Source organism: Acinonyx jubatus, chromosome A3 (genome assembly GCF_027475565.1).
Source record: "Acinonyx jubatus isolate Ajub_Pintada_27869175 chromosome A3, VMU_Ajub_asm_v1.0, whole genome shotgun sequence".
NCBI lineage: Eukaryota > Metazoa > Chordata > Mammalia > Carnivora > Felidae > Acinonyx > Acinonyx jubatus.
The window spans coordinates 118,186,344-118,318,314 of record NC_069388.1 but is presented as its reverse complement, the minus strand read 5'-3'; the positions used below and the strand labels follow the sequence as shown (position 1 = coordinate 118,318,314).

The 131,971-nt window shown below is 46.9% G+C and overlaps 2 protein-coding genes across 4 annotated transcripts; one reads left to right on the top strand and one right to left on the bottom strand.

The window, feature by feature from the left end:
- Nucleotides 1–38,995: 38,995 nt before the first annotated feature.
- On the top strand, nt 38,996–117,946 carry EFR3B (EFR3 homolog B). Of its 3 annotated transcripts, none has more exons than XM_027033329.2 (23): nt 38,996–39,390; nt 73,921–73,997; nt 74,998–75,125; nt 82,147–82,297; nt 95,664–95,785; nt 96,597–96,746; nt 97,993–98,127; nt 98,609–98,687; nt 99,427–99,532; nt 99,790–99,951; nt 100,710–100,821; nt 101,214–101,265; nt 103,233–103,405; nt 103,521–103,596; nt 104,233–104,394; nt 105,586–105,717; nt 107,923–107,990; nt 108,734–108,861; nt 109,626–109,717; nt 112,654–112,702; nt 113,981–114,087; nt 115,408–115,457; nt 115,855–117,946. In XM_027033329.2, exons 1-23 carry the CDS (start codon nt 39,306–39,308, stop codon nt 115,958–115,960), a joined length of 2,502 nt encoding a protein of 833 aa, XP_026889130.1. In that variant the 5' UTR covers nt 38,996–39,305; the 3' UTR covers nt 115,961–117,946. The 3 variants fall into 3 exon arrangements, with proteins under 3 accessions (XP_026889130.1, XP_026889129.1, XP_026889128.1); XM_027033328.2 differs by having other exon boundaries at nt 99,424–99,532; XM_027033327.2 differs by having other exon boundaries at nt 38,998–39,390; nt 99,397–99,532.
- Nucleotides 117,947–122,927: 4,981 nt separating this feature from the next.
- On the bottom strand, nt 122,928–126,029 carry POMC (proopiomelanocortin). The gene is made up of 2 exons (XM_027033330.2): nt 125,898–126,029; nt 122,928–123,749 (listed from the first exon to the last, which is right to left on the bottom strand). The coding sequence occupies exons 1-2, from the start codon at nt 126,027–126,029 to the stop codon at nt 123,105–123,107; spliced, it is 777 nt and encodes a 258-aa protein (XP_026889131.1). The 3' UTR covers nt 122,928–123,104.
- Nucleotides 126,030–131,971: the final 5,942 nt, after the last annotated feature.

Genomic DNA, 131,971 nt, shown 5'->3' with positions numbered 1-131,971 from the left:
TCACCATCTCGAGATCCGGGAGTTCGAGCCCCGCGTCAGGCTCTGGGCTGATGGCTCAGAGCCTGGAGCCTGTTTCCGATTCTGTGTCTCCCTCTCTCTCTGCCCCTCCCCCGTTCATGCTCTGTCTCTCTCTGTCCCAAAAATAAAAATAAACGTTGAAAAAAAATAAAAAAAAAGAATAATATAATGAATACCTATGTATCCACCATACAGCTTAACAATATCACTGATGCTATACTGTATCCTTTCCCAATACATCCTCCCTCTTTATAAAAGCTTGCAACTGTCTGAATTGGTGCTTTTAATTTCCAGGCATTTAAAAATTGCTTCACTGCATATGTATATGCACCTTAAAATGTAGTATTGTGTTGCATTTTTAAAAATCTTTTATTTTGAAGTAATTTCACTCAGAAAAGCTTTAGGAATAGCAAAAAAATAAAATCTTGTATACCCTTTATCTAGATTCATCAGTTGTTAACATTTACTATATCAACCGTGCCCACTGTCTGTATATTCATATATATACACATGTTTTTCTGAATAATTTGAGATTAATTTACAGGCATGTTTCTTTATCCATAAATACTTCGATGTGTATTTCCTAAAAGCAAGGACTTTCTCTTATGTAGTCATACTGTATTTATCAAAATCAGAAAATGTAACAGTGTAACAGTAACACTGTTATCTAATCCTGTGGTTCTCAAACTGTGCACTGGGGTGCCACACAGCCTCACAGGGTTATCCAAGGGGATACCTGTGGGATAATTTACATTCTAAGTTTTCAAGGCAAACAAAATGAAATCTAAGACTAAGCAAAACTACTAGCTCGAGGTTGTTTACAATTTCAACAATAGGTGGCACCATATTCCTTGGATATATCATATATTTAGGAAGCTGGATTTTTCCATGGTTGTGATAAAAAAGCAAGTACAGCACAAAAATCAATGTGAAACAGGAAATGAGGGTGCTCTTGTCCAATCTGATTCTAAGGTTTGAGAAGTTGTAGTGTCCAACAGGTGCACAAATCCCATTAGTAATTGTGGTTAAGATGAAATAAAACTTTCAATTTATGTGTATTATTTTTTCAAATGGCAGCTAAATTGTTAGTGCATAAATATTTAATAAGTTGTTTGAACCTGGATATTTCTCTTGACCAAGGAACACTATGAAAAAAATTACTGTGAACCTAAGGGTGCCTTGAACCGAGAACATTTGGGAAACTGGGATCAAAACCACAGTTCATATTCAAATTTCACCATTTGTACCAGTGAAATCCATTATAGCTCTGTTCCCCTGTTCCCCAGTCTGGAGTCTAATCCAGCATCATTTAGTTGTGATGTATCTTTATTCTTCTCTTACCTAGTATCGTTCCTCAGCTTGTATCTTCCAAAATGACAGTTATTTTTGCAATATCCTTCAGTTTGTGTTTGTCTGGTATACTCTTATGATTAGATTTAGTAAGGTTTGGCTGACATACCACAGGAAAGACATTATGTAGTTTTAAGGTTATCATATTAGAAAATGGTGATGTCAATTTGTTCCACTCATTAATAATGTTAACTTTAGTTAAGGTGTAGTGTTAACTAGGTTAATCCACAATAAAGTTACTTTTTTCCATTTATAATAAGTAACTATAAGGGGCACTTTGAAATTATATAGATATTCTTTCTCCACTGGACTTTTCACAAATTTTCAGAGTTCAACAAGGATTCATGACTGAAGAGATTTTTATGATGATGAATGCAAAATGGTGATTTTTTTTAACTCCATCATTCCTCCTACATTTATTAATTGGTAGTCTAAGGGAAAGCTTTCCTTTCTCATTCATTCATTTATTAATTTATATCAGGATGCATTCATATATACTTATTTTACTCAATGAATATTCTGTTAATACTATTTATTTTGATGCTAAAGCTGGCTCTTATGTCTTTTTGATATGTTCCTACCATTTTGTTTTGAGTATTTCCTTGCTTCCTGGCACAGCAATGAGCCCTAGATCCCTAGGTCCTTTTAGTGGAGAATGGTATTTAGAAACCAAGATCTGGATGCTAGGTGTGTTCATTGATCCGGGTGCCCTTGCTTTGGGCCCTTTCAGTTGACTAAGCCAAAATATGTATACATGTATACGTGTATATACATGTACATATGTGTATATATATACACACACATACATATGTGTATGTATATGTATACATATACATATATGTACATGCATTTAAATTCATATGTTAAAGCATAGTTCCACTGATATCCCCAATGCATGTTAGCATAACAATTCATTCTAGTCTTCCCCCTTTCCATATTTATAACTCTCTACTTTGACAGTGAGAAATCTGGCTCTTGTTACCTTCAATGTATTTGTCCAACCCACAGTACACAGGAAGTAGTTTCAGAATTGCTAATCCATACCATTTCAAAAAATAGAAACATTTCAAACTAGAATTCCATATTTGTTTATAGCCATCTTTGTCTTAAACTGACAAACACAGTGTTTCATTTAGTTTCATATAGTATAAGTATTATGTTCAAAAGTTAATTGGGTTAATCCTTTTTTCCCCTCTTTAGTTTGGTTAGAGTTTTCATTTGAAATGCAGTTAAGTTCATTTGTTTCTGTTTGTCCTTTAGTTTTTTTCCCCTTTGTTACTGCTGACTTTACTAATCTTTTTGAACAGATAAAACATTAATGTAGTTTCAAAAGTCAAAATGATACAAATTGGTGTACTCAGAAAAGTGTTACTTTCACCCCCATCCCAATCCTCTTCCCTCTTCCCACCTACCTTCTGGGGGCCACCAATCACTCTAGAATCTGTTTTATTCTTTCTTATGTTTCTTTTTATAAAAAGTAAGCAGTTACATGTATATATTCATATTCATCCTTTCTTACACAAAAGTGTGTGTGTTCTTTGAACTTTTTTTTTCACTTACGATATACCCTAGAAAGCACCCCATAGTAGTTCACAAAGATCATGCTCATTCTTTTTTATAGCTACACAGTACAATACTTCATTGTGCAGATATGCCATGTTTTTTTCAATAAATATATTTATGAACATTTATGTATTTTCCATATTGTTGGGGGTATGTCTTTAGAGTAAATTTCTGAAAAAAAAAAAACAGAATTACTGGGTCAAAGGTAAATGCATAGTTAGTTTTGTTATATATTACCAAATTCTGTAAGATAACATTTTGAGAAATTTTGCATCAATATTCTTTTTTTTTAATATATGAAATTTATTGTCAAATTGGTTTCCATACAACACCCAGTGCTCATCTCAAAAGATGCCCTCTTCAATGCCCATCACCTCCCCTCCCCTCCCTCCCATCAACCCTCAGTTTGTTCTCAGTTTTTAAGAGTCTCTTATACTTTGGCTCTCTCCCACTCTAACCTCTCTCTCTCCTTTTTTTTTCCTTCCCCTCCCCCATGGGTTTCTCTTAAGTTTCTCAGGATCCACATAAGAGTAAACACATATGGTATCTGTCTTTCTCTGTATGGCTTATTTCACTTAGCATCACGCTCTCCAGTTCCATCCACGTTGCTACAAAGGGCCGTATTTCATTCTTTCTCATTGCCATGTAGTACTCCATCGTGTATATAAACCACAATTTCTTTATCCATTCATCAGTTGATGGAAATTTAGGTTTTTTCCACAATTTGGCTATTGTTGAGAGTGCTGCTAGAAACATTGGGGTACAATGCCCCTATGCATCAGTACTCCTGTATCCCTTGGGTAAATTCCTAGCAGTGCTACTGCTGGGTCCTAGGGTAGGTCTATTTTTAATTTTTTGAGGAACCTCCACACTGTTTTCCAGAGCGGCTGCACCAGTTTGCATTCCCACCAACAGTGCAAGAGGGTTCCCGTTTCTCCACATCCTCGCCAGCATCTATAGTCTCCTGATTTGTTCATTTTGGCCACTCTGACTGGCGTGAGGTGATATCTGAGTGTGGTTTTGATTTGTATTTCCCTGATGAGGAGTGACGTTGAGCATCTTTTCATGTGCCTGTTGGCCATCCGGATGTCTTCTTTAGAGAAGTGTCTATTCATGTTTTCTGCCCATTTCTTCACTGGATTATTTGTTGTTTGGGTGTGGAGTTTGGTGAGCTCTTTATAGATTTTGGATACTAGCCCTTTGTCCGATATGTCATCTGCAGATATCTTTTCCCATTCCGTTGGTTGCCTTTTAGTTTTGTTGATTGTTTCCTTTGCTGTGCAGAAGCTTTTTATCTTCATGAGGTCCCAATAGTTCATTTTTGCTTTTAATTCCCTTGCCTTTGGGATGTGTCAAGTAAGAAATTGCTGCGTCTAAGGTCAGAGAGGTTTTTTCCTGCTTTCTCCTCTAGTGTTTTGATGGTTTCCTGTCTCACATTCAGATCCTTTATCCATTTTGAGTTTATTTTTGTGAATGGTGTGAGAAAGTGGTCTAGTTTCAACCTTCTGCATGTTGCTGTCCAGTTCTCCCAGCACCATTTGTTAAAGAGACTGTCCTTTTTCCATTGGATGTTATTTTCTGCTTTGTCAAAGATGAGTTGGCCATACGTTTGTGGGTCTAGTTCTGGGGTTTCTATTCTATTCCATTGATCTATTCAATATTCTTAATTAAAATTGGAATTAAATAATATTCTTAAATAATATAATAATGAATTAAGTAATTTTGTGCTACCTTAGCTGGTTTAAATATTCATGTCATACTTGCTTCATAAAAAACATTTGGAAATTTTGTCTCATTTTCCATGCTCTGGAATAATTTATGTGACAGAATTCATACACTTGCAATAGTAGAGAGAATAATGTAATCAGCGCTCCATGTATTCGTTTCCCAGCTTCAGCTACAGCAACAATATCAGTTGTTTTTAAGAAAGGGAGATTATCCTTCATGGGCCAGACCTAATCAAGTGAGTCCTTAAATGGACTGGCTTCTTCTGGCAAGAGATATTCAAAAGAGTGAGAGGGATTCAACATGAGGGAGGTTCTCCATTGCTGGCTTTGAAGACGGAAGGTGCCACACAGCAAGGACCTAAGAGTGGCCTCTCAGAGCTGAGAGTGACCCCTGGCCAACAGCTAGCAAAAACATGGGCACCTCAATCCTAGGTAACTGAATTCAGCCAAAACCTACATGAGATGGGAAAGAGCTCCTGAGCCCCAGATGAGAACATAGCTCTCTGATATCTTTTTTTTCTTAATTTTTTTTTAACGTTTATTTATTTTTGAGACAGAGAGAGACAGAGCACAAACGGGGGAGGGTCAGAGAGAGAGGGAGACACAGAATCCGAAACAGGCCCCAGGCTCTGAGCTGTCAGCACAGAGCCCGACGCGGGGCTCGAACTCACGGACCGTGAGATCATGACCTGAGCCGAAGTCGGACGCCCAACCGACTGAGCCACCCAGGCGCCCCTCTGATATCTTGATGTGAGATTTCTGGCCTACGGAACCTAGCTATTCCATGCCTGGAACTGTGAGATGTTACATGCCTGTTGTTTGAAGCTGTTAAATGTGTGGCAATTTGTTATATGGCAATAGAAAACTAATAATGAAAAATGAAACACTTTTATCTCCAGATTCCATTTCTTGAGAAGTTCTGCTCTGCTACGGCAACACAAGTCCTTATAGACCGACACTCCCACTGATAACTATAAACTCTGGGGAAAATGCAAAACAACTATCTGGAGCTTCTGAAGAGTAATAAAAATCAGATAGATGGTTGAGGGGGGAGGTAACAACCTTGGAAAAATGACTGGCATGGGATGAGTTTCTCCTGAGCAATGTAAGGACCTGAGAACACACCAACTCTGATTGGCCCTTTCTGTCTTACCCATTAGTGTATAAGATTTTAGTTCTGAGCCTGCACTAGACCGTATCAAAGGACGTGGATATTAGGATGCTACAAAGACTTCTACACGCTCATTCTACTACCATCCTGAGGACTGTGTGGCAGTTTGCATTTTCCAAATATGACTGAAACACTATCTACCATCCCATAGGATTTTTTTTTTACTTTGGTAAAATTAAAATATACATAGAATTTACCATTCTCCCCATTTTTATGTGTACAGTTTGGTGGCATTAAGTATGTTCACACTGTCGTACGACCATTAGCACCATCCATCTCCAGAACCTTTTCATCTTCTCAAACTGAAACTCTGTACTCATTCTAATTCCCCATCTTTCCTCCCCCTAGCTCATGGCAACTGCCATTTCAGTTCTGTCTCTGTGTCTCATATGAGTGGAATCATACAGCTGTTTGTCCTCTTGTGACTGGCTTATTTCACTTAGCATGATGACTTCAAGGTTCCCACATGACATTCTTAACAATGGGACTGACATTCTTCCCCTTGATGGGGGTGGGAGGTCTATGTTCCCTCTCCCTTGAACCTGGGCAGTCCTGGAACTGGTGTAAGTGACATTATGACGCTTTGAAAACTAATACAAGATGATGCACATTCTAATTTTCTTGGAATGCTCACATTTCGAATTGAGACATCAACTGTAAAGAAGCCCCAGCAGTTCATAGAGAGGCCCGCATAGAGAGGAGCAGAGGCCCTCCACACCCACCCACAAGCACAGCTGAGTTCCCATATGCCAACCAGCACCAACTTGCCAGCCATGGGATTGAGCCATCTTGAAAGTGCCAAGGCAATGAAACAAGGATGCCGGCAAAAAGTGGAACGTAGCAATTAAGAAATATATAGCAGGTGATACTCAGTAATATAGACAGGTAGAAAATTGCCATTCATCCCCTGAAGGAATCTGAGCTCAGAGCAAGGTGCCAATTTGGGGGGAGACGTCCTGGGATACCAGGTGAACTAAAGAAAGAGCTCAAATGCCATCTTCCTTCCTTCTTGGAATGCCAAGTTCATTTGAACCCCTTGGCCTTTATACTTAGTTTCCTTCTTCCTAAAATGTTCTTCCTCAGATCTCCAGGTGCTCTAGCCATACTGGTCCGGCTGCTCCCCAGGAAGGAGAGACTTTGGCACAAACCAATGTTTACACCTGCATACCTAGATGCAGTTAATGGCACTCAATTGCCTAATAACAAGTTTAAGAAAGAAGAAGGGAAGGGAATGACAAGAAATAGGAGCAAAGAAGGAAAGAAATCTCTAGGGCTATGCCATAGGACTCTGCTTTTTGCCTAGTTCTTGTTAGCAGTTCAGGTCAAGATATGGCAGAGAGGTTGACAAGACTTGCGGATAATCATAAAGAAATAGGCAGTCTGCTGATTGTGTTGGAAAGGAAATCTTAAATGACCAATCTGCTACTGATTGGTCACGCATATCAGTAGCCTGATGTAATTTTAACATTTTGCAAAGTCCATCAAATTACTGATGTCCACATGTCTCTGGGACTGAATTGCTTTGTCACAGGGTAGATGTATTTTCAGCTTTGGTAGATGGTACCAAACAGTTTTTCAAAGTAGGCTTTATCAATTTATACTCACCAACAGTGAATGAGAGTTCCTGTTCTTCCAAATTCTCATTGGCCTTCAATTTTATCAGTTCATGTCTTGCCCCTTTTATAGGTTTGTATTAGTATCTAATTATAGTTGTAATTTGTCTATGCCTGATGACTAATGAGGTTGGGTGCCTTTTCAGCTGTTTACAGGCCATTTCCTTTTATTTATGTATTTATTTATTTTATTTTTTTATTTTTTTTTTATTTTTGAGACAGAGACAGAGCATGAACAGGGGAGGGGCAGAGAGGGAGACACGGAATCTGAAACAGGCTCCAGGCTCTGAGCCTTCAGCACAGAGCCCGACGTGGGGCTTGAACTCACGGACAGTGAGATCATGACCTGAGCCAAAGTCGGATGCTTAACCGACCAAGCCACCCAGGCGCCCTGCCATTTCCTTTTATATGAAGTGTCTGTTCAATCATCTTGTCCAATGTTTTATTGAGTTGTTTATTTTTTCTTATTGATTTTTAACTCTTTATATATTCTAGATATATACCCTCTATCAGGTATATATACAGCTTGTACAAGAATATTTGTAGCAGTACCGTAAATAGTAGTTGAAAACTGGAAGCAACTCATTTGTCCAGCCATGGCAGAATGGATACATAAATAGTGGTATATTCCTATAATGGAATGCTATACTATTGCTATGCAAACTATACTACTGGGAAACCTATACTATTACTATACAATACTACTGGTATGAATCTCATAAATATAATATTGATTTCAAAAAGCTAAGCACAGGGGCGCTTGGGTGGCTTAGTCGGTTAAGCATCCAACTTCAGCTCAAGTCATGATCTCACGGTCCAGGTCAGCTGTGCTGACAGCTCAGAGCCTGGAGCCTGCTTCAGATTCTGTGTCTCCCTCTCCCTCTGCCCCTCCCTCTGCTTGCGCTCTCTCTCTCTTTCAAAAATAAATAAACATTAAAAAAAAGAAAACCTTTTCAAGAGGCTAAACACAAAAAAGTATTACTGGATGATCCATTTATATAAAATTCAAGAACAGATAAGACTGATCAGTGATACTAGGAGTCAGGATTCTGGTTATCTTTGGGCATAGTGAATGAAAAGGGGTGTAAAGAGGGTTTCTGGATGCTGGTCATGTATCTTGATCTGGGTGGTAGTCACATAGGTGTGTGCACGTTGTGAAAATTCCCTGGGCTACACACTAGGCACTTTAGTATGTTACACTTCCATATAAAAAAAGTTTGCAAGAACAATTCTCACCTAATTTTCAGAAGGGCCTAAGAGCTAAAAAAAGCAGATCTGACTTGATGTTTTTCTCCACTCAGAGTTTCTCATGGTGTTGCTGTGATAGATCTTGGTGTCCATGGAAACCAGAGTATGCAGTGGGGAACCAAGTAAGAAGGGATTTGAGCCTGGGGAAGAGGCACATGCGACAAAAGAACACTCTTGGCACCTCCCCCCACCCCCAACATACTTTCAAATCCCACTCAAGCTATGGCCAGTTCCCTGCCCATGCAACTATCTGTCTATGACAACTGTGACAAAGATTGCTTGTCATAACTTACCGGGAATCCACCGCAGAACTAACTACGGCTCACCCTCTCCATGACCGGTTTCCATTTTACTTAACCCAGCAGGAGTGTTGGCCTGGCAGGGGCTTGAAATAGAAAAAGTCTTCTCTGGATGAGGCACATGCTAACACCTCCCTACTAGAGCTTGCTTATGGGGTGACCTCAGCTCCGAAGTGAAACAGAGTGTTGTTACAGAGTCAGTGCATTCACACATATGAAGTGTACTTACAGTAGAGTTCTTCAGGTCTTTGCTCAGAGCTTATTAATTCTTATTTTAAACATAGTTCTATCACTTCATTATCTAAGTCTGTAAAAAGACAAATTAAAAGTGGGTGGGTGAAATTTTCCCCTAACGGTGCATGCGTATCTGGCTTTGTTAAGTTGGCAAATGATTGTGGATATATCTGGATATGCGTAAGTGTATCTGTGGAAGTCTCTGTGTATACCAATGCGTTGGTTATGATGAACGTGTGTGAGAGAGCATGTGTAGATTTACACCGCGTGCATCTGTCGGTTTTGTGTGTGTGTAGCGGGTGTGTGGTATGTGAGGACATTTGTGAATGAGCTTGTCACTTCGTGTTTTTATATACGTACATGTGATCAGATGTGGAATATGTAAATGAAAATTTACACTTATGGAAATCTGTAGGATGGATAAGAGAGCATTTGTGGGGCTGCTTTACAAGTTTGTGTCTTTGAGCTAAACTGTAAGTGTATATGATGGATTCGTGTAGGGATAGCTCTGGGCAAAGTTTTCAAGTCATATGGTTGGACCATAAGGAATTGCCATTTTTGTGGGTTTAAAAATGGTTAAATATTCAGTGATTTTTGTGTGATTCAACCTGATGTATGTATGCATTCCATATATACATAAATTCAAGCTAGCATGGCCTCTGTACCACCTTAGTATTGCTATCAGAGCTAAGAAGAAGACGGCATCCATGGGTGTGAGACCTGGGGAAAAAAAATTAACATGCATCTTGAAGGAAAGAGAATATATAGAAGGAGTGATGACGAATGCACAGAAAGTTGCAATAGGGGTATATCAAGAAATGAGATTAAAAGTTCTTTACTCTGGGAAGACTTCTCCAGCACTTGTTCTTCCCCGCCCCCCCCCAGCACTTGTTTTTTACCTACCCTCCCCAATTTCTCTGCCACGGGCTTCTGCACCAGCTGTGAACTTCCTCTATGATAACGCTTGTCAACCTGAACTGTAATTGTTATCTGAAGTGGCTATCTTCCCTTCTAGACAGGAAGTTTGCTGAGGGCAAGAACTAGGTCTCTGTTGTTTGCTTATTTCCTAACACTTAGCACAAAGCTTGGTACAGAATAGAAACCCAATTAGTATTTGTTGAAGAATTGGAACACCAAAAGAGATAGGTATTCTGAGAAAGCTGTGAGTGTGTGACTTCTGTGTGGGCCAAGGTGCTTGCTTGGCTTTTGTTCTGTGCAACTGATAGACGTTTTGGAGAGGGGATTCACATGCACAGATTACCATTTCAGAAATATTAATTTAGGAGTGGTGGAAAGCATAAAGAGAAGTAGGGATGGTCGGCAATTAGAAGCCCAGTAGTTACCCAGGTCTGTAGTAATAAAAAACCTAGACTCTAGTGACAGTGGGATGGACAGCAAGGGACAGATGGAAGAAGAGAAGTAGAAGAAGACGCAGTGATTGCTAGGCATGGGGGCAACAGACTGGGAAAGCATGACCCCAAGTTTTAGAGCTGGAGTACTGAGATAATGATGATCATACTGTTAGAAAAAAGGGTAAGCAGTGTAGACATTGGGGAGCTCTGTTTTGAACATGTTGTAGATTTTCGATGTGTTGAGCATGAATTGAGGGTAACAAACAAAAGAACATCCTAATAAAGATGACCAACAGACAGTTGGATATGTAAGAGCCCAGGCAGGAGACCTAGGGTATAGATATTCAGTCATTTCCTCAACAACTGTTCAATCAGTACTTGTTAGGCACCAGGCAATGGTCCAGGCCCTGGCTGTTGAACAATGAACAAAACCAAATTTCTGCTAACTTTTATAGCTCCCTTACCCCTGCAGATATTTCTCAGCCATTCCTTTACCTATTTAAATATGGTAAGCATATTATAATTATAGTAAGCATATTATATATAAATATATATAATTATAGTAAGCATATTATAACCTCTATCTAAAAGTTCTATGTCTGAAGTCCCTGCTGGTCTGTTTCCATTGTCTGCTGTTTCTGCTGGCCTCCCCTCATGCTGTCTTATTTCCCTTCATGCTTCATTATCTTTGACTTTGACTTGGAAACGTATTTGTAGAGATCTCCTGAGAATTAAAATGAAATCTCCTAAGAATTAAAAAAAAATTAAAAATATAAAGATGTCAGTTCTTCTTAATCTATAAAATCAATGCCATTATTAGTACAATCCCAAAAGGAACCTGACAAGATCATTCTAAATTTTATAGGGAAAAGCAAAGGACCAATAACTGTGAAACTTGTTCTGCCAGATAGCAAGACATATTTTAGAGGCTCCAACATTAAGTATAAACTTACCATCCATGAATTCAGATTGTCCATAATTATGCCCCACATTATGAAACCTATCTCACAGTCCATTGCTCCTCAACATGAAATGTTCGTTCCAGTCTGTTTGATCTTCTCCCTATCTTCTAAGTTTGGGCTATTACCTCCCCTCTCTCTGCCTTTGCTCCTTCTGTTTTCCTTGCCTTTATTTTCTTTTTAGTTTTTATTTTTAAGTAATCTCTACACCCAGTGTGGGGCTTGAACTCACAACCTGGAGATCAAAAGTCAACCTGCACCACCAGCAGAGCCAGCCAGGTGTCCTTGTTTTTCTTGCCGTTAATTCACAAATCCATCCTCATTACCAGCCCCTGGCCTGGCCCTGCTCAAATACTGTCTCCAAAATCTTCTTTTTTGTTTTTCTCTAGCTCATGTAAATTTCTTTCCTCCAAACTCTCATGCCCCCTATTGTTTCTGTCATTTATTTTGCTATTTTATCACATACAGCATAAAGAGTATATGTGGGAAAAGGGGAGAAAGGGGAGAAAGGAACCTAGAGATGGGTATTCAGACTTGGCCGTATGTAAGCCTGCTATCCCCCATCAGAAGGCGTACAGTCTCCTTGAGCAGGGATCCAAGATCTGACAGAAAGCCTGCCAAGAGTCATTAAACACTCACCAGCTGATCTGTGTGGGAGATGTCATAAAGGCCAATAAAACCTTACAGGATTGGTTGCAACCTTGGGGATGTTGTTGGTATTCAAGAGCTATTTTCACCTCTCTTCATCTGGCTAACAGTTTTGATCATGAAAACAAAGACTAAAAGATCAGAAACAATCCATATGTCCATCGGGAGGGGCTTCAGTTCTATTATGGTATGACCATAATAGGAAGCTAGGAAAGCTAGGAAAAAGAATGAGGCAGCTTTGTGTCAGTGATATAACATTCTCTCCAAGAGATAGATAAGGAAAAAGGTGCAAAGCAGCGCCACCATATGTAGGTTTCCTGTTGGTCTGTTTGTTTGTTTTAAGAATATGCACACCCAAGGTTTTGAACATGCAGAGAGACTGGCAGTTGTGGGGGCCTGAGGGGAGGGGCTGAGGGTTGGGAAGTAAGAGCAGGAGACCTCACTGAATATCCCTTGGTATTTTTGTATTTGGTACCATGTGCATCTATTGACTATTCAAAAAATAAATGTTCAGGAGAAAATAATAAGAAGCAAGATATTGGAAACAAACAGCCAATTAGGTGGTGCCAAAGAAGAGAATTTGGGTTTTTTGTGTGCTACATCTTAGGAGGCCAAAAGGAATGTTAGCAAGAAACAGGATGCTCCTCATTAAGATGGAGATAGATGTGTTCAGGGCAGACCTTTAACCTGAGCAAAACCTTTTGAAGTATGAAGCAGAGGAAGGACAGAGTCAAGCTGCAGATGCAAAATTAAATACCTCTGAAAAGATACTAGCATCAGAATTATGATTGGGAGAATGGGCTGCTTAGCACTGGCTATTTGGTTCCGGAAAGAGAACCACGTTAATAATCACACTAACTTGAGGAAACTGAGAAATGCCCCTGTGTAGTTGCAGACTGGATGCTAGTTTTTCACCTGCCTTCTGCTGCAAAGGGAGAGGAGATCTGTGACAGTTCAAGGCTTCTGCCCGACTCCACCCATGAAGACCAGATACCAGGTGTGGAATTTGCTCTCAAGTGGGCTTTGGAACTACTGGCTCAGGCTAATGATTACCAGAGATCCAAGAAATTTACAGGAGCGGCAAGGTCAGGGATCTGAGAAAAGTACTTGAGTCGTGGTCAACACATGCCAGGACACTGGTACTGGAGTGAAAAGCCCTGGGGGCTGAGAAATGCCACCAGCCAAGTGGCAATCTCCAGAGTCCCCTCCTGAGAAGGTGCTCATGGACTTCAAAAAATAGAAAAACTGGAATTTTGGTGTAAAGCTTCTTTACTCTCTAAAGAAAGAACAGCAAGGTGGATCAATACATTTGGGGATCAAACTGTTAAATTTATGACCAGAAAGAAGAGGAAAACAGATTTACAATGTGTTCCTGCTGGAGTGGCATGAAATTCTCAAGAGTCCATGGAACAAGGTCTGGCAGATCAGGGCACTTGAATCAAGATAACGTAAGGATGATTGTATACTAGAAAATATGGAATCAAGATGTATCACAACCTCAAGGGTCACATTGAATTCTCAGTATTGGTGAATGGCTCAGGGCTGAATAAGCAAAAAAGCAACCAGGATCTCTCCTAGAAAAAGACAATGGATGAGGGTTTAGGGCCTCGAGCAGCAAAGGAAGTGGTGTAGCCGGGCCTCTGTCCCTTAGGTCAGAATCTGGCCAGTAAGTCTCAGTGCTTGTCAGTCAGCTGCCCTCCAAACCCAGTCAAGGGGCTCTGAGAGCCAACTGAACTCAGATAGGAGACTTCATGGCCTGGTTTGTTTTCAGTGTGGTAGAGTGTGTCACAAGCAGTTTCGCTGTGAATACTTGGTCACTGATCCCTTGGTATTTTTTCAACCCCAAGTTATTGACCACAGTTGGAAGTTGGGCTGATGGGAGATGGGCCCATATTTGTTCCAGCTATGGCAAAGAGGAACAGCTAGTGGGAGCCTGCAATCTTGAGGATTTTTACCCAGTGGACATATCCTTTCTTGCATATGATGAGGCAACTCCTCCTAGAGAAATTCTACATTCCTTAACCTTAAGGATTTCAGGCAGAAACTATGAATAACCAAGAATCTGGCAGCAGCTCTAGAAGCCTCCATTAAGATTTCACTCCCCCAACAGGGGGTTGGAGTATAAATACAAAGAACGGTGGATGGCCTAAAAATGCTATGTATCACTCTGTGGGAAGCACAAATGTTGGGCTGGAGGGAAAGAAAAAGAATGGACGGGGGGAAGGAGAGACATGAAGATCAGAGGAATGATAGAGAAGGAAATTTTTATGAAATATTACTGTAAGTTATGAATAAATGTTTACAAGTAGTCTTTAAAGGAGGCAAATAGAGATTGCAATTTCTTTTAAATAATTTTTGCTGCCAGACTCTGTTTGTTTGACTGTGACACCCTGCAGAGACTGGGGACTGTGGAGCTCAGGCTAACTTTTGGGTTACCCCAGTCTCCACCTTTCTTAGAAGCAGGGAGGAATGTAAGTAAGAGACAGTATTTTATGCTTCACAAATATTTGTTGTTGAATAAATAAATGAATCAATTAATGTGAAATTGCAGGTAGCAAAAAGCAGGGATGAAATATAAGAGGGATAAGCTGAAGAAGAGGTAAGGTTGTTACATAACAGTAGTGCAATGAATGGGCAAGTGGGGTCATTGTTCTTGGAGGAGGAGAGGCTGGACGAGAATTGAAATAAATAATAGGAGTGGTTGTGTGGCTTAGAAAAGCTAAGTCCAGGCAGATGGAACTGGACATGGTTTTACACAGACCAGGAAGGATGTTATTAAGACATTCACTAAAGGCATGGAAGTTCCATGTTGTTCTTGAATTCATTTACTCAGCAAACGTGTCAAATGGTTACTTGTTTGGCAAGTATCATACTAAGTCCTGGAGGTTAATCATAAACAAGGCACAGCTCTGATTATATGAATCTTGCTGTCTAGTGTAAAGATCAGCAAACTACAGCCACATCCAGACTGTTTTTGTAAATAAAGTTTTATCGGCACACAGCCACACCCATTTGTCTACGTGTTGTCTATGACTTTTTTTTTTCATTTTTATTTATCTTATTTTTTTTTAATGTTCATTTATTTTTTGAGAGAGAGATACAGTGTGAGCAGGGGAGGGGCAGAGAGAGAGGGAGACACAGAATCTGAAACAGGCTCCAGGCTCTGAGCTGTCGGCACAGCTGATGCAGGGCTCAAACTCACAAACTGTGAGATCATGACCTGAGCTGAAGTCAGACACTTAACCGACTGAGCCACCCAGGCACCCCTATGACTGTTGTTTTTTTTTAAAATAGCTTTATTGAGATATAATTTGCATACTGTAAGACTCACCTTTCAAAGTTTACAATTTAGTGGGTTTTGGTATATTCACAGAGTTGCAACCATCACCGTTATCTAATTTTAGAACATTTTCATTACCGCCCCTCCCCCCAAAAAACACATAGTCATTAACAGTCACTCCCCGTTCTCCCTCCCACCCAGCTCCTGGAAGCCACTAATCTACTTTCTGTCTTTATTGATTTACCTATTCTGAACATTTCATCTAAATGGAATCATACAGCCTCTCGTGTCTGTTTCTAGTGTGATGTTTCCAAGGTTCATCCTTGTGGTATGTGTCAGTGCTTCTTTATATTGCTCTGTGGAGGCTTTTGCACTATATTGGCAGAGTTACATAGTTGTGACAGACTATATGGCCAGTACAGCCTAAAATATTTACTAATATTTATGAAGCATTATAAAAAAAGTTTTTGACACAGGGTCTAAGGGGGAAAAAAGAGATCTTAGAATCCTGGTGTTGGTGAAAAGTGTGTAAGTCAGCAATTTCAATTTCTCACCTAATTCTGGAAACTCCTCGTTCGCATTCCTGCTGGAAGTCTTAGTCTGTGGAGAGGACATCTGATAGATTGTTGACTTGCCTTGCCAACAATCTATCAGGAAATACTGAGAAAGAACTGACTCCTAAGTCACGAGAAAGCGGAAGGAATGGGTGGGAATTTGGGACGTGGTAAGACCAGTACCTTAGATTTAAGAAAGCCAGATCCTTACAAAGAAAAGAGAATTTGATCCAATAGTTAAAAATTCACAAAGGGCATGGGATAAATGAGTGGAAAGACATCTGGTGTTCATGGATTGGAAGATTGAATATTGTTACGATATCAATACTACCCAAAGCGATCTACGGATTCAATGCAATTCCTGTCAAAATCCCAGTGACCTTTTTATTGGAAGAAATAGAAAGACCCATCCTAAAATTCATATGGAATCTCAAGGAACTCTAAATAGCCAAAACAATCTTGAAAAAGAACAGTCTCCCTGGGAGGTGTTTGGAAATCTGTGGGTGCCATTTTGTTTGCGGCAACAATTGGAGAACCCCAGTGGCTTGCCATGCAGGGGCCGGAGATACACCCTGCAATGCATGGACAGGCCCACACAATGAAGGACTGTCCCGCAGCCCACACAAATTTCCAATGCTGCCAGAAATTCATGCAGGAGAAAACCTTATACTTATCCAAACCTAGAGGCAGACTCCATTTTACATATGAAAACGCTCACACACAGACACACACACACTTTACATGGCTTTACTATATACTTTAACCAGTGCCGGTGCTGGTTAAATTGAGGGAATATTGCCTTTTGTTTTGTCAGGAACTTTACCAAGAGTTGCTCAAACGCTCAGAAAATCGTATCATTTATGGTAATGTTGCTCATGGTATTTGAGTCAACACACCTGTATCAGCTTGCATTTGTGTCTGTCTAATCTATGGTGTTTTTATGGATATGTAGAAGCGTATTTGTTTAATCTTTACTTCTAAATGTTAACTAGAAAGATAAAAGATCAACAGTATTCAGATGAATGTCATCTTACTTTTCTTAAATCCAAACTTATTCATTGCAAGCAGATGCCTGTTTTATAGTATTTTCTGGCTTAACTGTGCCTGAGTACTTATGTATTAAAACACAAAGTGTTTCATTATAAATTACTTTCCTTTATTTCTCTTTACATCACAGGAATATGTCAATTTTAGGAAATGATGTGATTTTGTAGTCTATATTTCCTGTGAATTTCATTTCAGGACGTTACAAATATTTTTTAATAAAAAGCTAATGTTAGGTCTTGTAGGATTGGAACAACTAGGCTGCAATATAAAATGGACTTTTAAATATAGCTGTAGGGATGCCTGGATGGCTCAGTTGGTTGAGCCTCCAACTTTAGCTCAGGTCATAATCTTAGGGCTGGTGATTCGAGCCCCATGTCGGGCTCTGTGCTGGCAGCCCAGAGCCTGGAGCCTGCTTCAGATTCTGTGTCTCCCTCTCTCTCTCTCTCTCTCTGCCCCTCTCCCATTTGCTCTGTCTCTCTCTCTAAAACTAAATAAAAACATTTAAAAATTAAAAAAAATAAATATAGCTGTAAAACTAGTTTACACACACACACACACACACACACACACACACACACACACACCCATATGTCCATATGTACTGCACAAACATAGCAAATCCCTTCTTATAACATAGCTTGTTATTATTACAAGCATCAGATATAACACATGTCAAATGATATACCCCAGGACATAACAACTTCCTGTGGAAAAACTGAACCTAATTTGTCTTTAAATATACTTCCTGGCCAGACTTGCATCCTTGGAATGAGACCAAAGTAAAACAGTTTTAGTGTATGTTATTACTTTTCTAGCTTAAAAGGAGCCGTGGTTCTTGTCCTTAAGATTTCACAGTTGGTAGAACACTGTATTTGCCTATGCAGTATACATTATATATTTGCAAGTTACAGTCATTTCAATTATAGTAATATCTTTTCTAACATTAGTCCCCTCTTTCTTCCTAAGTGACATCGAACTGGACTGCTGGACAGTTGTGTGAAGATATTTTGTCTCACCATTTTGTACGTTAATGATCGCAGAGGCCATGGGGTAGAGCATCATTATAGATTCAGAGTTCCAAGGCCTTTGTTCCTTTGCTTTTTCTCTCCTTCCTCCCCGCCCTGCCTCTGTGTTTTCTTCCCTGTCCCTTCTCTCCCTCCCACTCTTTCTTCCATTTGCTGTGCCTCCACACAGTTTGAGTCACTGCCTCCCCTCCTGAAGGCGTGATCATTAGTCAGGGATGCAGGCGCAGCTCTCCCCTGGTTTTCCCTTGCCAGGAGAGTCATGTGCAGCCACTCTGTCTCTCTGCAGGCATCTGGGGAGACTGCAGCTTGCACAGCCCTGGTTCCTCAGGAGTTGTGGCAGTGACGGCCACGGTGGCAGCAGTGACCACGGGAGAATCAGTGCTGCAAGCTGATGGAGACTGCGCAGGGGAGGCCAGAGGGGCCGTGTGGCCGGAGACCCAGCAGGTGCACAGGTGGAATGGCAGATCGGGGCTCTCACCTGGCTGCCTGGAGAAACCTCCTCTGAATGTGATGCACGGTGCAGATATTAAGTGAATCATTGGCCTGTGGTGTCATTGTGCCCTGTGATAGGCACCCGGAGGAATAAGAGGCTACCCCCTGGTGTGCCAGCCCTTGACCTTCCCTCTGCTTCCTCTGTGTCTCACTTCTGGTCCTTCTCTCACTCCCTCTGGGGAGACAGTGCTCATGGTGCTTCTGCATAGATGCTATGAGGTCATGCTTGGGAATCCTCAGGTACTTGAATTATATAAATCAGGGGACTCTAAGGAAGTAAGTGTGCTCTCAGAATCCAGTCTTCTTTTCCTTCCTTTCCCTGAGCTCACCAAGTTGTTTTAGGGTTTGCTTTTTAAATTGGGTGCTGTTCTTTTGAAGCTTATGGTCATCACCCTTTAATGTCTTCTTCAGCTTAGAGTCCAGGGCAGAACGGGGTCCCCTGCTTTGTTGAGTAAAGGGGGACACAAATGCTGAAAATGCCTGGGGGTGTGGCTTCCAGCACCTCCAGGTCAGAGATGCACCTCCTGGGGGCCCAAGGGTCGCCCCACCCCATTGCTGAGGGATCACAGCAGCAGGTGTGAAGAGATAAGCCCTGCTCCTCTCCATCCACCTTTCTTGTTCCAAGCCAGGTTTCTGCCTCTTGCCCCAGCATGAAATTTAGTAGCAATGGGCAGAAAAACTAAAGTCCATGATTGAAATAGATTCTTAGGGGATGAAGGTGGGGATGGCCATCTCCCTTTCTGCCATACCAAACTCAGGGACATAGCATCATGGACTCTTTTGCCATTTTTCACCCCTGCAAAATATGGGGTAGCCCAGCAGCTCTATTCTTAAGTGAAATTGCAGAGAAATTGTTGTTTATTGTTGGGTGTCCTCATTTTTTTTCCCTGTGCCTTTGTCTTTACATTGTCCTTTCCTCCCAATTTGCTTCTGTCCAGGGAATTATGTTCCCCATACTGCTCTATCCAGAAATGCCCCAGCCAGACCTCCTGGGGCAGCCATGCACACTGACTTCTCCTTTTCTCCTCTTCCACACTTCATCAAAACTCTGTTCCCTTGGAGTGATTTATCTTAGCCAGTAGTTAGGAGAAAAACATCTAATTAAGCTAATTCAAATTAAAGTCATGTAAATGCTCTTCTTAAAGAACTTGGCTATTTCTCTTACTCAGTAAAATAGCTGCACAGGATACCATTCGGGCTGATGTGAGGGGATCTTTTGCAAACCAAGACTCTCCTCTTTCCCCCTTTGTAGTCAACAAGCTCTGCAGGCCACTTTCTAGAAGCCCTGCCTCTCTTACCTCCTCTCCTGCCTCACTGAGGAATTTTCCAGAAATGTAAGGTGGAAGCTAGAAAATATCCCCAGTGATAGTTTCCTCAAATGCATTTGACATTTTTAACTCAACAGGTCCTTGAGTGGATGTCAACAGCTCTGTGTCCAGGGTAACCCTGATCCCTGCCCCTTTACCCTGGACTCCTTAAATCCCTCAGAAATCAAGAGCTTCCAGAAGCAGAATAGATTGCTGTTGACCTCAAAAGCAAATTGATGCAATGCACCAATTATGACAAGGAAGAATTCAATAATCTGGAGCTGAAATAATGAAGATACAGGCCAACCTTTACTATTTGTGACATGTTTTCTTGGTCTGTTTTGCTTTTCTTGGAAGTGACTTAGAGGACAGGAACACGAGAATGAGCCCCCCCCCCCCCAGTACATCTCAAATTCTTCTGAGGCAGGTGAGAAGCAGCCTAGATAAAAGCTTTCTTCCTGGTTGTCATCGGCTACAGAAATGGTGCTGATCCAGGGATTTGTGGTAGTTAACTTTATGTGTCAATGTTACTGGGCTAAAGGATGCCCAGAGAGCTGGTAAACTATTTTTTCTGGGTACATCTGCGAGGGTGTTTCTGAAAAAGATTAGCATTTGAATTGGTGGACTGAGTAAAGATCTGCCCTCCCCAATGTAGATAGGCATCATCCAATCCATTGAGGGCCCTAATAGGACAACAAGGCAGAGCAAGGGTGATTTACTGTCTTTGCTTGAGCTGAGACATCTATTTTTTCCTGCTTTTCCACATCCACACTCCTGGTTCTTAATGCCATTGACCCCTGATTCTCTAATTGGCCTTTGGACTCAGATTTACACCATTAGCTCCTATAGTTCACAGATCTTTCTTTCAACTAGGACTGACTTACACCACTGGCTTTCCAGGTTCTGTAGCATACAGTAGATCATGGGACCTCTCATGACCAATTCCTATAATAAATCTCCTTTCATAAATAACTATATAACTATAACTGTCTATCCTTTTGAATTTTGTTTGTTTCTCTGGAGAAGCCTCATTAATACAGTATCTCTACATAATTTCCCCCAAATCAAGAAAGGATTGAATGGATGCTAGATTCTCATTCTTTATTTCAGTTTACCTGCTTGACCAAATGTGGAATGTCGTGGAATCAGCTCTTGTATATTTGTCACGATTTTGTCACCTTAAAAGGAAAAAAGAAGAGATTTGTTGATTCATGTACCAGGAAGTCCTAAATATAATTCTTCAGATCAGACTGGGTTTCGAGGTTTAAATAATGTCATTAGTTTTGTCTTCCCATCGTTGACTTGTTTGCCTTGGAGTTAGCCTCCTAGCCAGGTAGCCTCTCCCCACCTGGTAGCAAAGATGGCCTCTGGAAACAATAGCTATTACATTATTTTTCCTTCGTGTCTTCCTTGCTATCTCCTTCAAAAGTCCCAAAGATGACTCTGATAGACTTGGCTTGGACCAAGAGAACCCATCATTGCAATCAGGAGAAGGAAGTCCTTTAATGGTTAGCTCACATTATAAGCTCACCATGTGTGGGAAGACCAGGCAAGAGACTGGCCATCCTGTTGGGTAGAGGAGGAAAAATTCTCAAAAGGAACATAAACTGGACAGGTAAAAGTAATGTATCAATACACTTTTATAAGTGTCAACCTACTTGCAAAATCCTAATTCAAATTATCAGGGAATAGGGTGGGAGATGTGAACAATACAAAGATTTAGAAGATATGCTTTTTGTCCTTAAATAGCATATAATCTAGTTTGTTGTGAAGCTTATCACATTCCTTATTTAATAATTTGAGGAAACACAAATTACTTCATTAGAAAACATTTTCTGAGTGCTTACTTAATACCAGACATCATGCTAGATTTCTGTCATACAAAGGCTCTTCTCACAAGGACCTTACAATCAGGTAGGCAAGACAAACAAACCAGTAAAATTTTCCATGCGGGGCCACAAGAGCAATGATAGACAGGGACACAGGTGCCATCAGAGCCCTCAAAAGGCACCTATTTAACTCTAGGGTCAGAGGAGCTGATGCATGAGCCAAAGCTTGAAAAACAGGTGGGGGTCAGATGATGTTGGGGAGTGTGGAAGAGTCTTGCAGGCAGAGGGGCTCATGGTGCAGGGGTTCAGGGGCATGAAACAGGGTACTATGTTTGAAGAAGTATAGATAATTCGAATGGAGCACAGGAGGGGTGCAGGGAGAGAAAAGCTGAAGAAAGCCAGATCACAGAGCCCCACGCCAAGCTCACAGAATGGAGTTTACCCCTGAAGGATTCTAAACAGGGCAGGGATGTGTCCAGATTTGCAATTGAGCGTATGCTGCTCCTGGCAGCAGATGGAGTGAAGTGAGCCAGACTGGAGGCAGGAGGAGCAGTCAGAACACTGCCATGGGAGACACACAAGATATGAGGAAGACTTCTTTACCGAGAATGCCAGCTAATAAAATAGGAGAAGTGGCAAAATCACTATTTTGTGATCCCAGTTCAGGCAAGGACTATGATTATCCACAGATGCTAGGATAGCATGTTTCCAATGGAAAGATAGATCTTTCCAATGGAAAGATCTAGTGGCCATCACATGAACCTCGAGGTCAAACTTAGCACAAGGAAACAATTCAGTGTTCTTGCCTTCTGTTGTGATGCAGGAAGACACATAACACTTCTTATCCAGTATTCTTTCCAAAGATATTTAATCTGAATTTAATCATGAAAAACAGACAAATCCAGAATGTGGAAGATTGTCTAAGAAAAATGGCTGGAACTCCTAAAAAATGTGGCATATAGAAAACAGAAATACAAAATGTGAGGGGAATATTCTAAGTTGAAGGAGGTTATGGAGACCCAACAACCACGTACATATGGAATCCTTAATGAGATCTTTGATAAAAACCTTGAAACACCCATAAAAAACATTTTGGGGACAATTGGGGAAATTTGAGTATGAACCAAATATTAGATATTAGTTTTCTTAGTGTGATAATGACGTCATTCCTACATAGAATATCTTTATTCTTAGTTGATCTGGAGAATTGAAGACTGAAGTGTCTTGATATTTTCAATCTACTTTCAAGTGGCTCCATAAAATGTGTGATGTATATATATGTACATATGTGTTATATATGAATGTTTGAGCATATATGATATATGTGTGATATGTATGGGTGCTCTTTCATATCTATGTCATATGTGTGTGTGTGAGAGAGAGAGAGAGAGAGTGCAATATGGCAAAATGTTAATAATTTATGTTTAGGTGGAGAATATATGAGTTCTTACACTATTCTTTCAAGGCTTTTGTAGGTTTAAACACTATGAGAAAGAATAAAAAGGAGAAGAAGAAGACCTAACGAGGGCTTGATCCAAGACAATGACGGCAGGTTTGGGGAGGAAGGTTGGAGTCCAGAGAAACACAGAACTCCCAGGAATCAGTTCCAATCTGGAATAATGGTAGGGGGTTCACTTGGAGTGAAGTTATGGGAGTAGGCCCGGTCAGGAGTCCCAGCCCTGGCTAAAGGTTTAATGAGGTACTGTCTTTTTTTTTTTTTTTAAGTTTTAAAACAGATTTTACTTTTTTTAAGAGCTATTTTAGGTTTACAGCAAAGTTAAGTGGAAAGTACAGACAGTTCCCATAGATCTCCTCTCCCCACCCTCCACAAAGCCTCCCCCACCATCACATTCCCCATAGGAGTGGGACATGTATTGCAATCCATGAACGTACATTGGCACATCGTTCTCACCCAGAGTCTGCAGTAGGGTTAATGAGGTACTGTCATAATGCAAACAGTGGCAGCACCACAATAACAGCAGCACTTAACTTACCCCACGGGGAGGCGGAGGGCAGTGACTAGGCATCGGGATCCTGGGTTCTAATCCCAGCTCTACCACTAAGCAGCTATGTGTGGATGAGTGTAGCTCTTCTGGGGCTCTTCCTGACAAGGAGAAGATTGGACCAGACATCCTCCGAGGTCCCCTTTAACCTTCTGCAAGTGCATAGTTGTACTTATCCTTCCTTATTGATGTTACTCAGAGCCATCTGAGCTAAGCATTAGTGAAATTTTGTCATGCCTGCCATTTCATTCTTTCAGGCTTGATTTATTTCTCCAACCCTTTTGGCCACCCTCCTTTGAGAGCCTGCCCTTGACTAGATGAGGTTCTCGCTGAACACTGGTCCTGAAGTAAAGCTTTCATAGCTGCCAGCTCCTGACCCCATCTGCCCCCTGACTTCACAGCAGGACTCCTTCCCAGACTCCTGGATATGGCTTTCTATTGACAGCTCTTCTGATTTTGTCTTTGTTACAAAGCTAATACACACTTATGATAGAAAATGCAGAAAATGTGGGAAACTATGTAGAAGAATATTTAAATTGCCCACAATTACATCATTTCACTGATAGTACTATTAATTTTTTTCTGAATGGATAGCAGTGGGTTTATATACGTGTGTTGCATGGCTGATCTCTTATATACATATTTTTGTATTCTTATTTTTAACTGAATTGTATACATAATTTTTTTATTTTTAAAGTTTTTATTTATTTTCATTTTGATTATTTAAAAGTTTTATTTATTTTGAGAGAGAGAGAGAGAATGAGCAGGGGAGGGGCAGAGAGAAACAGAGAGAGAAAATCCCAAGCAGGCTCCACACTGTTTAGCACAGAGCTCAGTGCGGAGCTTGAACTCACAACCTGAGCCTTTGTGGAGGGCGGGGGGAGGGAATCTATGGGAACTCTCTGCACCTCCCACTTAACTTTGCTGTAAATCTAAAATGGCTCATGACCTGAGCCAAAACCAAGAGTTGGATGCTCAACTGACTGAACCACCCAGGCATCCCTGATTTTTTCAGACTTAACATATCTTGGGCACTTTCCTGTGAGCAAATGGGACAGATTTCTTTTTCAGAATTTTACAAGCATGGGAGGTCATTTTGGATCCTTATTATAATGAAACATATTGTATACTCAAGAATGAAATAAATGAAACATTTAAATGTTTCTTTATCCTTATTTGTATCTCTGTGTATAATAAAAAGATTCAACTGTTTTCATATAAGATATTTTCCAAATGATTTGACAACTCTTGGATGCTTTCTTCTTGTTCTGATATAAGGCTGGCTTGTTACATCATCAATGCAATACCAGGGAATACCAGGATAGAGAAAGGACAAGGAGAAAAAAAAGAATTTCTCAGTTTATGATACTCTATCATTAATGGTAGACCCATATAACCACTTCTGGATAACAGTGGTGGGATTTGTAGGGGGTGTGTGTATAGTGAGTGAGTAGTCGGGGACAACCAGTTGAAGGGAATAAGGAAATGAATTAAATAGGATAGGGATAGGTGTGGGGACCCATACAATAAGTACTTGGGAGATTTCTTCTCTTCTTTTCTTACTAATGCTAAATAATAAAGTTTAATTTTAATGTATTGTGTGTGTGTGTGTGTGTGTGTGTGTGAGAGAGAGAGAGAGAGAGAGAGAGAGAGAGAGAGAGAGAGGAGTGGGAGAGACATGTGAGGGGGGATGCATTCTAGAACTTTAAAAAAAAAAAACAGCACTGGGGCACCTGGGTGGCTCAGTCGGTTGAACATCCTACTCTTGATTTCAGCTCAGGTCATGATCCTAATGTCGTGGGATTGAGCCCCACATCGGGTTCTGCACTGAGTGTAGAGCCTGCTTGGGATTCTCTCCCTCTCTCCCTTTTCCCCTCTCCCCCACTTGTACTCTCTTGTTTTAAAGTAAAACCTTTAAGAAAATCACTAATCATGAGCACTTTCTAATGTCATTAAATTAATTTTAAAACATTCTAACAGTTGACAGATGGATATTGCTTACTATTTCCAAGGAAGATCCTGAAGCATTCAACACCCAAGCACTTAATATTTTGAGTCAAGAAGTTCAAACCACTTAATTTGTCTTCATGGCTTCCCTGCGAAACAAAGAAAAATAAGAAATTATTCTATACCCCGTCTTTTATATGCTATTTGTCTATAAATGCAGAAATTGTCATTATGCACTTCACAAAAAAGGAAATTCCATAAACAAGTGCATCTCTCTGAAATCACTTCTGACTCTCATAGAATATGTACATTGACCTGGCATTGTTTCCTACACACTCCCTGTAATCCTGCAACTTTCCAAATATATACATTTCTATGACCATCATGCTTATTATTTTAATGGCTATATAATATTCCATTTTATTGATTATGCCACAGTTTACTCAATTATCTTTATTGTGACATCTTTAGGGTCATTTCTAAATTATTTTAAGTATCATCAGTAGTGCTATGAATGCATCATTGTGCAAATGGTTTTTTTCCTTTTAGATTCTTGTCTCATTGATGTTGACTTTTATTATTTCATTTCATTTTTTCTAGGCTTGCAAGTATAATAGAACCTCTAAGATGTTTGATTTGTATTTATCTAATTCCTATTGGTGGTCTAGGCCATAGTTTCTATTTTCCTGTTTATGAAATTGTCTACTCTCATCCTTCTATACTCTGACCAGTTGCCACAGAGAAGCTAAAGATTAACCATAAAAATTGTTATTAGATCTAGATTTTTTAGGAATCTAAGCTCCCACAAGTTATATTAGTCATAAATCGTTTTTACATTCCGTGGTCTTTCTTTTTTAAACTTTGTTCAGTTACATTATTTAATTTGATGCATGAATAGATGTTAAGAAGAAACTGTAACAGGAGTTACTTACAGATTCATTTCCAATGACTTCCCTTGCCCTTGGAGACCTACTTATCACCCCTGCGATTCCTAACACCTGAATCCTCTGGTCTCAGAGCAAGAAGAGAAACTAGCATTGGCTCAAGGTTGAAGTGGGGTCTGGGACATCCTAGGAACATGGCCTCCTCCATGTGGAACGTGACTCAGAGCTGGGCTGTCCGTCCCCAGGGACATTACTATCAGCACTCTACTTTTTCCACTTCACTATTTGTTCCAGATGATCGTGATATCTCAGAATCAAACCTCTGACTGTCCCTTAAACCATGTAGTCAGGGACCAGAACTTATTATTCCCAGAGTTGCCTGTGGGTCCCAGGGGGAAATGAACGAGGATGGTGTGTTTGTTTTGGCTCTGACATGCTTGCTCCAGGTCACTGTGATAACACAGCTGTCTCCCTTCCCTTATCCTGGGCCCGAACCAGGCACTGCACGCTTCCCTGGCTTGGGGCTAGAGGTGTGAGACAGATCCCAGCTCCACACAGAAGATGATCTTTATGGCTATTTCGGGCAGAACACACTACGTGTGTGTTGCCTGCCTCTATTCTCTGTTGTGCATCATACCTGCGTGGCAGCGCCTCGTGCCCAGGGAGCCGTGATGTTTGGATGCACGCTTGGCCGCAGCAGCTATGAAGTGAGAGGTGCTCACATGGCTGCTGAGCCATATTCACAGACGCAGTCATTCTGCGCGGCTCTGGGCACTTTGACCACGGTGGGTCATCACACTGGAACTAAGCTCGCCTCTCTGATTCTGCTGAGGTGTAAATGATATGACCTGGGGTGAGAATCCACGAGATGCCGGAGAGGCTGGGGAACATGATGGTTTGCGGATGGGAGTGCGAGAGGGGGAGAGGAGTATATCAATTGTCTACCACTGTATTTCAAAGAAGGCTTATTCTAAAACTTTAAGATAAAAGGATATATGTTGGTTTGAAAAAGTCCTATTAAGAGCTCTGAAAGGCATATCAACAGCCTGAATTAGGGAACTGCAAAAGCCAGTATGATATTCCTCGACTTACAGTGGGGTTACATCTTGAGAAATCCCTCATAGGTTGAAAATACCGTAAAATAAAAATATATTTCGTACTCTTGACCTACAGAACATCATCGCAGCTCAGCCTCACCCACTTTCCACGTGCTCAGAACACTTCCATTAGCCTAGAGTTGAGTCAAATCATCTACCACAAGGCCTGTTTTATACTAAAGTGTTGAGTATCTTGGGGCACCTGGGTGGCTCGGTCAGTTGAGTGTCTCACTTTGGCTCAGGTCATGATCTCACAGTTTGCGGGTTCAAGCCCTGCATGGGACTCTGTGCTGACAGCTCAGAGCCTGGAGCCTGCTTCGGATTCTGTGTCTCCCTCCCTCTCTGCTACTCCCCAACTCACACTCTGTCTGTCTGTCTGTCTGTCTCTCTCTCTCTCTCTCTCTCTCTCAAATAAATAAATATTAAAATAAATAAACATATAAAGTGTTGACTATCTCACATAATTTATTGGAGACTGCACTGAAAACGAAGACCAGAAGGTATGGGTGCAGATGGGTTGTCATTGTGTTGGCTGTTTACCCTTGGATCACGTGACTGGGTGCTGTGCTCACTGCCACCGCCCAGTCTCACAAGAGAGGGTCGTCCACATATCGCAGTCCAGGGAAAAAATCCAAATTCAAAATTGGAAGTATGATTCCTACTGAATGTACATTGCTTTTGCACCATCGGAAAGTCGGAAATTTATAAGTTGAACCATCAGAAGTCAGGGAATGCCTATATTGAGGACATGGTTAGAGAGAGCTGTTCACACATGGGCAGAGAGAGAAATTTCAAGAATAAGACAAAGGAGGATAAGACTCAGGGCAAACACTGTGTAAAGAAAGGGTCCAGGGTGGGTAAAGGGAAGGGCAGGACAGGGCTGTCCTTGGGAGGGCTGACCCAGGGCAATATGGCACACCAGCAATTTTGCAACCCTGTCCCCCACCAATAAACAGCTCTCTGGGTACAATGCCACGAGTACCATTATTTGCCCAATATTTATCACTGACGCTCTTTTTTAAAATTTAAGTATCTAGCTTCATCTAATATTATCTGGGAAATCAAGTTTGATATGCTAGTTATATATAAATTTCTTATATATATTAAAACAAACACATAATTATTATATATATTATATATTAAAGGATAAATATCGGTGAAGCGCCTAAAAAATCTCAGGTACTGATCAGTAGTATGTGCGCCATTCTCTGGAAAACCCATCCACCCTTCAACCCACAGCCCATACCTAAGCCGTCATCATGTCTTACTGGAATTATCTGAACTTTGCTCAGAAAACTCTCTTCCTTCTCTCCATCTCCTACTGTAGGCAAAGTCAGGCTCACTCATCAAATTTCAACCTGGCCTTCACTTCCCAAGGAAATGCACCCTCCCCCCAACTGCTACCCCTCTAGGCTGGGGAAGGGCTCTTACCATATGATTCCATATTGCTCCCTCTTTCCTTATTTACTGACTACACTTGTTACTATCACTGATTTCATTATAGCTGCCCTGTGAACAACACAAGGGTTGGGGGCACTGACCCCTGCACAGTAGAAAATCCACATGTAACTTTTGACTCCCCCAAACTTAACTACAAATGGCTTATCGTTTTCCAGAAGCCTTACTGGTAACATCAACATTTGATTAACATGTTTCGTATGTTAGATGTATTCTATACTGTATTCATGCAATAAAGTAAAGCTAGAGAAAAGAAAATGTTATTAAAATCACAAGGAAAAGACATTTACAGCCCTGCAACTGTATTTATTGAAAAATGTCTGCATATAAGTGGATCCACACAGTTCAAACCCGTGCTGTTCAACGGTCAACCGTATTTCCAACCCTCCATTGAAGGTGAACTCTGCCGGGGCAAAGAAACATTCATCTTTTTCATCATTATATTAGCAGGCCGAGCTCATTGCCAAGTACATTGTAGCACTCAACTAGGTGTTGAATGGATGAATTCCACTGTTTGGCACCCCTAAACAATTCTCCCTTTTATCAAAATCTTTTCTTAGCTGACTTTCAATTTTCAAAATATTTAGACCTCTGGATTTAAAGGCCAAGTGCATAACTGGCTTATTTGTGCGATCCAGCTAGCCAGTGAGATGTTTCCTGGCAGACAATCTACTTGAAGTTCTTCAAATCACGCTATGTTGCGGGGTCCTCTATGTGTGGTGGCTGTCAGCAGCCTCCAGGGTTAGACTCCAGGGTTCCAGCCTCCAATTTCTCACTTATTGTGTGACCTTGAGCAAGTTATTGAGCATCCCATGACTCGATTTCCCCATCTGTAAAATCATACCCACTTCATAATAAGTTTTTTAAAAATGTTTTTAGCATGGTGCTTGGCACACGTAAGCACTCAGTAAATTATCATTATAGCTACTAGATGCCTTTCTCTCAACACACTCCAGTTCATTACCATCTCTTTTTAAAAGTGTAACCAGTCAAAATTAAACCCAACCACTCTAGTCTGACTAGAGTAAAAGGTGCAGGAGGCTAGCAACACCCAAGTTTTAGATATTTTACTTATTTTAATGCACTGTAAGATCACACTGGTTTTGGTTTTGGTTTTAGTAGCCAAATCATACTGTTGAGCCATATTGACCTTGCATTTACTATGGGGCACCTGGGTAGTTTAGTTGGTTAAGCATCCAACTTTGGCTCAGCTCATGATCTTGCAGTTCGTGAGTTCGAGCCCCACATCAGGCTCTGTGCTGACGGCTCAGAGCCTGGAGCCTGATTCTGATTCTGTGTCTCCTTCATCTCTGCCCCTCCCCTGCTCATGCTGTCTCTCTTTCAAAAATAAATAAAAGAAATTAATAAAACCTTCAGACCTTTTTGTGTGAATTTCTGTCCAAATAGCACTGACTCTTCCTGTCTCTTAACAATTAATTGATTTTTTTTAATGCAGAGCTTTTGCATTTGTTCTTGTGAGTTTTAATTTTGTTGTCTTAGACATGGTATTTCAGTTCATAATGATCATTTTGAAGTTTGATGACATTCTACCATATTTGTTATCATTCTTAGATTGATGGCATCTGCAAATTTAAGTACATTTTAAAATGGTATATATAAATCATCCATAAAGTTGTTGAACAGAAAGAATCCAAGGGAAAAATCCACATAACTTTAGTAAAGTCTCTGCAATTCAACATCAATGGACCAGGAGCATTCTTCATATGAAATCACCCAGCCTAGAAATCATCCATCTTGTCCATTAGGATTCTAGATTCCACTTCTCAATTAAGATGCCTGCAAAAATTGGGGTCCAAGGATGTTTGTTGAGGTACTATTTATAAAAGCAAAAAATAGAAAACAATCTCAATGTCCCATAAACGGTAATTGATTGAATACATTTTTGTACATACTTTCAATGGACTATTCTTTGTCATTGCAAAAAAAATTAAAATTCTGCAGATTCATGGTTTCCAAACTTATTTTTAGCCATAGATATTACAGAAATTTGCTGGGTTTGCTCCCTAGTTTTTATTCCCTCTTCTAATAATATCACTCTGACATTCCAAGGGGGAAAGTTCCCTTTCCCACTGGTGTATTGTTAGTGAAACTAAAAATAAATAATAGAGTGACTTTTGCTTTCCTAGCCAGAGGGTGTACCCCTGACCCAACCTAGACAAGTGGACTCTCTCTTCTAGCACTTTAAAAATAAAAACTTGGAAGTGATGCATCATAGCAGCCATGCCCTCATCCAACTGGCTATTAATCCTTGCTGCCGGGAGCCCAGAGCTGCCCTGGCTCCTGCCCTTTCTGATTCTAACTTTTCACCTATGCCTTTGGTTCGATGAACTACGCATAACCTTCTAATGAATTGCATTTTTGTTTAAGCTACCTAGTGTTAATTTCTGTTGCTTAAATCAAAAACTCTATGTATGGTGACAGACGGTAGCTACACTTGTGGGAAGCATAGCATAATGTATAAAGTTGTGGAATCATTACGTTGTACACCTGAAACTAAGGTAACATTGTATGTCAAGTATACTTCAATAACAAATAAATTTAAAAATTAATCTAAAAACTCTAACTCTAGAGCGCTTTAAAATCTTGTTAAACCATTTTAAAATTTCCAATATATAAAACAAACAAACAAGCAAAAACAGAGTGTCTGTGTTAATGGGAGGTCTAGCCACTTGGCTACCTCTTGCCCTGTACAGCAAACGGACAAGGCTCTCCAAATACAGTGTAAAATACAACAAATACAGTGTAAGATACAAGTCGCCTTTCACGGATGTAATATCTTCCCTTCCCTTGCTGGTGATACTAATGCAGTTTTCTTCGATTACCTGCATTGTCTCTATTTTCTGCAAGTCTTCTTCTACTGTTTGTTTTATGTTTTGTTCTCTATCTTTCATCTTAGATGCTTTTCTTAAATGTCTGATTATCTTTGGCTTTCAGTTCATATTTAAAACAACTCACTAAAATATGATCAGAAATGTAGATGGACAGGAATGGTACCCAATTCTCCTGTTTTCAGCTCCACTCTTTACATCTGGTTTTTAGTGCCCTTGATTCCTGAGAATTCCTGGAGCTCTGCTGTCCAAATTGCCTTGTTTTCATTGGCATCTTCTTTGTAGGCACTTGCTTTCCCCTTTCTTCGTTCTGCCAAGTGAGTTCCATGCATTCACTTATTTTCCATCTTCCAAAAATGTGTTGTCATCAATGGTCCTGTTATCTCCTCTCCTAATCTTTTTATCCTTGTGGGTTCTTCTCTTTCTTATTCCCTTAATGTAATTCTAAGGTTTGTTTGTTTGTTTGTTTGTTTGTTTTTAGTTGAAGCAGGGATAACGGTTGGAGTTCATGTCACTAGAAAATTCTATCTACCTTTTCTATAATAACCATGGTTTCTTTTTATAGTAAAAGCAAAGAATGGTGTTTTTAACTTTTTTACATGTTTTTTAACATGTTTTTTTCTTTTTTACACGTTTTAACATGCAGTACCTGTGACATTCTCATTTTGCCTATCAATAGTCAAAAACCAATTAACTAATTGATTAACAAATTGATTCAAAAAGGAAATAAAGATGGTTACTATGACTGGTCCTTGATAAATTCGTATTGGTTCCAAGTGTTCATTTAATTATTTTCTAGGTATTCACAACAAGCAACCCTGTTTAACCAAGTGATTCTATTAATTATCAACATTTAACACCAAGCTGGTAATTAGCAGAACCCACAATTTTCCTTCATACAAGGTCAATCCAATTTCAATTCCTCTCTAGTTTCTCATGAATTTTTAAGGTTTATTGATAGTTACTTTGCAATCCTTTCTCCAAGACTTCTTAGGATCTTAGAAAGTAATTTATCTAGACGTGGAGGTTTTGTTTGTTAAAATAATTAATTCTAATAAATTACATCACCTACCTTAGGCTTTAATTGTCTTGTTGCTGTTTGTTCTAAATGTTTTCAGTTTAAAGACCATGGTAGACTTTCTGAGGGGAGTGGAATGAAACCACCTGGTATCCAAACTCTTCCTATGTGAGGGGATCCAAGATATGTAGGAGACAAGGCTCCACCTTCCACTATGGAAACCAAGGGAAACAGGTCTCCATGTTCTCTACTAAAGATATTAGCATGTGATCTACAATCAGTGAATCAGCTGCTACTATACAGGATTTTGAATATCGATGGAGTACTGTGAAGATACAGAAGGTGGGAGTTCTTTGTGCAGTGGTGAAGGAGTTGAAAGAACGGATGCAGAGGAATGGGCATCATTTGTCAGTGACACCAAAAGTAGCAACAGCAAGTAGCCAATGGTAGTGGTGTCAGTGATGGTGGCCTTATTTTGGTGGCATGATCTTGATGGTATTTGGATACCCAATCACTCTTGGTTCCTGGCTGGGTTTTGATCTTAGGCTTCCTATACTATTCTAGTGAATTTCTTTCCTGCCTAAGGTAGCCATAGTTAGTTTATGTTATCTGGACCAAGAACCTTGACTAGTATAGAGAAACTGGTGCTGGGAAATGGTTGCTGGCAACAGAACCTTGGGGGAAATGGGTGGAAGAGAGAATCTGCTACCTGACCTTCTCTCTTCTAAGACAATGGGGCATGTGGCCCCATTGAAGTCCTAGGGCTCTTCCTCTGCTGGTGTCAGTACTTTTAAGCCTTGACATGTCAGTAATCAATATCATAAACGTCACTCACTCTCTGGTTACTTAAGACCAAGAGCAGCAAATATCATTCATATACAGGGGTGATATGTCCATGGCATACAATGATTGAAAAAAAGTTAAAAGATAAATAATGCCTCTGATCACTGTTCATTAAAAGCAACTATTTGCTCCTGCCAAACTACAGAAAAGTCAAAAAGAATGAAATCAGTGTGGAATGGTATCACTTCTTCTTTTGGGTGTAGTTTGCCTAAAAGAAAACAGGTTACAAGCTCAAATCCTTAAGTTCTCAGATTGTAATACAAATTTTCTAAGACTGAAAAAGACAAAGGACAGAGGTAACTGAAAGCTAAACTCCATGAGTTGCCAAATTACAAAGTCAGCTGAATTCACAGCCTCACTAGGTCTCTGACGTCAAACTTAAAGCATTGATCAGGAAAGTGTTGTACCTCAAACACTAGAAACAGAATATATGCAAAAGTTTGAAGAACTGAGAAAACCCTATTCCCCTAAACCTCACTGAGCCTCCACCAGCCCAGACAGGATCTGCTCCTATGTCTAATGAGGTTATTATTGCTTTACATGAAGATATATCTTGCAAAGAGGAGCCAATTATCCTTTCCTACTCTACCCCCTTCACTCCTCATTATCTCCAAACATAAAACTAGAATTAGGTATCAGCATGCCCAGGGGGGCCAATTAGAAAGGACAGCCTATGAGTTAATGATTAGTGCACACTGTGACAAGTTGCATACACACACACACACACACACACACACACACACACTCACACATATACACCAAGTTTTGTTAATTTATATGATTATGGGGAAAACACACATGGGAATAGATTTTTTAACAAAGAAAAACAAAATTTTAGATTCAGACTGAATTTATAGACATGGAAGTATTTTCTAGAAATTTGAATTTAACATACTAATTTGAGTAGCTGGAAATGTTTCCACATATTTTCTTGGTGGGCTTTCTAAAATCTAGTCACAGTAGAGAACAGTGCTAAATAAGGCTGAGATACAATGTAGTGTAATGTTGAGGAAGGAGTTCAAAGACACTGGAAGGTAGAAATATCAGAGGACATTTATCTAATGTCCTCTTTCTATGTCCCCAAAGCAGTCCAGAAAATGCTCATGAAAGAAATCTTTGAGAGTGCTTTGGTGGCTATTCTAAGTCATCCAGGAATAGCTGTGATATGCTACAGCTGAAATGGACTCACCCCCCCACCCCAATTCAATTATGGTGGACAGGGAAATGGGCCTGGCCAAGGATTCCTAACTATAGGGCTGCCAAGGGTTGAGCGTCTTTCGGGAGAAAAGGAGGGAGTGGTTTTCCAAAGGCAATGCGAGGCCATGAATAGACAAGGCTGGAGAGCATGGGTTTGGCTCAGGCAGGACAGGGTAACTTCCTTAGAGATTTGGCATCTGGCCCCATTGAAGTCCTAGGGCTGTTCCTCTGGTGGTGCCACTTTTCAGATCTTAGAGTTCAGTATTTCACATTTCTGTATTCTTCTGTATTCTGTATTCTTCCTTAGTGGTCAGGTTTGTAATTTTCTGAAGGTGTTTTTCCCTCTTCTCCAATTTCATTTAAACTATGCTCTGGCCAGGTTAGCCAGACTCTGGGCAAACCTGTTCCTTCTGGCTATGGTGCAACGCAGGTCTCCTTAGCCAAGGTCTGGAAAGCCAGATCTGACCTTCAGAAATCAACTGTCTGACTAGCGAGCCACTTCCCATGTTCTCTTCTCTCTTCTAAGCCATGCTGATCAATGGATGAAAATGATGCCATGGGTCTTCAAGTCCTTCAGTGTGTCCCAGTGGAAGCAAGCATCAGGCAGGCTGGAGATGGGAAATGATGGGTGGGGAACCGGTGGCTCCTGACAGTTGGGAGCAAGGACAGAACAAAAGGACGGAAGAGTGCGGGGCAAAGGGCATGGTAATGTCTGAGCTGTTTACTAGAAGCCAATGGATATGGGTTTGAACTTCTCATAGGAAAGGAGTCTCTTCTCCAGGGACCACAGGCAATAGCAGCTAATGAAAGGAACCTGACTGTGCTCTGGAGGGTGAACATAGGGGAACCAAAGGCAGCAAAGAACGCGGGTCAGGAGAATTTGCTTAGTACTTTTAAGCCTTGACATGTTAGTAATCAATATCACAAACTTCACTCACTCTCTGGCAAAATCTGGTTTAGTGGAGGTGAAATCTGTCTGCAGCAGTCGTCTCCACCCCAGATGCTCAGGCCCTGATCTCATGGCAGCAGGCAGCTCTGTCCCCCTGTGTCCCTCCGGCCACCCAAGGCAGCTTCCAGGAACCTGGCCAAGAGCACGACCTACTGACCCGGCCCGTGAGCTCTGTTTCCTGTGTTGCGGAGAGGCATTCTTTAGCCCTTGGATACCCACCTGCTCCTATACTTGGGTATTGTTTTTATAGGCTATTCTTTCCCTGCGGCTTCTGAGAAGTAGGTCAAAGTACCTGCTTCAAGGGAGAAGTGCCAGGGGTTCAAGTCACCAGGCCTGGAGTCAGGAATCCTGAGTTCTATTTCAGGCTTCACAGCTAATCAGCTACGTGACAATCTTAGGGGCACATTCTCCCCTCTGTTTCTCCCTGGACCCTTCTCTAGGCCTCATAATTTTTTTTTTTCCCTCTGAAGCTGAATCCCCTGGTGCTGTCATCTTCTTCCCTTTTCCTTCCTTCTGGAAGGCCCTATAAAGCTGTTGGCTGCTCAAGGCTGGTGCCCAGGGCAAGAGCTGCTGTAGCTGTTTGGCCGGTGGGGTGATTAGAGGCTTCCGGGCAGACACAGTGCAGCCGGGGCAGCTGTGTGAGGGTGGAGCACCGCAAGCCAGGCTCCTGGACTGAAGGACGGGCCTGGTGGCATGCTGTGGATGCTGAGGCCCCAGATGCGAGTGAGGCTCCTGGGTTTTACGCAACAGTTGTGGATTACCTCCCACTTCTGAGCCCCCCTTTCTCTGTAACACGGGGAAATTCAGCCTCTGGTTCATATGGAAACTCTGCCTTCCAAATCCAGGTAATAGGGGAGTGAAATACAGATGAGGAAGGGGAGCCAATATGTAGGTAAAAGGAAAGGAAGGGGGCATGGCCTTTGGACTTTTAGGAAGAACTACCCAGTTTAATATGCAATTGTTTTGGGGCACCTGAGTGGCTCAGTCGGTTAAGCATCCGACTTTGGCTCAGATCACGATCTCATGGTTCATGAGTTCGAGCCCCACATCGAGGCTCTCTACTGTCAGCACAAAGCCCACCTCAGATCCTCTGTCCCCCTCTGTCTCTGCCCCTCCCCCACTTGCACTCTTTCTCTCTCTCAAAACTAAAAATAAATGTTTAAAAAAATGAATAAATAAAATGCAGTTGTTCCGTGTACATGAGTGTGGACTACAAGGCATCAGTGTGTGGTGGGAAGAAAATGCATCCTGGGCAGAGTGTCCTGGGCTTGAATCCCTGCTTGATATTCACTACAGTCCTCTCACGTTTCTGGGCTTTAGCTTCCCAGCTGTAAAATGGGAGTAACACTATTGATCTTGCAAGGTTGCCGAGAGCCTTAGCTGAGATTACCTGTGCAAAGCGCCTGACCTAGAACCTGGCACCTAGTGCGCACGCAAGTAAGTGTTATTTCTTCTCCACTTTCCTTCCTGCCATACTTGCCACCATGTTTTGAGTTTCTGCAGAATCAGGAAAAGCCTAGTTAGGCTAGAAATCCCAACTCTGACTTTTCGTCCTCACCACAGTTCACCTAAATAGTTGATATCTGCTTGATGTTTTTTTCATGGGCACACCATTCTGGATATTGGGACCCTTGGATTTTGCTCTTGTGTTTACACCGTGAGCCAGAAGACTGTGTCCTACCCCCACCCCGCAACTTCCTCATGGGGGTAACACCGGCCAGACATTTCACTCCATGAAGACAGTGTATTTCCCACTGTGCTGCAGACACCAGTGGTTAATGAATCTCTTTTGTATTGAACAGAATTGTGGACTGGGAGTATCTCCCCGTGTCCAGACCAAGCTTGACTCCAAATTCTCCCTTCCCTGTCAGCAGATCTCAAAGCCACCATCCTAAAACTGGAGAATACAGACAGAGCTTCTTTGTGAGTCATCTGGGGGTCTAGACTAAATGTGAGATCTGAGAACCCTCCCGGGATTTCCTGGGGGGGGGGGGGGACAAAACCTGGAAACAGCAAGGGAGTAGCAGGGGATGATGAAGGCAGAAATAGGAAACATGGGTTTGGGGTACACAGAGAGAGCCCTGTTCCAAGAGTCCAGCAACCAGGATTATCCTTCCAGTTCTGTTTCTGCCCTGGGTGAGGAAAGAAAGAAAGAAAAGAACTGTGAGTTCCCACGGTATACTTTCATGTAGGTTTTTATATAAACTTCCCAATAGTCCTGCGGGAAGCTGAGATTCAGAGAGGGTAGATGACTGGCCTGCAGACACACAGCTCAGAATCTAGGAAAAAGCACACACAAATTAACCACCTCAGGTTGTTACCTCTCTCACTTCTCCTTGTGGGACAAAAAACCTCAAGCTTGGGGCAAGAGGAGAAACTAAGGAATAGGGTACTTGAAAGGCCAGGTGAATGTGTGAGACGCAGAGGAGGCTGGTTGGAGAAACCTTTAGGAAGCCCTGGGCTGGGCCAGAAGTCATTAGGGTGTGGGGCGAGCGTTCTGCCTCGGGTCTGTTTCTCACACGGTCACAGAGGGTGAAGTAGGCCTGGGGCACAGGTGAAGGATCCTGCATGCAAATCGTATGATTTACACGTATAATCCGGGAGAGGTTTACAAGCAAGCGGGCTTCCTGCAGCAACTAGGGGGTGCGGTGGGGTAGGGTGCGCTTCCCGCGTCCCAGGCCCAGGAAGGAAGCAAGCACCCAGCCAGAGATTGGCTGGAAGGAGGAGTTCTTAGTTCGGGAATGGGGCTTCGCTAAGGGAGCCAAGGAAGAGAGGAGAGTTATTCCTCAATTCCTCTTCCTTGCGCCCCCTGGCTTAGCCTACGCATCCTGGACAAATCTGGGGGAGGGTTGCACCTGCAGCTTCGGGCGCCCCTGCTGACCCTCGGGGCCCATTGGTTAGGGGTGATGTCTGTTGTCGTCCTGCGCATTCCGACACGAACGGGGAATTTGAGTGGGTGACTCCCCCAGGAACGCCGCATCTAGAAAACGCGCCGCCCTGGACCTGGGGGCGACAGGCTGGGAAAGGCGCGTCTGGGGGCTCTGGTTTCTGGCTGGGCTGCCCCGGCCGCTGCAGGCGGTGGGCGGGAATTTGCCAGGGGCGGGGCGGGGCAGGGCGGGGCGGGGGTCGGGGCGGCCTGGCAGTGGCCGAGCCGAGGGGGAGGGACGTTCATTAGCATAGCCTCCTCCCCTCCCGGCGCGGCCCTGCCCAGCAACCCGAGCGGAGGCCGGCGGCTGAATGGGCGCTCGGCTCCGGGCCCCGGCCCTCCCGCGTTCCACCCTCGCTCCCGCTCCCGCCCCGCCCCGGCCTCCGCCGGCGGCCGCCATCCGCCGCCCCGGCTGTGAATGAAAGGCAGGCGCCGCCGGCACTGGCTGCAGGCGACTCGGAGACGCGGCCTCCCAGGAGGCGCTCGCCCCGCAGAGATGTACGGTAAGGAGGGCTCTGCCTCCGGGCTCGCAAACTTGCAGGGCGCGGACCATTGTCCTCCTGCGGGGCCCGGCGAGGCCAGGGGACGCGGTCTCGGTGCCCGGCTGCGCTCTTTCTGTCTCTCTGTGCGCGCGCGCGCGGGTGCGCTGAGAGGACAAAGATGCTTAAGCCCGGGGACCCTGGGGTCCTCGGAAGTCCTTCGGGCCGGTCGTTTGCTGCGTGGGGCGGGTGGGCGGTGGTCCGTCAGGGGGCTGGGGGCTGGGGTGATCCCGAGCGGCTGCGTCCTAGGGAAAGCGGGTCTCCCTTGGAGCCGAGCTGGCAGAGAGCGTTGGTGGAGGTGATCGTGTGACAGCATTTGCAGAATTAACAAAAGCGTGTTGTGCTGGGGAGTTTTATGCGGGAAGCCGGTCTGGAATTGCGGTGAGAGCTCGCTGCCTTACGCTCGCCTCTGAGGATTTGGGGGGCGGCGCCGGTGCAGAGGGCTGGGGCACCAGCCAGTTCTGGGAGCCTCGTGTCGCCGCCCCTGGGTGGACGTGGCCTCTGCCTGTTCCTGCCGTCCGTGGGTCCCAGGTTCCCTAACTTCCAGCTGTGCCCTCCGCAGTGGTGAGGGGAGGAGACGCTGCTGAGGGTGCAGCGCAGCTCTGGGTCGTTGGCCACCTTCTGGCTGCCCCGACTTCTCTGCCTCCTTTCCCCAACCATCCCCTCAGGTGACATGCAACAGTTAGCCAGACCCTCCTGATGCACTGTTCTGCTTCAAAATTTGCCCGGCATTTCTCTGGTTTGGAGGCAGTGTGGATGAAGAAAAGAAAGCGCTTTGGGTCTCCCATTGCACCTGTAATGAATGGAACACTGGAAACCCAGAGCAGTTTAGAAATCAACTGCGTTGCAAAGCCTCTAGACGCTCTGAGCTGCGGTGTGTGTATGTGTGTGCGTGTGCGTGTGCGTGTGTGTGGGGGGGGGGGAGGGAGAGAGAGATGTGATCCCAATGGACATAAGTCCATCAGCCACCAGAACTCAGGTTCTGGCAGCTATTTAGGGCCAGAGAAAGAACTGGAGCTGTGCTCATCTCCCATCCCCACCATCCCCTCTGCCAGGCTGGGCACCGGCTCAGGTGGCACCTGAGGGGTGAGTGTTGTGAGAAGAGCAAGTTCCCCATTTAACCCACCACGGAGACCGGCTCAGCTGCCTCTCTCTGCACACAGACTGTGAGTCACAAAGTTTGATGGAGGCGGAGGAGGACGCTGAGCATGGTACAAAGGCTCAGCGACTGGTGGGCCTCACTATTTAGAGAGAGAGAGAGAGAGACATTCAGCCTTGTCATGAGTGTCCTTTCCTGCCCCATTGGTCCCACATCTGCATTTCTGAACCAGGTTGAGACATCAGCAGATCCTCTCTGCAAGTGTTATTTCTCTTGGATGCACCAAAGGGAGGGAGCTCGACCCGAGAGTGTGTTCTGCTGGCCAATGGGGACTCTGCAGGAAAGTAACAAGATGGTTGTTTTATAAGCTAGGAGGTTGTGAGGCTCCCAGAGTAAAGGTATAGTTTCTTTCTTTCTGTTTCCCTCCCTATTCTTCCCTGCAGACTATGCAGCCAGAAGCTGCAGATCACTTGACAAAAGCATGTGACCGACTGCAGGGCACCTGCAGTGGGGAAGGAGTTAGGATAAGTCAGGCCCATCAGAATGGGTAAGAATTAGGAACCCTGGTTCTGCTGGGCCACCTCCCTGCATTTAGCCTGAGACAGTTTTGAAAACTGATCCCAGATGTCTGGACCTTGGGGGTCCCACCCTGCCTCTGCTGTATGAAGCAGATCAAGGGAGAGTTGGTTGGTACAGAAAGGTGAACTGGGAGGCCAACATATCTGGATGTTATTTTTGGACGCACCACAGATTTTCGTTTCTCTGTTATGTTTTTATTCCTCCAGATGCAAACAGAGATGGTACTTCCTCCTAAATCATTCATAGAAAGATTGGAAGGAAGGGATCCTCTGTGCAGTTGCCTGCAGCAAGGGAAAATCACGGCAATGCTGGTTGGGAGATTATTCCCGAGTCTTGCTTAGCGCAAAGCCTTGTCTTGGAAGGTGTAAAAGGGAGCCCACTCTCCAAGGGGAGGGCTCGTTGGCCTGGATTTTAGTCCTGTCTCGGTTTTTGTGAAAAGAAAGGGTCCATGTGATACTTACAATCATTCTCTCTCCAGAAGTCAAGAGCGTGATGCAAACAGGAGGGGACAGGGAGGCTGGAAAGGCAGAGAGTCACAGAATTCTTGTAGTTGGTTCTTATCTTCCCGTATTTTCCAAGTGATTTGTCCAAGGTGACACAGTTAGGTGGAATGGGGGAAAATGAAAACCGTTCAGTGCACCCCCCATGCCTTGGGTAAATGCTTACTAGGAAAATGCCACTAGGAATTTTATTGGCTAATGGGCCGCGAGTCCCCTATGTGTGGCCAAAAGTCACGTAAGCTTTGGATAAAGGTGTCTCTTGACCACTCACCTTGATGACTTGATCCGCTATGAATTCGTAAAACCTGATTCCTGTTGCCACCTCTCAGCTGCTTGGCGATCCTGAGCAGATCTCCCTCCCCTCTCCTCTTCTCCCCTCCTCACCTTACCTTGGACCCCAGCAACTCAGTCTTCCTGTGTCGTCAGTCTCTTCCATCCCCTTCCTTGTGTCTGTGGGAGAATAAGGGCCCCTTGTCTTGGCTGTAGGATACAGTGCCGTCTGGGACAGAAAGACTCCTAGAACTAGGGTCAGACTTTCTCAGTCTAAGAGCCAGTTCATGGCTATGTAACTGCAGACAAGTGGAGCCATCTCTCAGAATTACATCTCCGTATGAAGTGGTGGAATGTCTCCCAGGTCTGTGGTGAGCCTCAAAGCTGGGCAATGGATGTCACGGTGCGTCAAGAGGTTCTGCGCTCACAAGACCGGTTGCTCGAGAGCCTCTCCCCTCCAGGTCCTCTTGGCCCTTTACGCTTCTCTCTTCCTCACTGCCAACCCCTGACGATGGCTGTTTGCATCTCCTCCCATCCCGACTTAACCCACACAGGCCATCTTCCCTCGCTAGCCATTCAAGCCCCTTCTGCTTTCCCTTCACCAAACTCAACCTCAGCTGCCTTCTCGCCACTCACTCATTCCTAAAGCCCAGTTGCTTTCTGGAAATGGCTCTCCTAAGGGACACAGGTGACTTCCTACAGTCTTGTGTATCTCCATGAGCACAGATTGATAAGGAATCTGGAAAAATAAAGGCACTTTGTACTGAGGTAGAAAGGGTGTAGGCAAATTCTCTGAAAAAATGGGTTCCCCGTAGTGTTTCTTTGTGTCAGTTTCCCTATTCCCCTCTTTTGGGATTGGAGCCGTGGCGGTCCTGTCCAGGAGTGTCCCACTTACCCACTGAGGGGAGACAGAGCTCTCTGAGAAATGCTACGAGGGCAGTGGGCCGTGGAGAGCAATTGGACAGGATGTCCCCAGAACCAGTCCCGACAGCCCGATCCCGCCAGAGCAGAAGCTGTTCCAACAGCTCACCTCCCATCCTCTAGGTGCTGCCTCATCCTCGACATCTGCCCTTCTTCAGGCTTTGTGATTGAGAACGCTGACCGTAGGGAAGTGAGCAACGGTGCACAACTTTCTGTGAAGATGCCTTACAGAGCACACACATGTGGCACCCATGTGGGTGGTGTGGAGAGGCTGCAGGGTGGAGCTGAGTCCCCCGGAGGTGCAAGGCTCACTGCTGCAGAAAAGCTCCGTAGTTCCTGCTGCTCCGTGTGGTAGGCAACTCCCACAACACACGCACGCACACACGCACACGCGCGCGCACACACACATCTGCACACGCATGTGCAACCTCCTCCCCCAAATCTTGAGGCTCCCGCAGCCCTGTGGTGTCGCGTTTGGCTTGGGACGGGAGCTGTGTGGCCCGCCTCCCCTCGTGCCCGCCCCCACTCCTCTAGTCCCCTCAGGAGAACAGGATCTCTCTTGCAGCTCACTGCTCAGCGAAGCTGAAAGCAGTTTTCATTTTGCACATGTATAAAAGTAGAAAGTTAATATTACCTTATAGACAGTCCAGAAAAAGGAGGAGGGAAAAGACTGTCCACAATCCTACACACTAAAACCAACCTTTAAAAAATTACTATTACATAAATTACCACTAAGAGTTTGTACTCACCTGCTTTTGCCCATTCCTTGAGGTTTCTTGTCCCATCCTGGCTGTGTTACCCTGGGCATGATGGTGAGGGAGCACCCGAGAGCCTCATAGCCTGGGTCTGAACTCTGACTCTGCCCTTCAGGCGACCTAGGACCTGAGCCTTCCTGAATCTGTTTCCTGGCTCTACGATGATGACAACGGCCACCCACCTCACTTCAGAGATTAATCAGGATAAGAGAGCTGCCCCCACTTTTTCCTTCCTTTCCCTCAATTCTCTCTCCTGTTTCTTAATAAAAAGGTTGCAGGGAAACAAATATACATGTCCCATAAGCTTAATGTTAGTGCTTGTGAGACCTGTTCCTTATATATATTTAAAAAAAAAAAAAAAAAGAAAGAAAATCTAATTTGAAAAGCTTCTTGTTTTTCCTGGTAGTCATCCAATCTTTCTAGAAAATCTGGAAAACACAGTAAACGATAAACAAGTATAATTGCTTTTACTGTTTTGATATATTTCCTTCATGCATTTGTTTATGTGGTTGGAATTATTCATTTTACATATTTTTATATTGTATTTTTTTCTACTTAACATTAGAATATAAACATCCCTGCCGCTCCAAGTTAATGGCCACCATTTTTAATGTTGGTGTAACTGTCCACTGAGTGCAAGTGTGATTTCCTTATTGCACATTTAGGTTGTACTTACAGTATTATAAGCCTGGGAAAGGTACCTGGTACCCAAAGCTTTCTCTGAATTTTGGGATATTTCCCTAGGCTATTGCCCTCCAAATGGGTTGATCAAGATATATAAACATTTAAAATATTTGTTACATATTGTCAAATTGTTTTCAAATTGTATCAGTTATAATCCCACTAGCATTCTTGAGAGGACCTATCTTCCTGTACTCTCAAAAATATTAAATATTGAAGTTTTTTTTTTACCCCTAATCTTTGCCAATTTGATGGAAAAGTTGTATCATTTTAACTTGTATTCTTTATTTCTAGTGAAGTTAAACACCTGCTGTGTTTTTTAACCATTTGCATTTTGGTGAACTTTCATAAGCGAGTGCTTGATTTATTAAGGATATTAACTACTTGCCTGTCATTTGCTTTATGCTTTGTGTTTTGAAGGGAAATAGGTATAATTTGTCAAGTATTTGTGGAGTGTCAGCTACATATGATATTCCATAGAGCATCAAGGGGGGTACAGAAACATATAGAAGTTTTTTCCATCAAGAAAATTGCAATTTCAGTAGGTAACCAAGTGGTAAAACATGCAAAATTGTGAATGATACAAAGGTAGATTCAGTGTTGCAGGTAGAATGGAGTTACTCGTTAGATGTTCAGCCAGCAGAATCTCAAGGTGGAAGAGAGCACTGCGAGGTGGATGGAGCCTTTTGGGAGGACTTCAGAGGGAGTCCGAGGGCTGGTGGAGCAGAGGGTAAGGGTGTGCCAGGTAGAGGCCCCAATGTGAGAAAGTGCACTGGGGTGGGGAGAGAGCAAACTTATCCAGAGAGAACTCGGGGCAGGTACTAACGAGGTTAGGTGGAGAATGACTCGATGGATGAGATTTTGTCAGGATAAGGGCTTTTCACTTATCCCTCTGGGCGATGGGAGCTGTTGAAGATTTTAAACTGCCAAAAGGCTGATTTGCTCAATTGATCTTTTAGGGAAATAAAGCTGGGGGCACTGCACTGAATGGACAGGGAGATGAGGTGAAAATGAAAAGGAACAGAGGTAGTTGTTGCAACCACAGGTGGTAGCCAAAGGAGTGAGAAAACTTTGGACCAGTTACAATTGTGCATTTTCAATGGAAATGTTTGCCCCTTAAAAAAATAAAATAAAATAAAATAAAATAAAATAAAATAAAGGCAGTAGGACTAGGGGCGGGGGGTAGGGGGATAAGGGAATTGAAACTTTTATTTTTGTTAAAGTTTATTTATATATTTTGAGAGAGAGACAGCATGAGTGGGGGTGGGCAGAGAGAGAGAGAGAGAGAGAGAGAAAGAAAGAATCCCAAGCAGGCTCCGTGCTGCCAGCACAGAGATCAATGTGGGGCTCAAACTCATGAAACCGTGAGATCACAACCTGAACTTAAACCGAGAGTTGGACACTTAACCAACAGAGCCCCCCCCCTCCCCCCAGGGGCCCTGGGAATTGAAACTTAAAAAAAAAAAGCATTCCCATGCTTCATAAAATGTGGGTTATGTAAGCACACATAGAAAATAGTTTATTTTGAAATAGGTGCTAAATCACTTAGGGCTATAAAGTTATTATAATTTAACTTGTTCTAAAGATGATTTGGAACATATAATTTATACACATACATACACACGTATAGATACACCTATCCTACAATAAATAAAGAGATCAAAGCAAAGAAAATCTAAGAATTATACAGAAAAAAGTAGAGCCAAGTATAAAGTTATTTCAGGAAATAAAAAAACACATACCAACAGGCCCTGTTGTAAATTCAGTTTTGAGTTTCCTACAGGAAATTCAGTTCTGAGATTCCTGTAGGCCAAAATAGAGGGGAAAAGTCATTTGTAAGACTCATAGCATCTGTAGGTATTTTTATTGTTGTTCAATTGTCTAGGCCAAAACCAGCTTTTTGAAATGCTGAGATGTGAGAGAAAATCCTCCCTGAGTTCCTGCTAAAAGAAGAGATGTTTCATAAATATTGGTCTAAATTAGATTTTTCTGTTGCAAATATAGTTCCCTTAATCTGCTCTATACCAGTTTGGAGAGTATTAGGACCTGTCCAAATACAAGTTTATGATTCTGGTTCCTCACCTTGAAATTGCTCCCGGCTCTGTCCTCGACTTCCTTCCTGGTTTGACACAAGCCAAGACTCGCTGAGGTTCTTGACCCACTTCACGTCTGCAGATATGAGTTCTCCTTCCATGGATGAATGTGAGTCTTCTAAGGGTTTTCTCCCTGGAGAAGCCATTCTTGTCTTTCCAGCTAGAGAAGCCGTCTGGTCACTCTCGTTCACGATCCTTAGCTTAACTCCCTGCACAGCTGTTTATCACCATCTAGTATTTCTCTTGTCTGTGCCCCCATAGACCATCACCTCCATGAAAGCAAGGAACTCATTTCTCTCTTTCCCTCCTGCCTTTTTAGGGCATAAGTCACTGCCTGGTACAGAGTAAAACACTCAGAAACCTCACTGAATGAATGAATCCTAAGTTAAGTGTCATCTTTTTTATTTACCTCTTTGTAACTTTTGACCCTCTACATGTTTCAGCCTTAAATGTGTTTTGAATAGCAATACAATTACTATTACTTCAGTTCCCATTCATTGGGCACTACTGTGTACCAAGCAGTAGTCTAAGCACTATTTATGTATTAACTGATTTAATCTTCCCCAAACTCTATGGGTCAGGGATTATTATTTTCATTTTAGAAATGAGAACATGAAGGCATTGAGAGCTTTAGTAACCTGCCCATGGCTACACAGTCATGTGATGAAGCTGGGATTTCAACCTAGGCAGAGTGTGGACTCCCCCTCCCTGACACAGTGCTGTCTCCATAATATTCTGAATGTTTCAGAGAATACAGGCCTTTCCTTTGCAGAGCTCACTCTACCTCACAGACTCACCCATGTGAGTGCAGAGCAGTGCTGGGGAGTGCAGAAGACACAGATGAACCCCTGAGGAGGTGTGCCTTGTCTTTGGTCCCAGGCCAATCAACACAGATGTTGAGAGCTCTCACTTCTGGGTCTGATCCTCTGCCTCTGGGCACCCTTCTCACCTCCTTTATCATTGTTTTGCTTTGTGGGAGAGAAAGGGCCCCAGGAAAGCCCTAGGTGTGGATAAGTAAGTAAGATAGGAACCAGGAGAACAGATTGGTAAGGGCAGAAGGTGGATACAGGAGCCAGTGATGGCATGAGAATCAAGGAGGCCTGGGCACTCATCTCAGAGAGAGGAGCAGGTAGAGGAGTGGAGTGGGGCTCTCACAACCACCACTGAGTCACACAGTGGTGTGGTCTAGAGAACAGAGACTGGGGACCTTCTTTAGCAGGAGTACCTTCTGCTTCTCTGACAGTTTAGCTGGGAATTAAAACTCCTGGGGCACCTGGATGGCTCAGTCGGTTACGCATCCAACTTCAGCTCAGATTATGATCTCATACTAAATGGGTTCAAGCTCGATAGCAGGCTCTGTGCTTACAGCTCAGAGCCTGGAGCCTGCTTCAGATTCTGTGTCTCCCTCTGTCTCTGCCCCTCCGCTGCTCACACTCTGTGTCTCTCTGTGTCTCAAAAATGAATAAACATTAAAAAAACAAAAACCCTCCTTCCCTGTATCTTCAGGACCAGCCAATCTGGATGCAGTAATCACTGCCTCTGAGGGGTGGGTTAGGACTGAGCTGTGTGTGTGAGAGGACAGTGGCCCCAGTCTCACAGGGCCACTTTCTAGCCATAGGACCCTGGACAGTTCCCCTCTCTCTGAGCCCATTTCCTCCCATGTAAAATAGGGATAATCAGTCTGCCTGATGCAGTGAGGGTAAATTTAGGGGGGGGGTCAAATGAGATAATGTCTAGGTGCATGTATTTACATTATTGGACATTATGCCCATTAAAGGTGATATTATCCCCACCCAAGCAATTCTAATGGATGCTTCTAGGGCATGTCCACTACTTCTCCAGAAACAGTGACCATCCCTGCATACAAGGATGGATATGTCATGTTTAGACTGTATTTGTTAAATGCCTTAGATGGAAGGGTCTGATACAAACAGTGTACAACCAGAGAACTGCTTCCTTATTGTGAGCTAGACATCTGTCTCTGAAATCTACCTGCCAGATTGGTCCCCCAAGATGCAACAGCGGTAACACTGATTATATTGAGCATTTTCCTGTCTCCTAGAGGACCGTCCATGGATTGGACCATCCATGTCACACTGGTCATGGTCCATGACCATGTCCCTCTCATTCTAGCACCAGAAAGATGAGAAAATCTCTTAGACCACGAAGAGGATAGACGCGGAACCTTTAGCTAAGTCTTACACTATGCTAAGTTCTTGTGCATTACTGACATTTAGCCATGATTATTCCATGTCATTCTATTCATTACCTCAACTCAGAATAGCCCTTTGGTGGTGGATGCCATTTTCCTGGGGTTGAGCTGACACAGAGATTCAGAAGTCCAACAATTTGCTCAAGCTCATGCAGCTGGTGGAAGTCATTTCTCTCCATTGTCTCCTAAGCAGGCCCTCATAGAGCTTCGTGGGAGATCAAACACTGCCTTTGTACCTGGTGGCAACTAATGTGCCTTATGCCAAACAGCAAATTTCACTATAAGGAAGAATTCCAAACTGAACATTTTAGTAGATTTGGCACAGTTTCGTTGTAGCTTTATATCTAGGACTTTTAAGCTCAGTGCCCTAATGCACCTCTTGTGGTCTGACTATACATCTGAGAATTAGGGCTTCTGGGTTCAAATGCTGACTTTGTCATCACCGTACAGAAGAACCCAGATACATTCAAGCACCCGGGAAGCAGGAGTCTTAGATTCTTAACTTGGCAGAGCTCTACGCTTCATCTCATGCTTAGTGAGAAAGACTTTGCTCTGTGTCCCAACTTTCTTTTTAGGTGGATAATGCTTTAAATAACATTTATAAATCATGTGAAGAAGAATCCCCAAATTACAGGAACATTTATAAAGATCTTGGCAGAGATCCCTTAGAAAGGAAATACCTGTAATAAAGTGACGTCTTCTCATTACTTTGTACGGGAGGGATGCTTCTAGGGAAGAAGCATACAGGATAATGCTGAAAAAATCCAAAGCCGTGCACCCTCCTGCCACATCTTCACTGTATCTTTGCTGTTATTTTTGTTATTTATTTGTCACACTGAATGTCATTTATTTCTTCCTCCACTAGATCTGTGAACCTCTTGAAGACACAACCTGTACCTTAATTTTCTTTATTTTTCCTAGCATCCAGAAGAGATCTTTGGGATATACTATACTAAGAGCTCAAATGTTTGCATTGAACTATAAAATCATTGGATGTTTCATCCATCCATCCATCCAGCCAGCCAGCCAGCCAGCCAGCCAAACCGAGCAGCCTATGTTTCTAGGGTACGAATGGTAGTGGGTGGGGGCAAGGTGGGGGGATTCAGAAAGAATCCTGTAGTGACAGCAGCAACATTTCATCATCTTACTTTGTCTTCCCCCATTGGTCATAAGAATATACCAGAATATAGCCATTTGACTTTTCCTCTAGACTTTGATGGTGTTTAGTCATGAGAAACAGCCACTTGACCTGCCTGCTGAAACGGTGAAGGGCAGTGAGAGATACATTCTCACACATTTCCTCCTTGGTTTGTGGAGCTCAGAAAAAATGCCACAGTCTTTTTCTTCAAAAAATGAAGGTCACTTCGTAGTATAATTATGGGTAAATCTTTATTTTGATTTCCATTCATATCTTTTGTGCATTATACTTTCACAAACCAAGGAAGATGAAAAGGCCCTTTTAAAAAAATTTTTTTTAATGTTTATTCATTTTTGAGAGAGAGAGCATGAGCAGGGGAGGGGCAGAGAGAGGAAGGCACAGAATCTGAAGCAGGCTCCAGGCTCTGAGCTGTCAGCACAGAGCCCAATGCGGGGCTTGAACTCATGAATTGCAAGATCATAACCTGAGCTAAAGTCGGATGCTTACCCGACTGAGCCACCCGGGCGCCCCAAAAAGGCCCTTTGAGGCAGAGGCAATGCAATGTCTGTTTCTCATTGCTTGGAAGCACCTGGCCTGAATGTTCCCGGGTAAAGCACTACACGGCCTTGTGCACCTTCAGTCTCAGAGCTGGAGTGTGGAGGCACCGAGTGGAATAGCGGGGATGCGAACCTTGGCTGAGGGTCATCGACAGAATAGAAGGGGAACAAACACCAGGGTCTTCCCATTGTTTCCATCAAACTCCTGAAAGTGCCTGGTCCTATTAGCAGCCTGGCCCAGCCCCTGACAAATACAGTAAACACGTCCGACTGTCTTGAGAAGTTTTGTCCCAAAGCTATTCCACAGCACTGCTAGGAATGTCCTCTTCTCCCCCAGACAACACCATCAGAGAAGAACAAGGGTGAGTGTTCTGGAGAGGAGTGGGTGGTCCTGGACGTCGTACAACGCTTTCCTTCTGCTTGATCAAGGACGTTCACTTCTGTGTCGGGAGGGAGAGCTGCCCATCAGGGCTGATTCTGGCTCTGTGAATTTGAGCAAAATTCTCAACCTCTCTCACATTTAGTTTCGCCATCTGCAAATTGGGAGAGCTGGCCTGGATGGTCTTTAAGGGTCTCCCAGTTCTTAGATCTGCTAATGGCTTGAAGGAGCTGTCTGTCCCAAGGGCGAGGGAGCAGGGGCTGAGGGTATACCCACAGCAGGAATCTTCAAAAGATCTGGATGGCAGTATAGACACCTGTCTCTGAAATCTACCTGCCAGATTGATCTCAGGTCCTCTATGTAAACTGGCTATGCATCCATTTCCTCATTGGTAAGATGAGGATAATGATCTCTTTGCTAATCCAAACAGTGTCTGTCTTGGGGTCCTGTTGACTGGGGTGATGCAAGCTGACGAGTATGTTGGGGTGGGTGTGGGTAAGAGCTGCGTGGCTTCCAAGTGCTGGGCGCTACAATTTTGGCTTCATGTACATTCCAATTTCACACAAATCCTGTGTGGGGGGTATTCCTTTCCCCTGGCCCATTGTCAGATAATAATAAGAAAGGTCAGAAAAGGGGATGCCCGATGGTCAGTTGGAAGGGCATGGGACCCTTGATCTCGGGGTTGCAAGTTTGAGCCCCACGTTGGGTATAGAGATTGCTTAAAAATAAAATCTTAAAAAAAAAAATTCAGAAAATTCAAATGACTTATTGGAGGTCAGCCAGCTCATAAAGTGGCATAGCCAAGAAAAGAACCAGATCTATTTCATTGCAATGTTATTTTCTTCTATTCTGCCTGGATTCTTATTGAAAACACCATCATTAATTGCACTACATCAAAATTTAAAACTTCTGGTACCAAAGGGCTTTCAGTTGCCCACTCTGAGATGAGCAACAGAGTACAAAGGCAGTCCATGGAACGGGAGAAAATATTTGCAAATCATACATCTGATACGAGATTACTATCCAGAATATACAGGCAGTGCCTACAGTTCAACAACCACCACAGCAAACTTGTTAGAGAATGGACAAAGGACTTGAACAGACATTTCTTCAAAGATATATAAATGGCAAGAAGCCCATGGAAGGGTGTTCAGTGTCACTAATTACTAAGGATTTGCAAAACCACAATGCCATAGCACTTCAGCTCCCTTAGGATGGCTCCGGTGAGAATGTGGAGTGATTGGAACGCCCAGGCGCTGCTGGGGGAATGCAAAATGGTGCAGCCGTTCTGGAAAGCAGCATGGCGGTTCCTCAAAGAGTTAAAAATAGGATTACCATACGATCCAACAATTCCACTTCTGGAGATATACCAGAAGAAGTGAAAACAGGGCCTCAAAAAGGTATTTGTACACCCACGGTCATAGCAACATCATTCAAAATAGCCAAGAGTGAAGGCAACCCAAGTGCTCATCCACAGATAAAATAAGGAAAATGTGATGTATACATACAGGGGAATATTATTCGGCCTCAGGCATGGTTGATGACCTGGCATTAGTCACCTGATTGCTCATGGGGTGTAGAGAAAAGGAGACTGGAAACTGACGTCATCATATTCTTTGGATCACTGAAAAACTCCTCCAACTTCAACGACGAATGTTAACTTTTTTTTTTTTTAAAGAAAGAAGATCTATATAAATAAAACTGAGGGCAGGTCTGTTACTGCATTTGGTGAAAGGGGCTGGAATGGGGACGACGTTTGGCGGACGCGGCAGGGGCAGTCTGCGTGGAGCAAATGTGCATTCACCCGGGTTGGGGGTGGGGGGGGTGTCCCATGGAGCTAACCTCCGTGCTTCTGAGCGGTGAGACTGAAGCTCTGCGAGAGGTCTGGAGGGAAAGGCACGCAAGACCTATTCCACAACGGAAAATAAACAGTGGATTCAGATGTTGACCTCAACTGACCCACAGGGGCTGGCATCTCAAATCGCAGGTTGATTTTTGCCGCAGCCGCCTCTCACACAGGCAGCTCTAAATGGCCTGCTCTGAGGTGAGCGGCAACAATTTTTATTTATTTACAAAAAAGCTTCGGCTCCTCGAGGGAGCCAGCCTATAATCAATGCGCGTGTACTAGCCCTGAAAGAAACCCGCTGGGATACTGACAGTGGTTATTTCTAGTGTGCTAGGATCACGGATGATTTTTGAATCTTCTTTAAAAAAAAATATTTTGCATTTTTCACATTTTGTATAGTCAGTGTGTATTTTAATCGCAGGACACAAATATAATTGAAAGCATTTTTCGGGGCGCCTGGGTGGCTCAGTCAGTTAAGCGTCTCACTTCAGCTCAGGTCATGATCTCACGGTCTGTGAGTTCGAGCCCCGCATCGGTCTCTATGCTGACATCGGGCTCTGTGCTGACAGGGCTCTGTGCCTGCTTCAGATTCTTTGTCTCCCTCTCTCTCTCTTCCCCATCCCTGCTCTCATTCTGTCTCTTTCTCAAAAGTAGATTTTTAAAAAAACATAAAAAAAGCATTTTTCATCATCAAAGACCTGTGGATAGTTATCTAGATAGTGGTTGGGTGAGGGGCTTGACTAGAAAGGGGAACACTGGGGGATCTGAAATGTTTTCTCTCTTGTTTCAGTGGTGGTTATACAAGTGTATAAACAGTTGTCGAAACTCAAGGCCGTGAACTCTTAAGATCTGAGCATCTCTTGCACGTTAATTATATTGCAACAAGACCATAGGAAACCCAGGAAAAGAAAACACGCATGCAAACAATAGCAGGTCTGTTTTGCATTGCTGGCAGTCGGGTGTGCCAGGAGACAGCCAAGGACCTGTGCCAGCCGGCACCGGGGATCTTACCCGCAGCCCAAGATGGTCCCCAGTACCCCAGTAAAAGCGGTCATTGAGAGCTGCTGGGCAGGGGCGTGTGCTGCTAGACAAAGTACGTGCTGAGCAGAGGGTGCAGGAAGCTGCTCCAGGAAGTCGAGCTCCTCGCTGGCAGCCAGGGAGCTGATGGTGCTGGCGGGGCCGTGGGCAGAGAGCCCACAGAGCGGGGCCAGCTGGTGTAAGGCCTCTCGAGCACTGCCACTGCCATTGCCGACTCTCTGGGACTTTAAACGACAAAACAAAGCCTGGCTTTACCAGCCCTGCAGCACGTCTCAGCACTGACATAGGCACGGCTGATGGCTGGGCAGGGCCAGGCGTGTGTACAGGATTGATTTTTCCATTTCCTCCGTGGGGCCTCTGTGACCTCACAGCCCAGAGGGATGTCTTTTGTCTAAGAATGCTGAGCCTTTAATGGCCTAATTATTCACCTGTTCTTAATAATTCTTAATAATGTGCTGGCTTGTGCCATTTCTGCACAAAGACCTATATCTTCCTGGCTAAAAAAAAAAAAAAATTCTTTGTCTAATGACACATTGAAAGGGATAAACTTTGCAGGCCGAGGTCAGCTGTGAACAGTCAGATAGGCCTGGGTTTGAATTCCACCTATTTCACGTAACAGTTAAATGACTTTGGATAAGTCCCTTAACTGCTCTAAGCCTCAATTTTCCTCATCTATAAAATGGGGACAGTAGACCACACCTCAATATTGTCGGGAGGATTACATAAAATAATGCATTCGAACCTCTTAATGGTTCCTGACACATAATGGGAGCTTACATGTTAGCTGATGTTAGTGTTAACAGGAGAGCTCGTAATAGATATTTTACTATCAACCTCCTCTTTAGTGACAAGATAGCAGTAACAGGGCCCGGGGATATGCTTCCAAGGAGCCATTCCGTGCTCCTCATTGACAGCTTTCTAAGGAGCTGTTCCTTTCCAGCTGGGTTTCTGCTTTCAGAGACGCACCGCACTCTGCTCACCTGCCTTCTTAGCCCACCTGCTTTTTGCTTCATGCAGAGGGCAGAACCTTCTGGAGGGACTTTCTTCCTCGTGCAGTTACGTCCGGAACACCCATGCGCACTGGAACCGCTTCATTAAAAATGGGTCTTGGCTGTGCTTGGCCTGCTGCTTACTTGGCATTTTTAGTATGACTCAACCTAGTACTTGTTTTGCATTTTTGCAGAATTCTGGTGCTTGCTCCTGATTCTGTTTTGCATTTCAAAAGTGTTGCTTCTGAAGTTTCCCTCTGGCAGCGAGACCACCCTGGTCCCGGCTTTATTTTTTTAGCAGCTCTGGGCATGGTGCCTGTTTTGTGTTCTGGCACCAACAGTTCATGCTGTGACAGACTCTCTGATTATATATTTGGACTTTTAAATGATTGATCTTGGATTCATAGCCTTTGAGAGTCTGCATCTTAAATCTGCTAGTTCTTCTATATATTTAGAGCACTCACACTTGCTCTCAATCAGTTTGGCTCCATAACAATGAAGCTTCCTCTGGTTTCTATATTTGGTACTGTGTGTTCATTTGGAAAGCTGGAGGTGAGTAGCCCTGCTTTTTATAGGCTGCCTGGTGACCGCAGTAGGAAGCTGGACACATTATGGGAATGGGGAAGGCATACATGTGCCATAAATCCTAAATCCTAATTTCTAGTTCTTAACTCCAACCTTAAACCAAACTGCCAGGGAAATTTCTAATATTGTATTGTTTTCATGTAATGGATTCTACTGACTATGTCGCAAGCTTGTTGAGGGCCGGTCTTACTTACCAGAAGGCTTCTTCTCCTCCATAGGTCACGTGGTCTTAAAAAAAAGAATCAAAGGGTGCCGGGTGGCTCAGTCGTTTAAGCGTCCGACTTTAGCTGAGGTCATGTTTCGTGGTTCAGGAGTTCGAGCCCCGCGTTGGGCTCAGTGCTGACAGCTCAGAGCCTGAAGCCTGCTTCGGGTTCTGTGTCTCCCTTTCTCTCTGCCCCTCCCTGCTGTCTCTCTCTCTCTCTCAAAAATAAACATAAAAAAAAAAAGAATCAAATGATCAGTGTGCTGAGTAGTAGGTATTGAGAAGAATACATTTCAGATGAATGAATTCCCACAGTGAGCTCAGAACACCGTGCAGACAGCTACACACATAAGCATTCACTTTTTTTCCCCTTTGCTCTCATTCATGAAGATTCCCTGGGCTTAAAACCACCACAGAATACTTCCTTCCACAAATGTAACCAGTACACTACTTATACTGATAAACAATGCTAATGAAGTAATATTAAGTACATTGGAAAATAGCAACAATGCTCTGTGAACAGCAATTCTATCATCAAAACTACAAAATATGTCTAGGGTCCTGAGGCCACTTTCAAAGCACAAGGTGTGAGGGTCACCTCAGACATTGGCCACCTACCCCCCACCCCCACCCCGCCCCGGGGCCTGCACTGCTGATACTAGAGATGGCCTATGGGTCCTCAAGTATGCACACCTGGCAGCCGGGTGGGGGGTTGGGAGGTCATGGCCGGGGGCAGGGGGTGGGGGTAAGCTGCCAAAGCAACGCGTCTGCCATGATGGACGCACAGATAGACCAAATATTACTTTTGCTGTTAAGTAAATGACTCATGTAATATTCTAGGTGCTTCTAAATTAGAAGTGGTGGAAGCTGACATTACACCCTACACCTCTTCCTCCCTTCATGGTGGCTGTCCACTTACCCATTGTATTTGAGATTCCACTGTCACCTCTCTACCGAAAACCTGTCCGGAAAGCCGCCAGCAGAGGCCTGACTGCCAAGCCCCATGCCTTTGCTGCCCACTTAACTCTCAGGTTTTTCCTTTCTTGACCGTTTGCACTTCTTGAAACTCTCTTCACCCCCAAACTGGGTGCTCCCCTCCGTCTGGTAACAGACGTCCTTGCCTGTCACTGTGCAAATGCTGTGAGGCTCTGTCCTTGCTTGTCTCCAAGGGTTCCCCTGAAAGCCCCTCCACCCCCCCCTGCAGCTGTCAACTCCCCTTGGTGACCCCCACGGGAAAAGGGAGGGAGAGAGGCTGAGGGGAGCCCGCATTTTGCCCATCTCATCTCTGGTCCTCGCTTCTTGTCAATGCACTATCTGTGCCTCGTTTCTATTGGGAGGCATCTAAACTGAAACGACATCTCTACCCTCGGAAGTCTCAGCACGCTGTCTCTCTGACTCCAGTGACACTTGTACTTCCTTTTGTTATGGCTGTTTGCATACATGCTTTCACCCCAGGGAGACGGTGCCCGTGCATTCTATTTCTCTTCATCTTCCACCACGTCTAATGTACTCGATGTGTTTGCGTTGCATGCATGGGTGTGTGCCTGCGTGAGTAAATGAAATAACTTCTGTGTCCTTCATACCAACATTGTGTCAAAATTCTAGCAAGAACCAAGCCGCGCGAGTGCAGAAAAGAGCCCGTGTGTGTGTGTGTGTGTGTGTGTGTGTGTGTATCTAAACTCTTAGATTCCAAATATTTGAACGGAAAATTATTCTTACCAGATTTGAAAAGAAAATGGAAAAACCATGAAAATTACGTACGTTTATGTATTGCCCGTGCATAATACATTTTTGTATTATTATCATCAACATTGTTATTGGGAGAGGAAACTGAAATAAAAACTAAAACTCTAAGTCAGAGCTGTCCAGGAGAACTTTCTGCGAGTACGTAAATGTTTTATATCTGCGTTGTTTGGCACAGTAGCCACTAGCCACGTGTGGCTATCGGACACATAAAATGTGCCCACTGCGCCCGAGGAACTGAGCTTTAAATTTTATTTGAATTAAGTAACCACAGGTGGCTAATGGCTTCCATACCGGGCGCTTTGTTCCCTCAGCCCCAGGCCCCAAGCGCCAGCCCCCGTGCTGGAGGGAACCACTGCCAACCTGGCCCTGCCTATCCTTACCGGCCCTTCTTTGCATTTGCAGTCTGTTCTATACACATATTTATGTACATACTGAGTGTGCTCGGCCTGCAAGTATGTCACACAAACGATGTGATGCCATATGTGTCCTTGTTAATTGGCAGTATGTTTGGAGAGTTACTGGGGCAGCGTGCATAGCCCTGCTTTATTAATTTCAGCTGCTGCATAGTGCCCACTGCCTGGAGGTTCCCTGGTTTAGTTAGCCGGTTCCCTATCGGTGAACATTTAGGCTGTTTCCAGACAAAGCCACCAACCCATTCTTATCTGCTCCCCTGTGCATGTGGGCAGATGCAGACACTGACAATGGAATTCTGAACAAAGAAGAGGAAAAGTGTCCGCATTCCACCTGTGGTTCTCCCAGCCCCGGCTCTCCTGGACCATGCGGGCAGGGTCAGGGCCAACAGACGGTGCCTAGGTGCCGTTATTAGTATTACTATTATTATTATGATTATTATGATTATTATTATTATTATTTTGTAGGAAGCTAGCAGCCGTGTACTACTGTGATCTTTGTTTTCACTGCTCACACCGAGAAGCTGAAAGTTAGATTTTATCTAACAGGTTGTGATGCGCTCTGAAAATACTGAGACATTAATAACAATTTGAAGATGCCGCAGACAGCATTCAGCAATACAAGCAAGCTGAGTTCCGTGCAGAATTTGAGAAAAATCTGGAATGTTCAGGGCCTCCTTTTTGAGTTAGATTTCTAAACGAGGCAAAGGAGGCCCAGGCCGTGGGAATAGCCAAGAGTCCACGTGAATTAGAATGAGGAGAGAGGCCTTGGTCTGTTCTGGTGGCCACGGTGTATCTTATCTTGTGCTTTTTTTGTTTTTGTTTTCTTCCCCCCCCCAATTGCGAAGCATGTTGCAATAAAAAATTGTTTAAGATTCCATGCTAGCTTTTTTCCCCCACTGGTTACCAGGGGTTACTGGTAATTTTAAAGTTTAACCCCGGAGGAGGAACGTGGTGAATAGCAGGTAGCATTCTTTGAATTAGAAACGACCCTCCGCAGCCAGGAGAGGGAATGGGCCATCCTCCAACCAAGAAGGGAGAAAGGAAAGAAAGTGAGAACAGGGAAGGGAGCAGCAGCTCCGAGGGAACAGAGCCTGCTAGTCAGACTCACAGACCAGCGGAATTGGGGGAAAGAATGCAAACGTCCAGCGTTCATGGCCGTGAAAACAGGAGAAAATTCACTGTGGTTTGACACCCCCAACAGGTCAGTCACGTGGTTTCCTTTCCTGAACATCTCCTGTCCTAATTTAATCATAATTTCCATAGTTTGGGCCATACCGAGGACACACTTTAGTAGGTACCTTTCTCACTAAACACCCCATCCTAAAATGTTTCCATGCTGTCACCTAGTCTTGCAAATTCTGCCAGTGAGGTTTGCACTTAAATTACTTATTCAAATACATTTCAGCCCGCTGGCTGGGTTTCACTCCGAGTTCCTTTGTTTACAAACACCGTGGTGAGCGTGTATCCTGTGCTCCTGATCGGCGGACATCTGGAAAATTGGAGTTCCGGTGCCGAAAGGCTTCCCTCCATTGTTTTCCCTCCAGATTTTTATCAACTTTTAGTGCATTGATTTTACTGGATAGTTTTGAGACTCTGGCCTCGATTCACCTTCTTCCTCATGGCTGATCCCAAACATCGCGCGTCACTCCGACGCAGTGCTCCTGAAGCTGTCGTGCCACAGTGGTGGCTGAGTTTCTCACCCTGTTTCCAGGGCCAGTGTGGCTAGTGACCCGCTGCTGGGGATGGGGAGTCCCCACTTTGGTCACGGGTTCCGAGCGCTGGGCTTCCACCTCCACTTCTGTGCTGCTGTCAGCCTTGGCCTTGGGCTGTTGTTGAGGGTGTGGCCCATGGGGCCCTTCCTTTCTCTTCTCATTGCCCTCACCCTGACTCCGGCCCTTATTGTCCTATGCCTTGGTTCCTGCTCCTCTTGATGGCCTCCCTTCTTCTGTTCTCCCTAAACTCAAATTCAACTTCCGCATTACTGTTGTCGGTCTTCCTAATACACGATCCTCACCCTCTCACACCTGCTTTTCAACAAACCCTCAGAGAACTCCTCACCTACAAGATACTTTCTCAATATCTGGAAAACTGTCCTAAGGGAATAATCCAGAAAAGGAAAAAAGCTGCAATGTACATGGACTTGTTTTTAACATTTCTAATAGCATGAAAGTGGCAAGAAGATCAATGTCAAATAATACGGAAAAGGTTCAGCAAACGATGTATTAGATCTTCTCACTGGGATTTTAAGCCACGTTAAAAATGATGTTTATGGAGGCGCCTGGGTGGCTTAGTCAGTTTAGCGTCAGCTCTTGATTTCGGCTCAGGTCATGATCTCACAGTTTGTGGGTTCAAGCCCCACACTGGGCTCCTCGCTGACAGTGTGGAGCCTGCTTGGGATTCTCTCTCTCCCTCTCTCTCTCTACCCCTCTTTGGCTCATGCTCACTCGCCCACTCTCTCTCTCTCTCTCTCTTAAAATACATTTTTTAAAAATGATTATTATGATGACAATTCGGCAACAGGAAAAATGCTTATGAAATAAGTGGACCAGAGAGCTCACATTTATGGAGCACCTACTGTGTGCCCGCTCCTGCTAGGTGTTCGGTTCATCTCTCACCAATGAGGAAACCAACATACGGGCTTCGATGACCTGTGTGAGGTCACATAGTTCCAAGTCCGGGTTTTGCTTAATTTCAAAGTTCCTTGTTTCTATGCTATAAAATACGAAACCGTAGCTCTGTCATGACACAGTTTCTATTTGCAGTGTGCACCTGCTAGGCCCACATCCTTCCAGGCTCTGCCTAAATCCTACCTCCCCCGAGCAATCTTCCTTAACCACTCAGCCTAAGGAGCATGAACTCTTCTCTGAAGTGCTGTAACATGTGAAACTTCTCTTGAGAAACATCAGTCCACCCAGGCTGGCTTACATTTTCTTTATTGGTTGTACCTTTCTCTCCAGCTAGACTGTCAGAGTTCCAAAAACCAGACCGGTGTCTTGTTAGCACCCAGGCAGCCTTTGGCAAGGGGGCGGGGCATAGTAGGTGCTCACTGTATGTGTCGACAAGCCTATTTCTCCCTCCAGTTGTAGCCAACCTAGTGCTGGGCTGGCTGGTCGCTCAGACGGGCAGGGAGAGAGGCTCTGGCATGACGATGGAGCAGGTCAGAGTCCTAGGTCAAGGTCCTCTGCAGGTTACCACCTTCATTATATGCCAACTTTTAAAAAACTGCTTTAAAATTTTTTTTTAACATTTATTTATTTTAGAGAGAGAGAGAGATCACAAGCAGGGGAGGGGCAGAGAGAGTGGGAGACACAGGATCTGAAGCAGGCTCCAGGCTCTGAGCCATCAGCACAGAGCCCGATGCAGGGCTCGAACTCCTGAACCGTGAGTACATGACCTGAGCTGAAGTCTGACGCTCAACCGACAGAGCCACCCAGGCGCCCCAATCTGGATTTGGATTTAAATCTCTAAACAGTTGTTTGTGCTTCACTTCACACTCCAAGTATAAAATAAAACCAAAGGACTGTAAGGGTCAATCTTGCTCTGAAATTCCATTTTAGGGGCGCCTTCATGAGTTTGAGCCCTGCATCCAGTTCTACACTCCAGTGCAGAGCCTGCTTGGGATTCTCTCTCTCTCTCTCTCTCTCTCTCTCTCTCTCTCTCTCTGTCTCTCTGTCTCTGTCTCTCTCTCTGCTCCTTCCTTGCTCTCTCTCTCTCTCTCTCTCAATATAAGTAAACTTAAAAAAAGAAATTCCATTTTATTCTGTCTTGCCTTCTCTCTCCTAAGCTGGGAAAGAGATTTTAATAATGATTAGAGTAATGTTGATGATGATAATACCTAAGAGTTTCTGAATGCTGTTATATGCCAGAAAGAGTTCTTAGAACTTCACCTGTGTTGGCTAAGCCCGTCTTCACCACAACCCTATGAGGTGGGGTTGTTATGCCCATTATGCAGGTGAGTAGCCAGAGGCACAGAGAGCTTAAACCCCTTGCCTAAGCATGCACAGCTGGTGAGAACCTGGAACTGGGGTCAGAAACTGGGCTGTCTGGTTCCAGAAAATAGTTGGGATACATTTTCCCGGCCGTCAGTGGTTCCAAGAGACAAGGAATGGAAAAACATTCTGTTTATTTTTAATGAATTTCTCACTTGAAGAGCAATACTGAAGCCCAGGGAAGCTTACAGTTAGTAAAGAATGGAAGCCTGACATGAAATCAATTGGACACATTTCTTTTTTCTTTTCTTTCTTTCTTTCTTTCTTTTTTTTTTTTTTAATTCCCATCCTCAATTAAGGTGGTAATCAGATTAACCAAGATTGGCTGGAAAGCAGTGAGCACGTTGGAGATGCAGGGCGCTCCGAAAGGTCAGGCTGCTGACAGCTATTGGTTTGCTAGACATGGTCTGGCCCAAACTGTCTCCCCAGGGAGAATTCAGCTGCTATTTAATTCTATTTCCAATAAGATCCGTCCTGAAACTTGGACCCTGCCTGCTTTCTTAAGCCCATTTTTGTCAGCACATCCTCTTGGTCTGTTTACTCCCGAATCTTCCTGAAAGCAAGAAGACAGCTCGAGGCCCCTGCAGACCACTCTCCACTGCACCACCAGTCCGGCAGCCTCATGTCACCATTTGATTTCCTTATCTCCAATAAAACCAAACCAGCCTCTCCCTGTGCGATTCCCTGCTTTCATTACCAAGGGCGTATTGCTGCATCATTCAGAATGATGAAAACTTAGGGACAGCAATGAGAAATGATTAAATAAATCAGAGTCTGGTCAAAAGGCGCAGTAGTGAGTAGCTTAAAATGAGGTTCTGAAAAATATTTAGTAAGAAGGTAGATACAATACAAAGAGAAGAAAATAGATTTTAACACTACATAGGATGATCCCAATTTCATGCATATATTTAAAAGTATGCCCTGGGGCGCCTGGGTGGCTCAGTCCTTTAAGCATCTGACTTCGGCTCGGTCACCATCTTTCGGTTCGTGAGTTCGAGCCCCACATCGGGCTCTGTGCTGACAGCTCAGAGCCTCAAGCCTGCTCTGGATTCTGTGTCTCCCTCTCTGTCTCTGCCCCTCCCCACGCTCCCTCTGTCTCTGTCTCTGTCTCTCTCAAAAATAAATAAACATTTAAAATAATTTTAAAAAATTAAAATTAAAATATGCACAAACATCAAAGCAAAAACTAAAACACACTAAATTTTAGTCGGGGCAGGGGGGGGGAACCACAAACTTAACAGGAAACTGAAAAAGAAATAAGAGTGAGAATTACTTGCGAAAAATAAAAACATGCAATTGTATCTGCAAGAATTTTCATGGGGCGAGGGGGCGCCTAGGTGTCTCAGTTAGTTAACTGCCATGATCTCGATGTCATGATCTCGAGGTTCTCGAGTTCGAGCCCCACGTCAGGCTCTCTGTTATCAGCGTGGAGCCCACTTCAGATCCTCTGTCCCTTGCTCTCTCTCTATGTGCCCCTCCCCCACTTGCACACAGTCTCAAAAATAAACTTAAAAAAAAAAGAATTTTCATGGAATGTTACGACCTATCAAATTAAGATGTCCACATTCTCTAACACAAATGAACGGATCTGAGAAAAGGCAGTCTGAACACACCCTAATACAGTGCCACCCAACAGAACTTTCTGTGATGATGGAAATGTCCCGTTATCTCTGTGCTGCCTAATACAGAATCTACTAGCCACGTGAACACTTAAAACAAATACACTGAAATGTTAATAATCACAAATAGTGTGATTGTAGGTGATATTCCCATTCATTTTTATGTTTTCCTATTTTACACATGTATACACATGAGCACATATTCCTTTTAAAATCAGAAACAAGAATAAAAAGGAAAAAGAGAAGGTAGAACCTTTTTGGTTTTCTTACATGTTTCCCCTTTGGAAAGCTGCGGATTTTTCTCTCTGTGGATTCACCTATACTTACCAGCTGTCTCTGCCTCTAGAGATCCAGTTCAGATCTTGCCTCTTCCAGGAAGCCTTCCTGGACTCATTACACTGCCAGAGATTTCTTCAGGCTTATGGACTCCTTTGTTTCATTGTGACACATCATGACCTTTAAATGTGTGTGGTCTCAACTGGAGAGTAAATTCCTCGATGGCAGAAACTATATATTTTAAACTTCCTCCTCTTCCCCACCGCACCCAGCAAGCACAAGTACTGTGCAATGTGCTGGGTCAGTTAGCATCAGCTGGACACAGGCCTGGCCCTCTCCGGAGGCACTTGAGTCTACACCCCTTTCTCTCCGAACTTTGTTCTGTTTCCTCCAATTCATCTGGAAGGGGTGTCTATGCTATCAGCCCTGGGTGAAATTTTATTGTAAATTGCTTAAATAGAATTAGTTTGTTTTGGTAAGGGCGATCCAGGTCAGGCCTTGCCTTTACAAGGGGATTATAAAGCTAAGAAAATAAATATGGACTATTCTGAGCCGAAAGGCATTTTTCTTGGTGAATGGGGAGAATGCAGTGGATGTTTCTAAAAAGGAAGCCAAGGGCCGGGAGAGGAGGTGACTTCTCTGGGTCTCACGCTGATCAAAGGCATTATACGTCACACCAGCTTTCCTCCAGGCCTGCTGGGCTCAGGATACTGTACTGCAGTCAGAGGAAAGAGACCTGAGGAATTTACAGTTTATCCGGGGGGAAGAAAATATGAGTCACTGGAGTGACTTAGGCTGAGCAAGCGGTGGTAAGAAGAATGTGAGATGGTACAATAAAGCAGCTGACAACGGGGACGGTAATGCCCGGAGCTGGGGTGCTATTAATGGAGGTCATTCAAGGAGGACCTAGCAGGTGTTAGTCTGTGATGCTCCTGCCTCTTCACCATCTCCAGCTTCTGCCCGGTCCTCGTCACCCCAGCCCCCTCTCATCTGCAGCCGTGGGGCTGTCCAGAACCGGGGGGGCTCCCCCTGTCTGCTCCTCTGCAGACCCCCCTCTCTTCTTACAGCTGGCATGGCCTCTGGCGGCTGGGCCAAGCAGTCGCAGGAGTAAAGCCTGGGGGAGAGGCCTGCCTACCGCCCCCCGGGGGGGCATGCAGACCAGAGCACGCACCCCCCCCCCCCTTATGGGCCATCCCCTGTTGAATACAAAGTGGAAGTGATGACATCTAATGTAGTGGCTAGCCACACTCACTGCTTGGCTGTGAAACTAAACCCAGCAACAATTTGCCTCAAAAGTATACAGAGAATGACGTGAAGCAAGGAGACCGGCCAAGTGGCATTTACAAGGACTGGATATCAGATGCCAAGGAGGCATCCTAGCACAGTGGCTGTGGCAAAAGAAAGCACGGGATGAACCTGAGAAATTGCTGAGGATATATTTTAGGGAAAGTGATGGGAGAATTAGAGAAGCCCTATGGCAGAATGTCATGTGCTGTGTTACCTTGGGCAGGGCACTTAACCTCTCTGATCCTGCTTCTTTATAAAATGAGGATAACAGTACTACATACTTTATTGCATTGTTAGGAGTATTATAGTAAATATTTGTAAACTGCTTGGTGTGGTGCTAAGCACAGAGAAGGTAGTAAACCCTGGTGTGTGTGTGTGTGTGTGTGTGTGTGTGTGTGTGTGTGTGTGTTTTAATATTAAAGATCAGCACATGAGAAGCTGGGGCAGTGATGAAGGACAGGAAGGACTCCAAGGGAATGAACACTGTATCTCAGGGGGCCTGGCAGATGATTCTGTGTTAATGGGACCCTAGATGTTTTAAAGAATGATGTATTTGGTGTTTGAGGTTTTCTGTTTATTTCAGACTCCCAATTGCCCTGGTTAGTGGGTGGCCCCTATCAAGGGGACAGATCAGTAGAGGAGACCGGATCAGGCAAACAGAGCAAAGGAGAAACAGGGCTGCAGAGCGTAGGAGTTGCAGGGACACAGATGCTGCTGGCAGGGAGGTGAGAGGTCCAGAGTCCCCAGAGGCTGCCAGCAGCACTGAGATATGCCCACACATGCTGGGCAGCAAGGAGCTGGACTGGTGCTTCTGCCCCTGGCTGTGTGCCCGAATCACAGAGCGACACCTCTGGCCCCTCCTGAGATTCAAAGGTGATTCTGATGAGCAGTCAGGGCTGCAGCCACAGGTCAAGGTGGGGCGGGGGGAGGGGCAGTGTGTGGCAGGGGCAGGGCACGAGGAACCCTGACTCCAGGCTGCCCGCCCCCTCACTACCCCCCCCCCCACCTGGAGGGTGATTGGCTCTGCGAGCTTAGCCTCAAGAGGCACAGGCGGTGACAACCCCAGAAGATGGGCTGGAGCCAGTGGTTCTCCAACATGCCCATTTCCCTGGGCCCTGCTAGGGAACAGAGGTCTTTTGCTAAATGCCTTGTCCTCCCCTTACTGACTCTGACATTCGTGATTCCTTTTCTGCCCAGTCGCACACTCATTCTTTATTTAGCAAATATGTACGATCATCAGCCCCCGGCCCCAAAAGATTAGACCCTGTCCAGGCTCTGGGATTCAGCAGGAACAAACAGGCAAGGTTTCTGCTCTCCAGAAACTTACCTGCGAGCAGGGGAGACAGAGTGCAGACACATAGAAAGTGTGTCAATTGGTAACAAGTGTTGTGAAGAGGAATGAAGCAGGGGTAAAAAATCTGTACAATATGGCTCGTACAGTTAGGGCAGAATCAGCCACAGGGAGATGGCAGAAAGGGAGGGGTAGAGCCACTGGGGCAGGTCTAACTATTCTTAGAGTTTTCAAGTTCGAGGAAGCCACTGAAATCCTGTCATCGGACACTGTTAATCCCTACTGATGTGATTTCTCAGTAACCAGAGCAGCTATATTCTAGTGAAGTTGGCCATATCATTTGTCCTTCTCTTTCTTAAAATAGGTATAAAAATATTAGGCAAGACAGGTCCCAGAGACAGAGGAGGACCCTTAATAAATTTATGTTTAGCTTCGTGTGGTTGGATCTGCTAGACGTGATCCCTGGAGAGTACGAGAGAGCCCTAAGGGAAAGTACTTCTGCCTTAAAAATAAAATGGCTCAGAATGTAAAAGGTTCTTTTACAGGCACATGGCGGTGCGTTAAACCCCACCTACTTCTATGTACTAACATTAAGAATAAGTATTATCAGTAGCGGGACTAAAAATATATATATAAATGTGTCACTGAATCTCTCGTGGCAATGAGCTGTTTTCACATTCTTTTAAACGTCTTCTGTTCTTTGGTTTATTTCCCCAGCTGGGTTGTGGCTACTTTGAATCCATTGTCTTCTGGTTGGAAGCTTTCTAGTGGTGCCTGTGGGTTCCCATCACCCCCTGAGCTGCTTTGGCACCTAGCGGCCAGGGCTCCTGACCAAGCCCCGCCAGCTCTCTCCCTTATGAGAGAGGCGACTTTCATCTCCTGCATTCGGCTCTGATTACTTACCCAGGAAGTGCAGACTGCTGCTCAAGGCTTTCTGCCCTCTCGCTGAGATTCCAAAAAATCTCTTTAGTTATATGACTGGTCCCTTTCTAACCCTGAGCAGATAAATAGCATTATGTTTCTTTTCCTCAGTGATTCTTTCTTGCATTTCCTCCAATCAGGATAGGGTCAGCTATATGGCTTCAGAATTGTCCACCCCTCCTCTTTTGAAAGTTACCTCTGGTTGCTTAAAAATAAACAAAAAAGCAATTAACTTTTTCTATACCTCTTCTCTGCCCCAAAAGAGCAAGCCTATTAATTTTGCTTCTCTACCTAATTTTCCTTAAAACCGGGTATGTAAAGGGTTAAAAAAAGGCAACAAAAAACTCCAAGTCCAGCATAGCAGATCAGTTTACAGACACTTGTATACTGGTTTCCTCATATAAACACTCTACCCCTGAGCCATGCCTCCATGATTCTACTGTTAGAGATTATTTTGTTTAGCTTTTAGGGCTTTTTAAAAAGATGCATATGCCCTCTGGAAGACTGTTCATCAGCTGTTAGCATCTTGTGAATTAGATAATCAGATCACTGAAGCAGACAATTTTGATTTTCAGCAGGGTGCTAATAAGGGCATGTTCCTGGGACCGATGTGAGCAGCCTGAAGGTCCCAAATGCCTTAGTTGGAGGGCTTTAGGGAAGGTGAGAGAAATGAGGAAAAGGTGAAATGCTTTACAGCGAAGTAGAGGGAGGGGAAATAGGAAGAAAGCGTCAGAGGGAAAAGACAAGGCAGCCGTCTTCGGGGGGGGGGGGGGGGGGAGGGCCCTGCCTTTTGCTCCTCCTGCCCATTTGCCCTGAGCCATCGGATCCTGTCTGAAAGCACTCGTGGTCAGGTCTGGGCCGACGAGCCTCCGAGCTCCAGCCTTGGTGTCTCTCACAAGCCCTTGGCCTCCTCACCAACTGCCTGCTAGACGCTGGCCCACCTGATGTCCCCCCCTTCCCTGGCCACAGCCACTCGTGTCTTTCCGGTTCGGTGGAGGGTGTTGCTGGCCTTCCGTCATTGTACCTGAAAGCCTGCGGTCCCATGTGGTACCATCCACCTCTCCCCCCTGCAGAGCCCCTCCAGTCCGGCTGATTCTGCCCCTCCCTCTCCCATCCGGATAGCATCCCTCACTGCAGGCATTTACCCTCCAACCTGGGGCGATCCACTCACTCATCTCTGCCTTAAATCTCCGTGTCCGGTCCTGCGTGCCACCTCCAGGTTGACGGTCACTGTCACCCACTGCTCACTGCTCCCAGAGCTCCCTGGTAACGCAGGCAAAACCTAAACTTGTCGGCCTGTTGCTTAAAGCTGTCCTCAGTCTGGCCCAGCCTGCTCCCCTGTGTCTTTCCCTCAAGGGAGTTGAAGAGAGAGGATGTCGAGGGCCGAGGTATCCCTTAACCCCCACCCCAGCCCCCTGGGAAGGAACCATGACCGTCTTCATTTTTCATGTGAGGAAACTTGGCTTTAGGTGAGGGAACTTATTCAAGGTCAAACAGTCGGAAGTGGGGAGAGCTGGGACTTCAGCCTAAGCCTGTCTGACCCGTGAGCCCAAATTCTTAACCACTGTGCCGGGTGCCTCGCAGACTCAAAGTGCGGTCCCTGGTCCAGCAGCACCGGGGAGCGGTGTGGTGGGGATGCAGGCTTTCAAGCCCCGGCCCTGGGGGCTCAACCAGGCTCTGCACGTCTGTAAGTTCCCCACTGGCGTGCACTTCACAATTGGAGATTTTAGGGAAGAAAAAAAAGCGTTCCTTACCCTCTGAGGCCTGGGTCTGAAAATCAAACTGACAAAGACAGGGGCACTTGGGTGGCTCAGTTGGTTAGGCATCCGACTCTTGATTTCGGCTCAGGTCGTGATCTCACGGTTCCGTGAGTTCAAGCCCCGTGTGGGGCTCTGCTTGGGATTCTTCTCTCTCCTCCCAGTTTCTCTCTGCCTCTCCCCCACTCATGCTGTCTCTGTCCCTCTCAACATAAATAAATAAATAAACTTAAATAAATAAATAAAAATAAACTGACAAAGATTAGCGGGACAAAAGCACGTACGTTTGAAATTTTACACGGACATGGGGGCCTTCACTAGAGAACATGACCCCAAGATCTGAGAAGAGCAGGACGCTTTCATACCTTTTAGGCAAAAAAAAAAAAAAAAAAAAAAAATTGAACCCAAGAAATTTGTGGAGAATTGACAAGACAAACGGGTTGGGGCTGAAAGTGATGAAAATGGTAAATGGTGAAGAATTAACTAGGGAGATCTGGGTTAGCTTAACAAAGTTTGTTTGCAGATTCCTCTGGTGCCTTCTCTGCCTGCAAAAGGAGATTCTCCTGCCTTTCTGCAGAAAAGGGGGAGTTTTTTTCTACATTTATTGCTTCTTGGTTACCTTCAGGTCAAAATATGTTTTATGTCAAAGAGGCATACTTGGGGGTGACGTATTGTGCTTTCCTCCAGGGCACAATGCCTTGGTGGTTCTTCTCTTTCCGTCTAAGCCTCTGGCTCTCCCAGCTCCGTGGCAGTGCTAACCCATCCCCTCCCTGGTATGGGAGTTAAGAACATCGTGGCCTCTGGAAGTAGATTTTGGGGGTTCAAATCCTGGGCTGCCACTTATCAGCTGTGTCGCTCTAGGCAAGTAACTTAACCCTTTGCTGCCTCAGTTTCCACATCTGTAAAATGGGGATAAAATAGTGCCATCCATGGGTTGTTGTAAAGATTTAAGGAGCTAACACTTGTGAAGTGTTTTAGCACACTGTGCCTGACATGTGAGGAATAAAGCACCCACTGTGTGTTTCACCCCACAGCTTGCTTGTCCCTCTTTTGAGAAGCCCTTCCCCTGACCGTCAAAGCTCTAGGTGATCTCGCCTTTTCTAGATGCCGTGGCAAATTCCCTAAGAATTGTATCTTAGGGAAAATCTTTTCCTCTTATTATATCGATGAGGAAACAGTCTCACAGATAAAACGGCAGAACCAGGACTTGAACCCAGTACTTTTCAAATCTAAAATTAACTCTGTTTCCAATGTGCTACGTTAATACACTTTCTATCCCATTGTGGTAGGCCTTGCATGTGCCTTGGAAAAAGAATGTTAAAAGTATTCATCAAGGTGATATTTGTAATTGCAAAAAAAAAAAAAAATGAGAGGTTGGCTTGAACATATGTCCACAGATTCCTTTACTTTATGACTTTCCAGAGGCTGTAACAGGCTGATTTGCACTGTGAATCTGGAATAGGGAGATTTGGTATGCACACTTTCACATTTCATATATTTGCTCCGTTTCATATATTTATTTGTCCTTAGACCCTTTTTCTGGGGGATTCTGGCTAGCGTCTCACAACCAGTGTGTCACAGAACATGGTTTGGGGAAGGCAGCTCTGTTCTCCGTCCACCCCATGTGCTTGTCAGTTCACTGAAGTCTGTCTACCTTCACTTCCACCAGAGTGATGCCGGCAGGTTGGGTGTGAGGACCCAGGGGGAGGTCCCGCAGGACCAGGCAAGAGGGTCCTTGGCTTCACGCTGATGAGCCAGCAGGAGGCGAAAACAGGCATCTTTACTGAAGATGTAGAGAGAGCAGATATAGACGGACCATCCGTGAGAGTCGGAAAGAAAAGGGGCCCAAGTCTCGTCTCTCTTTGGGGTCTGGGGGTTTTTACTGAACAAAGATGAGAACCCAGGTGTCCTTCCTTAGAGCCGGGGCGGCCTTGGCATCGAGATATCCAGCACCTGTGTTCTGGAACACGCATATGATGGCTTCCTCGGTCACCTGGTCCTTCCTTAGATGTTATCTATTCTAGAGAAATCATTAACTCTTTGCAGCACAAGAAGGACATTACCTTTGCATTACAAGGCATGTGTGGAGTAGGGTACGATGCAGGTCCTAGCAAGACTAGAAGCCCAAAAAGAAGCCAAGCAAAACCCCAGCCTTTTCTCTCACTTCCCTGCTGTCTTCCTGTCTCAATGCATGACAGTGGCTGTGCTAGTGACAGACCTTCTGAGGCCCAGTCCTGTGCATTCTCTCCAGTGACCCCCTTGCTTGATCTCGGCTGCACCTGACTCTGCTCTGTCGCGTGAGCCTGTGGCATGTCACATCTGCATTGGGGTTTGCAGAGTTAGTGCTGAGGCAAGAAGGTTCTCGGGGACGCTGGCTTTGGGAGGGTGCTGGCAGTCACTAGAGGTGGAGGTCAAGTTATTGTGACTGGCAAATACATAGAGCTGCCTTGGGCAGGTGGTACACGTTTCAGACCCACAGGTCAGTGCGGTTTGATCTGAAGGAACGTGCCTTGAGTCTCACTTCTCAGGCCTTTGGATGTCCGCTGGCCTTGGTCGCTGTTGCTGAGCAAGTGCTCAGCGGGGAAAGCGTGGCGGAAAGCCCCGCTCAGCAAGGGCTCAGCGGTTCTAGGCCCGGGGATGCAGAGGGAAGGACCCTACTGGTGAGCCTGCTGTAAGGGCTTGCAGCCATCAACTCACAACAGCCTTTTGACATTCTCGCCCAGTGTCCTTCCTTGCTCAAGGTCACACATCTGGGAAGCGGCAGGCAGTGCTGGGATTTAACTGGAAAAGCCATGCTGTCGACCACTTTGCCTCATATGCTCTCAAGGAGTCTGAGGAGGTTGGAAAGAAAAAACAGACTAGGAAGGAGCACTAGGGCGCAAGTCAGGAAGCATCCCCGGAGCAATGGCGGCTTTGCTGATAGAGGGTATCTGCTCTCCGCTCTTGTTATCCGGGCCTCCTTACCTCTCCCTGTCTGGTGGGAAAGTGCCCTGGGACCTTGAATATGACTGGCTCCCAGCGGGGCCCTATCCTGCTGGCTCCTCCAGGCCTTTGTGCATTCCAGGGAGAGAGGCCCATCAGAGAAGGAGGCACTGAAGCATCCTGAGGTGCACCCCTTCTAGAACACAAAAGAGCAGGAGATCAGCAGGCTGCCTGGTTTCTACTGGGAAGAAACTGAGCCAGCGGGCCTGGCCGTGCTGCTGTAGTCAAGACCCCCAAACCCCCTTGGTGCCTCTGCACAGAGGTCTCTACCCTGAGTACCCAAAATGGGTATTTTCTCGACAAGTCAGAGTTTCTAACAACCGTGAGCTTGGCCTCTGTCCTGTGCAGGCCCTGCCTCATCGGTCTTCCAGAAATGTTTGGGGAAGGGACTGACACTGGGGCTTTTCAGTTCTCAGTTCTCTGTGTTGCTATTTTCTCACCCCCTTAAGACACAAAGGGCCCGTGTTCCTGTGTTCCCAGTTTGGGGGGTTTGGGGACGGTGAGGAAGGAGGCTGCCCAGAGAGCAGAGGGCACATCCTGGGGGCATCTTAGGAAGAAGCCTGCTGACAGCTGCACCTGGCAGCGGGCAGGGTGGCCTAAGGGGGGAAGGAGGACGGGTTTAAATCCCGGGCTTGGAGGCTCAAGATGGAGAACACCACCCCCGGAGCTGCTCCGTCGTGAGAACTGGCCCTGGATGCCAGCCAGCCAGAGCCCTAACGCCTCCTCCCAGGCGTGGGCAGAGAGGGGGTGAGGAGATGCTAGGCCAGCCCAGCGAGCCTGACCCGGGAGGGCCTGGCTCTGCAGCCATGGACCAGTTCTGCTGTCCTCCTGTCCCCTAGCAGGTGGGAGGCGGGGGCACACAGCTACCCGTGGAGTGGGCGAGGGGTGTCATGAATCAGTCCTTCTTCGGGGTGCCCCTTGGCGTCTCCAAGATAGCACCCATTCCCTTGTATCCCAGTCACCCCTATGGCCCAAATCTCTGCTCCTTCCTCCTCCTGGCACAGCCGCCCTGCACCCCCTCCCAGTCAAAATTCCCAGAGAGCCTCTTTTCTCCACAGCTGTAAAGCTCTTTGTGTGATTAAAGTAATTCCCACTAAAGTAAGTCATTCTTTTCTGAATGACCCGTAGGCTTGATCCTTCCAGGGTGCATTTGCATTTCAACTGGAGAGTTTGTACAAGCAGAATTAAGCATTAATTAGTAGAATGAGGGAGCAATTATTTTTGGGGGGGGGGGGTGGACTTTCCCAGGCCCTTCCCTTCCCTTCCCTCCCCTCCGCTCCTCCCCAGAGTGCCCACTCCCCCCACCGGGCAGTGAGGGTTGTGGCTGGGATGCCGAAGGAGAGATCCCTGCAGCCGGAGGAAGGCTGGACAGCATCGGTTCCCAGATGGTTCAATTTCCTTTTCATTGAAAACTTTTTATGACCTTAAAAGAGTCAGTTTTTCATTTTCCCAAGGTTTGTTCTATTATTGCTGATTTCCTAACACCATCATTTGACAGCAGCAAACGACAAAGAGGTCATATCAAACAGTCTTCTAAATGGAATAGATTCAGCTTTCTAAAAATGTGCCACATTGTTCTTAGTCTCTCGTTTAGCCACAGACTGGTGGACTCTTCGTGGGGTGGGGGGCCGGCCTGCAGGACCACCACCCGGCTGGCCCCTGAGGCCCCACCCCTCCCCGCCCCCGAAACACCATGGTTTTCAAACACCACCCGCACACTGCATTAAAGATGCATTTTCAAATGTTAATAATTAATGGTAATGTTAATTTATCATAGTTTCATCTAACATCCTGTAATGGAAATGGCCCCAGGGGACAGGATGGCAGAGGGGATTGAGGAGCAGAGAATAAAAGAAGTAGGGAGTCCATGAGGGGCATTGGGAGGAACGAATTCCACCTTCCCAGGACACCAGCGAGATTCTTGGGCTGCGGGAGGAGGTTTATAGTCCTGCCCGAGAGAGGGAAAGAGAGAGAGAGAGAGAGAGAGAGTCCACGTGTGCACGCCTGCCTGCATGTCAGGGAACCGGGGAAATATATGTAGGGTAGCACCTGACCTTTGGGGAAGCTCCCACCCCTCCAAATGCTCCTCCACGGCCTGGCTTTGTGAACAAGAGCTGGTGTGCTAGCATCAGGCTCCCATATGCCGCTGTCCTTGACCCCCAAGCAAAAGACACGAGGCGGAAAGGGCAAAGGTTTGGAATGTGTGCCAGTCGTGGGAGACGCCCAGCGCAGGGGCCCTGGCACTCTGGGGGAGGGACCTTTCTGTTTTCCACTTGGGTTTGGCTCCTTATGAGCCGCCTTGGCCTGGTCGCCAGGTCCCTTCAGCCTGCCTGGGAGGCTCTGCTCATGGGTGTTTCTTGCCATTACAGGTGTGTGTGGCTGCTGCGGTGCTCTACGCCCCAGGTACAAAAGGCTGGTTGACAACATCTTCCCTGAGGATCCCGAGGTGGGTCCCACCTCCGCCTGGCTTCACCCCGCGCTGTCTCACCCCATCCAGGGCTGCGAGGGGGAGGCGGGTCTCCCGGGCCTCCTGCCGCTGCGCCTGCTCAGACCCTGGTCAGTGGGGAGAGGCGGCCGGGGGCCTGCAAGCAGAGGAGGTCTGGATCTTTCTGGAGTCAGGATCTGCAGAGGGCTCTGGAAGCTTGTTTTGGCAAGCTTTGGGCCTTTGCTATGCAATTGAGACGTCTTTCCCACCCATGTCTATCTGAGTGATGGTTCCTTGAACCACTAACTCCCTTGATGGTTCTATGTCCCTGCCATTTAGCGTGAGTACTTCCATTCTCGGGTTTTGGCTCAGGAGCCCATGTCTTCTCTGTGGCTCCCTCTGGTACCTGTCAGGTGGTCTGGGTGTATGCACGCCGGGGGCCTGGCTTACTGGCTTCCAAGCTGCCACTCCCCACTCAGGCTGCATTACGGGTCGTGTGGTTTTGGAAATGTCAGGATGTGACATATTCTCGACTTGCTCTCTGGAAATCAATGACAGCTTCTTGATAGACAGTTGAAGGGTCACATTTGCAGCATCCTCTGGAGAATTCCCTAATTGCTGCTAAGCTGCCCCCTCTTCCCATTCATGCCTTGGTGCTGGATATCCAGCATATTTTAATTCTGAATTGCTTTCAATGAAGCCTTATTATTCATACACACATGCATATTTATACATTCATGTATATATATATACACATGCACACGCATACACATACATATGTACACTTATACCACTATTCTCATTTATAGCTGGCATATTGTGGGCTAAGTTGTGCGTTCCTGGAAGGCAGGAACCATGCCTTGGTCATCCCTGTATCCCTGAAACCCACATGGGGGGTTTGTCGCATACATAATGGCACTCTGCTAAATGATGATTAAGTTGGCATATTATTTACTTTTAGACTTGAACCCTTCTAGCCATGGAATGGCCACAGTGACACATGAGGGCCTGTCTTTTGCAGGATGGCTTGGTGAAGACCAACATGGAGAAGCTGACCTTCTACGCCCTTTCAGCTCCAGAAAAACTGGATCGAATTGGCGCCTACCTCTCCGAGAGGCTCATCCGCGATGTGGGTCGTCATCGATATGGGTAAGAAGTGTGAGAAAGTGAGACAGATACTTTCAGAAGTGGTATTACATTTTTAAGGCAAAACACAGGGTCCTTTTATGAACATGATGGTAGACTGGGTTATTGAACAGACTGAGAAAAAGGGGCCTGGGACTGAGGGATGGGCTGCATGGGTTCTTCCAATGGCAGGGTAAAATCTGATGCTGTTGCCAAGATGCGGGAAGAAGGAGATGTAGACTTCCTGGGAGCACCTCTTTTAGCATCCATGTACCCCTTGGGTTTCCATCTAGAAGCCCTCACGCGCAGTCTGGGACCTTGAAAAGTTAGTCTAGTCCAGAAAGTGCCATTATTCTCATTCAACCAATCAACCTACTGTCTTAAAAACCATCTATGGATGAGCCCTGTTGTATGGAAACCAATTTGACAATAAATTGCATATTAAAAAAAAAAGGCATTTGTAAAGAAAGAAAGAAAGAAAGAAAGAGAAACCATTTACATTCTAGTGTAAAGGCAAGTTTAGGGGTAACTTGTCCATTAAAAATACACTTAAATGAAATATTTATCAATCTTCTGAGAGGGAAGACTTGCTATGTTTAGAAGAGAGAAGAAATCTTAAATGCAAATGATCAATAGATTTAACTGTTTAAAAATTTAAATATTTTGATGTCAACAAAGAAACCATCAAAATTTAAAAGACAAACAACAAAAAGATGTGTTTTGAAAGAGGTGGGGAAGCTGAAAGGCTCAAAAATGTGAAGCAAGGGCCCCCAAAAACCAACCCACAGAAGAGGAAATAGGAATAATAATATTCAATAAATTTATAATCAAAGATGTGCCTTGAAATACTAAGATGCCATTTTCACTTATAAACTGACAAAAAAGTATTTCCAGTATTAACCAAGGAATGGCGACATGAGACGCACTTTCATACTTTTCTAGAATGAGTGTGAATTGATTGAAACTCTTTAGAAGGTAGTTTTGAAATATAGGTCAAATCTTCAAGAACATTTATGCCCTTTGATCCAGTAAATTCCTTTTCTATTCGTCTATCCCAAGAAATCAATCTTAAGTTATAAACTAGCTTTACACAGAGAGAGATTCATCATGGTGTTTTTTACAAGAAAGAAATAGTGGAAATTGATGTCCAATAAGAGGAAAATAGTTTAGTAAATGATGATGTTTATCATTTGGTGAAATATTATCTATCCAACAAAAATGATGTTTATAAACATGTTTTCCGTATAGTAATGAAAATGCCATAAGTACATGAAAAATAGAATACATAATTATGTATACAGTGCTTTATAATCAATTTAAAAAATAAACAACAACAAATCTCAATGCCTAGAAAATATAGTAAAAACAAATATGCCATAAAAGTGAAGAGTGCTCATTTTTTGAGCAGTGTGGCTGGGTGTGTGTGTGTGTGTGTGTGCGCGCGCACGCGTGCTTTGTTTTGTTTTCTGTCTACCCTTTTTGTGAGTTTCCTAAATGTTCTCTGTTGAGCATGTGTTACTTTCCAATGAAAAAAGTGAACAGTAGGACCTGCCCTTCCCACACCACAGTTTAGAGCAAAGCTGAATGTAAGAGAACCCAAAGATATCCCTGGTGATGGGGCGAGGGATGGGGTAGATCCACCGGGCACCTGAGTGGCTCAGTTGGTTAAGCATCCAACTTTGGCTCAGATCATGACCTCGAGGTTCATGAGTTCGAGCCCCACACCGGGCTCTGTGCTGACAACTCAGAGCCTGGAGCCTACTTTGGATTCTGTGTCTCCCTCTCTCTCTGCCCCTCCCCCACTTGCGCGCGCGCGCGCTCTCTCTCTCTCTCTCTCTCTCTCTCTCTCAGGCATAAATAAACATAAAAAAAAAAAAAGGATGGAGTAGATCCAGAGCAGTTGTTCCTAAGTTCCATCACTTCTATTCTCCACAAAGTCCATCCTGTACTTTCCTCTGCTTCTACCTTTCTTCTGTTGCAGACTCCAGATTATGGACGGCAGCATTAGAAATTGTCTCCCTGCCCCGTCTTTCCTGTTCTGGTCCTTCCAGTCGAGAACTACCAGCTCTGATTTCCAAAACACAGACCTGAAGCTATCCTTTCCTGGCTCCTTTAGAATAAAATCCAAGCTCCTCAGCTTGACCGATGGAGGCTTCTAAACCTGCCCCTCACTCGCCACTCCGCCAGCCATGCTCGCCACACCTGCCCTGCCTGCTCTAGACCCACTCCACGTGGGCTGGCTGACACTCCTCCCTGGGTCTCTGGGCCTCACACCTCTGGGTGCAGCGCTGTCTCCCCTCGACCCCCGTCATGGGCCCCCACCGCTGCACATCAGCCCTACCACCCGCCAAGGCCCCTTCTTCCTGGTGAAGCTGGAGCAAGAATTGGAGTAAAAAGGTTTACATTGTGCTTATAGGGTGTAGACGTCCCACCTCTGCAGGACCCACCAACAAATCTGAAAGCAAGCTATCCCGAGGATAAAAGCAAGACCAAAAACAGTACATCCCTATCATCATTTTATAAAATAAAGGTAGGCTACATGCTCAATAAAAAGGGCACAAATACACTGTACATGCTGATTATATACATCACCTTGACATATTATAAAGCATATTCAGGCAAGTAAAAATGACTTTATCCTAGACTGAATCTAAAACTAACATGCTAGCAATAACATTAAGCATTTAATACTAATTTTATCTGCCCTCTCTGCAGTGATGGTTCTCTTGGTAAAAATGTGCTGTAGCCCGCACAGCCACTTAGAATCATTCCACTGCCCTCAGAACTACAATTCAAAATTGGTATCGTTCTGTTAAAAATAGGCATTGCAGCGTCTAAGTAAAGCCTTGAACGCCTCGTTGGAAGCTTTAATCATAAACATTTGGAGAAGAATCTGTTAGATCTGATCTCCTATTCTCTCTCCTTGCCCGCCCCGTCTTTCCCTACCCAGTGCCGCACTCATCATTATTCTCTTCCTTGTCATTAGTATCTTCCTGATGGCAGCTTTGGAAGGGCAAAATATTCACATGCAGACAGTCTGAGGGGTTGTGTCTCCCTGTCGTCATGCACGTGTCTGTGTTTGCTGTTGGATTTTACGGATGTGAACCTTGGGTGTTCAACCCAAGTCACAGAACCATCTTCTACCCCACGGCCTCCCCGCTTTATCACCCCGCTCCAGTTGTGTGTGAACTCTGCCTTAATATGTGTTTAGCATCAGGGGTGATAACGAAATGTGGGCAGAGAGGGAATAAGGTGTGAATTCTAAGGTGCTGCTCACTGACGTGAACGATGATGGGCAGAGATGTCTGCCTTTCCTCTCAGACCACACCTGGTTCCCAGGCTCTGTGTACCTACTCCTTCTTGGTTGAGCACAAGGTGTTCATGCAGAACGAGCTGCCCCTTCTGGAATTCAATAGGAGATACTCCTTGCCTCATTCCCTGTATATTTTCCTCAGGTGTTGTAACTCACCTCCTGCCATGGGCCTTGCCCCGGAGTTCCTGTTATTATAACCCCCAAGTGTCCTCTCTTGGTGTCGGTTGCTGTCCATGAACCCAGTTCTAGCCCAGACTCCTTGGGCTCTGCCTTACTCACCTGCCTTACTCACCTGACGGCTCTGAAGCCCTCCCAGTACATCCAGAACCCTTGCTGCTGTTGTCTGTACCTCGGGCTCCTGCAGCGGGCTAGTCTTCACCAGCACCTTTCTGCCTTGACCCACTCCTAGTACTCAGACCGGTTCAGTTTCCTGGACCTATTACTTCCCTGGATTCCTTCCAGGACACTGAGTCCAGATCACCCAGGCTGACTGGCCCTGGTCCTGTTGAGCAGACATCACCCTGAGAAGCCCACACTTTATTCTCTTGGAGACTATAGGCCCAGCTACAGGAGATTCCTAGGGAGGTTAAGGTAAGGTAGGACCAATGCAGAGAGCCTTGGACTAGGAGGTTCCAAGGTCCCTTTGCCTTCTAATCTTCTAAGATGCTTTGAAAAGCTCAAGTTCATCGCTATAATCCTTCCATCCTTGGTATGGGGGCCCAAGATGGGGAACAAAGAATAGTATATTCAAAGAACTAGGCCTTAAACTTCTTGACTTTTCAGTTTCTCTTCTACCATAATTTCCAGTTTCCATCAAAATCTCCACTCCTGGTTAGTAGCCAATTTTTTTCTAACTTATATTTTTTAATCCATTCATTCATTCATTTTGCTAGCAAAGGATGGCTTTTCCTTTTTAGGATTTTCTGGGAATTTTTTTACAGGAAAAGGAAAAGCAGCAATCTAAACTCAGGAATTTGGGAAGTCTTCTAGTTTCTTCTCTTGCCAAGCCCCACTCCACCCCTTCCTTTCCCTCATTTGAACTCTGTGAGCTAATGGTGAAGCCTTTCCTACATAGGATGCTGGGATGATTCATAGGAGAATAGAGTTCTACACTGCTTGCCCCCGTTTTCCCACCTGCCGTGTTTGGTTGCTCAAACGTGGCCAGGTTTGTCTGCAAGGAAAGCCTGTTTCTTTTGGAAGGGCCCCAGCCAGGCTGCTTCGCTGACCAGGACAGCCAACCTGAAACATGCCAGGACTTCTGCAAGGCATGGCAGCTTTCCTGGACTGTGACTACGATGGCCTCTAAAGAGCCAGGAATGGCCAGCACCGCCCCCCACCCCCGCGCCCAGCAGGACATGGTGGTTCTGATTCACCCGAAGGAGCTCAAAGACCCAATGCCGGCTCTGTCTTTGAAAGACGTCCTGTAAATAAGAGCATGGCCTGATCCATTTGTAAACATGCCCAGAGATAACTATGTAATAGCATTTAGTGCTATTAAGTAATAATTTAATAAGAGTGGACTCGATTCACCTAACATTTTAAAAAAGTGGACAGGATAATGTCAGAGAGGCTGTTTTTCTTATGATTGCTCAACATAGAAGTTAGCTCAGAGGTACCTAGGAAATGGTGTCTGGTGTCTTTTAAAAGATTAGGAGACACCATGACTGCTGTTACTTTATATATTTGGATTGCACAGCTGGCTCGCGCACCGTGAGGCAGTTTGGACACACAATGTCGGAAACTGAACGACTGCCAGAAGCATTGTGCGCCTTGTGTCCTGTCCTCCTGGCACCTCCAGAATTCACCTTGTCGCCATGCTTCCTGTGCTTTCTTTTTATTTAACCAGACTTTGTTTTAAAAAGAAGACAAATAGGGGAAAGGAAGGAAAAATAAAATAAAAACAGAGGGCGAGGCAAACCATAAGAGACTCTTTTTTAAATATTTTTTTAATGTTTTTTATTTATTTTGGAGAGAGACAGAGACAGAGTACGAGCAGGCAAGGGGCAGAGAGAGAGGCAGACACAGAATCCGAAGCAGGCTCCTGGCCCTGAGCGGTCAGCACAGAGCCCGACGCGGGGCTCCAACCCACAAACCTCAAGATCGTGACCTGAGCCAAAGACAGATGCCCAACAAACTGAGCCACCCAGGCACCCCTTAATGGGAACATTTTAATCATGTGGCCTGACCTAGCAGCAGAAGGGGCTGGGAGGTGGTCTTGATGAACAGCCACGAGCTCAGTTAAAATTCTAAATTACTGGGGAAAAAGAGGGGAAAGAGATTCCGGGGGAAACTCACAGCATTCTGCCTCAGATACCTAACTCCCTAAAGAAAACTACAAAGGTTTGAACTGGAATAATTTTGGACAGGTTTGCAGCAGCTTCCTCAATAGAATTTAAATGATAACCTATTCCAGTAAATGTCTCCTCTATTTTCTTTAGTAGGCAAGGGCCTTGCAAGTGGGGCATGCACCCCTTCATGCTGTGTCTTACCTGACCATAGGCTCCTGTCGCCACTGTGGAACAAATGTTGGGTTTGGGCTCAGACGTGCCCTCCTAATTCTCAGCAGGAATTTGATTCGTGGCACTTTTCTGGGGATTCAAGAGAGGGGTCGAAGAAGACAACCACCAGGATAATCAGGGGTTGTCCTGCGAAGGCTAGTTTGGAGAGGATTGGGTAGTTTGAGCATAGAGAAGAGCAAGAAACAGGAGATTGCTGCATTCAGGTGGTTGAAGGGCTTAGCCCTCTTTTATAACTGCTCCCAAGAGTAGAATTATAAATACAGGATAAAGGTATTAAGGTTTAGCTTGAAAGATAAAGAAGTTTTAATTTAGTTGTCAAAAAACAGGATGGACTGACTTACTAGTAAGCCCATTCACCGTTGGATGGTGAGTATTTCTGGTTTCAGAAGATGTTCACTCAGGTTTTAGACTTTAGAAGAATTAAGTAGTTAGGGCCTTAAAGTCTTCATTAGGTACAGTATGCATTACCTAAATATGGTAACACCATGAACCATATTGTGTGACAACCCTAGGACTTCTGAGGTCTTTAAACACAATACGTGCAGATTTTATATTCCTTAACCTTTGCAGTTGACTGGTCCTCAGGCCCATCTCAGATTCTTCATAAACATTCTTCCAAAAGTTCTTCTCTTCCTCCCACTAGAGCTATCTCTCTCCTTCTTTGGAACCCTTGTGAGATGTCCTGCATGATTTTCTTGTAGCATTTCTTTTTAGAGGAGGTATCTGTGTGTTTATCTTGTCCATCCAACTCCAGGCCCTGTAAGTTGAAGGACTTCCTCCTTACATCCCTGCACTGACTAACACAGAGCTTTTCTCCCGCGGGTGCTCAACAAACACTTCCTGACCTTGGATCAAATGATTCTCTGATCTCATTGGGGTTGGGTTCAGAATTTGCTCTTCTGAGCATCAATGCTTTCTGGTTGTATCTACTCACGAACTGGTACACCTCCCCTGTCCTCGTGTTCTTCATCTGTGGAGGGAGGGGCTGGGGGGCCGGTGTCTGGGCTCCCTTCTGGCTCCAGTTCCTTCTGACTCTTGTGCTGGGCTGGAGTGGGCACTGGTTGGAATGGCTGTGCAGATGCTGACCACCTACGGAAGAGCCTCATTCCCCAGATGCTTCCCAGGTGGCCACTACACTGCCATCTAGATTGTCCCAGTCACGTGGTGAGGGTGGAATGGGTGTGAGGCCAAGTGATGGTGTTGCTTTCCCCAGGTACGTGTGCATCGCCATGGAGGCACTGGACCAGCTGCTCATGGCCTGCCACTGCCAGAGCATCAACCTCTTCGTGGAGAGTTTCCTTAAGATGGTGGCCAAGCTGCTGGAGTCGGAGAAGCCCAACCTGCAGATCCTCGGCACCAACTCGGTAAGGAGCTGCCCAGGCGCTCTGGAGTGGGGAGTGGGGAGCATGGCGGTGGGGCACGGAGGACGTCTGGGTCAGCATTGTTATCATCCAGTCCCGTTTGGTTTCCGATCCTAAGTACAACTCACCTCTTATCTTAGTGTCTGTCCCTCTGAATAAAGGGACTTGTCTGAATAAAGGAGTATTTGGGGGTTTTCTTTTATTTAAACAAATATAAGAGAAATAAAGTATATTTTAAAAATAAAATTCACCATAGTAAAGCATATGATTCAATGGTTTTTAATACATTCACAAGGTTTTGCAACTATCACCATCTACTATATTTATCTTTAGATCTGTGATCTTGAAGTTTTTTTCTAGCAATAGATTTTTCCCTTAAATAATTTTAAGTGGAGCCCCAGTAGATATAAAAATAGATGGAAAAGGAGTCATTCCTTTGAGGGCAGGGCGTGCCCTATGCTTGGCCCCTGACTCCATAGGGCATACTTTGAAAGCTGTCCAGCTTGTACTTCTTTCAAAGAAGCATAGCACAGAGGCATCGGTAAGTGGAAAGATCATGCAGAAACAGGAAACAGGGCTTCTGGCTTAGTTCTGCCCTTACCTGGCTGGGTAACTTTGACTGGGCTGTCTTTTATGGACCTGTCTTTTCATCCACACCATGAGCTGATTGAACTTGGTCCAAACACAGTGATGCTGGTCTCCGTACAAGAGGCTGCTATCTTGATAGTTACGGCTTGGGGAGAGAAGGGCTATTAGATGTGTCAAGAACTCCCTGCTTCATATTTATCTATATATACCTGAATATCCTGGTGGCTTTCTTCAATGTCTTGCCCTCTGCCTTATTCCTCCCCCTTCAGGGCATACTTTCAGCTCCAGGTCTATAGGCAGCTTGGTGTTAAAAGCCCTGATAGGCACCTATTTTACAGACATCACAAAAGAAAAGCTAAAGGTTCGCTCTTAGCATTCCCAGCCTGACATTTCTGAATTTTTATTGCACGGATCACAACTGCTCTCCTGTTCTACCTAAGTTGATTCACCCAGAAGAAGATAGTCTTTAAATTTTAATTTTAAGGAGCAAAAGTGGCAACTATTCCCTTCTCTTTCCTCTCCCTGTGAGCCAGCTGCCTTTGACAAATTTTATAGACGGTAGCTGAGGGTGAAGTCTTTTGTCAAGTTGCCCTGGCAACAGCTTCAGATACTGTTTCGTTTGCCCTGTTAAGATAACTCTAGTCTAGGAGAGAACATCTGAATGGAAAATAAACCAGTCATCAGGCATCCAGAGGGCCTCTCCCCACGGGGGACCACAGAAACAGGTGGCTGCCAGGGCTACCTTTCCCCATAGCAAGCCCTGGCCCGGGGTAGGCGATTGGTTAGTTCCTGCCTTGTAAATTCCTAGATTCCCATCACAGCCCACCTGTACTGCAGACAATGAAGGTTATATAAGGACAAGCAATTATGAGTAAATTAAGTCGAATAACTAGTAGATCCAGAGTCCAACTTTGGAGGCAGCTTTTGCTAGTGCTGTCCCTCATCCACGTGCTCTTGCCAGCTCTCAAACCCCGGGGATGTCCACAAGGCTCCCTAAGAATCATGTTCTAATGCTCCTCATTGTCTTAGAACCGCCAACATGCTAATCCTCGATGTAGTCCTAGAGAGTCTAGCGTAGGAGTTTCAACTGGTTTTCATGGGGGTTCGAGGCCTCGTGGGGGCAAAGGAGGACCTGGAAGGAGGACTAGAAAGATCCTATGTGGAGGTTTGCAACGTTTCATTTGGATGAAGGGTTTGGCTGCTAGGAAGTTAACAGAAAGACAAGGAAGGAGGGAAAGAGAATATAAGAGGAAAAGAAAAGGAAAAAAAAAACCCACTGAGCTCATTTAAAACCTTCATTTTGCTGGATTTCTCTGCTTGGGAAAAGAAGCCCCAAAAGTCGGATAGCTTGTCTGCTCGCACAGCTGAAGCGCTGGCTTTAGACGGTGATTTATTTAGCCCCGTGCCGTGTTCTGTCCCTAGAGTGCACTCCTGTCCCTAGAGCTCTGCTGTGCCACCAGCCTCCCTGTGGCCAGGCCAACTCCATGACAGGTGGCCCACTGCCTTGTGGCTGAGAAGTTGAGAGAAACCTTCCCCCTGAGCCAGCTCTGCCTCCCTGTACCTTTTCCCTCAGAACTGGCTTTACTGCCTGAATCCACTCAATAAACCTCCGCCTTCTGCAGAGCGTCTCTTCAGAAACCCTAGACACTTCAAGGTCCCAAACCTGGCCAATGACAGAGTCTCCTGCAGAGCTTTGGAAACCTACAGATTCCCAGGTTTCCACCAGACTCACTGACCAGCATCTCTGGAGGGGGCACGTGGTCACCTGGGAATCTGCATGTTTTCACCTCCCATGTGATGCTAGCAGTGGATTTGGGGACCACTGACACACTGTAGTCTTCAACCTGTACAGGGTTTCTCTCTCCCTCCCCACCTCCATTCCTTTCTTCATCCCTAATAGATGTTTATCTAGCTTGTAAGAATGACCTTGGGTTGACACTTGTCACAAAATCCAAATTTGCTAATACCGCTCCTGCACATTGCATGCAGTAAAGTGTAATTTTTAAAAATCTACCCTCAATGAGAATAGCTGAGTTTTGGAAGCTGATAAGTGACCAGGAAAGTCTGGAGAAGACAGGGAGCCAGGGCCAGCTAAGCTCACTTTACTTGCTTGGGGATTTGCATTTGTGCCTCTGCCTCACTGCCCGTGGGGTCTAAATGTGTGTCTCAGGGACAGCACAGTGACCATGTGTCCTGACCTTTAAGATTACTCACGAATGATGGGCACCTGGGTGGCTCAGTCGGTTAAGGGTCCGACTCTTGGTTTTGGCTCAGGTCATAATCTCATGGTTCTTGAGTTTAAGCCCCAAACTCTGCCCTGACAATGTGGAGCCTGTTTCAGATCCTCTGTCTTCCCCCCGCCCACCTCTCTCTGATCCTCCCCCAAAACGAAATAAACATTTTTTTAAAAAAAGATCACTCACTAATGATAAACTGAAACTGTTAAGTCTGAAGATGCCAAGTTCCCCTACATAACCAATCTACTCTATTAGCCTAATGTATACAAATAGTAAACTCTTATGAAGATTCATGGATTACAGTTTGCACTTTTATCCCTGCCTCACAACATATATAAAAATTAACTCAAAATAGACCAAAGACCTAAATGTAAGAGCTGAAACTATAGAACTCTTAAAAGAAACTAGAGGATAATGTGTTCATGATCTTGGATTTGGCAATGGATTCTTAGGTGCAACATGAAAAGTAGAAACAACAAAAGAAAAAATAGACAAATGGACTTCATCAAGTTAAAACCTTTTGTGCATTCAAGGACACTACCAAGGAAGTGAAAAGACAACCACAGAATTGGAGAAAATATCTACAACTCACGTATCTGATAAGGGTCCAGCAACCAGAATGTATGAAAAATACTTACAACTCAACAACAAAAAGACAACCCAATTAAAAAATGGTTAAAGGACTCGAATAGGCATTTCTCCAAAGATATACAAATGGCCAAGAAGCACATTAGAAGATGGTCAACATCACTAATCATTAGGGAAATACAAGTCAAAACCACAAGGAGATTCCACCCCACACTCACTAGGATGGCTATTAAAAAAAAAAAAAAACAACCTATAAATGACAAGTGTTGGCAAGAATGCATAGAAATTGAAACCCTCATATGTTGCTAGTGGAAACGTGAAATGGCGTTGGCCCTGTGGAAAACAGTTTAGTGGTTCTCCAGAAAGTTAAACATATAGGATTACCGTATGACTGAGCAATTCTTCCTAGGTATATACCCCAAAGAGCTGAAAACAGATACTCAAACAAATACTTGCGCACAAATGTTCACAGAAGCACGATTCACGATAGCCAAAAGATGGAAACGACCCAAAAGATCACATAGTGTGTAATTTCTGTGAGCTGTCCAGTCTAGGTAAGTGCATAGATACAGAAACCAGAATAATGGTTGCCCAGGGCTGGGGAAGAGGGGCAGGAGAATGATTGCTTAGTGGGTACAGGGTTTCCTTTGGGGATGACGAGATGCTTTAGCTGCACAATATGAATGTATTCAATGCCACTGAAGTGTGCACTGTAAGAGGGTTCACTTTCTGTTTTGTAAATTTTACCTGAATTTTTTTTCTTTAAAAAAAATTTTTTTTAATGTTTATTTATGTTTGAGACAGAGAGAGAGACAGAGTGCGAGCAGGGGAGGGGCAGAGAGAGAGGGAGACACAGAATCTGAAGCAGGCTCCAGGCTCCAGGCTCTGAGCTGTCACAGAGCCCGACACGGGGCTCAGACCCACAAACCATGAGATCATGACCTGAGCTGAAGTTGGTCGCTTACCTGACTGAGCCACCCAGGCGCCCTGAGCGTCTGACTCTTGATTTCAGCTCAGGTCACAACCTGACAGTTCATGAGACTGAACTGCATGTCAGGCTCTGTGCTGACAGTATGGAACCTGCTTGGGATTCTCTCTCTCTCTCTCTCTCTCTCTCTCCCTCTCTCTCTTGCCCCATCCCAGCTCATGCGAGTGTGTACCCACACGCGCTGTCTCCAAAAAAGAAATAAACATAAAACAAAATTCTTAAAGTACATTTTTGTCTTTGCCATGAGAAATCTGGGGAAACCAGGCAAGCAACCCATTCCCCACCCATCTCTCAGCTGATGTTTCATCTCAGGTAGCATTGCTCCCTGTTGACCACTCTTCCTTCAGCCCCCCTTGACATCCTGGTCCCATCACCCCAGCTCTTCCCACCTGGTTCATCCTTCTTAGTTTCTGTGGTTGGCTGAGTAACGGTCCCCCAAGGATGTCCATGCTCTAGACCTGTGAACATTACCTGAAATGGCAAAAGGGACTTTGCAGATAGAAATCAGGCTGAGGATCTTGAGATCGGGAGAGTCTCCGGGATTATCCAGGTGGATCTGAGGTAATCACAGGGATGCTTATGGGAAGCAGGAGGGTCAGAGTCAGACAGAAGGTGCAATTTTGATGGAAGCAGAGGGACAGAGGGAAAGATTTGAAATGCTACTCCACTGGCTTTGAAGATGGAGGAAGGCGGCCATGAGCCAAAGGATGTAGGTGGCTTCTGGAAGCTAAAAAAGGCAAGGAAACGCTCTCGTGGAGCCTCCAGAAAGCACACAGCCTGGCAGACCTGTTTTAGGCTTCTGATCCCAAGAGCCATAGATAATAAATTTGTATTGTTTTAGACCACTAAATTGTGGTAATTTATTACAGCAGCAATCGGAAATGAATATACTTTCCGGCAATGATTCTCTTCCTCCACACGCCCCTGAAATGTTTGTGGTCTCCACGGTTGCTGCCCCATCTTCTCAACCCGTGTGCTCCCCCTGGACCATTCATCAACTGTTGCGGTTTTGACTGTCATCTCTAGACTAGAAACGCTCCCGTATCCAACACCAGTACAGAAACCACTGCTGGAGGTGGGCTCCCCGAAGGCGGATTGAGACTGAACGGCAAGGCCAGTGTGCAGCTTAGGTCACGGGGGTCGGCACCAGCAAATGCTGGGGATCCCTCTAGAGCAGAGGCAGCTGGTGCTTTCCTGGGTCTGTGTTTACCCGGCCGGCACATGGGGGCTGCTCAGGGCCGGAGAGATCACCTTCCCGGGCAGCAGGGACCGGGCTTTCCCAAAAGACCTTAAAACCGAGTCAGTTTTGCAAAGAATCTTGAAAAAGAGAGGGCATAATGTGGGTGGACAAGACAGGATGTCCTAGGTCTAGGGAATGACGGAGCCTCCTCTGGCCTCAGCAGGACATGATCGATCGCACCACAGTGGGGCCGTTTCTCTCTGGCTTTACTGAAAAGTGCTCTGGGAAGTTGCTGTCAGCATGAGCAGCTGGCCGTCGGGGCAGGGGGTGTTACAGTCAAACCCGTGTGGTTTACAAGGTCTGCTTCCCAGCGAGGATTTGTCTCGGTGAAGCTAAGAAGCAGTTCCCGTCTCTCCTGGTGGAACAGCCTGCAGGCCTAGACCCCTGAGAGAGGTGGGCTCCTCTCTGTGCCCAGCGTTCCAGACTGCGGTTCTGTTGTTGATGGCAGGAAGCCGCGAGGCTCACAAGCCTCTTCCGCACAAAAGGGAAAGGCTCACTTCTGCTTGGAGACACTCTGTTAGCACAGACGTGAGGCCAACCAGCTCAGCTTCCATTTTCCACATGGGGTGGGGGTGGGGGGGAAGAGCTGTTTTTACAATGTCAATATTTGGAGATTACTTTCCCTTTATTAACTCAGGCCCTTAGTAACTCTCAGTATTTGCATAATTGTGGCTCCCCCCCCCTGCCTACACGGAGGGTCGTGATCTGCTCTGGCAAGCGCGCCCTTTGTTGTGTATAAAGAGCTGAAACTTTGATCTTGAAAGGGTGGCCCTAGCCGTGCCTGGAGCCTTTGAAGTGTCACGTGCTCAGAATCTTCCGTTTGTTGCTATGGAGACCTTCCTCATCATTACTATATCTTAGAAAAATAAAACCAAAAGCAAACCCAGCTTTATTATTTCACAATCTTATTCATTAGGCAAGCAGCATTCTAACAAAAGCCATTTGTAAGGTATGAATTAGCAATACTGGGAATGAAGCAGACAGGAAGTCCCTGCTGTCTCATGCTTTATAAAAAAGAGCCACGGCTTCACAGGTAAATGGGCCCAGTGGGAATCCAGGGAGTGTTCAGAGCGAGCCAAAAGTGCACTGAGGGGAAAATGAGGCTGCACTGTCAACTGGGGTGGGTTGGTCATACCAAGTTGAAGAGGCAACTGCTCTCCTTAGCCCCATTTTACAGATGGGGCAACTGAGGCACAGGAAGCTTAATTAACTTGCCCCAGATAAGCTTCATAAGTAGAGGAGGTGAGATTCAGAAATGCAGCCTGGGGGTGCTTGGGTGGCTCAGTCGGTTAAATGTCCAACTCTTGATTTTGGCTCAGATCATGATCTCACAGTTCATGAGTTTGAGTCCCGCAGCAGGCTCTGCGCTGACAGCATGGAGCCTACTTGGGATTTTCTCTCTCTTTCCCTCTCAAAATAAAGAAATAAAAGTTTAAAAATAAAAAAAAAAAAAAGAAAAGAAAAGAAATGCAGACTGTCTCCAGACCCCTTCTTATCACCATAACGCTGTGCTGTCTCTCATTAGAGGGACGAAGGCCTTACTCACTCTAAAGCCCTAATATTCCAAACGCACGTCTGCTGGGCCTTGGCATTGCCCAGGCGGACTTCCACAGTGGGTGTGGTGCCTCGACCAGGGACCCCACGAAATACCCCGATTTGACCTTCTGAACCACGGTTACAGAAGGTTCCTGTCAGCCCCTGGAAGACTCAGGAGCAGCTTAGGGTGGGCAATCCCCAAGGGACAGCATAGGCCAACCCTCCCTGACCGGGCAGCCATACTTTCAGACTTGAGAGAGGGAAGTTCCTATCAAGCCATCACACCAAGGGTTCCTAGGGATGTTCAGAAATCTTGGTACCAAAAAGTTACCTATTTTACATTTATAATGCAATAAGCAGGGCACACACCCTCTGCGTGGGAGGTTCAGGATGGGCATTAAGTGCATTCTCATCATCAGACCTCTTAGCGGGGCGAGAGTCCTGGCACACATGGGAATGGAATGGTTGACAGCCTAAGTCTCAAAGCTGTAGCCCCCAGGCCATTCTGGGCCCCAGAGACGGAGCCAAGGGGAGCCAAGGCTGGGTCACCTATCCAGCCCTTGGTTTCACCCCAACGACTCCAGTTCGAAGGAGATGGTCTTAGAAGGAGACGGCCATCTATCCAGCCTTGCCTGACCTCCATTACCAAGGACATGCTTCTCTACATTTCCCAGCATCCTGCATAAGCGGGCTCCCTCCCAGCCTGACTGGGAACATTTCCAGATCTACGGGTCCAGCTTGCCAGTAAAGGGACAAAGGACACAGGGTTCATAAATCCCCTGCCCCAGAATTTCCAGGGGGAGAAGTCGGCTGAGGGATGGCTCTTCAGAATGCAGATACCCAGGCCCTCCTCCCCAGGTAGTCTTGTTTACCAGGCTTGGGGTGGCTCAGAAGTCTGCATTTTCTACAAGCTCCCCAGGTCATGCCAATGCACATCAAAATTGAAAAACCACAGGTGGGGATGCCTGGGTGGCTCAGTGTCCGACATCGGCTCAGGTCATGATCACATGGTTCTGAGTTTAAGCCCCACCTTAGGCTCACTGCTGTCAGCACAGAGCCCGCTTCAGATCTTCTGTCCTCCTCTCTCTGCCCCTCCCCCACTTGCATGCTCTCAAAAATAAATAAACATTAAAAAATAAAATAAATAAAATAAAAGCCACTGGTAGAGGGTGAAGAGCATCAAAGTATCAGAATTCCCAAGTATGGAGCTTGGTGGCCCAGCTCCACCTGTCACAAGCCGGTTGACCTGAAATAATTCCCTTGCTCCCTTAGAGCCTCAGTTTCCCCATCTTCACAATGGGAGCAATATAATCCTGCAAAACTCACTGGTTTGCCAAAAGTCACATTAGATGATGCATGTTTTGATAGACTGAAAAATGCCCACTGAAGGATGTCCACGTGCCCGTCCCTGGGACCTGTGAACATCACAGGTTTATAAGGAAACAGGGTCTCTGCAGATGTGATTAAGCTAAGGATAGTGAAATGGGGAGATTATCCTAGATTAGCCCAATGGGCTCTAAATGCAGGCACGAGGGTCTTATAAGAGAGAGGCAGAGGGAGATTTGACCCAGAGGAGAAAATAATATGAAGACGAAGGCAGAGATCAGAGTGACGCAGCCCCAGAAAACTAATACGATGCGTAAGCGGCAGGTGCCATGGCAATATTTAATGTGGTTAACTAACTAAAATTGAAATTAAAAAAAGAAAAAAAAAGATAGAGAATAAACTGAGAGTTGACGGAGGGGGTGGAGTGGGGGGTGGGCTAGATGGGTGATGGGCATTGAGGAGGGCACTTGTGATGAGCCCTGGGGGTTTTATGCAAGTGATGCATCACTGAATTCTACTCTGGAGACCAATATTGCACTGTATCTTAACTAACTAGAATTTAAATACAAGTGTGTGTGTGGTGGGGGGAAGGAAGCATTTAACGTCGTCATGACTTAGATCAGAGGTGTTAGCTGCTTCTTTTGCATACCGTTGCCATCCACACCCCACGGGAAAGATGGCACGCTGGGCCCGGTGTGACTCCACCTGATACGAATGCCTACCTACCAGTAGCTTTTACTAGGGCCCGTGCCTTTTGAATATTTGGAGGACCTCCAACAGAAAAAGGTATGAGTTAAACCAGAGTTCCTGTTAGGCCAGGCACTCAGGGAGCTTTTCTTAATTATCTCTACTTTATTCACATCCCTAAGAGATGACGTGTGCATTTGCAAGAGAAGGAAAACAACGTTTGGCCGATTTGTTCCTGGTCTTGCAGTGATGGCTGCTGGATGTCCCATGCCAGCCCCACCCTCCTGCCCCTGGGAGCTGTGCTCTGTCCCACCTTATTGCACTAAATGACCTCAGTCCCTGAATGGTGCTTCAGGGGGCCTGGCCTGGGGGTGGCTACGACTAGGTTTCTTCTCTCCACATCCCTAGACATCACATTCGAGGAGTGTTGCCTGCACAGTCCATGCTGCCCATCTGAGCTCCTCCTCTGTGATTGCCTGGCTGAGCCTGTGTTGGTGACACGGAAAGGACAAGGGTCACACTGCCTAGTCCTGGGGCTGATGGACCAGACCGTACTCAGCCGCTGTCTCCATGGTCACTGCAGCACTGTTTCCCAAGCACTCCTCTGTGCCAGGCACTGTGCTGGTCACTCGGCATACGTCCCCTCATTTAATCCCGGTGTCCGCCCCGTGACATAGGTCCCAGTGTCTCTACTTTACAGATGAGGAACCCGTGGCTCAGAACTTACACAACTTGTCCACAGTCACACAGATGACAGGAGGCAGAGCAAGGAGATGGCCGTCCAACAGCGGCCCCAGCAGCGTAGGGGGGGACCGTTGTCTACTCAAATGGGAGAGCTGGTAGGTCAAAAGCAAAATTTGAGAAGAAGACTAAGTTTTGGGGAAGAAGAGTGCAGAAGAGTAAACATCCAGGAATGCAGACAACCCCAGAAGGGAAGAGTGAGGGACGTTAAAAGAAACCATTCAGAAGAAACTGTTAGCCCAGTCTAGAAGGCCACCCATGGTTGTAGAAAAGGAATCTCCATGCGTGTTTTCTATCCTGTGTTGTCTCAGCAGCTATCATGGAATTTTCTATTTTTTTTTTAAGTTTATTTGTTTATTTTGAGAGAGAGAGCATGAGTGTGCGTGGGGAGGTGCAAGGAGAGAGAGAATCCCAAGCAGGCTCCACGCTGCCAACACAGAGCCCGAGGTGGGGCTTGAACCCACGCACCTTAAGATTATGACCTGAGCCGAAATCAAGAATTGAACACTTAACCGACCAAGCCACCCGGGTGCTCCTCAATTTAAAAAAATTGATTGCAATCTCAATTCTCGCCTTACAGCCAGTGAATACTAGTCAAAATATTTAGCAGCCTGTACAGGATGGATAACAGCCCGTTCTCAACAGAGTCTGGGTGTGAACAAGTGCTCAGGCCGTGCCCTTGACCCGCCGGCTGTCAGTCCTGCTCCTGGCTTCGTGGCGCTTTGAAGAAGAGGAAGGTCAAAGTTGGAAGCGAAGGGGAACTGGCTGTCACGTCCCACAGAGGTCAGGAACGGCTCCAGAGCAGAGTCAGTGTCAGGAAACGGGGCTGGTGTGCTTAGAAGACACCCAGGTGGTCTGTCAGTGACCCTGCCGTATTTCTCAAATGGGGACTGTCCCGTCAGGTTTCCTGGGTGGGACCCTGCTCAAAGGTAAACCCCTGGGGCTCCTCCCAGAGTGACTCAGCACGTCTGGAGCTGGTGGCAGAAATCCGTGTGGTTACCGAGCCCTGTGACTCTGTCGCACAGGAATCTCTCTAACTTTGAGTCATTCTGAAAAGTGAAAGAGGTGATGTGTGCAAGATGCTTCGGGGGGTACGGACATGCCTGAGCTTCTACACGCTCATCACCACTGGCCCCCAAACTCCCAAACCAGTGGACATGAAGTCTGGGTATCCATCCTCCTGACATACATTTGAGTCTCCGCAGTCAGTAAATGTCGGAGACAAAATCTTTGACTATTTCTCCCTCTACAGTATGGTCTCTTTTTTTTCAGTTTTGCTTTAATTATTTTAAATGCGTTTTCTCTTGCATACACTCAGGTTATGTTGTTTGCAGCTGCCTCGTCATATGTGAAGTAGATACAGTATGCACTGAAAAATAAAGAATCTTAGTGAATGAAGACCGTGGGAAAACCAGAACATGAGGGAAGTGAAATGTCCCACTTGAAAGCCACACCGCCAGTGAGAGGTCGATCTGCAGTTAGAACTCCCCATGGTTGCGTGTCCCTTTTGAGTAGATGAACATTTAAGAACTGTCTTGAGAAGTTCACATAGACAGGGGTGCCTTGAGTGGCTCAGTCGGTTGAGCGTCCAACTGTGGCGCAGGTCTTGATCTCACAGGTCGTGGGTTCAAGCCCCACGACGGGCTCTGTGCTGACAGCTCAGAGCCTGGAGCCTGGTTCAGATTCTGTGTCTCCCTCTCTCTCTTTCTGCCTCTCCCCTGCTTGTGCTCTCTTTCTCTCTCAAGAATAAGTAAATAAACATTTAAAAGGTGGGGGGCACCTGGGTGGCTCAGTTGGTTGAGCGTCTGACTTCAGCTCAGGTCATGATCTCACAGTTTGTGAGTTCGAGCCCCACATCGGGCTTGCTACTGTCTGTGCAGAGCCCTCTTTGGATCCTCTGTCCCCCTCTCTCTGCCCCTTCCCTGCTCATGCTCTTTCCCAAAAATAAATAAGCATTAAAAAAAAAAAAGTTCATGTAGCCAAAGGCTGACTTGATTGTTGTTTCTAGACTTCCTGAACTCATGTCTAATCGGTGACCACGACACCTCTTGTGCAGAACCCCATCGATAATGCAAGCAGTGCCATTTGGATTTATTGCTAATATCAGAATATTCACTTTCAAATAGATGTAAACGTTTTAGATGTTAACTTGGCAAGAAAGATCTCCTTATCTGCCTTGTATGTTGAGATTCTCTCAGTCGGCAGAAAATAAATGCATATTTGTTAGTGAAAAAATAACTAATGATTTTGTGGAAGTTACTAATTGTCATCCAGGAAAAGGTAACAGATTTTTCGTAGTTATTAAATAGAGAAATAGACTGGCAATCGATAATGAATATTATGAGCACCCTAACTGGGCAATTTTAGAAATAATAGTATATCCTTTTAGAGCCAACAAATGATGGCAAAAATTAAATAACAACACAAGACAGAATAATGGAGAATAGATTTTATTATAAGCGTAACCTTTTGAGTCGTTCGCAGCACTCAATTTATAACATTAAACGAAATAACCTATAAGAATTATACTTAATTTTTAGCAATTTAACTCCACTTAGTCCGTGATCCTTGCTTCTCCGTGGGATTCCCTTGAAATTAAGTCCCTATTTAGAATTGGAAATGTGCAGCCCGGGTGACGGCAGGAATGTAGCGGCTGATAACCCTGAGCAAGACTTAACAGAACTGAACGGGCAAACTTTAAAAATGTGCTCGAATTTTAAGCAAGAAAACGGAGTGACATTTTTAACATTTGTTTATTTTTTAGAGACAGAGAGAGACAAAGCATGAGCAGGGGAGGGGCAGAGAGAGAGGGAGACACAGAATCCGAAGCAGGCTCCAGGCTCCAGGCTCCGAGGCATCAGCACAGAGCCTGACGCCGGGCTCAAACTCACGAACCGCGAGATCATGACCTGAGCCAAAGTCGGACGCTTAACCGACTGAGCCACCCAGGCGCCCCAATGGAATGACATTTTTAAATCACATTTCAGATTTGTTCTTGATTCCCCAGAATTCACTCTAAAGGGTTGAGGTATGGTTTGACGTTGGCTTTGGCTGTTTCGGTGACTCCCTAACTGCTTTCCGGCCTCTGTGTGTTTGGTGCAGCTCTGGATGCGGATGGGGGCAGGAGCTTAAGGGAGACGCCTTCACGTCCTCACCTCTTCCATCCTCTGCTCACCTCAGCAGGGAAGGGCCAAGAAGGGCCATGGGGTCCAGTCTTAGAGTGTAGGCAGGAAGAGCGAGCAGGATTTGGAACCCATAGAGGTGTGCAGGCCGCGTGTGCTCTGGGAAGTGGACCAGAGCCAATTCCTGGAATGCATGTGTCCCGTGGCTTTACTAGGGCAGGGGGCCAGGGGACGGCAAGTCCCAGAGCCTAGAGCCCGAAGTGCAGAGCGCACTGGGTCACCTCTCACCTGTACTTCTCTCTCTCCTCCCGGATAGTTTGTGAAGTTTGCCAACATCGAGGAGGACACCCCATCCTATCACCGGAGCTATGACTTCTTTGTGTCCCGCTTCAGTGAAATGTGCCACTCCAGCCATGATGACATGGAAATCAAGACTAAGTGAGTAGGGGAAGTGAGGGGACCTCTCAGCTAATGACAAAAGCATCGATGGGTCTTACAGAGTTCCCAGCCCGGAGTGCGCGGTCTGATTTCATCAGTATTTACCTCTGCTCTGACGTTTCTGGGGAGAAAGGGAGTACCTGGCAGGGCTTAGTGGGCAAGTGGGCAGAGATAGGCTCCCAAAACAGGCTTTCAAAGGAAAACCTTCTGGGGCACAAAAGAGAAGCAGATGGAAAGTAATGATCCCGGGAGCCAAATTGGAGAGCCAGCAACAGCACACACATATACACGTGCACATACCTGTGTTCTTTCGTTCAGAAGTACATGCATTTATACACCCAGAAACACACCCACTCACCACTCTCGATCACAGTATATACTCTGTGCCCAGAGTCTGGCAGCTCTGTGCCTCTCCTTCCAAACCCCCTCCTCCCCCGTCAGTTGCTCATATCCCTGCATTCTGCTTCATCAGTTCTTGACATACTTTGAGCCTTTATATCCCGGGCTCAAGCTGGAACAAACCCAGAGGGGTGCTAACGAGGAGGAGATGAAGCCCAAGTGGTACCGGGCAAGGGCAGTCTGGCAATCTCCAGGATAGGCCAGGGGTCGTGGCTTCCTGGGCTCGCGCCCACCAGCACAGGAAGCCAGCCAGCCAGGGGCTGGGTCACATGAAGGGTAGAAGGTGAGCTTCGTCCTGCTTTGGGTGGACGAATGCATCCCACCCCCCATGCCCTCGCCTCTCTTTACCGCAGACACTGGGCTTCTCGGGGCCCGGGAACTACCTGGATGCATTTTGCCCCTTTCCTTACAGAATCAGAATGTCAGGCATCAAAGGTCTGCAAGGGGTGGTGAGGAAGACGGTGAACGATGAATTGCAGGCCAATATCTGGGACCCGCAGCACATGGACAAAATTGTCCCATCACTGCTTTTCAATCTGCAGCACGTAGAGGAGGCAGAGAGGTAAGCAGGGGAGGCTGGAGCTTGGGCAGTGACACACGCAGCCCTCCCAGGCTGCCTTTCCCATCTGCTTGGGAACCACACGGCTCGGGCTGGTCGTTAAAAGCCTAGCTAAAAGGCCAGTGATCTTGGCTTCCGTGGCTTGTTCTGCAGTGAGTCCGAGGCTGGCTCCCTAGGAGCCTCGGGTCTGGCCTTCTGCCAGCTTGCTGCACCCCCTAAAATCTGCATTCATGAAGGAAGGCTAGTACCTGTGCTGGGCTCTCTGGGGGTAAGTGTTTCCTGGTAGGAACACAAAGGACCAAGAGTCGGGTTACCTCTGTGCCTCTGAAAGCAGCAGGCCAAGGAGGTTTTTAAATGCTTTTCATGGCTCTAATTACTGAGGACTTTCCCTTCCTGACCTTCCTTCCTCCCTCACTTCCTAATGCTATTTCGGGCCCTTAAAACATGCTTCACCAGCCAGCAGCCACTGGACACAAGTGGCAGATACTGGGTTTTAATCTGGGAGCCCTCAGACATGGGGTTCATTCTGTCCCCGCCCCCCACTCTTCCCATCTGTAAAACGGGATGCAGGGAAAGACTCCTGCTGCTGTGCATCCGGGCGGTGCATGAGGCTGTTTGAGGTCCTCTGTCCTTTGAGCCTGTGGCAGGAGACAGAGGGGAGGGAAATAATGTGCCCCCTGGTGGCTGTTCCTGGACTCGCACCTCACCGACAAGCTCCCTCTGTGGTCTCTGGTGGTCTCAGGGCCCAGAGGCCTGGGGCTCCTTCTTCTGTCCAGATCTGAGCCCAGCCCCTGTGACTTTGGTACCACTGAGTCACATCTGAGGTAACCACCATGCCTCTCTCTTTTTCTCCCCTCCTCTCGCCCACTTTCTTTTGCTTTCTCTTACTCTGTGTGCCTCATCTTTTTCCTTCCCAAGCTTGGGGGCACGGAGACACTCGTGGTCTGTGCCTCACCAGACCCATGGTGCGCAGGGTATCTGTCCTTCCCACAGGGGCACATCAGGCCTGTCCTCATGGATTTCCAGAAAGAGAATCTGACCCCTTCTCTCATGATCTTCCTCCACCCTGGGCTTCTTCACCCTATTTAATCTCCAACGGCCATGAAGTCTCCCTCACGGAGCCCACGTCAGGTCCCTGCCTGTCCTCCTGCCACCGTTTGCCAGGATGCAGTGCAGATACTCAGGCTGCGCCAAACCCGACTCCGGCTTTGCCTTCTGTCCCTTACCCACACACCGCGTGTTTCCGCAGCCGCTCCCCCTCGCCCCTCCAAGCGCCAGAGAAGGAGAAGGAGAACCCAGCAGAGCTGGCCGAGAGGTGCCTTCGGGAACTGCTGGGCCGGGCCGCCTTTGGCAACATCAAAAATGCCATCAAGCCTGTCCTCATGTGAGTGACCCCTGCCCCCAGCCCCAGCCCTCAGAGAACCGGTCGGGGTCCTGGCATCTTGCTGACTCGGAGACAGGGGAAAGAGGTGTTACGGTTGTGGTGCCGTGGCTAAGTCGGTCCCTTGTCTGTGCCTGCGTTCCCTGCGCCGTGACAGCAGAAGCCATCACACGGTGGCCGTGTGCGTTGTCGGGGACAAGAGTTGGTAGGAGACCCCCAAAACTGAAGCTGGGTGCCTGGCTTCATTCCTGAGTCCACAGCAGTGGAATTCTGTTCCTCGGCTTGCCTCCAGCTCTTGCTGTGGGACTGCCCGGGGGTCCCTCATTCCTTCCGCTCACTGCCACCTACAAGCCCTTCCTCACTTACCGGGGAGCCCTGCGAGGGGCTGGGTCTCTCGGGAGGCCGCTCCGCCGGCAAGTTTGTCTGTCCTCCCCAACGTTGCTTTGCATTTCATAGTCGTCCCCCCATGTTTTCTCCTGCACAGCCATCTGGACAACCATTCTCTTTGGGAACCCAAGGTGTTCGCCATCCGTTGCTTTAAAATCATCATGTACTCGATTCAGGTACGGTGGCTCCCTGTCCAGCCTGTCCTCCTGGCCGAGGGCGCCTCTGGGAGCAGGACAGTGCACCAAAGGAGAAAGCCAGCTGTCCTCTGTGACTTCTCCTGAGCCCCCAGGTGTCTACACGTGCTGCTCGGTCTAGCTGAGAGGAAGGGCAGTTTTCGTTTTCTTTCTGATACAGCACAGATCAATAAATTAGTGAGAATTCTTAGAAAAAGTAAATGAAAAACTCATGCAAAATACAAGCCCACAGACCACACTTGGCTGCCATGCATGGCCTTCTCACATTGCTTACTAAACACTTACTCTCAATTTCTGTACTATCCCCCTGTAATTGGGCTACGCTTCGTGCAGCACCGGACTAAATAAACCCTGTGGCCTACGGTGGCCCTTATCAATATAACCTGGGACCCGGGAACGAGGAAAAGGAAGACAATATTTTAAAACTGACTTTTGACCCACTTGAGGCGGAAGGGCCCAGGACAACCGTGGCAATCCAGGTGGCCACCGGGACTGGGCTCTGCTCCTGTTGGACCGAGGGAGAGGGACTGAGGAGAAGGAACCAGGGTATCTGGGCACCACCTCCAGTGCCCGCCTGCCTCAGGACCTCACTTTTGTCCACCCCGGCCTTTGGGTCCCAGTCGAGGGCTGCCCTGGCGCAGAGGCCGCGTGGGGGTTGCTGTTTGGGGCCAGCACGTCTTCCTCCCCCCAGCCGCAGCACTCCCACCTGGTTATCCAGCAGCTCCTGAGCCACCTGGATGCCAACAGCCGCAGCGCGGCCACGGTGCGGGCGGGCATCGTGGAGGTCCTGTCGGAAGCTGCCGTCATCGCCGCCACCGGCTCTGTCGGTAAGGGGGCCCTGGGTGACAGCGTGTGGGGGCTGGGAAGCCTCCAAGGACAAAGAGCTGCCCCTGGCAGGAGGCTGCCTCCCCTTCCAGAAAAGGGCAAGGGAGCGCAGGGAGGCGTCAGAGCCGGTTTTCTTAGAAAGCAGTCAGCCGGGGCGGGGTGCAGAGGAAGAGGAAGCCCCTGGCTGGAACGCAGGGCAGGGGAGAACGGGCCGAAGGTTCCAGCCCTGGATCTCGGGTCTCCCACCCACTGTGCTCAGGGCCCACGGTGCTGGAGATGTTCAACACTCTACTGAGGCAGCTGCGGCTCAGCATCGACTACGCCCTGACCGGGAGCTACGACGGGGCCATCAGCCTGGGCACCAAGATCATCAAGGAGCACGAAGAGCGCATGTTCCAGGAGGCTGTCATCAAGACCATAGGTGGGCCCCGGGACGGGGCCTGAGTGGGCGGGGCCCGGCGAGGGGCGGGGCCTGGTGGGCGGGACCGGGCGCCGCTGCGGGGTCCGACCCGAGTTGGGTGGGGCGGGCGGCGGCCTCCACCAGCGGCGCTCTGGGGCGCTGGGAAGAGGGTCACCCGCTCCTCCGGGCAAATCGCGTTATTCGCGGACGTTGGAGAAAATGGAGTCGGTCAGCGGCGCGCACGGCTCACGGCCTGGCCCGGTTCTGGCCTGAGGGAGAGCACAGAGCGATGTCCGTGGGTTGCTGGGCTGGACTTCAGATCAGAGGCTGAGAGCGGCGAACTCTTCTGCACCCCAGTCCCCGGCCGGCCTCTCTGATGCTTCCCCGTTGGAGCGATGGGAGGGGAGGCGAGAAGGAAGAGAAAAGGCAGGAAGGAGGAAAGGGGAAAGGCCACGGATGTGCACGTGGTTGCCAAGGGGAGAACCGTAGAGTCACCCCTCCGGCTCGTAGGGCCCATCACTTCGGAGCCTTGCTGGCTGAGCACCGTTGGCTCCCCTCTCCTTCCCAGGGACGCTAGCCAACCGCAGCCTGGGCGACAAGTGAAGGAGCTGGAGTTAGGAAGAGCCCCCTGGAGTCATCTAGGTTTCTCCCTCTGCTTGCCTTACTTCTCTTCCTTAGAGACACAGCCGCTGCACTCTGGGCGGTAGTTTCCTCATCTGAGACCCTGGCAGCTGTGGGCCTCACCTGGGCCAACCCCCTCCGCCATCTCTTTCCTGCAGGCTCCTTTGCCAGCACGTTGCCCACTTATCAGCGCTCCGAAGTGATACTCTTCATCATGAGCAAGGTCCCACTGCCTTCCCTGCATCATCCCATGGAGACGGGGAAGACCGGGTAAGCCTACCAGCCGTCCTCCCCTTTTCCTCTCTTGCCCATTCCACCCCAGCTGCCCTTCCAGTGTTTTCTGGCTGACCCCTTTCTCCACTTTGACTTTCCTGGTTATGCCCTCACTTCTCTCCTTCTACTCTCAAATCCCTCAGCAGCCCTTAGTGGGATCCTTGGACCCCACAACAGTTCCTCAGGCTGCCCCACCACTAACTGCCTCCCACCTTTGGGGCAAGCCATTAATTCTCTGGTCTGCTTCCTGGCTCTGCAAGTCAACCGTCCTGAGTTAACTCAACAAGATAAGCCTCATGGAGAATCTAATCACAAGGGGAACTGGGCAGGCAAGTGTGGGGTCTCTGCCCACATCACCATCCTGGTGAGTATTTGTGTCTGGTCTACAGAGAGAACAGGAACCGGCTGACCCAGATTATGCTGCTGAAATCCCTCCTTCAGGTGAGCCTCTCCTGTCCCCGTTCCTACTAAGCCTCTACAGGAGGCAGCTCCTTCCCAAGGGACCAACAGAAGGCTACCACATACAGCTGTGCAGGTTGCACACTGCACAAATATGCCCAGTCAAAAGGGTGAATAGGGGGCTGAAATCCAGCCTGTGTTAAACTCACTAGCAGACTGGGCATCCACAGACCTGGGTCATCCAAGGCAGGCAGGGCATGTGTTCCAAATTTTCACAAAGGTTCCCTATCAGCTACGGATCGCCTTGTCACTCAAACATTGTCTCTGTACTGGGTTAGAATCTATTGGTTCCTGCCTTTTTTTTTCCCTTCCAAATACCTGCCTAGGTCCCTTCCACCTATTTCCCCCTCAGCACTTGTGCCCATTCCAGTCTCCCAGCCACTATCTTTCCTTTCATCAGTGTTTTACATTCCTCTTCTCTACATCCTTGCAGCCATCACTGGAGTCCAGATTCATTGTTCTCAAATGCCATCTCCGTGACCAACTTGTTAAAATATATAGAGCTTCCCTAGAAACTTTGAGCCCTCAGTCTGAGTGGGGTCCTGGAATCTGTATTTGTAACAGGCCCCTCAGGTATTCTCATGCACAGTCCTGCCTAAGCTCTGGACATCTCACAACTAGATTATTCTCATCATTGCCCTTATCTCCATCTGTCCTCACCAATCATAAATACACAACCACAACAAGAATTTTCTAGAAATACTGTTCCCCACATGTTGCTCCTTTTCAAATAGTAGGTCTCGGCTTACAACTGATGTGCCTCTAGGTTTCAAACTTCTCAGACTAAAGGCAGAAAATCCCCAGTCGCCGGGGCGCCTGGGTGGCTCAGTCGGTTAAGCATCTGACCTCCGCCCAGGTCATGATCTCACAGCTCGTGAATTCAAGCCATGCGTCAGGCTCTGTGTCGAGCCTGCTTTGGATTCTGTGTCTTCCTCTCTCTCTGCCCCTCTCCTGCTCCTGCTCTGTCTCTCTGTCTCTCAAAAATAAATAAACACTAAAAAAAAAAAAAATCCCAGTCACCTTTCCCTCTCTTGACTCGTCATCTCATCCCTAGCCCCAGTTTCTGTTCCAGCCACACCTATCTGCACAGCCCAATTACTCTCATTCATGCCTTGCCTTCCCTCTCCCTAGCCCATGCTGTTCATTTCACTAGGTTTTTATAAAGGCTTTTCATGCCGACACCGCCCACATCTGGTTACCTCCTGGGTCTGTGTCCTCCTGCCATTCCTGCTGAGTTTACTCTCATTATCCTCATTGTACCCAGCACCTTATCAAGGTGATGGTTTGCACTCACACACACCCCCCCTTCAGTGGATGTTTACTGTTGACGCCACCAGGCTCTGCTAAATCCTCAAGGGCCTGCTGAGTCATCCAAGGCATCATTTTCCAATATGGACTTAACAGTAAATACGTTTTGCGGCTTTTGAATGCTTTGACAACATCATGTGTGATGTGTCTACTGATGCCCCCCGGCTTTCATCAGAAGACCCCCAGTATGGCCACATAGAAAAGATGGAATGGAATGGTTGTTGCCCTTGTGTGGGTTCTGGTTCCTCAGCCCAGCTGTGAGTTCTTCCACTGTCTCGCCATGTCTTTGCAACTGTCCTTGCTCTTAATGCAACGCTGTGTTCCTGGCGGGTGTTCATCAGCTGAGCCCTGGCGGCTGGAACATTAGGTTCAGAGGCTCCCTGTTCCCCGCCCCCCCCCCCCAAGTGCTTAGCCCTTGCTTATTTTTAACAATTTAAAACTTGTCTAGGTGGTTGTTGGCATGTTCAGAAAAGTTGCCACAGCCATTCAGGGCCTAGGGTGAAGGCCAAGGGGAGCTGGGCTGAGTGATGGCTAGAGAGGTTGAGTGCTTTAAACCCCACTTCTGCTGGCTGCTCCCCATCTCCTCACTGCATGGAAAGGGCCAGCGTTCCTGAGCGCAGCCGTGCTGGGCTCCCTTGCAGGTATCCACAGGTTTCCAGTGCAACAACATGATGTCAGCCTTGCCCAGCAACTTCCTCGACCGCCTTCTGTCCACCGCCCTCATGGAGGACGCAGAGATCCGTCTCTTCGTTCTGGAGATTCTCATCAGTTTCATTGATCGTCATGGCAACCGCCACAAGTTCTCTACCATCAGGTGAACTTGGGGGTCTCCCCTCCAGTTGGTGTGTGATGGGGCAGAAGGCTCCCAATAAGTGTCACACCCAGGTGAGAGGACAATGCCCATAGTAGCCGCTTGTGTCCCCTCCCAGTACCCTTAGCGACATCTCTGTCCTGAAGCTGAAAGTGGACAAGTGCTCCCGACAGGACACCGTCTTCATGAAGAAGGTTAGCAAGTGTGACCGTAAGGCCCAAGGAACCCCAGGTGGGCCAGGCTCTGTGGACTCCCACCTCCCAAACCCCAAGTCAGTGCTGACCCCTGTCTCCAGGCAGGCTCTCTCGCTCTTTGAGTTTGCTTAGTGGGGATGACCAGTTGACCCCTCAGGGGATCAAGCCCGCAGGGTCACGCTCAACACTGAGGCCGGAGTGAGGAGCACTGCTGGTGAGCCAGTCCCGGGCTGGGCTATGGACCTCTGCACACAGCTGGATTTGGGCAGCAGCTTCTATTGCTGGTTTCACTGCACTCACCCTTCCTTAGATGTGTCCTCCTGCACAGTGGCTTCCACTGGGGTCTGCTCTAAAGCCGTGCTCTCCCTGGGGTGCCTGGCTGGCTCAGTTGGAAGAATGACTCTTGATCTTGGGGTCATGAGTTCGAGCTCCACGTTGGGCGGAGAGATTACTTAGATAAATAAAACTTAAAAGAGGGAGAGAGAGAGAGAGAAGGCATCCTTTCCCGGAGGGTGGAGGTGGGAGGGGCACCCAGCTGTGGCACCGCCTGCAGATTAGTCCTCCTCCCCGATCTCCTTGCCCCTCCTTTCTCCACCCACCCACTGTGCCCTTGCTCCTACCCTTCCCCCCACCCAGCACTCCCAGCAGCTCTACAGACACATCTACCTGAGCTGTAAGGAGGAGACGAACATACAGAAGCACTACGAGGCGCTCTACGGCTTGCTGGCCCTCATCAGCATTGAGCTGGCCAATGAGGAGGTGGTGGTGGACCTCATCCGCCTGGTGCTAGCTGTTCAGGTGGGACCTGGTGTGGGCAGCGCATAGGGGTTGGGATCAGGGCAGGGGACCGGTTTGGGCCAAGCACTCATGACAGCACCAAGTAGAAGTGGCTCAACAGCGATCCCCGAGCCCGGGAATATGGCACCCTTGGTTGGCCCTTCCTCCAGAGACCACAAGCCGTGGTTCTGTTCGGGAAACCACCAAAGAGTGCTTCAGTCATGGCTCAGGCTAAAGGAGACCCAGGGAATGGGGTCTTTCAAAAACACCCTTTAGCCCCTAGTGTTTTGAGTCTCACAAAGTCCGAATGAGACCCCAAGACTATCAAGAGGGCGCTCATATAAGCTCCGCGTGATCCCAAAACAAACTTTGTCTAAAGATCGTCTGATCCCCAAGCCTGGCTGTGCCTCAGAATTACCATAGCGTTTATTAAAAATACATGTTCCTAGTTCTACCCCCAAGCCCTGGGACCTGGAGACTCGACAAGGCTCCATCACGACTCTTAAGAGAGCCATGCTTCACCACAGAGGGCTCCAGACTTGCAGAGTCTTTCTGGGTGGAAGTATACTGTCAACGATGCTGGGATCTGGGGTGGGTCCCAGACCTCAAAAGACCAGGGTCTCCGAGGTCCTGCAGCTAGGTGGGCATCGTATCCCACCCTAGGAGCACGAATTATGGCAAATCTGGGAGTTGAGTGGTGGCCACCAGTGCTGCCTTGAATCCTGTAAGGCCAACCCAGCTGCTATGATGGTGTTCAGCCTAGAATCTGAGATTCCTTTGTGTCCCAATCCCTAGTAACTGTTGCTTCTTTTTCAACTTAACATATGGACCCAGTTTAGCAATCCAGTCTGGTCCCCCAAGAATCATTCAAGGTCTATATTGAAGGACACAGCATCCTAGAGGTAGGATTAATGATGAAGGTTTGGACAGTCAAGGTCACCAAAGCTGGAACTGCAAAGTGGAGAATGAAGTCAATACCCCTCTACTCAAGTACTTATGAGCCTCCAGCTCATGGATCGTTCTAGGGATGATTCATTTCAGCTGTAATGAGGATGACTTCTGTCTCCCAGCAAGTTATGGGGCAAATGCTGGAAAAGGCTTGGTCTAGAGAAATGGGCCATCTGTAAAGAAGGTTGGGGGAGGTTGGGGGAAGGAGGGCACCGGTATAATTTGTCAGTTAAGAAACTCCAGGGCCCCTCTGTGTTGCCACAGGATGTGGCCCAGGTCAATGAAGAGAACCTGCCTGTATACAACCGCTGTGCCCTCTACGCACTGGGTGCAGCCTACCTGAACCTCATCAGCCAGCTCACAACAGTACCTGCCTTCTGCCAGCACATCCATGAGGTTGGTGTCCTTGTGACCCCGACAGCTCAGGAGCCCCTCAACCCTGGGTTTCCCCAGAATAACTTTTCCTTAATTGTATAAGCCCTGTGCTCAGTCCAGGCATTGAGGAAGGGTTGACGGAAGAACTAGGGACAGTGAGGAGTTACTAGAAGTAGCATTTCCTCCTGGGTAACATGACATAGCATGGTGGGGTCGGCCACAGGCAAGAACCTATACCCCTTCCTCACCTGCTGCTACCTGCCCACCTTGACTTCCTGTCCCTCTGTGCTGCCCTCACTCCCAGAGACATAGGTACACATGCCTCTCATGTGATTTGGGACTAAAACTACTTAAAAAAATTTTTTTAACATTTCCTTATTTTGAGAGATGGAGAGAGACAAGGCATGAGCGGGGAAGGGCAGAGAGCCAGGGAGACAGAAAATCTGAAGCAGGGTCCAGGCTCTGAGCTGTCAGCACAGAGCCTGACGTGGGGCTCGAACTCACATACTGTGAGATCATGACCTGAGCTGAAGTTGGTCACTTAACTGACTGAGCTACCCAGATGCCCCTGAAACTACTTTTTAGAAAAGTTTTATTCTGAAAGTTTTCAAATATCACAAAAGCAGTGTGAGTAGAACCATGCAGATTAAAGAGTTATGAAGGTTTTCCCATGTTTGCTTCATCTATCTTGTTTTCTTTTTCTTATTTTAAAGCAAATCTCAGCTATCATGTCCTTTCACCCCTACATATATCAGCATTGTGCCTCAAGAAAATATGGACACCTTCCAACATCATTGCCATGCTATTAACATACCTGATTAAGTTATCGGTAATGCCTTGGTGCTATCTAATACCCAATCTATAATTACATGTTCTCATTTGTCCCCAAAAGACATTTTAAAACACACTGAAGTATTGGGGCACCTGGATGGCTCAGTCAGTTGAGCATCCGACTCTTGATCACAGCCCAGGTCTTGATCTCAGGGTCGTGAGTTTAAACCCTGCATTGGAGCCTACTTAACAACAACAACAACAACAACAACAACAACAACAACAAGAGGTGCCTGTGTGGCTCAGTTCAGCGTCCGACTTGATTTCAGCTAAGGTCATGATCCCAGGGTTGTGAGTTTGAGCCCCACATCGGGCTCCACACTGAGTGTGGCACCTGCTTGGGATTTTCTCCCCCACCCCCACCCCCTTCTCTCCCTCCCCTACTCATGGGCTCTCTCTCTAAAAAATAAAATAAAATAAAAATTTAAAAACAAACCAACAGGGATGCCTGGGTGGCTCAGCTGTTTAAGCGTTGAACTCTTGATTTCAGCTCAGGTCATGATCTCACAGTTTGTGAGATCGAGCCCCACATCAGGCTCTGTGCTGACGGTGCAGAGCCTGCTTGGGATTCTCTCTCTCCCCTCTCTCTCTGCCCCTACCTTGCTTTCTCTCTCAAAATAAACTTAAAAAAATAAATAAAACAAAATAAGGAAAGCAAACCACAATAATAAAAACCACTGTAGTATTTATAGGTGGAATGGGATAGTGTCTACGATTAACTTTAAAATACACTAGCAAAATGAAAGAAAATGGGAAACCTCCAGTCTCAGCTGGCTTGGGGGTGCTGGGGGGATGGGGGAGGGTGCTGTGTCACTGTGCCGCCCAGCATGGGCCAATGAGGGGGTGCAGGAAAGGCAATGCCCTGACATCCTCTTCATTAAAATAGCAGCATCGTGGCTTCCTCGCCTCCTGCACAGACTTGTGCACCTGCTATCCTCCCCCTGCTTGCGTCTTGGTAACTTCCACCTTTACCGTCAAAAATTTGCAAAGGGTACTGAGGGAAACTCCTCCTGTGACTGTCCCTCAGGATGTTTTTGCAGTGCACCTGGGTTGGGGGGGATGGTATGACTTATCCTCCCTTTTCCTGTTCACATAGAAAACGGAAGTAGGGCACAGGAGCCAGAAACCGCAGTCCCTTGGGGGGCTAAGCACCTGCATTTGCAGGACACTTAATGCATATATGTCATGTGTCATTGGGGATAGCCTGAGCAGTCTGCCTGCCCTGAGGACCCCTGTGGATCTGAGTTTATCCCTCAGGAGCCTATCGGTAAAGGGCTCCGCCAGGGAGTTTGCTGGAGGAAGCAACTGCTTGGAGGGAGAGCGCCGTCATTTGCCTATGCAGAGCTCCCCCTCCCTGGCAAACCCAGCTCTCATGTGATTTCCTCCCAACTCCAGGTGATAGAGACCAGGAAGAAAGAGGCTCCGTACATGCTCCCTGAGGACGTGTTTGTGGAGAGGCCTAGGTGAGGAGCATACTTGGGACATGAGCAAGGACACCCAAGGTAGCTGAGTAGAGGGTAAGGGGTCCAAAGCCAGGAGCTGAGGCCTCTATGGGCTCAAGGGCTGAAAGTGGACCCTGCCTGTGGCCCAGAAGTCCTGGCTCAAGTGTGGCCTTCCTCACGTGGCCGTAATCCACGCCTCGAGCCATGTTGGTGGGTTGTGCGATAGAGTATGTGACATGCCCTCTGGGAGCCTCGCCCAAGCCCATGGGACGTGCATCTTGGAGGAGCCGTTCCTACAAGACACTGGATCGATCCAGGTGGCGTTCTGGGACTGAAGTCTGTGGGCCAGTGTCACTTGAGCCTCAGAGGAACTCAAGGAAAATACTGGGAAAAAACAAAATGTCCAACAATAGGGGTTTATGATATTATTAATATAGCTTTATGGACCGTGGCCTTTCCACCGCAATGTTTTGGAAGAAAAGTTAATGGGAAACAGGTGCTGTGTAATCGGTGGATAAAATCGATCACAGAACAGGAACTTAGGGGGTGGGGTGGTGTCTGTGTGTGTGTGTGTGTGTGCATACAAGTACGTGGCTGAGGGATTCTGCACAACATGTAATGATGTTGTCTCTGAAGGGTGGGACTATGGGTGGTTTTCTTTTCCTTCTGCTTCCCTGTCATTTTGTATGATGGATGTTCCTTGTGTAACAAGGAGAGTCATTAGGAAATCACTCTGGTTGCCTCTTTCCTTCTTTGGCTCCCAGGTTGTCTCAAAATCTTGATGGAGTAGTGATTGAGCTCCTCTTCCGCCAGAGCAAGATCAGTGAAGTCCTGGGGGGCAGCGGCTACAATTCAGACAGGCTTTGCCTGCCCTACATCCCTCAGCTGACAGGTAGGAGCCCCGTGCGAGGACTTCCAAGCCTGCCTCTGCCTCTTCCCCACCAGGAAGGGTCCTGAGAGTGAGGGACTTGTGTGTCCGTAGGTCGCCTCCCCGGCACCTTGCGTGTCACCCAAGAGCTGAAAGACACAGTGAGATCCTCTTGATTCCCCAGCCTCTTCTCCTCAGGGCAGGATCCCTGGGGAACGTGGCCCATGAGATAGGCTGGCCTGTGGCTGAGAGAGGCCCCATTGAGCCGGAAAGTGCCCACATGGGCTGTGGTATAGAATCAGAGACCCAGTTCTCTGCAGCTCACTTCCTGAAAAATCTTAGACAAGTCTCCTGGCATCTCTGGGTTTCGGGTTCCTTGACTATAAAATTGGGATTAACCACACCTGCCTTAGAGGGTTGGTGTGAGACGCGCATGAAACAATAAAGGCAAATGCACTTTAGCAAGTGCTTCACCAGTGACAGCTAGCTACTTGCGCTGTGGGTGGATGACACTTACTCCAGGTGACATGTGCTCTCTGGTCATGAGCAGCTTCTTTGTGCTCATTGATGATTTCAAAATCTTAGCCACGAAGAACTAAACCCACCACCCTAAGATGAGCCGAGGAGGCCGGCAGCCTTCGATAAACCAGCTGTCGCCTTGGTGTATACTGAGCCCTCAGAGGACTGTGGGCCAGGCAAAGGTGGGGGCGGGGGAGATGGTGCTAGAGGTGTGATCCTGGCTCACTCTGAGCCCTGGGAACTCTAGCGTCTGGGCTTCCCTTTCCCAGATGAGGATCGCTTATCCAAGAGGAAGAGCATTGGAGAAACCATTTCCCTGCAGGTGGAGGTGGAATCTAGGAACAGCCCAGAGAAGGAGGAGGTGAGTGTCCTCTTCTTGATATATTGTCCTGCATCCCAAGGGGAGGGGACCTGCTCTTGCTTCCTATGCAATCAGATGCTCCATGTTCCAGGCTTCCTTAACTGCATAACCCATTTAAAGTTGCAGGGAAAGCAAATTTCTCAAATATCCCATTTTCTTACTGATTCATCATGTATGTCATAGACCTTTCCATCTGGAAAAATTACATGTGCGCCCCCCACCCCCGGTCGCACACTCCCATGACAATGTCACACAAATCACTCTTGAAAGGCTTTCTGGTAGTTATTCCCCATTTCCAATGGAGGCAGACATGCACCATGTTGGATATTGGAAGGCCTAATAGGAGAGATGGGGGTGGGAATAGTTTTCATGGTGTTTCTTCCAGATCGATCAATAGAGGTGCTTTTTTAAAGACCAAGTTGCAGCTTCAAGATGTCTCCTCCACCATCTCTTGGGGGCTGTGAATATCTAACTTCTGTTCGAAATAACTTGTGGCATCTCCCCTGCCCTTACTTCCTCTACCTGAGAAAATAAAGCAGATGTGCCCATGAGTCAGCGAGAGGAAGGAATCACAATGAAAATACCCACCTTCTGCAGAAGAGACGAAAATAGGAGAGGGGCAGAGGGGGAGAGAAAGGGGTCATGAGGGAGGTGAAGCTGTAAGACAAAATACACTTGTGTTTAATGGTGTCTCCTGCCATTAAGGGAATTGACGGAGACATGGGGAAGCTTCAGTGGGAAGCGAGGAGGATGTTCATTGGGGATGGGGTAGGCCAGGACAGTTTGGGTTGGGGGGGGTGGTGGTATGCCTTCTGCCCCTTGGGCCTGGTGTAGCCATGGAGGACATGGCTGAGCCTTTCCTCAGATGCACTGGAGCAAGGAGAAGTCACTGGGGCCCGGACCGAGCCTCCCTCTATGCCCTCAGCTGCTTTCTCAACTCTTCTCTCATTGGGGCACTCGTCTGGAACTTTCCTATGGAAGGAAGGAGGCTCTGACTCACACTAATTGGAAGAGGGGAATGAGGCTGAACCAAGTGTCCTCCAAGGCCTCTGGCTCTGCAGGACAGGGAACCTCAAATGTGTCAGGACCACAGCATGAGCTGGCTGCTGTTTCCTCCAGAGTTGTGGTTCTCCCTTCCCGAAGTTAACAGAGCCTCAGGAATCGAGGAGTGAAGCGAGGTGGAAGGAGAAATGCTGGCATGTGTCCAGAGCTTCCTGCTCTCTAATGTCACCTGGGCCACCAGAATGGGTCCCTTTCCCTCCTGGAGAGTCCACCTAGCTCAGGGGGTGGCTTGGTAGCTGAAGCAGGGGTGTGGGGGCCTCCACCCCATGACCTTCTGCCAGGCTACCCTCCTTTCCACCTTCAGCGCACCATGCCCCACCTGAATCCTGTGCTGGCTCCCTGTAGCCTTCTATGCCAAGTTCATAGCAGTTGATCAATAAATGCAGGTTTAGTCAAGCCCCAAACCCAGTATCTGGCATTCAGAGCCATTTATAGTCTGGACTGGTCCTACTGGATCATGTTACTTCCCTCTCCTCTCTGGCAGAAGCCACTGTGCCCCTGGGGCTGGTCTGCTTGGTCTCCCCCACGTGGTCCCCGTCAGCTGCCGGTCTTTGCTGTAATCCCCTGTGTGAGTCCCTTCCTCTGCACCTTTGTTCTCATGAGCCACCCACTCCTCCGTGCCCAGCTTGTGTCCTGTTTTCTCCATAAGCCTCTCTCTACCTGCCCTTAACCAGTGACCTTCCTTTTCTCTGTTGCCACCACCCAGTTCCCTAGCACCTCACACGTTGGTCAGTGCTGAGTGGCTGCATGGATGGATGTGCAGAGAGGATGACTCCTGAGAGTGACCGATGGCACACCTGTCTCTGGCTCGTAATTCCCGAGCTAACAGATTGTGCCATTTCTACTGAGGGACCAGCCAAGAGTCCTGCACAGACTCAGTGTTCACTGAATATTTCCTAAATGACTGTATCCCAATATGTACATCTCTGGCTTTTCCAGCCTCCATTGAACACTAAACAAATCAGAAAAATACAGTAGCTCAGTGAATTTTCACACAAGGAATGTATCCGTGCAATCACACCCAGATCAGGGAATAGAACATTGTCATTGCCCAAGAGACCCCCTTCGCAAAGGGAGCCACTAGCCTGTCTCAGGTCACTTCCTGACCTCTGTGTCAGTGAAGTCATTCTCTTCTGTGTCTCTTTCTTCCACTTAATGTATGTTTAAGTGATGGGAGATGAGTGAATCGTGGGGCCCGCCTGGAGCAGCTCAGAGTCTACTGGGGACTACCTGGGACTTAGTACAAACGTTTCATGACTTTCAGCCTCTGGCCTGAGGCGACGATCCCTGGGGTAATCCTTCTTTGGGTTCGTTATTTGCCACCTCCTTTAACAGGCTCTTTGAGGACTGAGATCCTGGGACCCAGGTCCTTGGACCAGCCCCAGCACGTCTTACCTTTAGTAAATACTCAAATCACCTCGGAAGATAATTTTATGTCCTAAGCCTTCAAAAGTGTTATCCAGTTCTTGAAATTTACATTTGAGATATTTGCCAACTGCTTCCTCTCGCTGCCAATATTTTCTGTTACGTTCTCAGATTTTTTTGAGTTTGGCAGTGTTTTCTTCCCACGGGGCTTAATGCGACCAGCTAGGGGTGAGGGCGGCGAGTTCTTTTAGGTGATTCTCAGCACTCTGAGGAGGAAGGGACCTTCCCCCTCCATCTCACTGCAGCTCTGTCCTTCAGTGGGGAGCTCTGCGCCTGCCTGCGTGGGGAGCTTCGGGGACCCTGGTGAGCAGGTGGTGTCCTGGGGGCGTTTCCCCCCATCGGGACGGTCTTTTGAGAAGCAAAGGGGATGCCAGATAACTGAGGAAGCCAAGGCTGCCTCCCATACCTCCAACCCCCTTTTCTGAACACTTCTGTTCCTTCTCCCTCAGCGAGTGCCTGCCGAGGAGATCACCTATGAGACGCTAAAGAAGGCCATCGGTAAGTTGGAGGGGATGCTGGGGCTGGGTCCTGGGGGGAGGCGTGGGTGTGGGCAGCCTGATGCAGGATTCAGCCCAGAGGTACAGGGAGGCCGGCGGCTTCCCCTAAACTCCCAACAACTACAAAGCTGCAATTATCAATTCTGCTTTCCGGATGGGGATCGGTAGTGCTGCCCAGCATATCCACGTCAAGCCACCCTTTCTCTACTGACAGCTTGCTGCCTGTAAAAGTAATCAGCGGAGGGGTGCCTGGGTGGCCTAGTCAGTTAAGCGTCCCACTCTTGGTTTCGGCTCAGGCCACGATCTTGTGGTTTGTAAGACTGAGTCCTGCCACAGGGCTTTGCGCTAACAGCTCAGAGCCCGCTTGGGATTCTCTCTCCCTCTCTCTCTGCCCCTCCCTTGCTTGCTCACTTGCTCTCTCTCAAAATAAATAAACTTAAAAAAAAAAAAAGTAATCAATTGAGGGTTGCAGCCAGTTAGGGAAAAAACAATTTTGTATAAACACTTTGACTATTTTTTGGTGGGTTGTGTTACAGAAGAACGGGCGGACCAATGAAAGATATTAAAAGCAAATCAATTGATATTTATTGGCAATAGATCTTAAAATGTAGTACCTCATTTATCTGGATTATTGGGCAATGCAGTATTCCAAATAAGAGAATTTTTCCCAGAACTGATAATAAATTACTCTCAAATGCCAAACGGTTTTAATTTTTGTTGTCTTTGAGGGTATTCTTTCTGAATGTGCATAAAGTGTGAACGTACTTGACCATCTTCATTTTTGCCGACTCATTTTGGATACTAAAAGGAATATGTAGAAGCCTCGAACTAGACAGCCTCGGACTACTGGGCCATAGGGACCTAACTTTGTACTGCCTCTTGTGACCTGTCTGGCTTTTGCATTGTTGATGTCCCTTTCAAATTATCACCAGAGTACTTCTTGTTCCAGGAACTCCCTTTGAGAGTCCAAGTGGTAATGCCACTCAGGGCTTTAAAAGCCCAGCTTAAGGGTCCACTTACCTAGTTCTCAAACTCTTTCGTGAGGAAAGTGGCTGAGCTCTCAGGCTGAATCAGGAAAAGATCTAGACCTCGTGGGCCAAATAATGGCACCCTCCCTCCATGCCCTGCTATCACCCTGCCCACCAGCAGAAGGCAGAGCCTGAACCACAATCACAGACAGTGCTCCCCTGGAGGGGTCCTCCCGTCTTCCCATCTCCAGCCCTTGCCCCCACATCAGCGGAGCAGGACCTAGGGGCTGACTCGGCTCTCTGTACCACAGTGGACAGTGTGGCGGTCGAGGAGCAGGAACGTGAACGGCGGCGACAAGTGGTGGAGAAGTTCCAGAAGGCACCCTTTGAGGAGATTGCGGCACACTGCGGGGCCCGGGTGAGTGAGGCACAACAGGGGTAAGTCTTTGGGGAAAGAACAGATACTGGCTTTAGGTCCAGGATGGAACTGAGTTTCTAGGAGACCTTGGCACTTTTGTTACCCAGAAATTAGAGATTCAGTCCCCCCAACAATGCCCTGGCACTACATTGTTTCCCCCCAAACCAGAAGCCTTGGCTATTAGCCATACACTCCTTTAAACCTCACAATCTCCATGTAGGGAAGAAGTCCTGACCTCAGGAGCTCCTGCGTCAAGCAGACTGTAAAACTTATAATAGCAAGTAGGCAACTAGCACTTAGGCACACACCCGAGCATCTTCCATTTATTAGCTTATGTCATTCTCATGACAACCCTGTGAGGCTGGTGCCTTTATGCTCACCTCGTCATGGAGTGGTGGGGAAAGGAGCCATGGCTTAAGAGAGATGGCCAACATTTGCAACACAGGGTTCCGCTTCCAACCAGGGGACCCCAGCAGGGGAAGTGGAACAGCCTGGCCCTGGAAAAGAGATTGGAAAGAGAAGATGCCAGATAAGTAAAAAGAAGGACTCATGTCTACGTCTGTACTTAAGGGAAGAGCACAGACTTTTCTTGAAATTGACCATAGGCCAGGATTTGTTACTCACAGTGGCCATCTTAGTGACAGTGAAACATAACTGTAAGCATCCAGAATCCACAAATAACTTCTATTTTATTGTAATTTTTCCTCTCAGTAAAAATACATGTTATTTTCTTTTCCATTACATATAATGTGTCATATATTTCTAGTATATCATAATACATAATAATAACATAATTGTTTATGTAGATACATATAGATTTTTCTGGGCCTGTGTTATTCTAACCTCAGGCCCGTCTCCAGAGGCAGGTGCTGCTCATTTCATGAGCTCAGAGTTGAGGTCCATCCCTGAACATGTACACAGCCTCACTGTCTGTGCACGTGGGCTTAGTTGGAGCCAGAAGGGACCAGAGACAGCATCCTCCCTAATCCAACTGTGCACAGCTGCTCCTTGGAGTTAAAGGAAAGTCTGAAACCAGCTCTGAGCCTCCTGACAATATGCCCACCAAGCCTTACTGCCCCGCTCGGAGAAACTCGGCCCCTTAAGGGACTGCCTGCTGAGGTCCTTCTGGTGGTCCTGGCCTCTGTGCCTTTGTTGGGTGGCCCTCCCTGATCTGAAACCGCGGCCAGGATCCGCAGATAAGTGCTGTCGATGAGCTCACACCAGTTCCCTTCCTAAGACGGGACTCTGGACGGGTGAGCTCCCAAGAGCCAGCACGGGTGTGAGGGAGCCCCCAGCTCACTTCCTTCTGTTTGTGTCTAGGCATCACTGCTGCAGAGCAAACTCAATCAGATCTTTGAAATCACCATCCGGTAAGTGGCAGCCCTGAGCAGGGCCCCCTGCTCCCAAGTCCTCCCTCTCACCCCTGTCTCCAGGCCTCCCTGTCTGCAGCCTCTGTCTCCAGGGCTGCAGTCAGCCGCCCTCTCTCCCAGACAAGGAAATCGAGACAGCTCAGTGAACCCCACAAAGAGCCAGGGGCCCCAGGGTCCAGGGCTGGTACTTCCTAAAACAATGATGTCGCTGTAAAAAGCCTTCAGTAAAACTAGACTTCAGGCTAGATCCTAGAACTTGAAACCTAGGAACCCATGGAGTGACAGTCTCTGGTCCCTGTGCGAAGAAAAACCCAAATCAGCTACTCTTTTTGACTGCATGGGTTGGGACCCAGAACCCGCTTCTCATGCCTTTGTCCTCCGTGTGTCCCTGCCTCAGCCCCCCGCCGAGCCCGTCAGGCACCATCACCGCAGCCTATGGCCAGCCTCAGAACCACTCCATCCCTGTCTACGAGATGAAGTTTCCGGATCTGTGCGTATACTGAATGCCAAAAGACAGAGCTCCTCGGAGGGGTGGGGTCTGAGGGAGGGGCTCGCCCTCACAACCCACCCCTGGGACATGGGAATCGAACTGGGATCTCAGAGAAAATGCACCTTGGTTGGCAGGCACCTCCCCAGCTAAGCAAAATGGAGTGGCGGAGGGGGCCCTCCCGGCCCTCCCACTTCCTCCTTGTCTTCCCTGAGGGAGATCAGCCTCCTGCCCCTCTGGGGCCAATAAGCATCCCACCTGCCCTTTGTTTCCTCCTTTGTGTCAGCCTGGAGCCGGGTGCCATGGGGGTCTTTTCAGAGGGAGGCTGGAGTCTCCAGAAGCTCCTCCTTGGTGTAGCATGGCAAGGGCTCTCATGGGGACGGGTCCGGGTCCGGGGAGCAGAGCCGCCAGTCCCCCGGGAGGGAACTAGACAGAGCCAGGGTCAGGCAGAGGAAGGCACAGATTGCAGTCCAGAGGAAGCGGGGGCAAGGCTCCCAGCTCCTCCTGGAAAGTGGTGGCATACGAGGCTGGAAGATGGCTGCGCTCTTCCAGAGTATTCCCTCCCCTCGGCCCGGAGGCCTCCGGCCTCTGGGTGTCCCTTCCACTCTCCTGCTCACGCCGCCAGTTGTGTCCTTGTGAATCTTTCTAGTGTTAGTTCATATCGAGCCCTTCCAACAGGAGTCCTTCCAACAGGAGCCCTTCCACACGGGGCAGGAAAGGATGAAAAAGAAGGGCGGCAGGCTGGCCACAGAGAGGGCTGCCCCTCCCCAGGCTCGGCCTGCCTCCTGTAGAGGAGCGGGCGGGCGGAAGTGGGCGCAGTCACGCCCTCTGTGGCATCTTCTCACTTCCTTCGTTCAGAGGGAGCTTGTTGGGTCCACCTGTGGCCCTCTCCCTTCCAGATGTTTCTCTGAGTGAAGCTTTCTCTCTCTGATGCCTTTCTTCCTGAGGATCCTAGCATGTTTCTACAGCCTCTGGGTTGCGGGAGGGCAGAACGAGAGGATCTGGTTCAAGAAGATCTGGTTCTGCATGGCATGAGAGGAGCCGCAAGGGCCTGCAGGCCTGCCCACATCACTTTCTTTGGGAGAAGCTCCCAGCCTGGTCTGGGGAAGGGGCGGGGGAGGGGGCTATGGGGAGTAGTACTTTGCATCTCAAGGATGTCAGGAGTCAACCTAGTGGATATTTCGTTCAAGGAAAGAAGGATCCAGCACCTAATACTGGAATGATCTCTTCACTCTTTGGATGAAGTCAGGACATCATCACTGCCAGCTGGCAAAGCTTGAGGCTTGGGGAGAGGCAGTAGAGACCCCTTTGGGTTTTGGGTTTCCGTTTTCACTGAGTGCCATCCGTGTGCAGAGGAGGGGCTGCTGCAGAGCTGGTAGGCCGCTGTGCTCCCCCCCCCCACCTCCCCCACCCATCCTCCCTCCAGGGGCCTTTGTGCCTCCAGAGTCCCCTGGGCCCCCTCCAGCGGCAGAACCCCATGGTCCAAAATAGCCCTTTTCTTCTCTTCCAAGCAAACGTCCCTAACTTTTCTGAGCCGATGTAACTCACAGTAAGGTGTGAATGGTCAGATGATCCCTCCCTGGAGAATTTGTTTTTTAAAAAGAGGGAGGGTGAGTAGATTTCTTGACCCAAAGGAAACCCTTTTGAGGGTACAATTTTAGGCAGTGCGGGGAAGGGTCAGAAGCAGGACGTTTCTGCTAAGGGGAGGGCAAGCTTCTCGGGCCACTCTCCGGTCACACCCGTGCACACAGCCCTGTGCAGACACACGACGAAAGCCTGATTAGTAGGACAAATCTGTATTTTCCCAAACTGGGAAAACCTTAACATATGGACTTTCCCATTACATGTGCAATAAACGGTTTGGGTGGAGGGGGCTATCTGACTCTCGTTCCCGTAGTTTCTACCCTTGCTCAGTGCCCCTGTGCTGTGGGCCTGTGGCTTCCAGACAGCCTGCATGATTTCAAGGCCCAAGGAGCCTGGCTCCTGCGCCCCACCCGCACCCCACCCCCACAGCTTTTGGCTGGGTTCTATGACTCTTGGCTAATGCTCAACCCAAATTTATAAGCATGAACTTAGATTTCTCTTTACCTTACTATCTCTTTATTAGGAAACAAAGTTTAAAATAAAATGTGAAGGCAAATAACCTTTGGAAAAAACTTGAGAGAAAAATCTCAATCTTGAGCCACAAACATGTCTTCCCTTACTGGATCTTTCCATCTTTATCCCCTACTTGACTTTGATGAGAAACCTGGTTTCTTTCTCGTGTCTACTTGACTTTAGGGTCTACCCCATGACAGCTGCACCCTGAGCACTGCCCTTTGGGGTCCTGGTCCTGGGGCTTGGGCGTCGCGACCCCAGAGCCTCTTTCTAGAGCCAGCCCCAGAACCAGAGATCGGTAGTCCCACTCAGATGCCTCCCCCTCTCCCCCACCCTGGGAATAGAGTGAAGAAAAAGGTACAGGGCTCTCATTCTTCCTACACTCAACCCTGTATCTGTCTGAAGCAGGCCTTTCTTTACATCACGGCTGCTTAGCAGAGATGTGCTTCTTTTGGAGAACTAGCCATTTCTCGAGTGCTCTCTTCTCAGTTTCAGTTTAAAAACTTACACTCACTGGAATATTGGATTGCCTGCTGACATGAAGCAGAACCTAGATTCTAGCCAAACATGCCTCAGAGTCAGAAAGTGTAAGGTGGCTGTTAACTCAGACAATTACTTGGTCAACACAGCAGCGTCCTACACACACACACACACACACTCTCTCTCTCTCTCTTCCCGCAGGCTCAAGGAGAGAGGCAAAGCAGAGTGTGGGGGGCGCTCAGACCCTTGGCTTAGAACCACTGCTTACTGCCTTCCAAGCCCTCTGGCGTCTGGCAGTCCTTTGTCACATGACCGACCCTTTTGGCCACCTGTCTCTGTTCTGATTGTAAGCCAGCAAGCCCATCCAAACCAGCTGCTCCCCAGAGCCGCTGAGGACTCTTGCTTCATGCCCAAGGGGTAGGTTTGGTTAGCACTCAAGGCATGAATGTATTTGAGATTTGAAGTTCTATTAATTTGGTTGAGTCATGTAAGTGGATAAGAAGCCGGTCAGCAGAAAGTACCGATATGATGCTGGAGGCTCCTTGTTTCCCTTGCAGTGGGGTCCCCAGTGCCCTGTGCCCATTTTCCTCTCTCTGAAAAGCAGAGATAAGTGGTTTCTTGACTCCTAGATGCCTCCTCACCAAAGAAAGAGCCCAAACAGGTGAGAAGAATTAGAATAGCCCTCACTCAGAGGCTGTCTTCTGTCCAGCCTCCTGTACAAGTATAAACGGATGAACAGTGAAAAGGTGGGACTGGGACCACCTACAATACTTGAGAAGTATGAGGGACATATACATGCTGCCCTTTGCCCTGGGTGTCCTGGGTCCCATAGGACGTGTTTCAGTCTGCCTAAGAGTCACGGCAGTCTTGGGGTACCGTTCAACAGTTCAAAGACCAGACTTGTGGGCTTCCCTGGGGGGCCCCTGGGTCATGATAGCTTCCAGTTGCTATTACGTGGTCCCCAGGCCTTCTGTCCTGGGCACAGAGAGTGTCACCGAGAAGCGAGGGCATTTCTCCCAATCCTTCTCTGTGACCATAAAATGGCAGCTGGCCTATGGGGGTCTGTGGGAAAGGACTAGACCTGTGTGTAAGGCTGAGCGTTAAGCTTAAAGGTAGACAGGGAGGACAACTCATCAGAGAGGTCATGCCTGCTTCCCCTAACCCACAGACCCTGGAAGGCACATCCTCCTGAAACAAGGTGTCTTCCTGGTGTCTGAGGAGGTTTAGGGCCCTGTGCTGCCTCTTCATTCCCTAGAAATCTTCTGGTTAGAGTGACCCTAGGTCTGAAGATTGGGCCTGGCCAGCTGGGGAAGTGGGGAGGAGGTGGGGACTGTGAGCAGGGCTCTGTGGCCTGTTTGAGTCAGAAGGCAGTTTTCTGTGCTCTCCTTTAGCATTGGCCGGGTTGGCCGGGTTTTTTCTCCTTCAGAGGACCTTGGGGCCTCGGGCGGTCACCTTCCCCTTCTGAGCTCTTCCTCCATGAATGTCGATTCTGGCCCGTGGAGTGCAGAGTGGCAAATCCACGAATGCCGCAGCATTGCACAGATTGTAACGTGTCTGTGTCCACTCGGACCTTCATGACCTGGCTGAGAGTGTTATGTGCCCACCTGCACACGTGTGTGTGTAGTGTAGTTCATAGTTGGCAATATATGTACATAACAGCTGAATTATTTACATGGGAGTGCGGAATTAGTGCCTGTGGCAGTGTTCTGTATTTTAAACTCATTGAATCAAATTAGTTTTATTTTAAGGAAGGGGAAAGAGGCTAGGGGTTGGGGGGGTGGTTGTAGGAAGAAGAACTCTTAGCAAGATCGTTCTTTAGGATTATTAGTCATGGTTTCCCAATGAGTCTTCATGATGCCCTTTGCAAATAAATGTTAATGTTGTCACCACACAGTTGTCTATTTGATTTCTTTAAAGTAAATGGTTTTGGGGGGATGCAAACAGAATCTGAAAATACCAACATTAACAACTGACATTTAGCCACCTCCGCCTACCATACTTTACTCACCTAACAAGGAAGGAGAAGAGGAAAGGATGCTAGCAAGATGTAAACATAAAGCTCAGGATTCCCAGCATGGGAGCAGCATCTTCAGATGGGAAAGCCTGGGCCATTTCTTCACCACCGTGACTAGACCCTAGCCCCATAATATAACCCACAGCAGGGGAGACTTTATCTTAAGAATCTGGCTTTCTGATTCCCTTTACACAGGATTTCCTGGGAAGCATTCAGTTTTCTTTAATCATGAACTCTTAGAGCATCAAAATATGGGGTTATATGTGCAAGTGCCCTCCACAAATGTTTCCCAGCTGGATTTGATCTATGCTGCCCACTGGTATGTCTAGAGCAATTGACACGTATGTGTATCTCTGTGTGTATATAAGCATTTGGGGGTTTCTTGTGAATTGTAAATGTGTGTGGCTGTAAATCCATGGCCTCGGCATTGTACAAACGCCATGGGGACATATAAAAGAAGCATAACCCCTGGCCTCTGCCCTTTGGAGCTTAGAGTTTCCCTAAGGAGAACACAAGACATACGCGCAGCTAGAAACTTGCCACTCGAGCTGGTCTGCGTGCCCTCCTGTGCTGAGAATGAGGAGGCTCGGCTGGAAGAGATCACAACTTTCCCAGCAGAATTGGACTCAAGTCCAGGCTCGTGTTGTAAAAAGAGTTTCAAAATGGTGGGGGAAGGTGGAGAGTTCGGGCAAAGAGTGAAGGAGGAAAGGAAAAGAGAAGATCAGTAGGTGGAAACATGGGAAATGGGGTTTGGTAAGGAGAGTGAAGCTAATGGACAAGGGTCCTGCATGCCATGTCCCAGAATTGGACATCGATGGAATTGACTCTTGAACCAGGGAATGTGAGGAAAGCGAGATTTTATATACATTAATATGAAGAACTTGTGTGTGATGGGTTGGGGAGGAGAGGGACTGAAGACAAGGACACCAGTTGGTTAGGAAACTGCTGGATGATCAAGGCTGAGCACTGGGAATAACGAGAAAGGCTGCAGCTAGGCAATATGGGGGGGGGGGTGCAGTTTGGGAGTAGCTAGAGGAAAAGGAAAGAGACATGAAGGCCTGAGCCTGAAGGACTGGAAGAAGCATCTGTGTATATTGTGTTGTATTTATGCAGACGTGTCTCTATGGCTGTGTGTGTATGTAGGTGATAACAAGTGTTTGAGAATATCTGTGAGTAGCCTGAAGTGCATTGAAATCTGAATTACCAACCCTCAGCTGTCACACGTAGCTTCTCGGTGATAAAAAGACCACATCCATATTCTCAGTCCTACAATAGCCCCCACACTAGGAAGGGAGGGATGGCTGGATGAGAGAACTAAATCTTGGGAGAAGTTTAGTGACTCGCCTAAGGTCACACAGACAGCTAGATCCAGGGAAGCGTTACCATCGCTTCCCACCCACAGCCCACAGGGGGCCCCCCAGTTGCAGCCAGCTTCAACCAATGTTGGGCTTGCTCTCGGAGGTGTTAAAAAGAAAACCACATGCCCAAAATGGCACCACTTAGGCCATGTCACCAGGGCTTAATACCTTACCTACCTGCAGTTTCAACCTCCCTAAGAAACGTAAGTCTAATTCCTTAATCAGGCATTTCCTGAGAAGCACCAATCAGGTCATCTATCACCCAGACCCTTTCCATTTGCGCACAGGTCAAACGCAGGCCTGTGCAGGTGCACGTGTGGACACCCTCCCACCCCCAAAGGTCAGGTGATCAGCATAAGACTTCCTGCTTTTCCAAGGGCAAGACCTTGCCTGGAACAAGCCTTTCTTTTCTTTTGCTGGTAACTTTCTTGCCCAACCCTCCTTCCTATAAAAATCTTCCATCTTGGGGCACTTGGGTGGCTCAGTCAGTCAAGCGTCCAGCTCTTGATTTCTGCTCAGATCATAATCTCCCTGTTTGTGAGATCTCCCTGTTGTGAGTCTAGTCGGGCTCTGTGCAGATAGCGGGAACCTGGTTGGGATTCTCTCTCTCCCTCTCTCTCTCTGCCCTTCCTTGGCTCGCACTCTCTCAAAATTAATAATAAAACTAAAAAAACCAAAAAATTTAAAAACCTTCCATCTTATATAACTCCCCTAAGTCTCCCTCTACTTACTAGATGGGATGCTACCGGACTCATTAAGTCACTTAATAAGACCAATTAGATCTTCAGATTTACTCGGTTGAGTTTTTGTTCTTTAACAGAGGGGCGGTGGGGAGACCCTGCACCCTTCCCTTTAAGACCCACGGAGGGATGGGCATTTTCATCCCCACGATGACCTATAAAACGTACTACCACGTGGCCACACGGCAACCACTGTCTCTCCAATATATGCTGTTTTGTTTTTTTTTTTTTTTTGGTATATGGATTATGTATTTTTATTTCATTCACCCAACGGACAAAGTCGGAGTCAGATGCGAAACTTGAAAGGTTTTATTTCCTAACTACAGGCAGCTTTAAGAGGCTGACTATCTGGGGCTATACCCGGCCTGAGCGAGTAGCACACCCAGGCTGGGAGGCGGCAGGAGGGCAGGGCAGGAGAAGGGGCCTTAGGGTCGACTTCCTGGGAAGAGAAGCCTCTGGCCCCGCTGCACGTCACTGGCCCTTCTTGTGGGCGTTCTTGATGATGGCGTTTTTGAACAGCGTCACCAGAGGCGTCTGGCTCTTCTCCGAGGTCATGAAGCCGCCGTAGCGCTTGTCCTTGGGCGGGCTGCCCCAGCGGAAATGCTCCATCTTATAGGGCCCTTCGTCCTTCTTCTCGGCCACCTCGGCCTCTGCCACCAGGCCGTACTCCAGGTCGGGCAGGGCCGCGGCGCCGTCGGCCGGGCCCTCGGGGCCGAGTGCCGGCTCCGGCCGCTCCCCGGCCAGCTCCCTCTTGAACTCGAGGGGGAAGGTCTCGACCGACTCGTCCTCGGCGCCGTTGGGGTACACCTTCACGGGGCGTCGCTTCTTGCCCACGGGCTTGCCCCAGCGGAAGTGCTCCATGGAGTAGGAACGCTTGCCCTCGCGCAGGCCCAGCTCCCCGCCATTGCCGCGGGGCCCGGGGCCGCCGTCGCCCGCCGCGACCTCTTCCTCCTCGCGCTTCTGGCCCGCGCTGCCATTGCGGCGGCCGAACCGGTCCCAGCGGAAGTGGCCCATGACGTACTTCCGGGGGTTCTCGGTCAGCGGCTGCTCGTCGCCGTTGCCGGGGAGCACGGGCGTCTCGGCCGAGAGGTCCGGCTTGCACGCCCGGATGCACGCCTGCGGGGAGGGCGGCGAGCGCGGGGTTAGGGCGGTCCCGCCCTGCAGCCCCGCCCCCGGCCCCGCGCGGCGCCTGCGCGCCCCGCCCCTGCGCGCCCCAGACCCTGGGCACGTGTGGGCGGGTAATAGGATAGGGCTTTGGCGGCCGTGGCCTCCTTGCCGAGGACCTGTCCTCGTGGCGCCCGCGGACATCCGACTCGGCTGAGGCAATCGCCTCTTTTGTCCCCTGGGCCCCTTGGTTCTTCTGCCTCGCAGCCACTAGAGATACCCCATCCCATTCGGTGGTTTACTTATCCCAGGGCTTTTGTGAATAGGGTCAGTTCCTTACCGTTATATGCGTGATATATAGGAATTGATCAATAAATGGTAAATCGGAGATAGTTGTTGGCATTTAATGAATATTGAATAAATAAATATGGTTCAGTTCACGTCTGGGAAGGGCATTGGGCTGAAATTGGGGGCAGAATCTATTCAGGTGGGAGGAATCTGGCCTCCAGAGCCTATATTTTCAGTTATGCCTCAACCTGACCCCAGTGATCTGCAAACCTAACTCATGCCCTACCCCAGCCATCTCCCTGTGCATGCGTCAAATGTTTTCCCATGCTATCTTGCACTTTTTTGCGTGGGTTTTTTTTTTTTTTCCAAGTCTTTTGAGCTGATCCTGCACTTTCCCAATCAGTGAGCTTTCGGAGGGAGTGGTTCACTTCCCTGTCACCTCATTCTGACTGGAGGGAGGGGTAAACAGCCAGGATTGTTTCCATTGCTTGGGTCATGGAGCCTATGTCTCTGCTCTCTGTAAGCAGACAACTAGAGTACAGTGCACATTTGCTTGGGAAAATGACCTATAGGCTGCAGCCTGGAGTTCTCAGTTATGTGGGACTGCAAAGGAGGAAACAGAATGATCCCCACCCCTTCTGTTGAGTTGGGAATTTCATACTCCAGAGATTTAGAATTATGAAACTGCAGAATATTAACAGTGGAAAGTAAAAACTATCTCATGCTCCTCCCCCCTGGACACATAACAAAGCACGAGGCTCAGGGACATGAAAGGAGCTTGGCCAGTTCCCACGACTCTTCGGTGGCAGAGCTTAGAACCCATGGGTTCTGACCACGCTCGGAGCTCCTTCCCTGGTGGGCTCTCAGCAGGAGAGGCTGCGCGGTGGGTATCTCCCACCGAGAGTCTCTTGGGTCTCTCCCTGAACTAGAACTCACAGAATTCCCTGGGCCCGTTGTTTCTATTTTATTGTTTACTATTTTTCTATTTTAATTTTTACTTTCTATTATCTTTCTATTTTGCATGCAACACATGCAGGTTGCCCTGTGTTTTTGAGTTCTCTCTCTCTCCACCTTAACTAGCTTCTCCACTGACAAAACACACTGAATGTAGTGACGTACAGTCCACCCTCACCAGGCGGGTGCTGGCAGCAGGATGGAGCTCAGTCACTGACACTGGCAGTGTGTCTTGTAGTCCTTGACTTGGTATAGCTTCTCATTTGTGCCTCCCTGTACACACACACACACACACACACACACACACAATTCCAGCCTGGCACAAAGGGCCTTTACATGCTTCTGGAAAGGCCGTGGAAGGTCAGTCCTCCAGAAGAATCATGAGACATTTGGCACCAGTTAGAGGAAAATGGCACCCGGCTTCTCCCTTCTCCCTCTAGAGATGATTTGTAGTACTACCTAGCTGCCTTTGTACTTGATAGTAGATAGAAAGGGAGTAAAAATGGAATGAAAATGGCAAGGGACACGAGGTTATTTAAAAAGGAATAAAAAGGCCGAAAGGTTGAAAATACAGAATCAATAGAGCGATAACTATTATTACTGTTACTATCACTCTTATTATTTTAATGGTGATATCTCGAAATAGCTTAAATGGAGTGGGGTCTTCATACAAGAAGACAGGGCAGGAAGATAATCAAGTGGAAATTGTGGGCCAGACCCATCTCCCTAGAGCTGCTTCCTCCCCTCCTTGGCTCAATTCTGGCTTCACCCTAGAGATCTGTTTCTGCCCTGAGCTGAGTTACCCATATCTCTGGGAATGAATTTCCCCTTCCCCACTCCCCTTTCTTTTGTGCCTTCCCAGTTCCAGCCCCAGTCCCATCTGATGCCCAACCAAGATGGCGGCCATAGCCCACATACCAGCAGGTTACTTTCCGTGGTGAGGTCCTGACACTGGCTGCTCTCCAGGCACCAGCCACTCACTTCCATGGAGGCCTGAAGCAGCAAGGCCAGCAGCAGGGCCCCTGGGCGGCTGCAGCACGATCTCGGCATCTTCCAGGCAGGCTGAGGCTCTGCAGAGGCAAATAAGATTGGTGGGACCCCTACAAGGAGCAGAACAATGTTGGCCACTGACCAGGAAGGACTGTGAGCCAATATTAACAACACATTCACTTGTGGAGCTCAAGGCTTTTTGAGGACAGGAGCAGTTCAAGGAGAAGTTTGGTGTGAGTTGTAGTGGAGAGGAGGGGAGCGGGACCTGGGAAATCTATGTGCAATTTCCCCTTTGTCTCCTATTAAAATCAGATCCCAAAGGAGGTTAGGGCTGGAAGCTATTTTAGAGATCATTTGGTCCGGCCCCTTATTTGAGAGATGAGGAAATTATTATCTCCTTCCAGAGAGAGATAATAATTTGGGTGTTCATGACAAGGCAAGGCTAATTGTCCTGTTTCCCTGAACTTCCTTTCCTATTTCACCGTTTTCATGAAGCTCCAGTCCTAACATGCCAGATTCAAGGAATAACTTGGGAAAGACAAAGGATTCTGAAATTCCTGCTCAAGATGGTCTATTTCCCTCCTGCTCCACCAGGATCCTATCATTCTTCAGAAATTGTTTCCTACAAATAGTAGGTTTGTATAAAGGCAAATAAAACCCCTGGTCAGTGTGGCCAAAACCTAAGCTAACCTAATTTGATGTCTTGTGCACAAATCACTCAGATGATCACTATTTCTCAGATTCCTGCAGCTTTGAGATTTATTTTTAAAGCAGAACCCCATTGTTTTAAAACTGGCCCATCTTCTTGAGCATATACCAGACCTCCTCTTGTTCTCAGAGCCTCTCAGATGCAGTCTGAAATAGCTGGACTTGAAGACACTATAAATGTAGAAGGGAAGAAGATGGACCTACAAAGCAGAAAGGCACTACCCACCCCCCATCGTGAGCACCCACCAAAGACACTTTCCGAGAAGCCAGAAAGAACCTGGGCAGATGCTGAAGTCAAGGGGTCAGGATGCAGTAAAGAGGAGAGCAGTGATGCTGCCTTTTGCCCCCTGTGCCCAACACTTTCCTCTAGCTCTCCCACTGCATTGTCCCCCCTCACCCAAGTCAGCTTCCAGAGTTGACCCCGAGTTTATTCATTAGCTCACCACCAACCCACAATCATTTTGGATTTCAGAAGATCTCTTCAACCAGCTGTAGAAAGAAACCTCATGAAATGAGAAAAGTAATTCACATTAAGGGGTGGATGACTAATTTTCTTATCTCTCTTAATGGACATTTGCATTTTAAAATGTTTGCCTAAAAGAAACCTCTCATTTGTGGAAGGGTGGCCAAGGCTTTTTTATAGAGAAGGCTTTGGAAATGAAAGTTCTCTCTGGCTCTTGTTGTCTACTTTAGAAAACCATTTCCTTTTCTTTGCCCCAGCCCCACTCCCCGCCCCCCCCCCCCCCCCCGCTCCCCCCAACTAGCTCATGGCTCCCTTCTTGAATGATTGCCAGGCACAATCGGAGTGTTTTCAGAGCAGACATTAGATGGCGCTGGCAGCCAGTGAGCTGGCCCATCAGCACCTCAGGCTGAAGGGGCAACTGGGAGAGCATTGATCCACCTTGGTGTCCAGTCTTGACCAGGGGCAGGCTGCTCCTGTTGTAGAATTTTGATGCTCTAGTTCGAGAATGGAGCCCTAAGTTGGTGGGCAAAGCAATTTAGATTAAAGCTCTGAGACCACACAACACATTTGGGCCATAACGATGCCAAGATTTACAAGAGAAGCAGAAAAATGGTAATTACAGGGGCACCTGGGTGGCTCAGTCAGTTGAGCATCTGGCTTCAACTCAGGTTATGATCTCACAGTTCGTGGGTTCAAGCCCCACGTTGGGCTCTGTGCTGACAGCTCCGAGCCTGGATCCTGCTTCAGATTCTGTCTCCCTCTGTCTCTGTCCCTCCCCCTGCTTGCGCTCTCTCTCTCTCTCTCTCTGTCAAAAATAAATAAACATTAAAAAATTTTTAAAGAAAAATCATAATTACATATCACTATGGGGAAGTGTAAAATAACATATTCATAAAGAAAGAAGTAAAATCATACAGATCTGGCAGTCCCCTCAACTATACTTCAGTTCTCCTCAAGGTTGGTCATTCTGGGATGATGATTTCCATTTTCTAAAAACACACCCTCATGATTTCAGGCCTACCTGAAAAGCCCCCAGAGAGCATTTCCTCTCTCTCTACCCCACTGACTGTCTGTGTTGTACAACATGGTAACATTCTCACTGCCCACCCTGTCAGAGTTCCATTCTATTGCTAAAAAGTTAGTTTTCTGGAAGCAATTTGTTTTCTTTTTACTTATGTGTATTTTCCATTTTCGACAATGAGCAAATATTACCTTGTGTTATTATTTTTTTTTACAAACAATAAAGCAACGGGAAGATGTTGAATATTGTGCTTTTTGTAGGTAGGGAGAGTGTTATATGTAATACAATAATTGAAACCCTTGGAAAAATAAATAGAAATTTGTAATTTACTAGTCTTGATATTAACTTCATAACGGAACTATACTTATTAGAATTTCATATGCGTAGATGAACGCTCTTTGAGCTAAACAAAGCATTGTGTTTGTCAGTCTAAAGCTGTACACTGGCCGTGCCCTTCTGTAAAGATCAGAGAAGCAGAGATGCAGAGTTTTCTCCTTTCACCATGATACACAGGCATCCAGTCCTAAAACAAAGTGCCAACGGCATATTAAACCATCAAATAAGGTGTAATCTGGACATATCTTCACAATGGACAAAATAAGTGCACACTTGTACTTTCCTTGGCTTCTTCCAGCAATTCTGTGAGAACCACAACCTCCCCATTTATACACAAAGAATTTGGGGGATCCAAATGCCCTGCAGACTCTCCCTTTTTCCCGGGAAACCTCCTTTGCCCGAGACTCCATCAGCTCAAAGGGCTGCTTCCGCCCTGCAATCTAGGGTCTTCGGGCTGGAAGATCCACTGTGCGGTCCCGTGAAGGACACATACGAGGTGGTTCAGAACCTTGGACAGTTCCTACACAGGCCACCTCTTTTTAACCCCAGCTGGGTAGAAGAGACCCGTGTCTTGATGGGAGCTTAGCCACATCGGGTGCGCTAAGGTGGGCAGGGAAACGGAGACTCGGGGCTCTGAATCCAAAGACCTGAATGCAGGGAGTTTATTGTAACTTTTAGCCTTTATTCTCCTGCTCCCATACCCAACGTTCATCTGCGCTAGAGTATATGGTATCTTTTAAGAAGTGACATGTACCCAAGAAAATCGGGAGGAAGAGGAGCCAAAAGACCGGGCTTTCCCTAGATCTCCCCAGAAGTTTGTTGGAGACTCAGCGGTCCTAGCAGCCCAACTCTCCGGAGAAGGCGAGGCAGCAGGCTCCTGGAAGGCACTCACTGCTTTCAGCGTCGCAGCCCAGCAGCCGAAGCCTGGCCCTCTCTGCTCCGCTTTGGGCGGCTTCCCACGCCGCATTCAAGAAACAGAAAGTTTTCAAGAAACTCGGGACCGCCACGAACCTAAGGCTCCTCAAGTCAGCGATCGGAACCGGGCGAGAGCATCCCGAGGCCCCGGGGCCGGGCGTTCCGGTGTAAGAGCGAGGTTCTGCGCCGCTGCGCGCTTACCTGTGGTGGAGAGGCTGCGCTCTGGGCGAGTCCCGCTGCGCCGGGCGGGGATGCTCCTCGGCCTCGTTAGGTCACTTTTCTTCCTTCCTTACTCCCCGTTCGCCGCCGCCTGGTCCGGGTCGCTCTCCTCGGTTCTTATATACCTGCGGGGCTCGCCCGGGTGGGCAACCGACGTGAACTTCCCGGCAGCGTAACCAGCAACTCCCGCGACCATGAGAAGGGGGGGCCATGGGGAGTTCCAGGTAGGGGCTAGCGCGAGAGCAGATGTGCCCGGAAAGGGGACTGGATCTCTGCCTCCGGAGGCTGGAATTAACACTGTTCCGCTGAAGGGCGCACCTGGCAGCCATCAGGAAAGAACTTAATTAAGGATGGTGTTGGGTCTCCAGGTAGGACGAGCAGGCGGCTTAGCACCCCGGTGTGGGGCAGGCCTAGGGCGCCTGCTGAGGTCGTTGAGGAGAGAGAGGGTGAAGTAACTTGTGTGCGTGCTTGGACGGGCATCTGCCTCCTTCGCATTTGGAGGTAAATATCACCGCAAAGGGGAGTTACGTCTGTAATGCCTCAGATTTCCCCATCGTTTGGAAACTGCGGTGAAGATGTCATGGGGAATCACAATCCCTCTGTTCCAGGTTAGGGGTGCGGTTGGGAGTTTGGGGGGTAGGGGAAAGGTGGGGGGGGGGTCCAGAGAAGGTCAGAAGTCACTCACCTGAGGCCCAGGGAAGGCCACCTTCTTGGGGGTGCAAAGTCAAGTTGCACTGCCCCTCCTGGGTCCCAGTTCAGAGCAGGCTCCCTCCCACACCCCAAATCCCCAGGGGGAAAGGTGCTGTTCCCTTTGAGTATTAATGAGGAGTGGGAAGGAGTTGCTCTGTGAAGAGCAGGCGAAATACTTTCCCTGTGGCCTCTACCTTAACCTGGAGTAAAGAAGCAGAAAAAAACTGTGAGGAGTCATGGGAGTGGGAGGGAGTGTTGGAACCAAACAGAACTTCCAGTCAAGGCGCTTGTTTTATTTTTTTAATTCTTTTATTTTTCAAGGAGCTTGCTTTAACCTGCCAATCGCAGGAGCTTTCTTTCTTCCCGGTCAGATGTTCTTTCGGATTCCCAAGACTCCCTTGAGAAATTCTGGTTGGTGACCTTGGCTTTATATGATTCCACAAACCTTTCCTTTTGGGACCCAGGAAAAAAATCTAAACTCCTAAACAGTAAACACTGTACTTTATCAGCTGGTCTCGCCCTCTTTCCGGGGTCGTCTCGCACCTGTCCATCTTGCTTCCTGGCATCTCGATCATCCACAACGTCCCCATTCTCATGAACACTACTTTCTCAAGCCGTCATCTCTCTGTCCGCGCCGCTCCCACAACTGGGACCTCCTTCCTGTCTCCACCCTCCCAGGAAAATTGGACTCTCCTGCATTAAGATTTACCTTGTCAATTATCACCTGTTGTCTGAAGCCTGACTTGGTTAATTGTGCTTCCTGGGGCATGAAACACAGCTTTCTCTGCTCACCAGAGACTCCCATTCCCACCCCACCTGTACGCATGGCCTTTATTGCTAGAACAAATTCCATGCTGTCTTCCGTCTCCCCTCCCACCTACTCCTGTCCCGCTACCACCAGGCTCGTGAGTACTCTAAATCAAATTGTGATTTTCTCTTATTGTTCTTTGTATTATTTCATAATACAATGAGAGGCAGCTGGTGGTAGCAGAAAAGCCAGACCAAGAAAAGTTCAGACTGACCCAGCTCCTGTCCTCCTTTGTTAGCTGAGTTCTTAATTCCCTGTAGCAGAACTGAAAGACCGCTGAATTGCATATAGAATCACTGGGCGGGTTGGGGAACCAGGATCCAAAGGTGGGGTGGGGGGGGGGGGCAAAAGTTGGCTGGAATCAAGACCCAAAGCAGGCTGCTGATCAGATCCAATTAGAAAGAAAACCAGATCACTCCTGAAGTAGGCGGTTGCTGTTCCCACTTAAGCAGATGCCACCAGGAAGGACTGACCTGTTTCTTTAGCACTAGCTTCTCTTTGAAAGCCTAGAACAGGTCACTTTGATTGAGGTGACAATGTGATTCTCCCCATTTATCGTGACAATGTGGCGAATGACATCGCTGATTTTTAGTGTTACACCAACCATCTACTCCTGGATTGAGCCTAATTTAATTATGCTGTGTTACCTTTATACAGCACTAGGTTCAATTTGCTAATATTTTATTTAAGATGTTTTATCCCTGCTTATGAGCTTGGCGTGTAATTTTCCTTTCTTGCAGAATGCTTGTCAGATTTTGGTATCACATTTAAGCTGTCCTCATAAAACAAACTGGAAATCTCTACCCGCCACTCTTTTTTTATAGTTTGGTACAATTAGTAGT

What these genes read in the sequence shown, in the direction of transcription:
- EFR3B (XM_027033327.2), top strand. Translation starts at nt 39,306, where the DNA reads ATGAAAGGCAGGCGCCGCCGGCACTGGCTGCAGGCGACTCGGAGACGC. An exon ending in AGATCCTCGGCACCAACTCG is followed by an intron (nt 82,298 to 95,663) that starts GTAAGGAGCTGC and finishes CCTCCCGGATAG; the next exon opens with TTTGTGAAGTTTGCCAACAT. An exon ending in GCCATCAAGCCTGTCCTCAT is followed by an intron (nt 98,128 to 98,608) that starts GTGAGTGACCCC and finishes TCTCCTGCACAG; the next exon opens with CCATCTGGACAACCATTCTC.
- POMC (XM_027033330.2), bottom strand. Translation starts at nt 126,029, where the DNA reads ATGCCGAGATCGTGCTGCAGCCGCCCAGGGGCCCTGCTGCTGGCCTTG. An exon ending in CCACGGAAAGTAACCTGCTG is followed by an intron (nt 123,750 to 125,897) that starts GTATGTGGGCTA and finishes CCCTCCCCGCAG; the next exon opens with GCGTGCATCCGGGCGTGCAA.